The sequence below is a fragment of the Anser anser genome (assembly GCF_964211835.1).
Source record: "Anser anser genome assembly, chromosome: 1".
In the NCBI taxonomy this organism is placed as follows: domain Eukaryota; kingdom Metazoa; phylum Chordata; class Aves; order Anseriformes; family Anatidae; genus Anser; species Anser anser.
Window position 1 is genome coordinate 151,944,688 of NC_139720.1, and position 144,179 is coordinate 152,088,866.

Here is a 144,179-nt window from a genome sequence, read left to right on the forward strand (position 1 = left end):
AGAGAGAGAGAATGCAAGAAAGAGAGAAAGAGAGGGAGAAAGAGAAATAAATAGCTTGAGAGAAAAAAGAAAATGAGAGCAAAAAAAAGAAAATGAAAAAATGAAGGAAAGAAAGGAAGAAGGAAAAAGAGGTGAAGGGAAGAAAAGAGAAAATAAGTAAAGAAGGGAAAAAAGAAAAAAAGAAAAATAAACCCTCGTGTTTGCCAATGTTTTGTAGGTCTGGTTGTTCCAGCAGTGCTATTAGAGCCCACACCAAGAGCTGTTTTGGGTCCTGGGGCAAACAGACTCTTCTCCCCCTCACTCCTCACCTGGAAAAATACCTGGGTGGTCCTGTTATGCCACTCCTCTCTCCCCAGCACCCTCTTCCCTCCCTTCTTGCACTGTAGCACAGAAACCTTGCATATGGAGCAGCAGCAGCTGCTATGAAGGAGAAGCTGAAACAAGCCAAGGAGAGGGCTGATGTATGAGGAAGAGTGGTGTCCCCCTGACACCAGTTCTCCCCCAAGAAAGCTGACCCACTACTCAAGGAATCACAGGATTGGAATGCCTATGGCTGTACCCAGCCATTATTTCTCTAAGTAGCATCAGTGTTGTACTTCATTGGTGTACTTCAAGACAGCCTTACATTCCCATCACATTTGCAGTGGTCCTGAAGATAACGGCTTTTTCTAATTACTGTGGCTTCATCACAGGTTGTTGTGTCCATCTGGACTGAAGCACAGTGCATCTGCATTTAGACAGTATTGCTGTTCAGGAAACCCAAGGGAGCCCAACTGATTATCTGATGAAATTACATAGCTTTTATGTTTCTTCCAGGCTTTTTTTTTTTTTTTTTTTTAAGTAGGAAACATAATGGTGTGCCAAGTTTTCTAGAATTAAATCCTCTCTGTTTTGAAGATTGTGTTCTTAAACTTGAAATTAAAATTTTAAATCCATGGAGATCAGTTAGAATGGAAAAAAGTTTTGTATTGTCACATTTTAGTAGGTCACAAATAATGATTTATGTGGCTGAAAAAAAGATATTTTGTTCAATGAGGTTTCATTACACTGAAAAAAACCTGATCACAATAGTACCATTAGCCTAATCACACTTGGAGAAAAAAAAAAAAAAAGAGAGAAAAGCTGGAGAATTGTGCCTATGAGAAAGAACACTTAAAACTTCCTGCTATTTTAAAGCATGAAGGCTATATTCAGTTGTTGTTTAACTGAAACTCTGCCGTATTCTACTAAATATAAGCTTCTCCAAGACAAGATGCTAATCTATATCTAATACATGAATAAAGTAAAATATGATGTGAGAGGCAATAGAGATTTCTGTAGCTCACTGGTTCACTGTTTTAAGGGAGAGAAACCTAGCAGAAATCTAATTTTACAAAGAAATTGCTGAAAGAATGGTTGTAATAGGATGGATATAATAGAACAAGGTATTTAAAAATTCCATGCTCAGTTGGATAACAAGCACTTCAAATTATATCTGGTCACTGAGATGTAGTTGCCAAGCCACTCTCCATCATATTTGAAAAATCATGTCCCTGGTGACTGGAAAAAGGGAAACATCACTACCATTTTTTGAAAGGATAGAAAGGAAGACCCAGGGAACTACAGATCAATAAGCCTCACCTCTGTGCCTTGAAAGATCATGGAAAAGATGCTCCTTGACACTATGTTAAGGCACATACAAGACAAGGAGGTGATCTGAGACAGCCATTATGGCTTCACAAAGGGCAGATAATGCCTGACCAATCTGGTGGCTTTCTATGACGGAGTGACTGCATCAGTTGACAAGGGAAGACCGACAGATGTCATATGCCTGGACTTCTGTAAGGTCTTTGACACAGTCCCACAGGAGTTCCCGACTTCCAAATTCGAGAGAGATGGATTTGAAGGGTGGACCATGGATTTGAAGGATGGACCATTCAGTGAATAAGGAACTAGCTCGATTGCTGTACCCAGAGAGTGGTGGTCAATGGCTCTATGTCCAGGTGTCAGCCAAGGACAAGTGGTGTCCCTCAGGGGTCTGTCCTGGGACCCGTACTGTTTAATATCTTCATCAACAGCATAGACAGTGGGATCAAGTGCACCCTCAGTAAGTTTGCAGATGACACTAAGCTGAGTGGTGGTGTAGTTCACACAACAGAAGGAAGGGAAACCATCCAAAGGGACGTGGACAACCTTGAGAAGTGGGCCCATGGGAACCTCATGAGATTCAACAAGTGCAAGGTGCTGCACCTGGGCTGGGGCAATCCCAGAGTATGGTACAGCCTGGGAGAAAAACTCAGTGAGAGCAGCCCTACGGAGAAGGACTTGGGGGTTCTGGTGGCTGAAAAGCTTGACATGAGCCAGCAGTGCACACTTGCAGCCCAGAAGGTCCTGGGCTGCATCAACAGAGGAGTGGCCAGCTGGTTGAGGGAGGTGATTGTCCCCTGCCGCTCTGCCCTTGTGAAGCCCCACTTGGAGTGCTGCACACAGGTCAGGGTCCCCCAGCACAAGAAAGAGGTGGACCTGTTAGATTGAGTCCAGAGGAGGGCCACAAAGATGATCAGAGGGCTGGAGCACCTCTCCTATGGAGAAAGGCTGAAAGAGCCGAGGCTATTCAGTGTAAAGAAGAGAAAGCTCTGGGGTGACCTCATGTTGGCCTTTCAGTCAAATGGAGAGCAACTTTTAACATGGGCAGATAGTGACAGGACAAGGGGGATTGGTTTAACACTAAGAGAGGGGAGATTTAGATTAAGATTTAGGAGGAAATTCTTTACTCAAAGGGTGGTGAGGCACAGGAACAGGTTGTCCAGAGAAGCTGTGGATGCCCCATCCCTGGAGGTGTTCAAGGTCAGGATGGATGAGGCTCTGGACAACCTGATCTAGTGGGTGGCATCCCTGCCCATGGCAAAGGGGTTGGAACTAATCTTTAAGGGTCCATTCCAACCCAAGCCATTCTACAATTCTAAGAAAGATGCACTTACTTGGAAGCAACTATTACTATTTAACAGCCACTAGCCAGAGCATTTGATATTCAAGAATTTGATTTTTAGTATTAAGGTGACTTTAGTTTGAATATATCTAATGCTGAATGATCTAACAGAATTTTTAAAAATAAAACTCGATGTATTTCTGACCTGAAAGAAGCCAAATACTGCTTTTCCTGAGCTGTATTAGAATAATCAGCTTTTGAGGATGGTGAAGGAAATACCTTAATACTCAAACGATACGGCTGAAAAGCAAATATTCATACTTTCTGGGAAACAGGATATAAAATGAAAGACAAAACAGATTTTTATTTCACTGTATCTCAAGGATTCTTACAAGCCAGACAGAGGCTTGAGTTGTTGGTTAAAGTACAAGCTGACAGTCATTATGAAAAAGGGAAAAGACAGCTTATTTGCTTTTCTGAGATCAGCATTTAACATAATGTGGGAAGAGAAGGTGCTAGGTAAATAAAAGTAATTTGTGGTGCACTGGTCCAGGTTAACAAGAAAGCTTATGTCTGTTGACCTGAACTGGTGTTTGTGAAGTGACTAGATCAAACATGATAGCATAAAACAAGATTTCAAAGACACACAGAGAAGTGGTCTCCCAGTACTACGGCCATTTGATTCAATAGCAAAGTTCTAACTGGTAGGAGGCCTGGTGTGTTCAGGACAATTAAGTGACAAATGGACTCACCCTTTGCAATTTCAGGACATATGTTTGTTAAGTAGAAGAAGTTTGACTTACTAGTTGATTTGTCACAGAGGGATTTGAATTCTCTAGCTGAAAAGAAAATGATAAATGTATTAAGTTGTTTTGCATGCTGTGACAGATTAGGGGTAATCTCTTGAAAAGCTCCTACATCTTATTTTCAAGAGTCACCAAGGTGTTTAAAGGGGCTTTGGATCAGTGCCTCAGTTGACTGGTGTCTGATTTTTCCTGTCAGTTGCTCCAACAGAAAGTTGTATGACAGTCAGCAAGCTGTCTTGCTTCTCCCTGAGGAATCGCTTACTGACTTGAATCTTAGCAACTATGCATAATAGGGGAGGCTTATACTCTGCACTCTAGAGGCTAAATTGCAGTATTAATGTTGCTGGTCTGTGCAAGTGGTATTAAATCAGCATGGCCTACAACCGGCCTTCTCGGGCCACATGAAATGCCATGGGTCTGTAAGTGCTGAGGCTGGAGCAGGGAGTAGAAAGTGTTGAGGCTGGTGCTCCTGCAGTGTGTCAGCCCTGCCACCCTGTTGCATGAAATTTTGCAAATACTGGGCTAACAGTGAAGTAATGGCACTGTTCATTCTCTGCTCCTTGTCTTCTTTATAGCCTCTCACTTGGTTTGGCTTGATCAGACATCTTAAGACAACGCAGAGAGATTCTGCAAGAAGGATATAAGAAATGAAACTGTAAAACAGTTACGCACCAGCTAGCACAAACAGAAGATAGCTAGAAATCAACAAATGTTAGGTACTTGCATGCTTACCACCACAATGGATGAGGTACCTGAAGATCTGCTGCTACTTGGGCTACCATTTTCAAGGAGGGGGTAGGGCCAGCACCTGTGGCTCCTCCATGAGTCCCATGGCACTGGGAAGCTGCCACCAGCCTCCATATCCACCCATGACACTGACAACTTAACATGGCTGGCTGGGACCTCAGCATCTTAAGCCCTTGCACGCATAAATTTACCCTTTGGGGCCTCACATCTTCCCATGCTGGTGTTTTCCTTCCTGAATCCTTGAGTTATTAGTTACCCTAAACAATCACACTTCTGTCTGTAATGTTGGTCCTTCTCATCTCTGTACAGTTATTCTCACAGATCTTTCTCAGCAGAAAAAGCTCAGGCTGGGGCAGGGAAAAGCTAGCCGTAGGGGCTACAGGAAGACTATAGCATAAACTCTAGACCACAGAAAACGTAGAAACTGCTAAAATGGAATAATTGCACTAAAAATGTAGAGATTCTACTGTTTTTTATATTTTTATTTTTATTTATTTATTTTTTTATTTTCTGCTGCTACACTGATTACCTATTTTACCACTTTCTCTGGATTCTCATTTTTAGGCTAGCCCTTATTTTGGCCATTGTTCTCAGATGACAAAGGACAAACTCATATTTCTATTCATTTGTAAAAGTATACCAAAGGTCTGTTTACCAAATAGGATCAAAATCAAGCAGGCAGCAGCTTCCTTGTTCCATACTCTAAGCATTCTTTCCAGTTATACTCCTCTCAAAACACTCTCCCAAGGTCATACCCTAGCTGTTTGCCCATAGCTTTTTAAGTGTTTGTATTTCCATTTCAGTCTGAGCATAACTCAACCTGCAAAACCCAGCCTATCTAAAAAACTCTTTCTTGGTGTAGAGTTTAGAGTTCATCTCAATTTACTGTAGGCTGGCTTCTTTGTGTTAGCTCTCATAGCTAATGTGATGTAACTTAAACTAGCTCAGCTGTCAGTTGAGGAGAGGGGAGAAATAGAATCGTAGAGTCATAGAATGGTTCAGGTTGGAAGGGACCTTAAAGATCATTTAGTTCCAATCCCACTGCCATGGGCCAGGATGCCACCCACTAGATCAGGTTGCCCCGGGCCTCATCCATCCTGACCTTGAACACCTCCAGGGATGGGGCATCCACAGCTTCTCTGGGCAACCTGTTCCTGTGCCTCACCACACTCGGAGTAAAGAATTTCTTCCTAACATCCAATCTAAATCTCCCTTCTTTTAGTTTAAAACCATTTCCCTTTGTCCTGTCATTATCTGACTGAGCAAAAAGTTGCTCTCCATCTTTTTTATAGGCTCCCTTTAAGTAGTGAAAGGCTGCAATGAGGTCACCCCAGAGCTTTCTCTTCTTTACACTGAATAGCCTCAGCTCTCTCCTCCTTTCTTCATAGGAGAGGTGTTCCATCCCTCTGATCACCTCTGTGGCCCTAATCAACCTCTGTCAGTGAAAAGCGGCTAACCTAAGTCATATTTACTGTAGGACTACAAAAATATATGGGCAGTAACTGGGGATTCAACAATGAATATAACTTTTTATCCAAACTAGTTTGTTAGCATGCTTATGCTTGGGAGCTACATAGAAAACTCAGTGTTTAATGACACTTTCCAAAGCACCAGTTTTGCTCTAAATAGAGTCTTAATTCCTTCCCACAGTTTTCATGCATGAAGAGTATCCATCTTCACTGACAGTTTGCTCTAAGCCCAATTTATGTAGTTATCAGAACTAATAGTATTTATGCAAGTAGAAAGATTAAATCACAGCGATAATGGCTTATGCAACTTATATACAATTTACGGTGGACAATACCTGGAATATCAGAACGGTATAAAGCACTTATTGATGCCCTTATTATGACATGCTTTTTGTGTTGCAGATGAAGATGTGATATGCAAGGCCTGCTGAAAAGAAGAGCACAAAAGTGCAAGAGAATTCATTATATCTATAGAGAGAAAGGGAATAAACCAAAATAAAAAGCATACCACTGATGCTTCCCATGACAGGCAATCAGATAGGGAGGCTGAGTCCATCTGAAACTTGTAGGTGCCTCAGGAATTGAGCCAGTGCAATTCTCTGCAGGTCAGAAGGGGATAATAAGAAAATCTGTCAAAGTTGAGGGAAGAGTCAATTTTCTAGACCACAAATCTGATCTAAGCAGAGTCGAGAGACAAGAAGTTCAAAAGGTTAATGCTGCTATGCTTATTTAAGTGAACATTAACACTGTTGTGAGAAAACAGATGGAGAAGAACTGAAGAAATTATTTGACTGGTTAGGTTTATAAACAGTGAGTAAAAAGACAGACATCTCATGCAAAGAAGCTTGTCACAGTGAAAGTGTAAGCTGAGGTCTTATTTTTCTTTTGCTTACAAGTAGTTTGAATTAATGGGTTCCCAATCATCACAATTATGTGCTCCTATTTATGAAATCAGTGGGGAAACATCTGGGTTGTACATAACATTCACTGTCATGTCTTTCATCAGATAAATTAACAGCTCTGTTTTTCAGTGGCTGTAGAAAGAGACAAAAACAACAGAGCACAATGGCACTTACCATTTTTCTGTCAAGATGGAGCCACTATTAGGGATGCTACTATCAATGATGATCAATGTGAAGCAGACGTTTACTGGGAGTCTGTTCCACCACAATACAAGGGAATAAATGGCAAGGTGGAGTCATTTTGTGGATAGATTACAACCTATTGCTCATGACCTGCCTTTATTATATCCTTTTCTTTCCATCTAAAGAGAAGAGAAACCAAAATAACAGCGGTTTCTGTTGCTCTGATGACAGCTTGAGAAAAAGTAATAAGGAGTTCCTACAGCTATAAAAACACAGTGAGGAAAGGGAGCCAAGTTACCCTTGGAGCTGTCACTCTTTGTAAGGCTCTTTTCTTTTCACTTACTTTTGTATAATACTTTATGGCTAAACAGCTATTTTTATAGCCAGATGAGGACATAACTCATTCTTTGAGTAGTCTTGGAGAATCACTGAAGAATTTCTGGTAAATCTTCAAATGGCAAGTCTTATTTCTCATCTGCTTAGATACTGTGTATCTTGAATTTTCAGGCATCTGAAATTATGAGTTGTCTCAAGCTTATTGGACCTGCTGTTTGGGTTTGAGCTATGTCCAATTTGAACAAACAGAGAAACTCCAAAAGTGTTTTCACATTTATTTTTTTTAATAATTATTTGTCTTTCATAAAGAAGGTAACAATCTGAAAAGTACTACAACAGAATAGATGAATTATTTTGGAAAGCAGAACTATTTCATACTCCTCATTTCTTTACATCCAATTTTAACTTTTTATTATCTTTTCCATGATGCAGAAGAAGACAGGACTGGGTGAATATTGCACAACAGTATTCATTTGCAGGAATTTTAAATGGCTGTTTGATCTATCCATATCAAGGCCCCTTGTTATCTGCTGCTCCTGCGGTTTCAGACAGAAAGGTTTTTGTTCCTGAGGAGGTGGGAGGAATGGCTGATTTGTGTGAATACCCGTATTTGCATGCGAACGAGGCTATTCCTTCACAAACAAGAGCGTTCATTATTCCTCTGTTTAAAAGGATACACTAACCCAATTAGAGAGCTGGAAGAATATCCCGTGACTTAGCTAACCAATGACATTCTCCAAATAGCAGGCAGGGAATAGTTAAACTGTTATCTGAACCCCCCCCCCAGGTTGGCTTTTCCCAAACCTTTGAAAGCTGAACCCTCCTTTTAGGAAAATGGGAACATCTGCACTCTTCACCCCTTCCATGTATTATCAAAAGCATACCAAAATGAACAAATGCTCAGAGAAGTTTATGTGGATCCGCATGTTCAGATACTTCCTCTCCTTCCAAGACATGCTATGAACAGTGTAGGAAGAAACTTACTGTTGTTTTAAACAAAAGAGTGAACTCTTGAAAAAGAGTGCCATCACAGAACCACTGCTTCAGGATTTCTGAAGGCTCAGGCAGGTATCACACTAGCAATATTTACTGTACAGACCATGAAAGAAAAGAGGAAAGACAACTGAGATGAGAGAGCAGATGAAAGGCTGAGACTGTATCTCTACATATTTCCTTATGCTCTGCTCATAGTCAAAGTAGTTCACATTTGATGATGCTGAGAAAATTAGAGTCTACTTACCTAATGTACAGAACACTAATTTCAGACAATACTCATGCTAGTTGGTTGAGGGAAGAGATTGTCCCACTCTACTCTGCACTGGTGCGGCCTCACCTCGAGCACTGTGTGCAGTTCTGAACACCACAATACAAAAAGGATGTGAAACTACTGGAGAGTATCCAGAGAAGGGCTACAAAGATGGTGAACAGCCTAGAGGGGAGGATGTACGAGGAGTGGCTGAGGTCACTTGGCCTGTTCAGCCTGGAAAAGAGGAGGCTGAGGGGAGACCTCATCATGGTATACAGCTTCCTCATAAGGGGGAGTGGAGGGGAAGGCACCGATCTATTCTCTTTATTGACCAGTGATAGGACCCACGGGAATGGTGTCAAGCTGTGATGTGGGATGTTCAGGCTTGATATCAGGAAGAGGTTCTTCACCGAGAGGGTGGTCGTGCACTGGAACAAGCTCCCCAGGGATGTAGTGATGGCACCAAGCCTGTCGGAGTTTATGACTGTGCACTTAGTCATATGGTCTGAATTTTTAGGTAGATCTATGTGGTGCCAGGAGTTGGACTCGATAAGCCTTGTGGGTCCCTTCCAACTCGGGATATTCTATGATTCTATGATTAAAAAAAAAAAAAAAAAAGGTAAATGCTCAGAATAATCAACAGGATCAATAGGCATTTCACATTTTGGAGAGCAGTCTCAAAGCTTATTCATAAATGATTCTCAAACAGAAAAAAAAGCACGTATGTGCTATAAGTATTATTGAGGATGAATAATCCAGCCAGCTGCACTAAGTAGCATGAGAAAAAGTGAGTTCTTAAGTTATTTCTGGCTAAGTTATACTATATATAAGGAGGTTTATATGATTTAGGTAAGATCTGGAAAAATATCCAAACTTCTGAATTTATACTCAAACTTCCTCACCTCTAGGTTCAGGGTAACAGGGAAGATTTATAGAGCCTGGCACAAAATGAAAAAGCAGGCATTGCCTGCCTAATCATCAGTACTCCCAACCCTTTCCGCAGCTGCTATTTACCTCCTCTTTTTTTTTTTTTTTTTCTCTAGGGGTTTCTTTTCCACCCTCCTCCAGCCTAACCCCTAGGATATTTAATTAATTTTCAAAATTATCCTCTTTTTATCTCAGCTTCTTTAATTACTATTATTTCTTTACCCTACATTGTTCACTTTATCTTATCATGTGGCTTCTTACGTCTCTGCAGATGTGTTTTCAAGGCTCTTTGCAGCTCTGTACTAGCACTTTGTCTTTCATCACTCTACTTCTTGATTCCTCTTTATTGTGCCTCCTCTTCATACCTTGTTGTTGCATCTATCCCTATGACATTTCCACACTATTCTCTGGGCATAGAGAAAAGTCAAATCAAAACAGTTGAATTCCAGGAAGTGATATTGGCATAACAATGTATAGGCACTGTATTAAAGCCCTGGCGAAACAAGACCTCCGTCTTAGTTATAGGAATACAACAAATAGAGCTTATTCAAGATAGGACTATGCTTTGTATCTGGAATTTGAAATTTTATTACTATTATTGGCATTGATATCTATCCTTGATCAATATGTGTTCTGAGTTTAAATCAGAGAAAACTTATGTATCTTATGGAAGTACTTCTTATGACAGAATGACCTGTCTTAGCAAGGTTAAAAAGAAACAATAACTGAGGTGGAAGATTTTCCTAACTTTACAAGCTATTTACCAGAATCTTCACATAACTGTGAATTAGCTGCAATACAGACACCACATAACTAAGAGAGACAGAGGAAAATATCCCAGTAGCTATCCAATGGAAAAGAAAAAAAAATGATGGGAATTCTACACCCTTTGCAGGGTGTTATGTTGCTGGGACCTAATGATGTTGTCCCCAGAAGTCCCTCATGACTTGCTTTCTTACACAGTCCATGATCTGATCACTCAATTATCCTGAAACATCACCATGAAACATCAAATGGCATAACTTGGAAATTAAGTTTAAGGTCCCTTTTTGACAAACAGAAGAGTATGGCTATAAGAAAACAAATAATCTGATCTTATTGTTGGCTGTCCCTTCTTGAGCTCTGAAGAAAGGCTTAATACCTCCCCTTCCTCACTTTTAGTGTGAACAAGGTTGTCTGAGGACTTCAGCGAGACCAGACATGTTATTAAATAACAAATCTCTTATACTTTTATCTCCTTCCTTTCCTATGGCTTTCTAGAGCACTGATGAACAAACAAAAGGGCCAAATCCCATGTACTCAGGTGTCCCTCTGTAGCAACCCTGCTTCAGCTAGGACTTGGTAAAGTTTGGAAAAGAAGGCTGGTAATCTGGTCATTTGCGATTTTTTTTGAAGATTTATCATGACTTCTAAAGAAAGTCTGTCCCAGCACAGTGGAACATATATTGTACATGTCATTTATGCCTGCCTCCTGTGAACTCCCAGAACTGCAGAGCAAAAAAGCAGGATGGAAGTTCCTCACTGAAGACTGTTCCTGTATTTTCTGTAAATGTTCATGTAAATTCATGTGCAAGCTTTTTTGGCTACTGAATGGACAAGACTGTACATAGTCACTGTAAAACCCTTTCAGCACTTAAGGAGAATGGTTCTGAGCTGCCTTTCCACAACTTCCAGACTCTGTATACTTCCTCTGCACTTATGCCAGCTTGAGTAAGGATCTGTATCTGTCCCTTTTGAACACTCAAAATTCTAGTCAGGTGAAATATTTCAGGCTGAGGGAAATATCTCCTCCCTCAGCATCAGCATTTCCACAATAAAGTGACTCTTGTAAAGCAAATGGGGCCTTTTCACTCAGGGTGAATTGTATTCCCCTTCTAAAGACAATAAACATGCACAAGAAGCAGTCACAGCTGTAATTAATGACCAAGTTGCACTATTTTACATTAAAAAAAAATCAAGATGACAACAACAGAAAGTCCCCAAGTACTAAATTAATTGAAAACTGCAGGTCAGCTTTCAGTCAAGTAACCATCATGTTATGGAAGATATTGCTAAAGGAATTCAGAAATCCCCAGCATTCAGTTCTGTGCAAACGAGGACATTCTAGTTCCTTCACTGGAAATACACCTGAAGTGAGTAACTCTTCCTAAAGTGCAGTCTTGATCCTGCACTCTGATTTATGATCTTAAGGAGATTGGGAGTGTAGAAGCAAGCCCTGGTAAGTAAACTCTTTCAAAACAGCCCTTTCCATTTCATTTCATCTACCTTACAACAAAACTGGGCATTGATCCCGACTGGAACCTTAGGGCATTTCTGAAACACTAATAAGTAAGTTAATTAACAACAAGGAACATTCTCTGAACATTCAGAACTGAAGCATAATGTTCATTTCAATAAATGAAATTAAATGAGATATTTTATTTTAACTGCACTCAGTGAATTATTGGCTTTGCTGGTACTACATTAATAGCAAAACTACTGTTGATGCCAGCATAGGCAGGACTTTAACTATTGTTCTTAGTACAACATGTTTTCAAATGTTAGTCTAGCTTGGGCAAAAATAATTTAGAAGTTAGAACTGTTGTTAGTAGTTGGAAGCTGGCCCTAATATGTCTGGAAACTTTACTGAGGTCCATGGAAAGTGAGTATTGATGATTTGGTCCAGGATGATTAGATTTTGATCCATGTTCTTAACCCCAAACAAGTACCTTCTGCACCACTGTAGCAAAGAGAGCTTAAAGTAATTTACAGCAACAGCAAAAGACTCCACTGGGGAACAGCAAGACATCTATCCGCTTTCTGCCTCCGTTCCCATAGGGCCAACTTGAAATGCCTTGGGGAAAGGACAGGTTATTCTGGCTATGTGAGCTGTTCTCCTGTAGCATCATTATTTGCTGGCACAGCTAAGAATGGTTCTGAAAATTCTCTAACTTCCACAAGGAATTGATTTGTATGCAGGAGCTTCCATGACCAGAGAAGTAGAGAATGGTAGGGGGCTGGCAAAAAAGTCATCTTTTCATCTTTCTAAGGTTCACTAAACATTTCTCTGACACTCAGGGGATCAAGTCTTTAATGTATCACTGAAAATTACATGAAGAATTTTATTTCCACTCCCTTGTATCAATCTTATGGTTTCCTGTGCAAACAGACATTTTTGTCATTAGGCTAAAAATAAAACCTTTTGAGAACTCAAGCAACTAGTCTGTCTAGTTCTTTTCATGCGATGTTTTTACTGGTAACAGCAATAACAGGATGTACTCACCATTTCTCAGTGTAATAATCCTGTCTCTTCACCAGTATAAACAACTTGCCCTTTGACCTTACAATTTATTCACAATAGGCCTAACCCCAGACAATTTAAGTAACAAAAATATTCATAAATAATTTGTAAATAGAAACATTCTCTGTGTTGAAAGAAGTGTAATGTCTCCAATAGAGTCCTGTAGTGATAGGTGTCATTTATAAAGCTGACTGAAGTAACACTGTTATCACTATTGCCTCTACAATTATATTTCAATCAAAACCTGAGCATGCTTATGGCTCGTTCTCCAATGCATGAGCCTAAAGAGTCTAAACAGTTATGCAAAAGACATGTCCACATTTGAGCTAACCAAATCCTTCTTTTAAAACTGGTCATGCTAATAACTACAATGTATACATATGAAGGAGAATTAAAAAAAGAGTTTGTATGGGGCTGAGGGTCCACTGTCATTTCCCCACATTCCCTCCCTTATTTCCTCTTCATTCACCAAACTCTCATCAAGCTTTTCATTGCCGTTCTCCCCTGCTGACTTGAGGAAGTGCTTTTGAATGGTGCTCTCTGAGTTAATTTTAGGGTTTAGATCTGAAGGGTCCATGTTTCTGTTTCCATCCTGATCAGGAAATACAAACCCACGATCTGTATTCATGCTCAGATTTGCAAAGAACCATTTCCCCAGCACTTATTTTAAATCTTGTTCTTCTGGGAGGAAAAAAAAAAAAACAACAACAAACTTTGAGTTTGAAATCAAGCCAAATTAGTTTCCCTTTCCTGAAGTATTTCTGGTGATTTCAGGAAAAAAAAAAAAAAAAAAAAGGCAAGCTGAAAGTCAGGAAGACGTATTAATCCTACATGCAGATCTCTATGGATGCTCATGTTTTGTTAAGTAAAACAATCAGATTACACATAAGGTTGCTGAACCTCATCTCCTACACATTTGGAGCTGCAAAGTGACTTTTAGTTCTATTATGAAACTTTTCCCTGAGTTATAGGAATGTATCTTTAAAGTGATCCATTATTATAATGAATTATAACAAGTAGCATGACTGCAAAGAACTGATACTTAGTTAGTCTAGTCATCCTGCAGGTCTGAGTATTCAGTACTTTTATAATGTTTATGCCCTTTATATTATACTCAGGGAGCTGTAGTTGGACTATTTAAAGCAGAAACTGTTGTCTGTGGGGAGACTGGGTATGAGACAATGTTTTATGCTACTCAAGCCAAAGACTTGTAAGAGTTTCTTGTTTACACTCATCAGGTCTGTGCTAAAGCATTAAGAAACTCTGGTGAAATATTAATCATTCATAAACAAATTTCACAAACAGTCCCACAGAATATGTAAGAAAGCCTGAAATCACAGCCTGAAGGCTGTGATTTTGCAGGCTTTGCAACCCACTATCCCAGTGCAGATGGGATATGAGGAACAGTCTGAACGGACTTTGAGCCACAGCCCTGGGAGCCCATGCCAGTATGCAAGAGGCACCATCTACAAGCCGGCTGGCAATTGCCAGGGCATGCTCACTTAATCCTCATAATTTGAACATGTCAGAAGGAGAAAAATCTGGTTACAGCTACAGTCTGTTGGTGAAAGATGGTAGATTTGATACTCTGTTCTCACACCAACCCCATGACTTATTTTCTGGAAGATGCTAACTTGAGTGGAGTTGCCTAAGCACAAAGCTTGTGCACCCAAGTGGAAAATCAGGCCTGGTGCCCCCAAGAGAGCTGGAATAGATGACTAACATTATTTAGCTTATATCTCTTGAGGGAACAATTTATGGTATACAGGATATGGGAGATTTATTTGGAAACCATATGGAAATATTTATGTGTTGTTTTGGTAGTTCTGGGATTAATGTAAAAAAATATGATACTACTTATCATCAGGATGGTGTTGGAGTGGAGGGTCCATCTTTCTACAGGTTCATTCAATTTCTTTTCTTTTGTTCAGCACTGCAGTGTATTGGAGACCAAATGTTTACTAGATAAATGAACTTATGCAGAGCTCAGTCGAAAAGGCTGGTTTTCATAAAAAGAGCAAACAACAACAAAGTAAAGACATTGAGCTGGAATACAGCATTTGAAATGGCTGAGTCATTTTGGTTAGTACTGTCATGAAATATTTTTTTCCAAGAAACACTTGTAAGTAGTATAACTGAGTTGCCTTATGTCCATGTAGCCTCTTTCTTTTACTGCATCAGAACTAGACTAAAGTGACTTGATGTTGGATTAGATCTTGCTTTTGCAGTCTTCCTCTGCCATCTCAGCTTGAGGGGAGATTTAAACAGGGTCTGAACCAGTGGAAGAACATAAGGAAGGATCCAACCCACGGTCTTCCTCAGGGACTCTGAAAGTGAGCAGTGAAGAGTCAGCCCATCTTCCTGCCTGAGTTTGTGTCACATACCCCTCTGTATGGCTGGACCCGTCTGGATTTCAACTTCCCCCATCAAAAAAGTACCTGTGTGAACGTTCACAGCCGCTTTGCTTGTAGGTGGAAGCAATGGCAGTTTTCCTTGTAGAGACTGTAGATGAGTTCAGTGCAGAGATTTAATACAGAATGATGATCTTTGAGACTTCTCTTCTTTAAGCACTTGTAAAAGATGGTTAATAGTTCCCCTAGAAATATTTTTAGAAGTGTTTTCTCACCTTCCTTTTTCCACCTGTCTCCTCTGAAACTGCATCCAAACTTAGAATTTGTCACACAATGTAGGTGGTGGAAATGCCTTACCTGCTGCCACACAATTGTGTATTATTTAGAAGAGGGAAATGGAAAGCAACTTACAGACCAAGAAAAAGTGTGTACAGACCATATCATAAATGTGTATCAGGCTTTTTATAGAGTCTTCCTCTATCTTTAATATAACATAAATTAATATAATCAGATAATATTTTGGGATACCTTCAATGAGCACAGGAGACAGACAGAAAGGCCAGTTTGGACAGTGTTGCCAAATTTTCATCTATATAGAGCCCTGGGGCCATAGGGGCTTAATATTTTCCTGGAACAGGAGGAAAAAATAGTGCAATATTTGCTGATTGTAGTGTACATGTTGATTCATGCTAACTAGGAGACCTGTGGTGAACGTGAGTCTTCTAGGGAAGATGGACTAGAAAGGAAAAGATTATTCTTCTAAGGCCAGGTGGCCCCAAGCCAGCAAGACCTAGGTATTAGAATCCCTAGTGCACTTGCAGCACTTCAGTTAGACAGTACCTGTCTTCTTCTTCTGCAGTAAAAAATGTATTGAGAGAAAAGAGAAGGGTGCCAGAAATAGTAAAAAGCGCGGGGGTAGGGGGTGAAGGGGGTGGAGCTGGGGGCAAGAAGAGAGTATCAAGTGAAAAGGAAGATTAAGCTTACTGAGAAGTGTTTGTGGTGAGCAGCTGACCAGGTCTGGGTCTTTTCTAAGGGACTCCATGGACAAATTCCAGGCCCTGCTGCTCTGGAAAAAAAAATAAATATATATATATATATAAAAAAATAAATAAATATATATATATTGTAAGCAGTTCCAGAATCCTAGAAAACATGGAGCTAGCTGTGACCTGGAATACTGACTTACAGGAGAGGAAGGTGCCAATGCTCTGGCAGCATATTGGACATGTCAGCTGGCAGAGGAATTCATTGGCATTGCACCGCAGCCTGTGCAGATACTACTTGGCCTTTTCAAATTTGGTGGCAGTGCTGTAACACCTAATGCACACCGTGGTTCCAGAGCTGCTGAGGTCTGTTTCTTTTCTCTCTTTTTTTTTTCTTTTTTTTTTTTCTTTTTTTTTTTTTCCTTCTTGCTGCAAATAGCAGTGCTTGCTTCTAAAAGCTGGTAAAAGATTCTGTTCTACAAAAGTGTTTATGACACAGCAAGCTGAGGACACCTCAAATTATAACATGCTTAGGGAATGTGACAGTTGACATAGCTAATATTGCTTCCTGGAAAAGCATTCAAAACATACATCCTAAAAAACACACTATTTGCTTATATACAATCTTTTTGAGTGCTCTAGTTCTTTCACAGGAACACCAGTTGCTAAATTTAATCCCCCAGACCCTTCCTTTTTTTTTTTTTTCCTTCCTGTTTTTCACTGCTTTTCAAGAGCATGTTTTTCTGGTATTCTCTTGCCATTTATAGCAGAAGCCACGTAGTTTCCATTAATTGTTAACTGGTCACAGACAAACTGGATCTGTTAATTGTCTGGGCCTCTCTAGTCCCAGGCTTCCTACTACTAGAAGGAGCAAGCTGGCTTGTTACAAGGTTGTTTCTATCCTTAGCATGATTTGGGTTGCTTTTCAGTGTATGTTGTAAATAAAATGGTAGGCATATGTGCTTACTTCCCCTATGAATCATAGAAGAATTCAAATGAGTGCAGAGTACGCTGCTATTGGCAGTTTTTATGCAATGTGCTCTATTTCCTTTATTACACCAAGATGTATGCTATACTGGATTGTAATACAGTTACCTACCTACAAATAGGTTTCTCTAGATATTCAAGTCTTTTTATAAGCTTTTCAGTAGGTCACATTTTTATATGTGACATACTTTAATTCTAAGCCAAAGCACAAAATCCTTCAAATATTGCTTAACTGAATCAATAACCCTTGTTTCTTTAATGATGCTGATTTTACATTCCTTCATTAGACTGATCAATGTGTTTCCATCACAGATATTTTTACTTCACTGAAAAACTAATCATGTGTCTCTCTTTTGAAAATAGTGTACACTGGTAAACAAACAAAACAAAACAAATAAACAACAACTGGCCTTTATTTATTTATTCATATCTGAAAGAAAGTACCTGATAGAAATTCTGTGAAGTTCTGTGATGGTTATTAAAAATTCACACATTTCTACTGTAAGAGGAGGTCTAAGAAGTTTCTTTCTTTCAGAGAGAGCAAGTTTCTTTCAGTCACAGAAGGCTCCAAGATTAATACTGAGTGACTACAAAATCATTACTTCAACTGAATTGCAGTTCTCAGGGTTTGACCTCAACTGTGACTGAATGTTAGAAATCATACGGTATGCACAATGGAAGCAGAAAAAAAAATCAGTAACAGTGAGATGGAAAAGACCTTAGAGAAGTAAATTTCTGTGAATAGGCTGATGTTCATAGTGCTGTACATATTAGCTTTGTGAATGCTACCCTTTATTTCTATAAAATAAACAAACAAGTAAAGCACAAAAACATTCCAACAAAAAATTCAGTATAAAGTTCCTTTATTAGCCTGGCTGCCACTAACATCTCCTCCCTGGGTCTCTATTGCCCTACCCCATTAAAGAATTGCTCCCACTGTAATCATCAGCAGTGGGGAATTAAACTACAATCAATTAGGTGAACTTCAACAGGGCTCTAGCACTTACCAGCAGAAAAGGTCACCAGTAGGATTGCTGATGCTTAATACAGCCATATCAACAAGGAAAGAAGTACGTTTTGAAGGGAAGCACTAAAGAAATATTGTGAAAAAAAAAAACAACAAACCCAAACCTTACAAGAACAGTAATATTCAAAAATTAAGAATATATTAGCTCATTATCTTGTTTTAGGACTGAAAATCTTATAAAGATATAATTTTCATTAGATATAGTCTCTGTTTGATCCTATTATTCATCTGAATTAGCCTTAGCAAGCCTGTTGCATTCTGTTGTTTGTAAAATTGATAAAAGAAACATATTGGTGAAAAGGAGGTTGTTGGGATTAATTGCTCTATCTAACTACTCAGACCCTTAGGGTTTGGTATAACTGTCATCTGACAAACAGTAATTGTAATCTATTATCTGGTATCTTGTACTGAGATTCATAGAGCTAGGCTGATTTATACTATCTGAAGAATTCACCTTCAATTAGCACGCTTACTGTATGTAATATCTTATTTTGAAGAGCCTGCAAAGGAAATTTATTGTTTGAGAAGTTTCATAATGTAAAAATATCTCATGCACTTTTGGTAACTTAGTAGAGATTGTATACATTTATAATACAAAATAGAAGTAAGTAAAAACAGTGAGGAACTTCTTATTCTTGTTATATTCTTCTAAATAATTATTTAAATTATATAGAAGTTGATCAAACGAGTGATACATATATATATCTTAATATATGTGCCGTTCTTTTGCTTAAGTTCTAAACAACTTATGCTCAAAGAGAATTGGAAAGAAGAAATAGAATTGGAAATGATTTCTCAGGTCCTTTTTTTTTTTTTTTTCTCTTTCATATATGTGGAACATAATGTGAGAGATGTTGGGGGTTTTAATGCCTTGGATTAAAGGAATCTCTTCCTCTTCCTGCTGAGCTTTGTGTCTATAACACACTTGCTGGTCTTTTATGGTGTCTAATAGTATCTAAGTGAGCTAACAACAACAAAAACGTTAAAACCTTACGTCAACCTATCAACCTACCCTGGTTATTTGCAAAGATCAAGGAAGGATTTTGTTTGTTTAGTTTTTGGAGAGATGGATTGAGAGATTTTAAAAGGTGACAAGCCAGTTGGGAGGGTTTGGAGTACCAAGGATATCCTTGATAGCTGATAATTCAAGAAAATACTTCATCAAACAGGGTGGCAGTCATCTCTTCACTCCTTTGAACCCCCAGTGATGATAAGGAGGCTTTATAAGATGTCATTAGTAAGAAAATTTGTTTTTGAGATATCTGATTTATAGGTAGGGGATTTTCAGTATGAAAGACATAAAAAAGTGACCATGTCTTCATTTCATTTGGACAAAGGACTAATATCAATTTCATGCAGATCTGCCTTTCAGCAATTTGTTGACAAATCCATTGACAAAAATATCTCTGGAGTTACTTAGAAAACTCATCAGTAGCAGATTATGTGTGTGCATGTGAAAACAACAGACAATTCAAGGAACTTTGTAATTAATGGCTGAATATTTTAAAATATCTTATTAACAGCAATCCAAAGAGAAGTAGAGAAAATGATGGTGTATCCATATGTCACTAACAAGACACACAATGATTTCACAGAGCATAAATATGTTTCAAGATCTTTCAAAGATTTTCTCAGATAAAGAAAATGACTGGATCCTAGAATACTTCACTGAAGGTTGTATTTCTCAAACAGAGAAGAAACAAGAGAAGGCTGACCTCTCACTTTGCTTACAGAAAGTTTTGTATTTGCTAGGATTATATATTTAAAGCACTTTCTATAACAGGCCAGGCACCAACATTATAAAGTCACCAAGTGTATATGAGTTGAGATAACGCAGTGCTTCCAGACAACAGCAAGAAACCAACTGCTTTTTTTTTTTTTTTTTTTTTTTCCCTGGAGACCAGAACAGTCACTGTGAGACAACTGAATCTTTCACTCTCTCCCTCTCCCATCCTGCCTGAAAATGGCAGAGGCTCTGCTGCAGGTTGGAGGCAGGAAACCCAAAACAAACTGATGCTAACTGATCAAAACAACTGGAAAAATACAATTTTATCTGGTAACAGACAAAGCTTACATGCTTCAGTCATTATTTATTCACTTCTTCCATCACATGTATTTCTGTTTAATTACACAGAACTACAGAATGGCAGAGGTTGGAAGGGACCTCTGGAGATCATCTGGTCCAGCCCCCCTGCCAAACAGGGTCACTTAGCACACACTGCACAGTATCACGTGCAGGCAGGTTTTGAATTTCTCCAGAGAACAAACCTCCACAATCTCTCTAGGCAACCTGTTCCAGTGCTCAGTCACCCTCGCAGTAGTGAAGTTTTTCCTCATAGTCAGGTGTTACTTCCTGTGTTTCTGTTTGTGCCCACTGCCTCTTGTTGTATCGCTGGGCACCACTGAAAAGAGTCCGGCCCCATCCTCTTGACACCCTCCCTTCAGATATTTGTATACATTGATAAGATCCCCTCTCACTCTTCTCCTAGCTAAACAGGTCCAGCTCTCTGTCTCTCCTTGTATGAGAGATGCTCTGGTCCCCTAATCATCATTCTGTGAATCTGTGATTATATGACTGAGCAAAAAGTTGCTCTCCAACTCTTTTATAAGTCCCCTTTAAGTATTTAAAAGCTGCAATAAGGTCACCCCAGAGCCTTCTCTTCTTTAGGCTGAACAGCCTCAGCTCTCTAAGGAGACATACTAAAGAGGACCCCCACTCCCCATAATTTAAGATGCAACTTTCTTAACCACATTCCAAACATATGTTTTTTATCTACAACACAAGCAAAATGTGGGGATTTGAGTAACAAAACAGAATCTGACAAGCATTATCATTATTATTATTATTATTATTATTATTATTGTTGTTGTTGTTGTTGTTGTTATTGTAATTAGATTTGAAAGTATAATACAAAGCGATGTTTTTTAATCTACATACTAAAAATATGTAAAAAAGCAAACTGGAATTGTCATCATTGATCTGTTTCTGGTATTAATTTCTATACAAGCTTAATATAGTCTCCAGAACTTTTGGGACTTTTCAGAACAGATGTGCGTTCTTTCCTTAAGAAGATGGGTGTGGGAGAACTGCAGTAAGCTAAGCTCATTTCCATAATGTTTGGTTTTCCTTGGTTTTCACTGAGGTTAAACTATTAGGTCCATGCTAAAGCACCCATCTGCTAAACTTTGCATGACACAAAATATATCAGTCTAAACCTATGAGAAAATCAGAGATAAATCCTGTGATTCTTGAAGTGAAAGAAATCGAAAGCAGACAAACAGCAAACAAAGTGAATGGGAACAACCAGTGCCAGAATAGGGGAAAAAACAGGGAGGTAGCTGTATAACCCTGATGGGAGTTATAGCAGTGTAGGTAAGAAAAGATTTCAGTCAGATCTAAGGGAATGCAGTTCTGAGGGAAGAAAAAAAAAATCAGCACATTTCACCGATTACAGTACAGCACCAAAATCCTTTGAGGATTGGCTGATCCTAAGGTAATGAGTGAAGGGAATCCCTGTCTAAAAGACCGAGAAAATATTTTTATTTTTCAAGCAGTGTGTATGAGCTATTTCTTTTATGAATCTGGTAGGCCATTGCTCTCATGAGTTGAGAAGGAATGGCTGAAGATTGACTTTACTGGCCTTGGGTGAACTCCCACTCTGGGGTTGAGCAGTGAATCTCCCTTCCTTCACTATCTAAGAGCATGCCTAATTTACACAGTCTATCTCCTTCTGAATAACTTCCACTGGAGTCAATGGAAGCTGTGTGCCTGAAGCCAAGGGCAGAATTTGGCTCAGACAGAGTATAACAGCTCCAGTGCTTTCCCAAATGAAATACATTTAGAGTCTGACATGCACAGTTGGATGCAGTAAGTAAAAAATCAGTTTTGCTGGGTACAAGGCTTCACTGACTAGTGCTGCTTCTCTCTCATCATTGTTAAAAGATGTGCTTTATATGAAAAGCTGTGCTAGATCAAACCAGCGACTTATCTTACACACTGAACATAGAGTGATATTTTATGTAGTTCTTTAGTTTCCAGTGTTTTGTGGCTGAGAACTTCCTGTGTCAGATGTAGCTTTTATTTTATTTTATTTTATTTTATTTAGCTCTGTGCAGATTGTAAAAAAGTTGTGCCAAGTTTAATTGCTTTCTTTGTCACAGCTTCTTGAAACACAGTTCTTTTAACTCAGTCCAAATTATTTCCCAAAATTCAGTAGCAGTAGCAGCACAGTTGACTGATACGATCTGTACATCATTTAAAACAGCCATTCAGCTTGTCTAGTCACTGCCGAACAACAAGTATTTTACTAAGTCACAATACCTCACAGTTCACCAGTGTCAGGAACATAGATTATTATGTGGCCTTTTCTTGTGATATTCTTCTCATGAAAATCTATTCTGAACGGTAGGTAAATGACTACCTTGCAGAAATAGCCTTTTCATCTTTCTTTTTCTCTCTCATAATGTCAATCTTGATCTTACTGTTTGAATTCTCCTATGCCTTGAATGTATTGGTAATTCCTAAGGGATCATCTCTTCATGTAATTGTAAGGACTAATTGAACAAAATTGCACATATGGACAAGAACTCAGCTATTCACACACTTTTACAGCCTACAGGAGTCTTCCATGGGAAACATTAGTTGCAGCTGTTTGTTCTTCCCTAAAAACACAGTGCCTTACTGCTATTTCCCTAAACAAATAACTGTAGGAAAACAAAAACAAAGCTTTTAAGTGTTAACTGCATGCTCCCAGAGTGATCTGGATTGGTTTCTGGATTTTTATTTTGAAGATTTTTGTTGTTTTGTTTCTCCTCTCTGAGACTTCTGCTTCTCTTCTCTAGTGTTTTTTTTTTTTTTTGTCTTCACCTTTAAATTTACAGTTTGCACCTCTGAGAAGTAAATGCAAACTAGGAAACCACTTTACTAGAAATTCTATTCATAGAAATTACTATCACAGCCTTCAGACTGCATTACAATAAAGAATTTGTTCTCTCTGACCCACTGAAGTTCAGGATTTATATTGTCTGTTTCCTTTAAAACATCAACAACATGAAATTATGCAGTAAACTTTGATTTTGGGTTATGTGATTGTTTACAATATTGCTATGGAGTGCACAGTACAGGGCGAGATTATTATTTTTTAAATTATGTTAGAACTTTGTGCAATCTTCATAGAGAACACTTCTAGCTAGATGTTTCAGGAATGGAACTGTCAAAAAATTATCAGATAAAAAAGATCTTATTATCAAGGTGATTTTTTTCATTCCTATTAAGACAATAGAAGATGTTTGGGATTGTTTTCCACCTCAACATGTGGATTTCAACAACTGCTGTTTGCTATTAATTACAGAACGTACTGCACCTTCTATCGAATAAACATGTCCGGGGAGAATCAAGCTAATTTGTTATATTCCCCTTTGGATATGTTTCCCATCTACACAATGTTCAGACTAAATCCTGTGACTACATTTTTCATTTGACAGCTTGGGGAGGCAAGTTCTCAGCAATCTGAACTACAGAAGATCTGAATCACTGATCATGCTCCTAAACTCAAGTGCCACACTGTACACAACTGTGAAGTTAGGTGCCTAGAATAGACCATAGGTGCTTATATGCATCTCCTTGAGCAATTAAACTTTAGCACTTGATTCTGGAAGCCTGTATGTATGTGTGAAGTTATCTTTCAGCATGTGAGAAAGTTTGCAGAGCCTGAAAGGAAGAAAGAGAGAAGCACTAGTAAGATTAGCACATTATGTAACGTAATGACTATCACCTGGGAGGATCTTAAAATACTGTATGCAGCATATGAAATATTTTAATATGAGATTACATATATCACATGTGTCTATTAGTTTGATCTGCTACAGTTGATATTTTTTCTTTATTCACATTGGTATAATATGTACATATAATACAGAGGAAGTAACAGACAAATAAATGAAAGAATTAAAAGCCTGTATTTGAATAATTAAGAGCAAAAATTATTGCAATCCAAGCATATTTTTAATTAATCGGATCCAAAAACCTTAAGTAAAGTATAATTAATTTTACGAAAATTTCAGAGCTTCTTAATAGAATAGATCTCTTGTGTGAAATATTTAGGTAATGACTGTCATAAAAGAGACCACTTTAGAGTGCAATAATGTGCTCTGAAAAAGTCTTTTTCTTCTGTGTCAGTTAGGAAGAAAAAATCATTATACTTGGCACTGTATTTATTGTGCCCAATACTGAATGAGTTGTAGCTGAGTAAACCTGAAATGTATTTGTGCTTCTAGTGTACCTGCCATCCTGCCCACAAACTTGCACCATCACTGTGATCGTCCCCAGCATATTTTTTAAGGATTTCTCTCTCCCTTCCTACCTTTCATTCTCTCCTTCCTTCTCTCTCTCGTTTCTCTCCCTTTCACTCTTTCTTTTTTCTTACTTTTTAACATTATTAATATATAGAAATAGGATGAACTGATGAAATCACACCTGAGATAGGAGATAAAGAACAAGTCTATTACTTGTTACTTTTGTAAATACTACCTACGGCCACCTACAAATAGAACAGTTCTCTTTGCCTTCTTTCTTTTGACATATTTCCAGATTTATTACTGTTTGGAATACCAAAATGCATAGAAGTGAATGATGTTAGGAAAAATCCACTACAGCTTTGAGACACTTGTTTTCCAGAGGTTGCTCTCCATTACAGGTATGTACCTACAGTTAAGGTTTGCTAAAAATACCATAGTTCATTACTACTATGGTTATTTGGCCTTGATAATTCTGAAAATGCATGCTATTTATGTTTACACTGAACACACATGAATGCATGGCAAGGTCCGATTGAACACTGAAGGAAAAAGGCAGTCTTCACCTTGAGGAGTTTACCAGCTGAAAATACAGGGGCAATACATGGTGAGGGTGTGTACATGCAAATATAGGGCTTACCACACAGGAGCAGTCAGGCTGAGAAAGGTTGAGTCACAGGAGAGGAATGAGCAATGGCCTGGCAGGAAACACCCTGTGAGTTCCAAACATTCTTATTTTTGTTTGATGGAGGTTTGGGTAGGTGGGGATCAGGAAAAAGCAAAGGCATGGGGAAAAAGGCAAGGACGTTTCAAGATATGGAGAGGTGAGAGGAGAACAGACATGCAGTGAAGATGAGAACAGAGAAACAGAGAGGTGTGGGGGTGAGATGGGGTTGCAAAAACCAGCACGTGGGAAAGGATAATTAAAATTCATGTGTGTCTGTCAGCCGTTAAGCCTCTTTTACCTTTGCTTTGTTGGCTTCGTTGTCAGGCTGGATCCTCCCTGTAGTCTTTTCCTCATTCCAGGCTGATCCTGTCATTGTTTAACACAGTTGTGCATGAACCGTGCATACAGACCAAAAGCATAAAATTATACAGTGCACTTAATTGAAAGATTGAAAAATTGCTTTACTGCAACAGTTTATACAATGGTTGACATTTGGGGACTGATCTTAGGCTACTGTACTCAGTAAGTGCAATTTAATATTGTAACTTTTAAGTATGAAACCAATGATTTTTCTTTTGGCAGATGGAAATTATTCTTAAACCACATGAACTTTTTGGGCTGAGACGGGAACTTCTGTCTTTACCTACCTGTTTAAAGATTCAGTTAGCTAATAATGTTTCTCAGTTATGCACGAGACATAAAGTCTGAATCTCAAAAAGGGTGTGTGTTTATGTATTTGCTTCAGTCAATGAGTATATTAAATTTCTTTAATATTGAAATTTTTTCTTATGTGTTGAGAATTTTTACTTTTGCTTTCAAAGGTGATAGTAGTTATGGGGTAAATAAATATCCCTTGTCACTGTCACTCTTACCCTCTATGAAAAACAAAACACAACTAAGGTCTGGTTTTATCAGTCTTTCTTCTTGCTCCCCACAACTTGTTTGAAACCAGAAGATTATTTTTTTTCTGGAAACCTGTATTAAACCAAAAGAGTTTGAAATGGGAAGGCACTCTGTTCCCCATTTTCTTTGATAAAACATAATGAAAACAGCAAAGTAGATCCAAACAGCATCTAAATTGTCTGAATAGTGACAGTATCATGGCTGAGCCATATATATTTCAATGCCTGGTTATTTAAGCTTAGTTACTGGTTGCCAGAATTACACTCATGAGACCCCAATGTTTCTTATCCATAAATTCATTTTTAGTTAAAATTCAGAAAATACCCCCCTACAAAATAACAAAGAAAACCTAAACAAACCATTCTCTGTATGAAGACAGTACTTTTGTAATTCAGTAAATTCAGTCCTTGTATCCATAAGCACAGCATTTGCATAGTCAGCACTTGTTCTTTTAAACACAATTAGAAAAACAAAACATCAATGGGAAATCAAGCTGATTTCAATATTGTTCAACAAAGCAGGAATCATCTGGCACAGTAGGAATTTCTTCTTCCATTTTATCTGAACAGCAGGCTAGGAGCACTTTAGTATTAAGATATTTCATTTTCTCTAAAAATTGTACTGAAGACTGCAGTGTGGTATATGTAATTTATAAATATTTGAATTTTATAATTATTTTCATACAAGATGGAGACAGAACCCACCAGAAATCTTCAAGTAGTGAATATTCTTATTACTGAAGTCTTACTTCAAGTATTAGTGTCAAACTTGCATCTTTTGATCACATATGCCGAATCTCTCACGTTAGAATAAACTTTTTAATTTACTTTTCAAACAGCCTCTTTCATGAAAGTGCAGCTAATGGCATCCTGTTTGCAGCCTCTGTGCTCTAACACTTCGTTCAAACTAACACCTTTACCCAGAGCTCATTAAATCAGCACTTACATGCCTTCAATACAAAGGGAATAGTTTCAGGATGAGCACTGGGTGTCTGATCTCCTTTTACACAGATTATCCTTTTTTCGCCCCTGCTCTAGGCATTGCATGAGTGAACTTATTCCTGAAATACTGTACTAAGAAATGGCTTCATCCTCTCTCTTATTAAACTGTCACAAAACATATCTGAGAGCTAGATAATCCACTGCAGTGTATTTGGAAATTCAGGAGATCATGTAGCAAGTCTAACAATAGAAAAAAAGAAATGCTCATCTTCTATCAACCTCCAAATTACTATTCTTTATTAGCATTATCTTTTCCAGCTTTGTGGAACTGAAACCTTCTCCATGTTAAAAAACGAATGTTATGCATTTAATATATTTAAAAATCTGAGTCTGAAACTGCTTGAATGAGATGTGATCACATTGTCATAAATCACCCTATCTTTTATAACACGAAAGTAATTATTTCCAAAATCTAATGTCAAATATTTCTGGTTTGTTTTTCCTCTCTTCTTCCTTTCATAGCTTTTCAAGTTGCAACAACTGAGTCCCAGATAGAAAAGGAGAATTTCATTCCTGTGGAGTGATTAGGGACTCATTTCAAGAGAGTCAGGCTATGGTTGTCAGCCATATGTGTGCGCTTTTTAGAAAGGCTAGTTGACAACACTAGGTTTGGGTTTCAAGTTGTTAGATTCTTACTTCATTTAAGGTCTTACTTCACTACCATTAAATAACAAAATGGTTACAAATACTTTTGGTGATGAAGTAGATATCTAAATAAATTTCAGTCTGTTTTATTTTGTCCAGCCCTCAATTTTGAATCCAGATCCGTGAATGAGATACTTCTGGTGAGATTAGTTAAAGACAAGGGGATAGCTATACAAGAGAAAACCCTCCTTAGCATTTGAAAACAATTAGGAAACTTCAGTAGTATCTATATTCTCCTCACTAATCATTCTGATTTACCCCCAAGTTAAATAATTTCCCAAGGGAAGTAACCATCCTCATATATTTCCCAGGAAAATAGCCACTCAGTAAGTACTTAGATCAGTAGGCTTGCCCAATTGCGATGATTTCTAACTCTGGCTCAGGAAGGCTTTCTGTTGCAAATTCATGGAGGGTAAGAAGACAAATAAGGGACTTATTACTATATACTAGTCCTGTTGCATATGCGCCTGTTGTTGGCCACTGCTGAATTGTGATACTGCAGTAGTTTTATTATTTGACTGCCTTTTAAAGCTGATCTTAGGTAATTGTAGACAAAGAAAGGGCACAGTTAGGTCTGTTATTTTAACTCATAACAGCTCACATGCTGAGTAGGAAGCCACCTAAACCAGCCGTACATACGTTGAGGACAAGTCTGTCACAAGTCTGTTTTGTCTGTGGTAAAACTCCCATTGGACCTTATTGGCAGCAAAAGGTCCTAAATGTGTATGCAGTGGTGCTTTCAGTGGAAGATGATGGACCTTAGCAGGAAACAACACCAAGCAGGGTCATGCCTCAAAACATAGTTAAGTAGGAAGGTCTTATCAAATAATCTTTTGCTTTGAATAGGTTGTGAAATCTCACTCAGGCAATTTGGTTGCTTTTAAATCCCCAAGCAGCAAAGAGAGGACAAAAGGCAGGATCAGCTCTTGGGTAGGGTTCTTCAGAGTTCATTCTTGTATGAAGGCATTCTTGTATGAGGCTCAGAAAGTGAGCTCAGCCTTGAATCTGAAGCTTGATCACACTGGTTTTCCTGGATCTTACTGCCTCTACAAGGGGAGCTTGTACAAGCTGTCTGGAGTGGCAGAATTGCACAGGAAGGTTTTGGAATGGTTAACACAGACCCTTCAGGGATCTACTGTGGTGCACAGTCCCCTAGAGAGCAATTGGATTCCATTCATCTGTCACTTTATCATACCAGGTTTGAAAATAAATAAATAAAAATAAAAATAAAAAGTCATGTTTGATTTAAAATTAGAAAGAAAGAAAGAAAAAAAAAATGTTCCACTTCATTAAATGACCTCACAATGTATTTGGCAGCTTTGTCAGGAAATTTGCTCGGAAAAAAAAAAAAGTGGAAAAAAAAGAAGGAAGAAGGAAAGAAAAGAAAAATCCAGTGAAGTTTATGAGTGTTTTTACAAACTGTTATTCTCCCTTCTCCAAATTTCTGGCCTCTCAGGTGAAGCATTGTGTGGCTGGTATCTTGACTTACCATTCTCTCCCAGGCTCTGCAGGGAGTATCAGGCCATCAGCACTGATGTTCAGAGCAAAGCTGTGAAAACAAACCACAGTAGATTAGTTGGGCTGCTGACCAGGTTATTTAGAGCTAACCGCTCTGTGTGCCCTTACATCTCAACCAAACAATTACCCTTTTCCATTCTTTTATTTGTTCATGCACTTATCAAGGAAAACAGTGTTTGCAAGGGGACATTTTATTAAATAGGATGATTCATTTAAGAACCTTTTCTTTGACTGCAGAATGCCAATATATTCTGCTCTTTAATTAAGAGAGCAAATAGCACAGAAGACATATCAAAATGATAGTTATCTGAAATTACTTGATTATCTGAAAGAGATGCTGAAGACAGTACTGGAAATGCTGTAGCTTGATTCTGCCATTTTGAACAGTTGTTCTTATATTGACAGCTAGGCTTTTTACAATAAGGTCACCAATAAAGTGAGTGCTATTTCATGAAAATTAGTATTGGAATACAGAATTTAAAATTAAGATATAAAAGGAAGAGGTAGATACTTCAAAACTGAATATTTATCTCTCCATTTATTTTTTCTTACCTCCCAGAAATGATTTAAAATGATTTGTCTACTTGATTTGTACCATTTTTATAACTTAATGTATTTGTGGTTAGAAGTAATGGCAGGTGAGTGAAGTAGAGCCGTCATTTCAAGGGTGAAATCGCAGGGAATTGGAGAGGAATTGTTATCCAGCTTTTTATTAAAGGCACCAGGGATCATGTTCCCTAAAAGAAAACACTATACAAAGTGATTTGAAAATCACTTTCAATTTTTTTTGGACATTTTAGGACTACAGTACTTTCTAAAGGGTTGTCATTTGTTCTTAAGTATTGAGATTTAACATCAATTCTTTATTTAGTGCAGCAGTAGAAAACATTGAGCTTGCCCTGGCTTTGTTGTGAATGAGTAGATGCTGTCAAGTTATTAATGCTTCAAGAAACTCACTGAAGTATTTATTCTGCTTTTGTTGCTTTAAGGCTTATGCTCTTTTTTTTTTGTTGTTTCTTTTTCTCCCCTGAGGTTTCTGTTGAATTGTATACAGACAATACTTGTTCATAACTATCCATGAAAAACTCAGTTAATAATGTCAATTGCTCTCCGGAACAGTATGATTTGCTATTACCACACACACACACATGCACGCGCTACAAGGATAGTATTTCTTACGAGCTTGACCCAAGATTAGTAATTTGCATCTTGTCCAAGTGATTGTTTTTAAGCTTACTTGGAAAAAGGAGGAGAAAATAAAATCTTCTCAAATATGCTTCTCAAACTCTGTACAAGATGGTAGATTTTTCTTCTCTGTGAAGAAAAAAATGGCATGACAAATTGCCAAAAGATCCTCTAGAGATGTACAGGAGCACTAGAGCTCACATTTTATCCTTTTCCCATTTTGAAGCATTAGCTTTAAGCTCTTGAACAGAGTATGCAAACAGGAGAGAAAGATTACAGCAGGAAGAAAGGAGTTAAAGAGGTGTCTTGAAATCCATCTCTAGGCTGCATAAATATCACTGTGGTTAATTCCTCCATTTTTAGACATTCCTCATTCAAGTTATTTTTACTCATCAAATTCACACTTCATACCTTAAAAGAGAGGTTGAATAAAAGACTTTTGCTTAAGGCTATCTTAATGAACTTGAGATGCAAAGTCTAATTTAATAAAGTAGATACTTTGACAGCACATCCAAACCTAATACCTTATACACAGTCCTAGCTCAAAGCAAATGCTCCAAGAATATCTTGTTTATTGTTTATACATAAGCTCACTTCAAACTGTTACTCCTGGGGTAGAGAGCAGCTGGAGTAGGCAGGGCACATATTTGTTTTCTTTCTTTCCAATGAGATTATCTCAAAGACATTTCTCCCCTTCTCCTCCTTTGCCTTCTTCACATAAAGCAGAATAGAGCACAGCTGTCAGGGAGCAAAAAACGTGAAACCTCATCGTTATGCAAACCTGTACCTTTTCATTAAACTAATTCACTTAAATCAGTGCTGAACTCATGTAGACACTCTTATTTAGCTTTGAACCATCTGATTTGCAGTTGACTTTACCAAACTGAAACAAATGTATCTGCACTGCCTCTTAGTCCTCTTTAATAAAGCAGGTTCAAAATCATCAGCAAATGTCGAGCACTCCAACACATACAGAGAACCAGCAGACTCTGGCTTCTTTTCTCAGTGCTTTACTTCATCATGCACTAAAAAATCTGACAAATGAACTGGGGAATGTCTGTTTATTGCTTGTAGGGCCTGCTGGGGCAGAGCTGTCTCAGATCACTCAAATCCCAAGCTACAGTGAAAAGTCTGTAAAGTCTGTGTCTTTTAAATGGTAAATTTACTGAATATTAAATGATATTATGAAATTTGGCTTTTCTGTAAGTAAGTATATTTCATGAAGTTTCTCTGGATGTACGATTAGAGATGACATTATGAGATGGTTTTAAGGAACTTTTTTTTTCTTTTTTTCCCCCCTAGCTCTCCTGGAGAATCTATCACAAATACAGAAAGTTTGTCAAAGCTAAATGCCTGCTCTGAGTACTGTGGATGGTGTCTGGGACACCAGCATACTGCTAGTTGGAGAAGCAGTCACCCCTTCCCAAGAGGAACTTCTCTGCCCGTGCCTTACAGATGGCCTAATTATAAAGAAAGAAAAGAGAAACATTGTGGAGATGCAAAAGACAAGTTGGGATTCCCCTCTGGCAGCTCCTCCTTCCAGGCTCTGTAGAAATGATTTTGTTTTTTGGGACATATAGAGGGACACTCAGTCTATGTCTCACACACCCCAGCCAGTTACTCCTCAGGTCTCTTCATGAGCGGTCAATGGTCCATGATAAACACTCACTTTTGGATGCCATCTTTTCAGGATCCTAATGGTCCCTCTCCCATCAGCTTAGGCTGAGTCTTTTTATGCTGTACATTTGAGGTCTGCCTTCTTCCCCTGCATTAGGGCACAGACTTCAGGAATTCTTCACATTGGAGCAATAGGACTTAAATGGTATTATTTATATGTTTATTTTCTGGAGGAATGCTTGGCTTGCTGCAATGACCAGATCATCTGTCCCATTAAAATGTTGGACTTTGGAGATTGCTCATGCTCTGTCATTAGAACAAGAAACTTGGTTTGCCAGATGGGCATGTTCTTTACTTCAGCTCAAATGGCAGTTTTAAATATCAGTTCCTCACATAGCTTTTCTCTTGTATCAAAGAGGAGAAAATTACAATTTCCCTCTGATGCACTGTCCAGAGTTGGCAACTTCTAAACTATGAAGATAGGCAGGGGTGCTGAATCTCTGCCTATCTGTTACAAGAAACTAATGGTGTGTATCATCTGATTTTCCAGTGCCCACCAAATCTTGAGTGGAACTTTTCCACATCTTCAAGCCACTTTGCACATGCACAGTTCCTTTCAGTGTTGAAACCTTTCTACCCTCCATGTCGATTAAATCTTTGGTATTTATAGCAAGGATTGACTGAGATGGTTATGTGCAGAAGCCACTCAGAGTTCTATGTAAGAATATGAAATGTTTATCTCATTTCAAGACTCCTGTGATTTGTCCAAAATACAGGGACAATTTGTACTGATCTGGGTGAGTCAATTCCTAAGCTGTTTCAGTCCTGGAAGAAGCGGGAAAAAGAGAATAAGAAAATAGTTTGGCATGTGGTAAGGACACAGATATAGGTGTAATAGAGAGGAACTAAAAGAAGGATGGAGCAAATAGTGTGGAAAAATGCCAGCAGAAAAGACTGGGGGTGGTGGTGGGGTGGAGCATCTGAGCTTGTAATGTCTGCAGTCATTACACAATCTCTCGGGTTCAAGATTTGTATGACTGAGGAATCATCTTACCACAGCATGCTGAGGAGCATCCCAGGAGGAAACAGTAGATAAGCACAGTAAAGACCTCAGATCATTCTGCAAGAGAAACAAAATAAAAATGAACAGGCAAAGCTTCCTGAATGCCCCAACATTTGGAAAAGGTCTTCCATAGGGTCATGGCAATGGTAGAAGCTCTGCTTGAGGAGGACTGGAGCTGTCCTTCCTGTTCATTCCAGTCTGGAAAATGTTCATTCATTAAACCCAGAAAGATGTTATGCAAGGAAGATAGTGAACATATGCCCTTTGGAGACTGAGCTTTGCCTTGGGAAGGAAAAAATGTGTGTGCCCGTTTGTGTCAAGGTGGCTTGAATCATTACAGCTTTGTAATGCCTATCTTAAAATACCTCTTCAGGATTGTGTCAATTACAAATGAAAAAACAAACAATAATAATAATAATAAAAAATAAAATTAGTCTGTCTGAGTAACACATATGAGACTGTTTACAGATTTGACTGAATTTTGGTGATATTATTTGGTGATGTTTTTAGGAAAAGGAAGAGAGAAAGAGGAGGATGAACAAAGGTGTTTGTGGGAATTGTCATTAAAACCAGACCGAGATTCAACCTTGGCAAAGGAGATACTGCAATTCTGCTATAATGAGGAAATTAAGTCAATAAAGAATGCATTCTCTCAAAGCCAGTGGACTACAACACAAGCTTGTTTAGAATTACTGTTAAACTGTGGTACACTTCACAAAGAAATAGATGTGAACATTTCAGAAAGCAGTCATCAAGCACCTTGTTGTTTGCCAAGAAAAATAGGCAATTATGAACATTATGTCCAACTATGCATCATATCGGCTCCAATCAAAACCATTTAAATCCAGTCAAGCATTGCTTTTGTGCATAAAACCCTACCCAATGCTTGATTATACCTCAGCATACCAGGTATGTAGCCTAGGATGTTGGCCAATAACAATATTCCATTGTCTAGGAATTTTAATCCATCCATCGATATTTATAAATGTCATAAACTTGATCGCAAAACATTACAATTATCAAAACCCTTGCTGTTTTAACTTTTGAGTCCAAATCTACTAAAAAACCTTTGAAATTAAAAGCAAACAAATAAATAAAGTCTGATGAAAAAGGGGCACTGACATGCTTTTAAGTGGAAAAACTGGACATAGAAAATGGCTTAGTTTTTCTACACTTCTTTACCCCTCCCCAGGTGATGCTGCCTCCCAACAGGGTAAAATTATTATGTAGAGAAATTGGTTTAGGCTGCACATACCCAGACTGAGAAAAAAAAATGCTTCAATATAGATACATTAAAAACAAACAAGAAACCTTACAGGCACTTTTGTGGTCTCGGAGAAACAATGAATTCTATTCCTCCTACTGCTCTGCTTTGGTAACTAATCAGTGTCGTCCCCCCCACCCCCACCCCCCACCTTTTTTTTTTTTTCCCTACGAAAGCTCTTTATATTGGAGACTTACTCTAAAAATGTGTCACTTGCTGGTATGTAAGCGCCAGGTCAGCTCAGCAAGTGTCAATAGCACGAGGAGTTAGCACAGATGAGTGACCGATGTTTTAATGTTATGTCAGTTTGACTTGCTGTGAGCACAGACATATGCTATTGAATTTACAACACTGACAGAGCTCAAGTAGGGCTCCCCATGCTTACAGCAACTGGAACTGAGTTACAGTTAGAAAAAAGACAGGGATTTTCTGCTTCCTAGAAGAGCTGCTCTGGGATTCAACCATCTGCATCTACGCTACTCAGCTATCCTCTGGATGAGTATTTACTTTCAACTTCTCTATTCTAATGTACTTTTTCTTCCCCCCCCCACCCCCCCTTTTCTTTTTGCACAGCTTTCAGTGAGAGATAGACACTTGCCTGGTTCCTTTCCATAATAAAAATGATGACCAAAATATGTGTCAAAAATCTCTTTCCAAGAGCAGTATTGCTGCCAAAGACTCCAGACAAATTATGTGGCTAAATGCTTGACTCTTGAGTACGATGGCCACAGTTTAACTGAGAGATTTTATCATTGGTATTTAAAATGGCACATATAATCTTAAATAGGAAAACAGTGGGATTAAATAGCTTTGGCTGTCAGTTCATGACCAGACGTCCTAAGAATCTTTGAGAGACCCTCACTTAAGAAAAAGACATGTACAGCAGATGACAAAAAAAGGTATTTTTTCAGATACCATCAAAGGTGAGGCTGCACAGAGGTAGCTGATTTCATTTAATTGCAGCCAGTATTGGAATGTAACTGCCAGAAACAGGAATGCTTCCTTCATTTAGTCTGATTTATCATTACAAGAACTAACAGCTCCTTCATAAACTACTGGAGCTTAGCTCTGACACATATCCAACAAAGTTACACAACTTGTTTAACATCACAAAGAACATAATGCTTCTATTTACCCCTAAAATAATGCCTATCACTTTTCACAGCATCATACCAGAATTCATGAATCAATTTTGACAACATATGGGAGAAAAGGAGATTTTTAAAATTATTATTATTTATATTTTTTCCAGGAGAACAGAGAGAACATGAGCTTTATTTTGAAAGATATTTATGACCCCCAAAGTTTAGGTAGGTACCTAAGATACGATTAGACACTGAACTGAATTTGTTGAAAAGGGTGGTAGGCACCTAAATGCCTTTGCAGTGTGCTGGCACTAGACAGCTGGGTAGTCTCTTAGGCAGAGATTTAGGCATGAGCCTCTCCCTCCTCACACCCACCGGCTGGATGACTTGCACCTCTACCTAATTTAGATGAGTGCTATTCTTTTTTTCCCTCAAGGCCCTAGAGAATTTCCCTGATTATTTACCCTGTGTAGCCAGTTCTGCCTTAAAGAATCTGGCGTTAATCACTTTCCCTAAGTTTCTTTCACTGCAGATCCAGGATAAATTGGTATCAAATTGGGAGCTAGGTTAAGTAGATGGTGTTGCTCACTATTCATGTGTTTTTTGTATATTGCTAGTATGTGTGTATACATGTGTGTGAGCGTGTGCATGTGTGTGAGGGAGTATTATTCTAACGCAAACAATGATAACGTAAGCCAATGCTTCAGTGATCCATGACTTTCTTACACTTTACCTTGATTCTCCCTCCATGCTTTGCTCCAGCAACCTCACACACATTATTTTTCTTATCTTTATGCAGTAACTGAGAATTTGCATTCAGAAAAATATTAAGGTGCTAACAAATTCAGTTACTTAATTTCCTTTGATTTTAGTAGGAATTATAAGCTTAATTAAGAGCTGTATGTTTAACTATGTTTGTTGATCTGTGTGTTGGTGAGTGGGTAGAAACTAACTCATTTTGGGAGAAAAATAAAAAATTTATGAGAGTATTTTGGAGCAAAATGAGAAAATACTTCAAATGCTCCAAGAATTCTAACATTACTGTGTGGGCATTAATCTGACTTCACTTTTCAGTGTTGATCTCTATTCAAAAATGCATTAAATGATTACTGAATCAAACTCTGAATATTATATTACTTTTGAGTACAAACTAGAAACAACATCAAAATGAACCTGGAGTGCTTTTTTACTTGAACTTTGTATGTGATGATATTAAGATGCTGAATATTTCAAAGGCTGAAAGTATTTATAGCTTTTGACTTTTAACCATATTATGTCCTTTGCCTTATTTCTTGTCCTCAGTAAATGTCAAGTGGGTGTTGTGTAGAACTGAGAGAGACCATTCTCAGGAGAACATCCGTCTTCAGTGAGTGGAACTCCAGATTACACAAAGCTGCAGGCATAAAAGAAGCTGCAAAAGCAAGTTCAGCCTGAAAATGAAATCATTTTCTCTAGGAAAAAAAAATAAAAAAGAACATGAAAGTGAAAGTAAGGACTTAATGGAAATCATCATGCTTTTATAAAGTTTACTTTCTATCTAACAGTATATATATATATATAATTGAATCTGTTATACCAGTTTTTGTTTTAAACATTGCTGTTGTCTTTTCCTAGAGTTGGCATATTTACATAAATAAATAATTAAAAAAAATGCATACACAAAAATGAAAACAAAAAAAGTCCAAATGCTTACTCTGTTCCCCAAAATTATGATCTTTGTGAATTAATTAAACTAAGTTCTTTGTGAATTCAAGATATTCTTTTAAGAAGACTTTTAAAGGCTCTGAGCAGAAACTTTCTTCAGGATGTAACTCAACCCCAGGGAACTGTATCTGATTTATCTCAGCATAAAGGAGCATAGAACTTGTTTTGTAATGCATGTATAGAGTGCAGAGTGCAGGTGATGACTTGAGCTATGAAAATTTACTTTATAAAACCTGCACCCACACATTCTGAAAGCACTGTCAGGTTTACTAAAAGGTTAACGAAAGTTGTGAACCTTTCAAGTAAACCTATGGCTAATTTTGTGTATCTTGATTGATTTATGGTTACATGTATTTGACAAGCCAAAGTTCAGCTTTTTTCCTTACTGTCTTACACTTGGAGTTATTTTGCTTCTTTGAGCCTGGAACTGAAACTGAGTTTCGTGAGATACAACCCCTTGGAAACTGAAACCAAGGAATCTTTTCTACAAATCTAAGGATGGAAACTGCTGAGTTTCAGGCAGGTCTGGATACAGCTCAGTCTTCTTTTTAGCTCCCCTGAGATCCTGCAGTCCGTAATTGAGAATAAAAGATACAAAATAGCTGTATATGCTCTGCATTGTTCTGTGATCTGAAGTCTCTTCCTAATTTCCTGTTGCACAGTTCTGTATGAAAATCCAGAACATGGTGGTTGCATCTTTGGAGCTAGGGAATGGAAACAACATGTTTAGGATGATCTTATGCTCTATCTAAGCTTGGCTGCAACAGCAAACAAAACACAGAAGTCTGTGACTGTAATATGCAGCAGGCCCAGATTTACGGGCCTCTGTTGACAGTCTGCCTCTCCTGTTGGTTTAGGTCCTCCTCACCGTGCTTGCTTCAGGCCTGGCCGGAAGTTGTGGAGGCAGGTGGGGGAACTAAGCGGCTTCACAGATGCTCCACGTGGTGCCACCTTGTGCTAGCATTGCTAACCTTTTACCCCTCACATAAATCCATGTCTCTTGCTGCTCTTAACTGAGAGCTGAACTGGGGCCTCTCTGAGGTTGGACGTGTCTCCTGTGCACTGCCAGCAGCAAGGCTGAGACTCCACCAAAGCACCTAATGCTTCATCTAGACCACCCGACAATAGTGTGAGGTCAAGCATTGCTGGAACCTAGTCCTGGGGGTGTCCAGATCTGGCTAGAGTGAACTTTGCACTCTACCAGCAAATGTACTGCAGCATCCTCTCCATAGGAAGAGGAGAGGCAGGGAAGGGAGAACATTACCCATATTTTTTTATTTTATTTTATTTTTTTTCCCAAGATAGATGTACCGGGGCCTTCTAGGAAGTAAGAAATGCTCTCAGTTTCTGCAACTGGACATAGTTTTGGTTGGACTTATGCCCTCTGAAGAAACCTCTGTCATGACTATACAAGGACCCCAAGGAGACCTGTGCTTCAACACAGATATTCATATAACGTGTTTGAAGATAGGTGTTCTCATCATCCTCCATTTTGTTGATCTGTAATATTGATTTGAATAGTTTTAAGTAATTTTGTTTCACTATTTATATAGACTAAATAGATAATACCGACACTGTAATCAGGTATGACAACTTTCACATTAAATTTCTGCCTCATGCCCTGATCTCTACGAAGTCTGTGAAATGCACAAGTGAATATGTATACAATATGGAGGCTATCGTTTCCTGTAATCTGCAGTATGATTTTTATTATTTGAGGTGATTACTTTTTATGTCTATCTTGAAATAAAATTCTTGTAATTGTACTGTTCTGGGGAATCCAGTTTGTTTTCCTATTTTCTTTTGAAATTTAACGAATTCCTTCATAAAAGATGAGGCATTGAATAGAGAGAGCCTGCTTATGGGTCATACTCTTCTGGCTGTATACATATATAGGTCCTCACAGTCTCAGTACATGAAGGTTTGAAGGTTTCCTTGCAGCAGCATCAAAACACAAAGAGCAAGAAGCAGCCAGGACATAGAGAAAAGCATTGCTAATTACTAAATAGCTACTGCTGCTACTGCTAAATCAAGTATTTTGTACCAAAAATAATCTGCCTCTATGACAAACTTTTTTTTTTTTCCTGCTGCAGTAGTGTAGCTAAAGGAAAAAGACAGGACTAGATCATTTATTAAGAGAGTTATAAAAACAGCTAGCAGATAGTTAAGTGTTGACATTATCTTTTGCAGGATGAGCAAATGTCAGCTATATAGTGAAAAGAAAACTAACTATGTTCCAACGTGGGTTTAAATGTTTGGAAAGGAACACCTTCATGATTTTCTTAATGTGTTTTGTTAATTAAGCCAGTGGAACGTGTGCTCCCAAGTCCCTCAGGCGTTGATGAGACTGTCCCCCTAAGTCAAGCTCACAAATTTTATTTATGAACAAAGCCCACCCTACTCCAAGAACCCAGCCAGTTATTTAAAGCTACAAAATTAAATAACAGTCTCATACATTCATGATTGATTGTACATTCTCCAGCTCTACCCCTGTCCATCTTAAATGCCTGTCAAAACAAGTGTAGGTTTGCAGTACAACCTCAAACACATCATATCTAAGGTACTTAGCCCAAATCCAGAGAGAGACTGCTATAGTGATGATATTAGGGTGGATGGCAGAAAGCTGTTGTGGGTTGTGTGGGGTAGTGTGACAAAGCTGAAATGGGGCAGACATTGCATGTTGTAGTTGAAGGCTGAGGAAGTCCTAAGTAGGGTACCGTGAACAACTGTGGGATGGATGTGGTATATGATGGTTCCAGCAGAGCCATAATAGGGGCAGACACTGGCATTATGGAGATTGTCTTGAAGCACTAATATAGATGAGTTGTTTCAGTTTGGGCTGTTAGATAACAGAGCCATGTAACTCTGACCTTTCAAAGAAGGCCTATGTAAATGGAAAGCTTTCATGTTTATGTTTGCAATGGAAAGACCATTAAGACTAAATAGATCTTTGCTAATCTCGCAACACTGTATATGGAATACTTGGTACTGTTTCTGAAACATAGACTGTATGATAAGTCCATACGGGACTCTGAGGGCACAGATAAAATCTGGTGTGAAAATCCAAGAGCTCTTGAATGTGGCACCTTGCAGGTGTTTTTTCATTTTGTCTGTATGATTTAATTTTTTTTTTTAATACCCAGAATTTCAGTAACTCTATACCACATACTATTTCGTCAAGTCAAAATGTTTGGATGGACTGAACTGACCTCTGCCACAGCAAATAATAAAGAGACATCTATAAGATTTAAACATTTAGATGATTTAAAATCGTTAAAATCATCAAAAAAAATTAAAAACGTCCATAAGATTTTCAGTCCTTGTATGGATATGAAATAGTGTAATAGAAACACAGAAAATAGGTCTGTATGTGTCACAAGGTGCTGTACCTATGGTTTCTGTGGTGCTACCAGTGGTTTCTCAGCTGTCTTTTTGTTACATTATCACCACTTCAGACTTTCTACTATTTTAGGACTTTGACCCATTGCAGTCCTGGTCATCCATCCCATATCTCTATATATTCTCAGTCCTTTCTGTCCCACTACATCTCAGCTCCTGGTCTTCTTCTCACCTTAACTACTTGTAGGACTGTTCATCCTCTCTCTTGTTCTTCTTAACTACTTTCTAAATCAATCCTAGTTTACTTTCCAGTCTGTTCCAATCTTTTTCTTGTACGGTACCAATGTCTGCCTCCCTTAGATATTCCTTTTTTTTTTTTTTCTCCTCAACCGATGGTCCTAATTTCTCTCTGTAGCATTATTATTAGGATTTTTTTTTTCCCTCTAACTTCCTGTTTTTCTCTCTGTCAGCTTGTCTCTTGTACCCTCTGTGCTTGAGACAGGTGGTGATTTTGTCCATGTGACCTGTAGGTTCCAGACATATATACATATGTATATATATGTGTATATATATTTTTTTCCTTTGTTGCAGCAACCACCTTCACCCTTACCTTGAGGACCTGAGAAAAGATGTAGAGGAAAGTCTCTTCACTGTTTGGTGTCTGAACAGGAGAGCACCAGCTGCACTGGAGGTGTGGGCCCCAAATACCCATGTACTAAAAGTGCCTGAAAACGTTCCCAGGCTCTGGCTGCTGGACCAGGGAACAGACCATGTTTTTGCTTATAAATTCCCTCACTCTCTGAAACTAGGTGGCTGCCTGAAAATGTGCCTGTTGGAAATCATCCCAGGAATATTTGAACTCCCAAGCTGGCTTTGGAAATTTTTTGAACGAGTGTTAGATGGCATTGTCCAAAAGTGTGCCAGGACAAGCTCTGACAGTTTTGGGAATGCCTATATTAGGAAAAGAGCTGAATAAGAACAGATCTGTGGAAGAAAGCATCTGGTGCTAAGGATTGCATCCAAACTGACCTTCACAATCTGTATTTCCGAGGGTTTTACTGTTGTTTTACTGTTGTTCAACTCTAGTTTGCTCTTGTGACCATTAGCAATCAAAGTGCATTAGATGCCCTCTGAGACTGCTTCTGCAGGTTTATTTTTATCTGAAAGGAATTCATTTTGCGCATTCCAAACTTGATGTGAACCAAAGAGCAGGAAGTAGGAACTACTGGGGGATTTACTTCAAAAGTGCATCCTGATCTTAACTATGATGTTACCACAGATATACCTACAACTGTGTCCCAAAGTCTGAGAACATTCTCAAACACAGTTTAATTTACCTTTTCACAAAGTTCAATTGCACATAAAAATTGTGTGAGGCTTTGGCAGGCTAAGTGGAATTTGGATTTTAAATTTTATGCTAAAATTGAGTAAATCTCTGATTGTTTTCAAGTGCTTAAAATAAATTTGGGAAACTTTGCAAGTGGACACAAAATGCACAAAATGCACAACTGCTGCATAGACGGTGTTCGTGAGATGTTTTAAATTAGGCTTGTTAGTGTATATGAGAAGGGAAAAGAAAAAGAGAAAGCAAGACAGTGAGTCTGTGAATATTCAAGGGAAAGGCTTAAGCAGGATGTCTTCTTATAGATTAGAAAAATCTTCACAGGAAATTTATAGCCAAAATTTCCAGTCCTGACTAAAGCAAGCAATGTTTGGCACTCTGTGTCTGTAGGTCATGAGCTTTAATTACACCACATTATCTTTCATTGTAAGATCTGGACAGCAGTTGCCTGTAGGTTGGAATCCAAGCTGATAAGGGGCTTTCTACCACTACACAGTACATCAGGCGTAGTTTGTAAGGAATCGATAGTCATCTGCTGTACCAACGTGCCTATTCTAGTTGAAGTTGCCTCCAGGGAACAGATACCAGAAACTTTACATTTAGAACACTTAAAAAGGAAAGATTCCTGGCAAATGTGATGGCATAAGTAGTATTTAAAAATGAGCTGTGTTATATAGTACCTAAATCATTTTATAGTCCCACTGCTATTTTAGTATGCTAGTAGGATATCTGAACCACTTGCTCTTGACTTGTACCTTGTCTGTAATGATGTTATGCATAATGCAGCAAAAGGAATCCTTCATTCTTAAGCAGGGGAACAGAAGTGCTTTTTATAACTCATCTCTCATGGATCAAAGCAAACCTCAAACTTGCCTTATCATGTAAGGGAGGTTAGCGTCCTTGAGCTTTACTGTTACAGTTACACATGCTTATCCCACAGTTTTTGCTATGTTTGTGTTAACTGAAATTGCACATGCTTATAGATCCCACAGGCTTGATTTCAGCTGTTAGATATTTGACGTGTCTATTAAAAACATATTTTCAGGGCTTACTGTGAAATGTATGCAGAACTGATCAAAAATGTGTAGATATTTACGTTGAGATAAATCTGGCTAAACAAAAAAAATAATAATGGGGGAAAAAGACAAAAAAGAAGAAATATCCCAATAACTAGAATATATTTTTTGTGTGTACACTATTTATATTTTTATTTTCCCTGCTAATATTTGTGCTTTCTATATTTGTAAAATATAGGTTAGAAACAGTATAGATGTGAAGGCTTGTATTTGGGAAATGAATCCTTATTGTGGTATATGGTTAAAAATAATGATGTATTTTGTTGCTTACTACAGTACATTTCTATTTGAAGGATTTTGTACTTTCTTTGTACATTATGTATGAGATGCACAGATCATATAAGTGACAGGGTAACTACTTTTTAGTGCTAATCAACCCCATAAATGCTGTTTAAAAACAAACAGACAAAAGCCAAAGTAATTTTTGACCTCAATGTCTTTTGGTGGTGATCTAGTACATTATGTGTCTGGACTGCATTGCTTGCCTCATTTAGATCTCAGGGTTTTTAGGGCAGTGTGCATGTTCCATCTGGGTTTTGTGTCTTGCTGAGCAGTTTGACAGTTTCTACTAAATCATAATAATTAGGACAGCAAAAACAGTTGGTGTCTTTGAGGGAAAAAAAAAAGGAAAAAAAAAAAGAGTCCCATGAAGCTTCTCCCATGGAATGGTCAACATATGCTTTCTTAACTGAACAGAGCCATAATAGCAAAGAAACTTCTTATTCCTAGTCATTCACTTACCCCTTTCCATCAAATCTATATTATGTTTTTGTTGTAGAAAAACAGTTTAACTAGTTGGGTGGTTGTACTGCTGTTGGCTTCCTAGCTTTCCAGCCTGCAGCCTTTATTTTTTGCAAAATCAGGACTACTTCAAAAGAATTCTCATTTTCCGGAAAAAAAAAAATAAATAAATAAAACAGCCTTAGAAAGGATACTAGAAATCCTCTCAGGGCATATTTATGTGTTCAGCTACAATCTACTTTTATCTGTTGTTTTTTTTGTAAACTAGAAAGGTATGAGCCAGTTCTCATCCCAAAACCAAGTAGCTACATGTGAAACTCAGGTAGAATTATAGTAATAAATCATTGCTTGCTTTAAAAAAAAAAAACAACATGGGTCTCATTGCTCAAATAATTCCAGTGCTGGAGGTGGCATTGTCCCCTCTGGAAGTGGACCCACAGACAGTAGCAGTACTCAAGTGACTACATAGAAATTCCCTGTAACTGAGTGCTTATTAGTAAGCATACTGTGCTGTTACCAGCTTTCTATCAAGTTACAGGCCTCTTCCTCAGTGTCCATATCTCTGGGTATGGAAGCCTAACCAGAAGTATTCTTGTCTTCCATACGGCTTAGGAAAGAATCAGAAGGTGCATACATCAGCACTGATATTAAATATTTGCCTAACATTGCCAAAAGTAGTGATAAAAAGAAAATCTTTACTACAATTGAAAATTATACTGCCAATAAGCAGCTTTGTTTATAACAGTAAACCAATATTTATCTTAACAGCGTATGCTGCCTTTATTTATTTATTTATTTTATTTTATTTCTTTATTTTATTTTTTTAATATCAGAGAGTCAGGGGTTACTAATGGAACAGAGTAAGTTATACTTCTCATATGTAATAAAATAGCTCAGATCTCAGTTCATTCTGTCTGTGGACAGCCTATTCTTTCCTCTTTCTAGTTGACTGTACTGGGGTTCTGAGCCTGTGAGCAAAAATATTTTCAAAATAGCTTCTATTCTAGTCTGTTTTAACATTCAACTACACTAGCTTTCCTCTGAATGTTAACTATGTACAAAGAGGAATACTCCTTATATGGTTGTGTTCTGGCATCGTTGATACCACCGTGAAATTTATTGTTAACTGAACACAGCCAAGGTTTCACTTTCAATTCCCTCTTCCACTCATGTATCTCATCTCCCCACCCCCTGCAACAAATAAACAAAACCTTTCAAGTTTTCACTTTTTTTTTTTTTTTTTTTAAGTCCACTTAATATGCTTGGGCTGGCATAAACATTGGGATGCCATGAACATGGAACTGGTTAAGGAAAATGTCTTGTCTGACATTAATTCAAGATAGTGTGTAATTTAGGTCAAATGTTTGCAGACTTCACGATATAGAAATGGTATTATCAAAAGCAGTTGCTCCCATGTGTGTAAAGGAGCAGGAGAAGACACATAACTGTTCATCCAAGGTTCATATATTACATCTGTGAAATACATGTACTGCAGTCTGAGTAGATCTGTGATCTAGATGCTTCACCTGGAGATTGTTCATTTATACAGTCCTTCAAGATGACGAAAAAACACCACCACCAACAAAAACCTTGGTGTGTGTGTATGAATATGGATGTGAATAAATAAAGAGATTATTTTACAAGCTACTCACAACATATTCAAAAAGATTAGACATCCTCTCTTCAAAACAAAAGAAGAAAATGAAATAAAAAATCAATAAACAAACCTGTTTTAATAATTTTCCCACCACATTTCGACAAAGAAGTTGTGTATGTTAATGCAGAAAATAAATTACAATGTAGAATCATAGAATCATAGAATGGTTTGGGTTGGAAGGAAACTTAAAGATCATCTAATTCCAACCCCCTTGCCATGTATCTGCTTTTGCCAACACACTCAGCTCTTTCACATATAAAATTCACATATAAAATTCTCTCCCTTACAAAACATGTACTACCCATACACTGCTCCACTATTGAGTCATTTTCTCCTCTAGCCAAGCAGTAAAGAGATTCCTCAGTTCTGTTTTTAAACATTTGAGGGGTGCTTAATGTTACATTTTTATTACTTAGATAAACAGGTTCAATAATTCAAGATTTATCAGTACTTTACAATATATTGGATCCAAAGACTTTGGAGCAGGTTCAGGTAGAGTGTTGGCACTCATGATACCTGTGGTCTTGAATCTTTCAGACTTTGTCTGTAAAGTAATTGAAGAGTTCTAAAGAGAAACATGAACTTTATTGAATTTAGGCTTTTCTGCTATGCTGGTTATGAATTACAGCAACTTCAGTGTCAATTAGGCCCAAATAAATTAAGTTCTTGATGGATTTCATGGGGTGTCTCTTCAGGAATTAATGTCTTGCCCTGGTCTGATAAGAAATATCCTTCCTCCCCTCTTCCTCCTTGCCAAGGATAAATGTCAAAAAAGTTCTAAGCTTTTATACCTGTATATGTGTAGCATGAAATTGCTCTCATCTTTACATTATTAATATTATTAACTTCTGTGGGACTACTTGCATCAGGAGGGTGAACTAGATTTGACTATGTAAATGTATAGTGTATGTTATATAAGATACCCAGATGCCATATTTATTTTATTTTATTTTATTTTATTTTATTTTATTTTATTTTATTTTATTTTATTTTATTTTATTTTACATGAAGTGTTTTACTCTATATTTCAGCTTGTTTTTGTCTGAAAATCAGTTAGAGCAGGAATAGTGTGCATTGTCTCTATAGCAATTGTTATTGTCACTTCCTCACCTTTCCAACTTTAAAAATTACAAAAATCTATTGTAAAAGATTAGGCGCCATCATTGTCTTTGTTGCGTTTACAGGTATTTATTTTGTGAAAGATGTATGTTGTGAATCTGCTGTCATTTGTTTCAGATAAACTCTTGTCACTCATCTTAAATGGAACATTGTTGGGCCCATAATTTAATTTGTTGACTTGAGCATGAAGTCATTCTTGATGAACCAAGTTGCTAGTGCATATGTGCAAGTGACTTTGCTGCAACTTAACAATCACATTTATTTCAGATGAAACATGGGGGAGAATATAAGGAGAAAGTTATGCTATACAATATAATCTTTTGTCTTAAAAGTTACTCATTTTTTAATTTGCAACTTCATGAGTCATGAGCGATTGAAGTGAAGTGAATGAAATAAGGCTGTGGCCTGATGATATTAAGGGATCCTTAATATGGACCTGATCCAGGGCTTATTCTAGTCATTTGGAATTTTTCCATGAATCATGAATTTAAAGTTGATCTGGCCCTCCATCAGGAATCTTTTATTTCCCCAATTAGTACCAAGGCTTGAAATTTGCCATGTACAGAAGGACAACACAATGTCTAAGAACTACAAATAACCCATTAAAACCTTCACAGTAGGCCTTAGGTGGGAAGGAAGTGATGCAGAGGTCTTTTGTTGGACTAGTGTAAACGATGAATTGCTGTAAGGATGAACCTATGAATCTTCATCTGATTTACCCTTTCTTCCCATGTTTTTCTACAGTTTTTTGGTAACTTTATCATTTTGTTAGTTGCAAAAGAAAATTATTATTATTTTTTTCCCACTGTTTTAAGATAAATGCATTGTTTATTTATCTCATGTTTTGGAACCTCTGTATTGAAATCCTAGTAACAAAAGTTATTACGATAGTGAACAGCATGTTGTGGTGGGTTCTCATACTAAACCCAGTCTGTATCCCAAAGTCCTTTCTGCAGCATTCTGATTTATTGTTATAAAACTTTATAATTATTTCTAGTCCTGTTGATTAAAAAACAAACAAACTTCTTCTCCATAAAGGCAAAATATGATTCACAAATGCATGTCAAAAAGAACCATAATGTTAAATGAGACACAATGAAAGATGATTCCATGCTGTCTCAAGACTCAAGAAATTATCTCCAAACATTTATACTTGATAGTCATATTTACCACAAGTTGGCTTCTTGCGTAAACTGACATTTAGTATCTTGTAACCTAAAAGAAACTACTTTTTAAGTAGTTCCTTCTTTTTAAGAAGGTAAAATCAAGACAGAACCTCATAAACCTTTAGCACAGCAAAACTAGTTTTAAACTATTTTTTCTCCTCTCCCTCAATCCTTTAGCAACTCAGCTTTTACACTATTCAAGAAGATTTCTTTTGTGAATGGCTTAGATTTGTCTATTAGCATGAGAATGCTCCCTCCTTGCATAATGTTAAATTCACCATCTAAGGAAGCCCAGTCGTTGTATGTCTTGCAAAAATACCAAAATATGTACAAGTAGTGCTTTAATTTGGTGTGAACTGGTCTTTTAGAACATTTTCGAAAGAAAAATGGAGAGAAAAAAAGTTTTTTTTTCTTTTTAATTTTATTTCTGTTGCTGTTCACACAAAAGTAAAGGTAATTGACCTGTACATCATAGAACTCCAGCATCATCAGAGTATGCAGTAAACATGCTGATACTGTTGTAAGTATTGTTAAATTGAAAATGAAAATGAATAACTTAGTATGTTCTTGCTTTTCTCCTGCAAGATGTTTTAGCTTCTTTAATAGAGTGATGAAAAAGATGAAGTTTATATAGAATGTAATGTTGTTAAGGCAAAAAAAAAAATGTTTTTATTGTCTTACTAAGGAAAAAAATGCTCCCATCTGTGGGAAAGAAATGAGATTTTCTAATAGGGAAGGACCTCTTCCCAGTGCCTCCCCAAAAATCAGAAATGTTAGTGCAATAATAGACCTCAGAAAGAAATGGATTTTTAGAGTGACTGACATAGAATAAGTTAGTCCATCTGCCCACTGATTCACAGGGTTGGGACTCTGGATTCAGTTTTCCAATTGCAGAATTAAGAGAGATATAAAGTTTTGCTTATATATTTGGTATGTTAAATTAATCTAACCATAGGAAGGTCAGCACTAGACCTAGACCCTGTATATCTCAAATTAATACATAAATGGTACAGAGCTCTGGCTTTTCTCCAGGAATATATTGTCACAAGAGTCATATTTCTGCTCTCCTTGCTTTACAGTTATTACAGGCTGGAGCAAGGGGAGACACGCTAAAATCCCCTTCTCGTGCTGGGTGATGAATTCCACAGAAAAAAACATTGCAATGGCAGTTTTCACAGACCCTCACGTCAGCAGTGAATGTCCTTATTTGTCAGCTCACATGTGGTGGGCAGCTCACATGTGGTGGGCAGTGTGAGGAGGGATGGGGTGATCTGGGGGCTCTGTGGTCCCCAGCCCTCTCTGTCCAGCCCCCAGCCTGCACCCACTGTCTTCCTGGCTGGGATGAGAGCAGCACATCTCTGTCACTAAGTCCCACTGTGGAACCTACAGGTATGAAATGAATTGTCTTTAAGATGATCATCTTATTTAGTCTTTTCTTACCATACTCTTATGGAGTTTTGTGGGGGAATTGCTACTGGCTTCTTTCATTTGTTCTTTCCTGGTCTTTCACTTTCCTTTTTGTGCACACAGTGTTTTCCTCTTTCCTTTCCTATTGATTGTCAGCTTCTCCACTTCTTCCCCTTTCTCTTTTGGCTTTCACAACATCACTCTCCTTATCTTACTCTCTCTTTCCTTCCTCCTTGTACTTTCCTTCTTTCCTTGCAATGCTTTTTCTTAGGCCCTATAAAAGGTTTTCTGGTTAAAACATCATCTATGATCTTAGCTTCTAACATGAGTTTTATTACAACTGGTTTTGTTTCAATTTTCCATAGGTTTGATATAAAGAAATGATTGTATTCTGAAAAGACCGTGTGAGTAGTTACAGGTTGAAGGACATTCTTAGGGGGAAAAAAAAAAAAAAAAAAAAAGAAGGATTAAATACCTCCAGTAACTCACAATGGAAAGAAAGGGGAATTGTGGGGGTAGAAAACCAGCTGTGCTGACAGGGTGTCTGAGGAATTCTGCTGTCCCCTAAAGCAGACACTAACACTGTGAAGATTACAGCTACCCTGCTTGCAATGTCCTTCCCTATAGGAAGTGCTCAAAATGAAACAGAGTATCTGAACTTTGAATACAACTGCAGAGAAGCATAAACTGGCAATCAAATCCAGCTATAAAAACATGACATGATCTATACATAATACACTTGAACTCTAGCATATTGGATGCTTTTTATTATAGTTATTAAGAGGAGTCCATGAGATCTGAAAAACAGCCTGATCCTAAAGGGAAAAGAAAATGACACTCTTTATTTGAAACCATTACTTACTGTACCACTTTGGAGGGCTTAACTGCATTGTCTAGCATGCATCATCTTGGCACTCTACTTTTTCATGGGGGAATTCGGTTCTGTAATTCACTATTTTCAGTGCTTACTGGAGTTACATGCTTTATAGAGGGGAACACAATAAGGACTTCTGTGCTTCACATACTTAGTAATAAGCATATGGAATAAATTACCAGGGAAAAAAACAATTTGAAAGAATGCAAATGGGTCAAGTTTGTTTCTGCGGAAAGAAGATACTGAGTCTTGTAATCCAACAACAGAAAGCTTAGGACAGAGACAAACTGGAAATGGGCAGGTAAGAGCAGACAGCGCTTTCTTAATCTTGTAGCTGTATGAATTTAAAGCTCTTATATGTGCTTTTCATATAAAACATCACATTTGTGGGCATAATTACTTAGCTTTACTTTAATATATCATCTTCAAATTCTTTAACCTCAGTGTTCTGAGTCTACAATCATTTCCCAATTAATCACTGTAAATTGCCTGACAGCCTTTAACAGCCACAGTGATGAAGCGAGAATGAATCTATACATTCAATTCCAAGGGACAGGTTTCAAAACCCCTTACTCTATTTTTAACAGAGGAAGGCAATAAAGATGGCGTGACAATTTGCTAAGACACCATTTCTGTACTGTTACTAAAATGTTAACTTTTGTAGCCAGAAAATATCTCAGCTGCCTACAGGAAACATTGGGAGCTCTCATGACTTATGGGGAAAAGACACAAAATAAGAAGCATGCTTTGCTCTTCTGTGGGAGGAAGATGAGTGACTGGGCCTAAGGAAGTGTCTTAGGTAAAATTTAGTAGGAAGTGCTGATGGAAAGAGGCTAGTGTTGTTAGAGGAAAATACCAATGCCTTGGTGAATCTCATTGTGAGTAGAAGACTCAAAAGATTTGTTACCTCTTAATAAATCTGGGATGACAAAATACTCTGGTGCAATGATTTCCAGGAAAACAGAAGAAAGAGAAGCTGAATTCAACAGAGCACTATGTGCAGTAAATCAGTCCACCCACACATTAATTCAAATACTCTTTGTACTGTCTTACTGCTTAGATGGGATATAAATGTTGTGCAAGCTTGAACTTAGCTCTTTCTATAGGTTTGATTTTCATCCAGTGTGTGTGCTTCTGGAAGACTTTTAGGCCATTAAGAAACATGATAAGGGCTCCGTGATAAAAATACTGTAGTACTTGGTCAGGCATTTTTGTCAGCATGGGAAAGAGTAGTGTTACTACGAAGGCTCTTTCTACCTAACATCATATAATGGAAGAGATTGAGACTGCCTTTCTGGAAGAGAAACTAAACCAACAAAATACATATTTCTCTTCCAAACCCTGAGCAATCAAATGACCTCACAGACTTCAACTACTTGTTGAAAAAACTGTATTTCCTACAAAAGGAAAGCTTGTTTTTGGAGGTTTTGTCAGTAATGCAAATGTCATACCCTTTCCTAGTTTTCAAATAGTTATTGTCTCATTTTTAATTAAGATGAAGAAAGAATGTGGTAGCTAACATACCCGAACTTAAAAATGTTAGGTGTCTAAAACCTGTAATAAATAATTTTCATAGTAATAAGGTTAAAAAGCTACAACTATGAAATGCAATTATTATATGGCATGTTAGTTTGGATCCCACTTGTGATTATCATTCTTCAGTTGGTTTGTTTTCTAAAATTATGTAAGGATACAGCTTATTCATATGGGAAATCACATTTTAAAATATGGAGAAATTTAACTTTTCTGACATTTAGAGTGAGATTTTTTTCAAAGCTGTCCCACGGGCTTTGAAGATGCAGGGAGCCCTGTTCAAATCTCATAACAGAGACCAAAAAAGCCAGCTTAAAGTCAGTGTTAGAAAAAACTATAGGTCAAATTCCTTCTTTAAGAAAATTGCCCAATGCTATCAATAGAATATTACTCTGTTTCTGGAGCAAAGAATTTGTTTCAATATGTGCCAGATGTTACAAAAATATTTAAAGAAGTTATTCTCTTTGCATGGGTTACAAAGTCAGCCAGACCCTTGGCAATCACTATGTTTCTGCTACCTGCCTACACACATGCCAAGCAATTCTCTCAGCTAATGCTGCTTACTGAAAAATGGTTCTTTCACACAAATGCCCAATACCACAAGCTTCTTTGATGCCCCTGTCTGCTTTTACTGGATATTCATTTCATTGCCCTTCAGAATTTTAAGATACCAAGCATCTTCTGTTTTGCTGATCCTAAAGCTTTGGATGCTGTTACCATGTAATTATCCTTCATGCAAAACATCCTGTCACAAAAGTAAATAAGGAAACAGAAAAACACTAAATATAGACACAAATGCTACAGACATTTTAGAATCAGATGAACTGTGAAACAAAGTACATGCATACACGTGCTATCCTTATCTGTATCAGAATGTAAAATAATCCTTTGTCTATGAGAAAAGACAACAACAACAAAAAACAGAATCTGTTAACAACTGATCTGTTGCTCAGCTAGCTATAAAGAAATCATTAACCTATTATGATGCACACATGCTGTTCCACCTTGCAGGAAGATGTTTCAATTTTAGTTTTTGACAAAGATTTCAAGAAAGACAGCATGCTCAACAGGAAGAAAATCAGCAGAGAGTGATGTAGAGCTCTGTGATTTTTTTGGAAGGATGGTTAAAGGGGTCTTTAAAGCAGCTGAATAAAGTGTCACAGAAAGAAATAGACTCATAGAAGACCCTGAATATATCTGGGGGAGAACGTTAGCACCCTTAAGAATGTTGGGAGGCATGTTTGAGAATGCTAGGCCAGTGACGCTACATGAGGAAGGCTGTTTCATCCCAGAGTATCCTTTTCCTATTCCTGGAAAAGCTTAAGGCAGCTAAAGGTATATATCACAGCCCTCTGTCCTGTGCCAGGCAGCTATCATTCAAGGCTGTCTTCTCTACCTTATTGCCAAAGCACTTTATTTTCTTAAACTCCTGTTTGTCCCACCTGCTCTTTTCTAGTTAGATTGACCCTTTTGTTGTGTTTGTAGATGGTACAAAACTGGGAGGGGTGGCTAATCAGGTGGTTGGGCTGCTATTCAGGAGTATTTTAACAGGCTGTACTGTTGGTCAGAATGGGACCTCATGGAATTCAACAAAAGGAAAAGTCAAAGTCCTTCATCTGGGAAAGAATAACCAATCCCAGTCATCAGCATGAGTTTTTGTCTGGAAAACAGCTCTTCAGAGAAGGATCAGGAGGTCCTGGAGGATACCAAGTTGAACGTAAGCCAGCCATGTGCCTTGTCACAAAGGAAGTCAGCAGCATCCTGGGCTGCACAAGGAAGAGTTGCCAGCGTGTTGAAGAAGCAGAGGTGATCCTTCCCCTCTACTCAGCACTGGTGAGGCCACAGCTGGTGTACTGTGTCTAGTTCTGGGTCCCGCAGTACAAGAGAGACATACTGGACATCCTGGAGAGAGTCCAGTGAAACACCATGAAGATGATTAAAGGATTGGAGCGTATCTGCTGTGAGGAAAGACTAAGAGAACTGAGACTGTCCAGCCTATAGACAAGAAGGCTCAGGAGAATGCATGATATAACTGAAGGAAGGGTGTAAAGAAGATGGAGACAGGCTCTTTTCAGTGGTGTCTGTTCAGTGGACAAGAGACACAATCTGAAATACATGAAATTATGCTTGGCCATAAAGAAACGCTTTATTATTATTATTATTATTATTATTATTATTATTATTATTTTCTGTGAAGATGGTTGAGTGCTAGAAAAGAATTCCAGGGATGTTGCAGAATTTTCGTTCTTGGAACTATTTCAAACCCAGCTGGACATGGCCCTGAGCTGTCTGCTCTAGGAGACCTTGCTTGAGCAGTGGTGTTGGACTAAATGATCTTGAGAGGTTCCTTCCATGCTGTGATTCTCTTATTCTGTTATTGTAAAACTTTTCTTAGGTTAATGTTGAGTTTATACAACACAAAAATAAAACAATCCAAGAAAAAAATGTTTGGCTTCAGTATTTTTGACTTAAATTCAGAATGAAAATAGAAAATGAAGTGTCCTAGTTTTATCTGGGATTGAGTTAATTTTCTTCATAGTGGCTAGTATGGTGCTGTGTTTAGGATTTAGGATTAAAATAATGCTGAAAACTCACTGATATTTTAGTTGTTGCAGAGCAGTGCTTGCACAGAGCTAAGGACTTTTCAGCTTCTTGTGCAGCCAGCGAGGAAGCTGGGGGTACACTGGAAGCTGTGAGGGAACAGAACCAGAGCAGGTGAACCAAACTTGCCAAAGGGATATTCTGTACCATATGGCATCGTGCTGAACAATAAGGCTGGGGGGAGTTGGCTGGGGGGGGCTGTCCTTTCTCAGGGACTCTCTGAGCACCGGTCAGCTGGTGGAGAGCAATTGTGTCGTGAATCACTTGCTTTGTGTATTCTTTTTTTTTTTTTTTTTTTCTGTGTGTGTTGTGTTTTCCCTCCCCCCATATCTTTCCTATTAAACCATCTTTATCTCATCCCTTGAGTTTTACATTTTTTCTCCTGACTGTTTTCCCAGTCCCATTGTGTTTGGTGTGGGCAGACAGTGAATGAATGGCTGTATGGCACTTAGCTGTCTGCTGGGTTAAACCACAACATGGAGAAAGAATAGGTGATATATGGAGGTTTTCATTTGTGGGTAATGTGTGAAAAGAGTTGTCTGAAACATGGAAACGGTAGCTGTGGATTTCCCTAGTACAGTAAGAAGCAGAGCCCTATTCATTTAAAAATTCTGAAATTAAACTTACATGAATCTCTACCATATTTCTTTTGAATATCAGAGAAGTATTTTACATGTATAACTTCCACAGAGAAAACAGACAAAAGAGGATTGATTTTGTCAACTGTTTTTAGGACAACTGAAATAATTCCTCAGTTTCTAAAGTCAAGCTACATGGATGAAAAGGATGTTGTACAAATTTGATTTTTCCCCCCACTATAGTTCAGTATTTCAGAAATAATGCAAGATTAATATGGTCCTTAATATAGTTTATAAGAAGTGTCAGGTTATCTGATGTGAGCCATTCAGTGATGCACAGATGCTGCCACTGCAGAGTACCAATTGATCAGAACTTGGGAAAATAGAGAAATAAACCAATATCTTAAAAGTGTACATGATTCAAACTAAAGTGAAATGAGTGCATAACCTGACAGAACCTCTGGAGCACAACTAGAGAAGGATAAAAGTCACTGATAACCTGCGAACTAGTGCAGCAGAGCGTCTGCAGACAGTTATATTTCTGGCTTAGGATCACTCTATGTCATCTCAGACAGATAGCTGGCTGTGAAGCTAGGGGAAGTAGAAAGGGCACACACTATTCAAAATGTATTTTTATTCAACAGAATATAAGTGATGAAAAAAAACAACAAAAGCAAACAAACAAAACCAAAACACTCAAAAAAAGCTTATTTTAAGCCTTAAATTTTTAACTATAAGGCAAGAGAATGTACTTGGTAAAACCGAGGGTTTGGTTGTGAGCTAAACTGACTTGGTGTGTGAATTAACTGTATGAATAAATAGCAATCTGGAAAATGAACTGTTTGAAACCGTATGATTACAAAATAGCATGTTGATTCAGAAGCTACGTATGGTAGCTTTAAAAAGATGTCAAGCTTTCATTCTCAAGAAAAGACATGAAAGGGAATTGAAGCAATTTACTAAGGGTAAGGAAATTCTCAATAAACTCCAGAATAGAGCTAAAAGAGCTCAAATAGTCCGTGGTTCTTGTCAGTAGAGAACTCCATTCACCTGAAGATAGAGGCTAAGGAAAGCAGGTCATAATGTTCAGTGCAAATATGATCAAGTATGCGTACTTGTTAGTCATGGTACTAAGTGTATACACTTTGCATATATAGAGGTGTGAAAGAACTAAATGATTTTATGAGCAGATAACATTTTTTACTACCTACAATTGGAAAAAATATTCTGGTAATGTTGACTGATTCAAAATCTTTCACTAAGCTTGATTGCTAGCAGTGTTTTTGCACGGGTCATTAGGAAAAAAAAAAAAAAGTATGCTTATTTGCATGGCCAACCCTTCCTTAAGGAGACACTGTTTTTTTTTTTCTGACTGCCTTTCCAATTATGCTTTACATCTTATCTGTCTCACCAAAATACGTTGTAAGAAATGTTGGTGTCAAAATAGCTATTAAGTATGATGTTTTAATAGAAGGAAAAAAATCTAAAAGTATGAGAAAGAATAAGGAACTTTGGAAACATGCAGAGTGTAGACCAAGGCTATAGGAATGAAAATAAAATAATAATAAGTAAAAAATAATAAATCTGTGCAATAGATTTTCTCTCTTTCGTGGGAGGAGTAGGCATAGAAAAGACTAGAGATAAGCCTTTGTATGAGAGCTGTCTCAAAGACATTTGTTCTGAAACACAAGAGTGGCAGCAAAGATGTTTTTGGAATAGTGAACCATGGAAGATAATGTATGCCTAGTTTGGCTGCTAACAATCTGAGAGTGCTCTGGTGGAAAGGTGTCTAAACACATAAAAATATCTTAATAAAGAGTATAAGAAACTAAAAGTCTCATTTCTGAAATAGAGAATAAAAGAATAAACTGTTGATTAACATATGTAAGAGAAGGCCTGATACAATTCTTTGAGATCTTGTGCAAAAAGGAGAAACATGAGAATTCTTCCTCTTAATGAGCTATCACTAAAACTGTTTGTCAATATGCTCAGATGAAGAAAGATGCTTTGGTCTTGGTCCACTGGGATAAAAGACAGAGTGTCTTTTTTAATGGGAATTCAGTGTAAGTGAACATAACCCAATTACTGGAATTGTCAGGTAAAGAACACAGTATTGTTGAAGAGATTTATTTATTTTTAACTACATACGTATGATTTCTAAATTGAATACTAATCTGGAAGAGAAGTCACATTGCAAATGCATGCTCTAGAGAATTTTGTGTAAAAGGACAGCAGAGGTAGATTATGTACATGTCAGTCTGTTATAAAAATAAATCTATTTGGTCTTGCATGAAATATGGAATACAATTACTAGAAATATTGCTAGGGATGAGACAAGCTAAAGCAACTCTTTAAGTAATAGGGCATGGAAAACAGCACATTTGTAGAATCACATGTCAATTGAAAAGTAATGCCTGAAAGAGAAAGGATTTTTTTGGGGGGAGGTTATTCAGTGGTGATTTCTAAAATACTCAAGTAAAGAAAACATATTATTATTATTATTATTATTATTATATGTTGAGAGAATAATTAAAATTTTATAGGGAAGGAACAAGGATGCTCTACATCTCTGAATCATGTTGCCTAGGCTAATGCAGATTGTTAAGGTATGGTGTCACATAGCAACATTTATATCTCTGTCCTAAGGGAAGTTCTTTTGTTTTCTTTTGGGATGTAGGAACAATAAGCAAGAGAATGGACTGTATGCCATCCTTGCGAGACACAGGACATAATTCCTTATACAGCCTTCTCGATCTATTGGCTGTTCTCAGCAGTCTGACTGGATGGTAGGACATTTCCCTGTCTTCTGTGCTGGATTGCCTGCCCTGCTGCACAGGATTAAACTCTCTAATATACATTTCAGTATCAGGCAGACTCCTTTGCATTCTGATTATCTTTTTAAATATCTCACAATTCTTTTGGAGTCTCAAACAGTTGTTGGTTCTGAGGCGTACTTGTGCAAGACAGAGATCTAGGACAAGACAAGCAAAATGACTTGATCTAATGGCAGATTTGAAAATGTGCTCTCAAACCAATACAAACCAATACAGCTCTCACTTTGTGAGCCAAAAAAAGTACCCAGGATCCTAAATAAAAGGTTGCTTCTGTGAACCAACCTTATGTAAGACTGGCACCACTAGAGAATAAATCAATGCAGGTTAATTAATTTCCAGCAGAAATACGTTATACCTAACATAGCAATATCTAACACAGGAGTACTATTTAGTGATTGGAAGCAGAATGATTGCAGAGAAACGTGAGCAGAGAAAGCTTGCAGTTTGTGCTGCTGCATGCATGTTTGAATTTGTAGTCACTCCTCTGTGGTCAGAAAAATAAGGTGCCTGTAGGAGCTGGACTCAGAACTTGTTTGTTCCTGTTGCATTATAGCACCAATCAAAGCAAACATGGACTGTGTCACCTGATGATATTTTGTTTAAGAGAAAATCAGAACCAAATAAGGCCCTTCAGGAGAGTACTTTTAGGATACAAGACCCTCTGAGCAGAAAATCCCTTATACTTTGAGTTTGTGTAGTGTTTAGTAAGGTACGACCCTGATCTCTAAATAGTGCCGCTGTAGCTTTCATCTCAATGAACAATGTCTCCCTCTATCCCTCTCCCCCTCCCCCCCAAACAAACAAACAAACAAACAAACAAAAAACACCCACCAAACAACAACCCCCACACAAACACCCAGGAAAATAAAAAATAAAGAGTTTTTGGTACTAACATAGAGGCAAGCTTCACCATTGTCATTTTATGTCCTAGATCATTAATCTGATCACAGAGATTCATGTGGTTAAATAATATTATTTTTTAAAAATTATTTTTAGGAAAAGGTAATATCTTAACAAAATTCTGTAGAGTTCAAATGGGTCATCTCCTATAGTCCTTAATCTGAAAAAGGATATTTCTTATATTTTCTGTAAATTTTCATGTGTAACAATGACAACATTGTTTGCCTGCTTTTCCTATGTAATCAGTGTCTTCAGCCAAAAGATATTAAAAATGGCAGTAAAGAATATGATCAGCGTCTTGAAGAACTTTCCATACTCTTTGAGTGGAAGATTTAACTCACAGCATTCTGTAATTTTTGCCTGATATATTTATCTGAGTACACGTTGGTTATGATAATAAGTTTAGGTATCGTAAATTAAGTTTCAGAAAAGGAGAAGTTATTGAAATTGAAACCTAGCTTTTCTTAAGTGTAAAGCACTCTTTTCAAAAGTGGCTTCCAAAATCTCAGCATTCTAAAAAGTTAGGGAATATTCCTCCTGAACTATTTGAATGCAATGCTTGTGAGCTTCACTTGTGTTAAATGTATTTTATTATGGCAGAATGATGTACTGGGACAGTATTGTTAAACACTTGCTTTTGGCTTATGAAGCCAATCCTTTTATTCTCACTCTACGGAGAGTGTGCATAGAGAGTGCTCCAAGGAAACTGTCAGCTCCTCAGTCAGGGCCACATCTAGAGTCTCTTTCTAGGGATTTACATCTCTCTCCATAGACCGTAGAGCTGAGGCTCTTGAGGATAAAGTTAGCTTGTTTTAAAACTTGTTCTGTCCTTATAAAGCCTTAAAATAGTCTTTCAGTACAAATTCAGATTATTTGATTGTTGAAAATGATTTTTTCTTTCTCTTTTTCTGGTCCCATACAGTCAATCTCTGATTATATATATATGTATATGTATGTATGTATATATGTATATATATGTATATATGTGTATATATATGTGTATATATATGTATACATATCTATATATATGTATCTATAAAGACATATGTTTATTATTACTTATATTAGATGTTATTTATACACCACTCCCCCCCAACTTTGAAAACATTTTTTTGCATCACAGGTTTGTACAGCAATCTAAGTGATGAAAATTTATTATTTGCTCTTAAGAATCTAAAAATGTACATAAAATCTTAAGGCAAACGTACAACTTTTAATTCATTACATACGATAAAATTCTGTCTGTCAAGTATCCAAAAAAAAAAAGAAAATTTGGCCAATACTTCATGTAGAACAATAGCTGAAGAACATTATCTTATTTTTAAAAGCCAACTAATCTCTATGTAAGTTAATACAGCATTGAAAACTTAATATTGATGAGTAACTACAACATGCTTTTTGTCCCATGATACTTTCTTACATTGTGCTCTGGAAAAGGAGTTGTTTGGATAGCTCTCTCTTTATAGTAGTGAATATTTACTTCTCAAAAAGCACGAATACTGGTAACTGGTGTTTTTCAGTTGTTCTGGTTCTGTTAAAAAGCAGAACAGGAGTTGTAATCCTTGAAATTTAATAAAAATTAAAGATTTGCTTCCACATAAGTAAATGACAGTCAGGTTGAAAGGAGAAAAAGCAGTTATTGCAGACAATTTTTTCTTCAGAAAGTTTGCAGAAATATCAATAATACCATATATATAAGATAAGAAAAAATATTTTTATAAAGACAAAGAATATTTTCTACTGAAGAACAAAAAACACCTAAGGGCATGGAAGATATTCAAATAGAGAGAAGGTAAGTCAGAGTGCAAACTTAGCACACTATCCTCTATGCTCTACGTTATGTGTACTTTCCTAGGTATGTGGACAGGAGCGAAAAATAATGCTTTAAGTTATGAAGTACTAGGAAGAGATGATTAGGCCCAAAAGATCATTAAAAAAAAAAAAAAGATCAGAAGGTTAACATTTTTGGGTCATGTGGTTTCTGATTACAGTATTTGAACCCTATTTTACTAAAATACAACAAGTTATGACTCTTGCAGAAAATTATAGAAGCATATTGAATGAAATATGTTCTTAAGAAAACAAATATGCCTTCTTTTTTATTTTGTCTATGTTAAATATTTCTGAGGTCACACTTGATCAGATGAAGTTGAAATTAAAGTTATGCACTTAAAAGCTGTTCATCTTTATGGAACTTAAGCCTAAATAGTATATAAATCCTTTTCCCAAAAGAAAGAAGACTAAATCTGTAATGCAATAGACTTTTAATTTTTGTATTTATTTATTTATTATTATTTTTTTGAGCCACAGGTTGCTCTTGTAGTTGAGATTAAAATGAACCATAGGAATTACAACCAAATTTTGAACCTTTTTTTTTTTTAAATATATATTAAGAAACAAAACTCCTGACATTATAAGTGTGAGTTTTAGTTCCAAAAATGAAGCTCGCAAAAAGGTATTTCTGGTCAATTTTAATAAAGTGAATGAGCAGGTATATCCTAAGAAGAGAAGACATTTTTTTGGTTAATTATTATTATTATTATTTATTTTAATATTTCCATTGCTACAGATCAGCAGCTGATGGTTTAACTTTCAAAGGTTCTGTTGTTACTTAACTCCCACCAGTAGCTCCCACTGATTTTCACTTACTGTGGGAGTTACCTGTCTAAGTATGGATTTGACAAAAGGTATTTGAGAACTTTAACTTTGACCTGGCAATGGCAGAGAGATGATTCTGAGCATTTACAAAGAAGCCATCTCTGTCTGTCTGTCTGTCTGTCTCTCTTTTTCCTGAGGAAAAAAACCACTCTCCCCTTTTAGTTTTCTACTGCTATTCACTTGAACTGGCTTGAGCTTCTCTGTAACTTCTGCTACCAGAAAAGTTAAATAAGAAATGAATCCTTTGATCATCTGTTTCTTAAATGGAGCATACTTCTATTCTTACATGGTTAGATATTTAAAAGAGAAGTGCCAGAAATATCTTATGTGAAGAAAATCAAATAAGTTACGGAGGGGAAGACTGCATTAGTCCTGAAAGAGGCAGATAACTACTGATCATAAAGCAGTAGAAAAGCTGTCAGTGAATCTTGAGTGCACAGGTTGGGGAGCAGACCACACCTAATTTTTCCCTCCTGCACTTCACTGTGTCAACTAAAGGCATTTCTTACCTAAGGAATATTCTCTTCATCCGTGACCTCCCTGCCATGATCCTGGAGTCTTTTTCTCTTTAATGAATCCTTCTGAACATGGCACACACCAAACATAACCTATCCAAGAACATTAAATGGATCTCATTATCTCCTTAATGCTTTGTTTTGACTTATAATGACAGGACAGATTTTTGTCTTCTCCAAAAAAAAAATCAAACTTTTACTATGCATAAAAAATATTCCGCAACAAAATGTTGCAGTTGGGAGGGATGATCTGAAGTCCTTTTCTGGTAGTTTCTTCATCCATTTCTTCTTTTCTAGGAAATATGCACAGAGTATATTTTACATTTTCTTTTCCTAATACACAGTTTTACATTATTGTTGAGATGGAAAAAACATGGAAACAAAGATGTTGGAAATTTTGCGACAAACTAAGTAGACATAGTTCTGTTGTTAATTATAGTTATTATTTAAAATTAATTTGCTATATTCTTTATTACTATTGTTAGAAATCAGAATTTTAGATAACCTTTACACCTTACTTAATTTTTAAGTTACTATTTTTTTCATGTAAAATTCGCTCTTTTTTATTGTATTATTGAATATATATATGGGATAATTCTGACATTTATTTGATGGGGTTAATTCAAGTAATAGAAGAATGTTAATATTTTAAAACAGATCTCTGGACAACTAATTTATATTAAAATTTATGACAAGCTGGAGGTGGCTTTGTTTTCCTCTGTATTTGTCCAAGTATCAGTAACAAATGACCTGACTGAATGAATCACAGCAATGTCAGCTATGCACTTTTATTTTTAACTGTGCAATCTGTTGTGATTTGTGGACTGACTTGTAGAAATACATCTTGTCATGTAGGAAAAATTTCTTTGTCACATGGCCAGTATTCACCTGCAGACTTTTCCTGAACATGTCAAAACACTGCAGGCACCACATTACAGTATGTGTACTACAATTAAAAATACCTCCCAGAGGAGCAGGAGCAAGGTAATGACATTAAAATGGATTTGCTTGTTCTATTCTCTTCTCTCGTTGTTTAGAGATCAAGTTGCTTAAACTTAAAATAATTTATGCAAACATCTATGTGTTATTTATATCTTTACTTTCTGTTTCATAATTTTAAGATTTCCCAGACAGTGGTAGGATCTTCCCAGCAGGGAGGAAGATGTGGTCAATACTTCCCTGAATGTTCAACCCTGCTTCAGGGAGTGGAGTCCAGCACATTTTTGAGGAACTGTGGGAAGGAGATAGCATGATGCTGGATGAAATTGCAGAGTTCAGGTAATGCAAATGTCTTCCTGAGGCAGAATCTTCTTGAATATAGTTACATTTTAAACAAGATTATTGGATGGCTGCAAGCTGTTTCTTATTTTAAAGGTAACATAGAAATTTGCTCTAAGACAATAACAAAATAAGATTTGCCCAAAGAGTTGTGTGGCTATTTGGTATCTTGGACTTATAAAATTAAATACAGTTCAATTAGGTACCACTATTCTTACATATGAATGTAGCACCCACGTGCAGTCTAGGAGCACTAGGAGCGTCAGATGTTCTGGTGTTCTTTTAGCTTTTTTTTTTTTTTTAGTGTTTTTGAAATAGAAATTAGAAAAGAAAATAAAGTTTTATATTAAAAATTTTACATCTAATGAAATACATACTTCAGATGTAAGATTTCAAGCTTCAAATGAGGGAAGAGGAGAGTGGATATTTGCAGTAGAATAACAAGTAGCTCTTATCAGCTACTGACATATTGCTTTCCCTTAAACATTCTGTAAATACTTTCATTCATGTCTGGACCTGACATGCAATATATTATCTTTTGCTTAATTAGCAGTATTTTCAGTCTCCTCTCTTCTTTTCTTGCAGTGAAAGTTCATTTTTAAATTTTATGAGATGTCAGACTTCCTCTAACAGTGTGAAAAAACAGCTTGAAGGTTCTAAGTAAAAGGTTTTAGGCCATGATTGACACAGTATAGTAGGTCGTATGCTCCCCTGACAAGCAGTAAATTCTGAGCTATACTACAAAATACAGGTGTTTCTAAGAAAGGTTCTGACTAGATAATTTGTGAGCATCAGCCTATATATCAAGTGTAACAGAATGTAAATGGATTTTTGAGAATCTTATTTTGCTGGATGTGCCCAGGAAAAAGAGGTTGCTATGTGTGTGATAATGAATTATATCTAACCAATGGAAATGGGATTACAGATTACACTGATGAAAAGCACACCCATCACTCAAAAAGACTTTGACAGGAACTTCCAATCAAAATTCCATTTTCTGGCCCTAGTGGATTAATTTACAGACATGCACATATGCACAAAGTCTGATGCACAAACCACATCCTCACAAATAAATACAGTAGAAAACTCTCTTGGAAATGATTGTTTTGTAAGTGTAACCAGTCTACAACATGATGGAAATCTGTTTGCTCAGAGCACTTTTTAACATAATGTCAAAATTATTTCATTGGCAATTAGAATATTTCTCTCCTGGTGTTCTAATGCAAAAGGTATTTTGCTACCATGAGGATGTGATGGTTCTGGTTATTCTGGAGCAGTTAATGATGGATAGACAAATTTTGCTGGTTCAAATTTTGACTATTGGTATTGCACAGAAAATGCTTCTTGGTACCTTGCTTTTCTGTGACATGCATTTTCTGCTTTCTCTTGCTATTTGGTATAATCAGAGCTATTTGCATGAAAAGAGAGGACTGGGGAAAGAGTGGACTTAGAAATCCATCTACCTTTGTTGCTTACTCTGTGCATAAAGTCATAATCCCTTATGACGTAATCAGCACTTATGCAATAGCAAATTGTTAAGTCACACAAAGGAAGTTGCACTTTAGGGATTCTGATCTGAAAGGACTCTGAGGGCTGTTACCGGACGTCTGACTTCAGTGGGGCTTGAAGACATCCAACATTTCTCATTGTCAGGCCTACTTTCCTGAAGTCAACCAGTAAGATTGCCATTGTTTTCAGCGAAGCAGAATGATGCCCTAAATGAGAAAAAGGAAATGAATATTAAAGAAACAATGATGCTTCTTTCATGCAAATTACTATACTAATAAATAAAAAAAAAGAGGAATTAGAACCAGGAAATATAGGAGATAAAGAGAAACTGTTGTCTGAATTAATGCCTTTCAAATTTTCCAATGAGGCATTTAGTTAGCATTTAGTAGCAATGTTCATTATACTTTTATAATTATTTAGAGCTTTCTCCCTCAGAAACTGGTTGCAGTGAAAGACTGTATCATGGTTCAGTAGTTAGGGATTCTTTTACACTACTATGCAAAAAAGAATAGAGAGGCTTTTTTTTTTTTTTTTTTTTCCAAGAGCAGGGCTCGGAACCTGTGAAATAAAGCAGCTCAATTGGAGAAGATCTGAAGTTAATGGGAGTGAATTCTGTCAGATATATGTATTTTAAATTAACAGTAAGTGAATAATGTAAATTAAATGAAAACTAAAAAGCACATTCCCCTCTTCCCCCCATCAAAAACAAACGAACAAAAAACCAAAAAACTATAATCCTTCTGTGTATTCTACCTACCACTAGTAAAAGGAAGTAAAGCAAGTAACATTGATATCTAGTGGATGTTGTAGAAGCCATGTTTAACATCTGTTACCATCCAGTAATGGTAATGCTAATTAAGAGTCTTGTCTTCAATTTCTGTTACCACATTTTTGTAATGTAGTTGAATTTGGCAGACTGGTGAGACAGTAGCTTGTACAAACACCAGAATCTGTCTCCAATGAGCTAATTTTTAAACTGTACTCAGTTTATACAAGTATTTTGTCAATATGTTGTGTTATAGGGTGAGACAAACATAAGAAAATAATCAATACTGATGAATCTGTAGCTATCTTAATTATTTTTGGAGAAGAAAATGGTGTATGGACAAAGTTCAATATTTGGTGCGTAGTACGAAGTTCTGACTTAATAATGGTGCTTATTGAGACAAGCAGATTTTTTTTCTATATTTCTATAAGGATGTAGCACTTGGTATTAGAAGTCAAGTTGAAAAAAAGGTTTAGTAGTGCAATATTCTTTTAAAAATCATAAATATGCAAAGAATTATATTATTCCCATCTTTTTTATTTTTTTCCCTGTCATTAATTTGTTCAGAAGTTTTATTAGTCTACCTTTTTTCTTTCAACTTGACCCAGTCAAAGCAGTTTGAAGACATTTACAATGATGAAGAGGGAGCTTCAATTAACCTTCTTGGCTGAGATATTTGATATGCATGAGTTACTATATAACAGCTTAATTATCTAATACTCTTTGTAAAAGATTTCTAATAAAGAATGGAATTGATTTATATATTATGAGAGCATAATCATTTATTTAATTTCTCATCAGATTTCTTTTGCCAAAATGTATGCAAATTAACTAGCAAGCTATGGGACCAAACTCAGTACTTAGGATCTGACTAGTTACTAGTTTTATGTATGTTTTGATTTGAAGGAGAAGCATTAGCTGTTGGTAACTAATAACCAGGTACTAAACAATTACACTACAGGTCAGAACTCATTAGAGTTATAGAGGTGTATTTTAATGTTTATTCTAGTGATTCACTGTCATAATCTGTACCACAGTAGATAGAGATATTCTAGAATGATTATTTAAAACAAACAAGTAAACAAACATGCAATCAATCAAACAAACAAAAACTAATCTTACAGTTAAGAACTTCATATTAATTAATATCTTAAGTTGTTATTACAAAGATATATATATATTTAAAGATGTTATTTACCTCTGTTATTTTGGTGGCATTATAATTAACATGAATTTCATTGTCTTTCATGAGAATATAAATATAAACTTAATAATAGCAATAATAACAATAACAATAATAATAAAAAAGATTGCATACTTATGGAAAACAACAACAACAATGAAAGAGTAAATATGGGATCCTCCAGAGAAAAAAAATAATTGCAGTGCTTCATAGTAATTCCTGGTTTATCTCAGCCCTGATGCAATATAAGGACACCCTTGCATGGAACAATCAGATTCTGTGGGTACCTGGTGGCATGTTACAATACCAGTCACATACTGTTTGTTTTTATTGGACCAAATATCAAGATTTCTTAATGGGAAAATAATTACCATATCGCAAAAGAGGAAACTGAGGCATGGAAAAACATAATGATTTCTTGAAGATAACAAATAGAGCTAGTAACAAAGAAAGACACGGGAATTATATTTTGATTCCCAATTTATCTGTATTACTTGCACAGATTTTTCTCTCTTGGTGTTGCCACATTGTGTTTCTGGTGTTAAAGAAATGTATTTTTCCCCCTCTTCTCGTTTGGAAACAATTCAGTTTAAGAACTGTGTTTTTGAAAAGAGATTTCATAAAGAGCCAGGACATTATTCAACATATGAAAAGATGGACACAGCTGGGATACAACCCCTTTTGAAGCTGATGTGAAGTTTGCTACTGACCTTTGAGAATCTAGAATTTCACCAGAAGGTGAAGTGGTATCAATAAAACCCTCAAAGACCAGGAAAGAACAGTTTAAGGGAGACATATAGGAAGAGGCTTGGGAAGTAAGGAGGAAGAAGGAAGCAGAAAATAACAAACTCAGGGCTGTAAGCAAGAGCAGACTTGCACAGATTCCTAAAGGTGAGAATAAATGAAACAAAACAGCCTCTCATTGCTAAGACAAGGTGAAGATTAATATTTTTTATGAAGTGTTCCTTTTTTACTCTTTTGAAGTATGTTTCACTCTCCAGATATAAAGCATATCATCCTTGACAAGATGAATACAGATAAACAGGGTTTGTTAAATTTGTCCATAAATGACCTTGCATTTTGTAGAAAACTACACATTTTTGCTTGTTTTTGTTAACTGAAATGTTTGTTTAATTATTAAGAAATTTCTTACATTCTGCTACAAGAGCTTTATCTTGTGTACACCTACGTAACAAGAATATGACATGCAAAAGATTATTTCCTTTACTGTCCTCTGTCACTCTTTTTATTCCTCTTCAGAAGACAGTGTTCATTATGATTTTGATCTAGTTGCTCCAGGTTGACTCCACACTTTCCCTAATGTCCCTAAAATGCATGTCTAAAAATCCCTATATGATCAAGAAAGGGAATTTCACCTCCAACAAGCTGTCTGTCTCATCTCTAAATCATCATGCAGGCTGGGATGGATGACCAGGGGTGTGGTGATACTTCTGCTCAGCAGTTGGCAGAAGATCATTGCTTGCACAGGGCAAAGGCAGACCAGACCTCTCAGCACAATGTCAGTGTCCTAACCAAAGGTTTTGCTACAAAATTCTGAAGCTTTAGTAATACACAAGACAGGTGATTTTTTTTTCTTGTTTTAACTTCCCCCCAAATTTAGACATTTAATTTCTGCTTAAGCTATATATTAATGTTTAAGTGCCATCTTGGGTATCAACTGAAAATGAAATAGAGAATAAGGCCTGCAGACTATGCTTTTCATTTTTGTACATTGTAAAGCAAGGAGGTAATTACCTCCGTTTTATGAAAAATGAAGCTGTTAACAGTAATCATTCTAAGTGTGGGACTGAAATGCTAGGCATGAGCTAGGATTTCTTTGTTAGAATTTCAAACTGTATTTACTATGAGAGTTTTTTTTTTTCTTAAATGTTTCTTTTGTATGAAACATAGTGCCTGTCTCTATTACATATTAATGCAAAAAATAAGGGGAAGGTCTTATTTGTTGACTGGAATTAAAACTTTCCAGTCTACAAAGTGTATTAGTAAAAAAGGCTATCTTTGTAGAAAAATAAATAAATAAATAAAAAATTATTAGTAAGTCAAAACTTCAGGAACACTAAAAATTTGAAACATTATTTCAGCTGGAAACTGACCTATAGAATTACAGAATGGGTTCAGTTTGGCTCCAAGTAAAGAGCAGCAAGAGCTCTGAATATTCGAACTCCAGCAGTGAGATGTTTAAATTTACCAACGGAAATGATCTATCTGAGGTGTCTAAATAGGGTAGGATTCATAGAACTTCAATTTGAGAGTCTCACTTGTGGACTAGGCAATGAAGTCAGATTTAAAAGTAAGTGTCCATGCTTAAGTTAAGCTAACCCTAAGCTATGAAGTAGGTCACTGATACCCACAACGGTAATAAAAGCATTATAGCAATTATGAGGTGTGGGAAAGTAGAAGGCCTGAAACTGAATAAAGATTTGGAATACTGGTATAGTCATCCAGGACCAGCTGGAAAAAAAAAAAATAAATAAAAATGAAAGGCGAAGCAAGGCGAAGCAAGGCGAGGCAAGGCAAGGCAAGAAAAAGCAAGGCAAGGCGAGGCAAGGCAAGGAATGGAAAGGCAAGGAATGGAAAGGCAAGGCAAGGCAAGGCAAGGCAAGGCAAGGCAAGGCAAGGCAAGGCAAGGCAAGGCAAGGCAAGGCAAGGCAAGGCAAGGCAAGGCAAGGCAAGGCAAGGCAAGGCAAGGCAAGGCAAGGCAAGGCAAGGCAAGGCAAGGCAAGGCAAGGCAAGGCAAGGCAAGGAAAGGCAAGGAAAGGCAAGGAAAGGAAAGGAAAGGAAAGGAAAGGAAAGGAAAGGAAAGGAAAGGAAAGGAAAGGAAAGGAAAGGAAAGGAAAGGAAAGGAAAGGAAAGGAAAGGAAAGGAAAGGAAAGGAAAGGAAAGGAAAGGAAAGGAAAAGATCTGCTTTATTAAAATAAAATTTACTTTAAAGCTAAGTGATTTATTCATTTATTTATTTACAAGATACAACGGGTTCACTGAAAAAAAGACCATTTTTAAATCAAAACAGCCTTTTTTTTTTCCCCATGTTATCTTTAAACTGGTGGCAGCGGGGATTATGAAGTAATTATAAGATAAAGCTCCAAAAGTTTTGAAAGAAAACTTTCATGAAAATAGAAAAAAAATCTCACTGAAACTGCTTAGGATAGATTTTCTGTCACCAGAGCAGCTCCATTTCCAAGCATCATTGATACATTCACTTTACCCGCCTTAATATAGCCATATCCTTGGACTGTTTATTTTTGGGTATCAATAACTTTTTTTTTTTCCTCCAACTGAAATTTTCTAAGTTATAAAAGATTTTTTTTTCTTAATGATCAATATACTCAATTTGTTCTCATGACATAAAAATAAGTGATTTTTTTCCCACTTCAAATGACATATTCACGTAACATTTCTTGTTAATTCCATCACATTCTACCAAAATGTGATGACTTCATGAAGAAAAACATGACCAGAAAAAATAGGAGGAAGTACGAATATCTACTGAATATATGGCTGAATATATGTACTGAAATATTTTCTGTGTGTGTGCTGTTCAATCAATATGCAGGTAAGATGACTGAAATGGTGAGAAAATAGTTGTATTCTTGTAATTCTTCTTCCCCTATCATTACATGGTGTAATACCATGAAGGTTTACAATGCTGATATGGTTCCTGCAGTTTTACTTAATGGTATCATGTAAAAATCATTCAACAACAGCTTAGAAAAAATATCAAAAGGTCTTTGTTTAGTGGCAGAGTTAAGTTTCTCCTCTGACAACTTCAAGCAACAGGAATGCAGAAATGGAACATTCTCAGTCAAAACACTGAGCAAAGCTATGGCACATCCAGGTATGTTAAAGTTACAGAGTTAATTTAGCAAGCTAAATGGTAAAGCTCTAGCAGCAACACAAATAGCTAGAGATAAACTAATATTCTGGAAATCAGAAAACTTTTGCTGTAGGTACTACAATACTTTGTGTTTGTTGTCTGTTATTGGCAGAAGAGGAAAAGGGAACTGGGGCAGTGGAGCAGGAATGTAAGAAAAAAAGAGTTTCTTTTGTTTCTTCTCTCTCCCAAAAGTCCTTGAGTTTTCCAACTAGCTTATTAGGATATGTTAAGAATTTTGCTCATGGCAGTGTTACTTTTTTTTTTTTTCCTATTAAAATGCTTAAGTAATGCAAAAGAATTTTTAATTCTGAGTAAGAAAAACAGGCTGCAGAGGAAGCACCTATTTTCAAGTAAAGAACTTAGACTCATTTTCTTAATTACAAAGCTAAATTGCATTTTCTAGTTTAAAAAATGTTTCATATATTATTATAATTAGAGGCAAACAACAACTATTTGATCAATTTACGAGTAATACATAGGGAAGCCTGTAAATATTAGCCATGCAAATAGCATTGGGAGGCTAAAAATTCGCAAGTTAGAATTTCATTTTGTCTTGCCTTTATACCAATGATGTCTGCATGCATACACTTTTGTAATGTGAACCTGTGTGCGTGCAACTCCTTTTGTGAACTATCAATGAAGAAACAGGCTTCATGACATCTTTCAGAATATTTAGCTCTGCCTTTGCACAGAAGTAAAGAAAGAAAAGTCGATCTAGTTGATCAAGGGAAACCAGCTGATGTGATCTTTTTGGACTCCAGCAAAGCTTTTGACACGGTTTCCCATAGGATGCTACTGGACAAAATGTCCAGCATACAGCTAAACAAAAACATCATGCGATGGGTGAGCAATTGGCTGATGGGCAGGGCTCAAAGGGTTGTGGTAAATGGGGCCACATCTGGCTGGCGGATGGTCACTAGTGGGGTCCCTCAAGGCTCCATTTTAGGGCCAGTCCTCTTCAATGTTTTTATAAATGACTTGGATGTAGGACTAGGTGTTTTGAGCAAATTTGCTGATGACACCAAACTTGGAGGAGTTGTGGACTCTGATGAGCGTGGAAAGGCCTTGCAGAGAGATCTGGACAGATTGGAGAGTGGGGCAGTCACCAACCACATGAAGTTTAATAAGAGCAAGTGCTGGGTCCTGCACCTGGGATGAGGCAACCCTGGCTATACATACAGACTGGGTGACGAGACACTGGGGAGCAGCCCTGCAGAGAGGGATCTGGGGGTTGTGGTTGACAGCAAGTTGAATATGAGCCAGCAGTGTGCCCTGGCAGCCAGGAGGGCCAACCGTATCCTGGGATGCATCAAGCACGGCATCGCTAGTCGGTTGAGGGAAGTGATTGTCCAGCTCTACTCTGCACTGGTGCAGCCTCACCTCGAGTACTGTGTGCAGTTCTGGGCACCACAGTACAAAAAGGACATTAAACTGTTGGAGAGTGTCCAGAGGAGGGCAATGAAGATGGTGAAGGGCCTAGAGGGGAAGACGGATGAGGAGCGGCTGAGGTCATTGGGCCTGTTCAGCCTGGAGAAGAGGAGGCTGAGGGGAGACCTCATCGCAGTCTACAACTTCCTCGTAAGGGGGAGTGGAGAGGCAGGGGACCTATTCTCTGTTATCACCAGTGACAGGACCTGTGGGAACGGTTTCAAGCTGAGGCACGGGAAGTTTAGGCTAGATATCAGGAAGAGGTTCTTCACCAAAAGGGTGGTCGCACGCTGGAACAGGCTCCCCAGTGAAGTAGTCACTGCACCAAGCCTGTCTGAATTTAAGAAGAGATTGGACTGTGCACTTAGTCACATGGTCTAAACTTTTGGGCAGACCTGTGTGGTGCCGGGAGTTGGACTTAAGGATCCTTACGGGTCCCTTCCAACTCGGGATATTCTATGATTCTATAATTCTATGAAAAGTTCATGCAGACCTTACTGCAGTCATCTCACATGCTGCTCCTTTTCTGGTGGTAGACATGGCACTTTGCAGTCCAGTATCCAGAAATAATTGGTAGTTCTTTCAGTAAGTCTGCACACCTAACTCATTCCAAGGAAATCTGGCAATTAAAACAAATAACAAAATCTGGGAATGTCACATAATTTTAGCTTTTTAACCTTATTTGCATGGTTATACATAAGCCAACAATCACAGAATCACAGAATTGTAGGGGTTGGAAGGGACTTCAAGAGATCATCAGGTCCAACCCCCGCATTGGGTCCTACCCTCTAAATAATGTTGGTGCTACAAGTAAGGCCCTTAAACGTGGCCTCCTCACCTCTTTGATGAGAAATATAAAACACAGACAGCACTTACCTGTGTATACAAATGGGCTGGTGTTCTGGAGAGGCTGGCAGCAGGAGTTTTTCTGGGTAATCTTGTTAGGAAACCAGGCAATGTTATTTCAATGCCCTTTGAACAGCATCAATTTCAAGGCAGAAATCTGTTTTCATTGTATTGCATGCCACCAACCTGAATGCACTGGCATCCATCTTTTTCTGGCTGGCCTCCTAAGGCCATTCAAGACAAAGCCACTTAAGGCCCTCAGCTGCCAACTTAAATGGATGTTGTGTAGAAAAGCCAGCTCAGCTCTGCTCTCCACGTGTCTGGTGATGTCTTCCAGGTATCACATGCTTCTTTTCCCTTTTTTTCTCTCCTTTGTCATTGACAAATTCTGTAGTAGAACATTTGTTCAAAAAAAGTAGAGCCTCATACAGGGAAAAAACCACAGTTATGTTGGAACAGAATATAATAATAACACAGCAAAATATTAGTAATACAGCAATAATTTTCACTTCAAAGAGATGCAGCTTTGTGAAGGATATACAGCCGTACAAGCTTTATCCATATGCATATGTATATATAATGCATACATGCATAATGATACATTAACACAGACATACTGTATAATGCATGCATATACAAATATGCACATAGACGTATATGTGAATTTTAGTTAGCACTCAGAAGTCCAGACTAGAGCCTAGAAGAAATGCAGCATTGGAGATGACCGAAAGTTCGTCTAATCAATTAGCAGAAGCCCAGAGAAAATAAAAAAGAAAGACTGAATATAATCCAATCTTTCCCCAGAAATACCTGGTCATCTTCCAGTAATTAAATAGTTAAGTGCTTCTTGAACTGGCTCACTTTATTCTTCATGAATTTATTGAATCCCTTTTTGAACATATCTATACCTTTGGTTTTCATACTAACCCACGGCAAGGAGTTAAATCATTGTCATAGTAATGTCATCTTAAAAACACAAAACAAACACACACATCTGTGCAGCTCCCCCATTCCCCAATATTCTGCTTGTTTTGTGTCCATTTCTACTAATGAGGTTATTTTTCACTTGATTTTGTGATGAAAAGTTAATTCTTGTCCTTAAGCAAACAAAACAAACAAGGAGAAAAAGAAAATATTGTTATTCTTTTAAGAAGGGAGGACTGTGGGAATTGAATAACTCACAGGGAGGACACAACACTTTAGGGAACTGGACTAAAAACTGCTTCTTGTCTCTTGGAAGCACATCTTTCCTTTGAGCTAGCAGCTTGTAGATTTTGGTTGATGTTGTGGAGAAAATAAATAAGATGCAGTAGTAAGAGCATGTGTCTTTAAGAAACCTGTTTTGTGCCCCAAAACATGATTTGTGATGTGCAGCTCTGTCCCTTTTTGTTTCCCTCACTTCAGCCCCATAAACATGCTTTCTCTCGTAGCTCCTGTTCTCAAAATACGTGCAGACTAACGTGTACTGGTGCGTAATAATTCACAGACATTTTCCTCTCTAGTTAGGATGGGTTTTAAAGTTAAGGATTTACTAGTCATCAAGATTCAGTGGTGGTTTGGTGTACATCTTTTTCCTTCTTTAGAAGCTAGTTAGCTTGAAAAACCTCATATGTTCATCATTATTTCTAAATAACCGCAAATCAGAGACGTTCTGACTGTATCAGCCATTCCCAAAGTAAGAGGTTGTTTTGTTGGAAGGAGTAACAGTATTGTGGTGGCAACTGAGGAATGTGACTGAATTTAGTCATCTGGGATTTTGTCCTTCTAATCTCCTCAAAATCAAATAAATTAAACATTCATAAAATGTTTTTATGAAGGTGTGCACTAGCATAAGCAAAGGATGAGGGCATCTCTAACTTAAGTTCACATGGAGTTATTTTTATAAGCTCTAGAAAACCTCATTTTGAGGACAGTATGTAAACCTACTTGAAAGCTTGATAATAAAGTAAATATAATTATGGAGACATATGGAAACATCATCTATAATATTTATATTTTGGTATATATAATCATATAGTGAAGAGTTTTTCCAAAATGTACTTAGCATATAAAGTGAATAATAGTCTATAGCTATTTCTTTTGACTACTTCAGTCTTTACAGATTCAAATTATAATCTCAGTTAAAATAACTTCAGGAGGTTAGGTATACTATGGATTTTATTATCCCATTTAAACAGGTACAGAGCTGATAGCTTTCTTCAGGGCAAGAGTCCATTAATAACTGACACTGAAAGCTGTTAATTTCATACCCTTGCTCTAAACATTTTAATTTTTCTCAGCAGGTGTAAAATGAGCAGTTTCTTTTCCACAGTGTGGTGGAGCCAAGACTCCAGTTTTGACTAAAGGTGAATTAATCAGTTGAAAGGGAGCTTTGAAACAAAGCTGTCAGGAAATAATATAAATGTGTATATGATAGCAAACTCTACTATAGGTCTTGAGTGTTTTGTCGTTGGTGTACAGTTACTGGTCCTCTCCTTAGTTTAAGCACACATTTTTGCTATTTCGAAAGGTCTATAGATTCTATGCAATTTAACTTAGGAATGGGCTTTGATTTGTGTGTAAGCAGCATCTAAATTAACTGGATGTTGATGCCTATTCAGAGCTAGTATATTTGATTCATGTGATTATGTTCATTTTTATTGCATGAGACCTGTTCATACACTTTACAGAAAACAGATCATGTTTGATGTCTTTTGCTTACAATGGAAATCATGCAAGGGATTATTATAGGATCTCTTATTCCGACTTGCTGACTGGTAAACTAATTATGCTGTGATGTGATGCTATTCCTATATGGATCATAAGTTTAATTAGCTGTCAGGGTGTATAGCACCCTTGCGTATAAGGACCCTTTGGCATTTTAAGTGTAACTAACTCATATACACCACTCATATTTGTTGCCTTATATCTTGGTAACACGTTTTTGAAATTTTGTTTTGCATACCAAGAAGAGCTTACCTCTTTAATTTATTCCACAGTAATTGTTTTGCAGGACTCAATGCTGTAATCAGAGTCCTTGGGAGTGTTCTTAGGTCTCAAAAACATGACTGAGTTACTGTACATGGAGTTTTTAAGAGCACACACTGGACTGAGAAAAAGGCATGGTAATTTAACTTAGCTTGACTCTCTTCAGTCATGGGTTAAGCTAAGTCAAAATCACCATACATTTGCAGTTGATAAAGAATACACAAATATTGTTACTACAGCTGAACTGAAATTCAGAAACTTTTCTGAACTGCAGTGGTACTATTTGAAACCTCATTTTTAGCACAAAAAAGCCAGCCTTTTCAAGCTATACCTTAATGCTTAACTGAACATGGGTAATAACAGCTCTCACAGGTTTTTATTTCTAGATAGTCTTATTCTGGAATTAAGAAACCGAGAAACAGACTTTTTTGCTTACCAGATTTTCAATTAATAAAAAAATGGTGAAGCAATGCAACAGATGAACACAAAATGGGGAATGTATTTACTGATATACATTCATACATGTCTTTTTATTTTAACTGTAATGTGGATCTTTTTTAGTATTTTTTTTTTCTGAGGAAGTTGTGGGTTATAGGGTGGGCTAATAACATATACCCCATTGCATTCCTTCTGGCCCAAACTTGGATGTAACTCAAAGCTTGTTCTGCAAATCTGCCTGATCATGAGTAGGAACATCTGACACTGTGGTAAACACTAAAATATTATGGGATAGATTATGATTTCTCTCAAATCTGTTTGAAGTTGCTCTTCTCAATAGTCTTCATAAGAATGCACATCAGTGCCCCATCATTTGTTGTAAAGAATATAGCTTCACTAGTGTTATTCATTTCTTTGTAAATAATTTTTTTTTCAATATTTCACAGTGAATTTTTTTTTAAACGTTTAATATATATATAATTGATCTGGCTGAATAGTCAGTCAAATATATAATTGGGAAAATTTTCTTTCTTTCTTTTTCTTTCCTTTTTTTTTCCTAATTATTTGTTGCTGTTGTTACAAGTATGGGTCTAAAACATATGCGAGTATGGTTTAGAAACCTGAATCCATTAAACGAAAGCCAGAATGGAAAACTTGATCTGGAGATTCTTATTGAAAGAATATATTTAATGATTACAGATATGGAATGCTTTGGCTAAGAGTTTTAGACCAAATGTAAATTCCTAAAGGCTGGCTGCAAACTATAACTAAGCTCTAATTCTCTGCTGGAATAAGGAGGACTAATCATATGCATAAACACTAGAACACATTTTTGAAAGGCTTTTGATCTCCCACATAAACAATGTATACTTCTAATAAAAAAGGTTACAGAGCATCCAGAAGTTTACTGTGTAAGAGTATAGAAAGCTTTTCAATATAAACAACTCATTTAACAAGGCTTCCAAATCGTGAAGTAAGTGCCAGCTTTGAGATTCAGTTTTTAAAGGTTGGGTAAAAATAGATTTTTATTTATCAAGGATTATATGAACGTTTTCAGTAACCCAAGCTGAGGAAAAAGAAAGATAAATTAGGTGATTAAGTTTACTAACACAAAAATTTTGCTGTCGTAGAAGTCACTCTCATCTGTATTTTACAATAGTCCTTTTCTTAACAAACTAAAGGTTAAAAAAAAAAAGTCATACAAAGGCTCATTTAAAAATTTTTAGAGTGTTTGCCAAAGTAGCCTATCTAAAATCATGGAATATGTGGTCCCTGGTATGCATCTCTGACAATGTGAAATGCATATGTGGTAATGTGTTAGATATCTTAAAAACATTCATTTTAATTATAGCTTACCTGCAAAATTATCAAAGAGTGGGTAGGGAATGCCCCCAAGACATTACCTACACAAATTGGATCCTTTCCTCGAGCAAGAGTTCCTTCCTCTGCAGCCAATGGATATGAATGACTCAAACCGAAAAAATTCTGACACAAAACATATATAACAAAACAAACACAAAAACAAAAAGGATTGTGTATATATAGGTATGCATACATATATGCATGTTTACTTCTCGCTTTTACCCAGATGCTCCTCAATTGAACATATACAGGCAGACCTTCATTCTGAAATAGCACATGACAAGCACTCAGCTAAATCCCCATGCAACTCTTTGAAAATGTACCCCATGTTGATAGGCTTTCATAGCTGAGCTTCCAAGGAGGTTAAGCCTCATTCAGAAATCCAAGTTATCAGTATCGCTTGTTTGGAGAGCTTGAACAATTCAGGGATATAAACATACTTTTGACCCATTGCCTAGTGATGCTTATTTTCAAAACTTGTTCTCTGTGGAAGTCACAGTGAAACAAAATGCTATGACACTTCAGTGTTGTGTAGTTTTGGATTGAAATTATACTGGTTCTGAAATAAATTTTGGGCTTTGTGCTCTAAGCATGCAGAGCAACTCATTGAAATCAGGTTAATCCCTGAAAAAGTGAGAGCTGTCAATGGTACTAAAGCTTCAAATGTGAATGATCAGGAACACGTGAGGTTGCTGAGAGAATATTGCCTCTGTGGGAGGACTTAGGGAAGCCGATGAACTATAATCCCTTGAATGATTGTCCTTTTTAAGGAAAATTGCTCCAAATGCCTCTTGGGATATATTCCTAGAGTCAAACTTTTATTTTGTCTTTTTTATTTCTAAAATGTACAAGTAGGAATTATCTTTTTTTGTCCTTACAATAATGAAAAAGAAAGTAATCAAATAGTCTGGTGGATTATACACTCTCTTTAACTTTATATCCAGCATACAAATGTTTTGGATTTCTTATCGTGACCACCTTAAAATGTGCTGTTTCAGTGATTTTATTTTATTTTATTTTATTTTATTTTATTTTATTTTATTTTATTTTATTTATTTTATTTTATTTATTTTATTTTTTAATAGAAATGTCAAATATACAGAGGCAGTCCATGTGTATATATCTGGTAACCAGTATGATTTGTCAGACAAGAGTTTTTGTTCATTATCTTTTTGACTCTGGGAATCAGTGTGGGAATCATCTTGTGAAATGATTCTCTTAATTCTCCATGGTAACAGCCACAGAGAAATTGTAATAGACTGGAGGATGAAATATTCCCTTGTAAATCAGGAAAGAAGAAGCCTGATTCTTCTTGCTTCAAAAAGCATTGCCTTTTCTAACATTAAAGAAAGCTTCACATGCCACATTTCTGCTGATGTTTTGAGAAATTAAAATATTTTTGCTCAGATGCCTCAGTTTTTTTTTTTTTTTCCCCTCAGGCTATTACAGATTTAGTTAGGGAGTTTGTTGCTCTGCTACTAAAGTAATGGGTAAAAACAATATGGGATATCTGGGAAGAAAAATTATTTGGGGTCTTGATTATCCTACACCATGGTTTTGGAAATGTATTTTGATCAAACTGTTTGAGGAGGGTAATAAGGGATAGCTTTTGGTGCTGCCCTACTGGTGACCAAATAGGCTTGGCAACTCTGAAGCCATACATCAGCCAGATAGGAGGAAGCTTCATGGGGGAGGTGTTGCTTTGACAGATGCCTGCAGCTCTTGCCTGAACTGAATGGATTGTACATCTGGCTGCCTACAACTATATTACACTACATGGTACAATCTCTTCATCTCCATGCCTCCCACACCCTAGCTTTCCACCCCCCATTTATTCTGGGTCTGATTCTGTAGCTATGACACTGACTTCATCATACAAATCTGGGTAGAGTTTCCACCGACTGCTAAAAAATGTTTCACAGAAATGTGGCTGCTGTCCAGACATCTGTTCTTGTCTCATCTTGTACTTCTGTTTAGACCTTTTGATCTCATTACCACCTCTACAGTTTTGTTTGTTTTACTTTTTGTACCAAGAATTCTTTTTTTTTTTTTTTTTGGTCCCTGCAGCCATTCCTTAAGTCAAACACCCAGTCTCTCTGTCCTCCACCAAAAAGCCTCCACCAAAAGCCTCCACCAGGCTGCAAATGGGTTCTCCATCTGATAACTGCAGCTATCCATCAAACCAAAGGATTACTGTGGTAATATGGTCTATGACTAGGAGGTTTTCTTGTCTCCCACACGTAAGAAGACATTTTGTGGTCAGTTTTGACCAACATTTTGTGTGTCCTCAGAGTGTTACATATTGCCCATAATAGTCTGTTTAAAGTCTACTTCTCTGTTAAGTTTTTAAGTATTTTAAGTATTACCATCTTTACCTTCATTTTTTTTTTCCACCCTAAGACTTTACAAATATTTAAGTTTTGTCCTGTGAAATCTTTTGACTTCTAGTTCTGTGGTCCTTCCCTAAGTGGAAAGTCTTTTGTTCTTGCAGAGCTTAAACCATTCTGATGGGTTAGCAAGTCTGAAAAACAAACAAACAAACAAACAAACAAACAAAAAACCAGAATATTCAAATAAACTGAATTCTTCCAAAACTGCAGACTTGCAAGTATTTTTTAACTAGCAGTGGCATAATTTATCATCACCTTTTTTTTTTCCTTTTTTTTTTTCCTTTAGGAAAATGTGAAGAAGAATTTTGCATGAAGAATTATGTATGATCAACTTTTTAATTATTATTATTATTTCTATTTTAATGCAAAAAAACTCAGAGTTTTACTCTAAAGACTTTAGCAAAGTATCACACTTGCATATTAAACAGTCTGGTTTGTCATAATGTAATATAGAATTATAGAAACATTAGGGTTGGAAAAGACCTCCAAGATCATCTGCTCCAACTGTCACCCCACTACCAATGTCACCCACTAAACCATGTCTCTAGGCACCTTTCCTTGAACACCCCCAGGGATGGTGACTCCACCACTTCCTTGGGCAACCTGTTCCATTGCCTGACTGCTCTTTCTGAGGAGAAATGTCTCCTCATTTTCAACCTGAACCTCCCGTGGCACAACTTGGGGCCATTCCCTCTAGTCCTATTGCTAATTACCTGTGAGAAGAGGTCAACCCCCACCTCCCCACACATTCCTTTCAGGTAGCTGTAGGGAGCAATTTGGTCTCCCCTGAGCCTCCTCTTCTCCAGACTAAACAGCCCCAGTTCCCTCAGCTGCTCCTTGTAGGACTTGTGTATAGCAAAACTTAAAGATGTTTTAATTAATTTGCAAGTGACATGAAGGTTATTCAAGATTATTTATTTATTTATTTATTTCAATTTTACATTTTTTTAAATCTCAAACTGTGCCTTGTAAGTTGAGCTTGTGATGAAGAATTATTGGAAATTCTGAGGACTCAATAAAAAATCAATAATAGCACAAATGAAAAAGGGCCGAGGCTTTATATATATTATTTACCAAAAAGATATACTGAGCTTGAAGGAACATGCTGTATTGACAGAACAATACAATATCTTCTTCAGAATACAATACACCGGTGCAATAAAGGATGAGTCTAGCACTGTGGTGAGAAAAATTGGGCAGTGACAGAATGAAGAGTGCACACAGAAAAATCTTCACTGTTCTTCTGGATTGTCTTCTAACTGTGTATGTTCTCCGTCCTAGTAAAACTAACCCATCTGAAAAAAAAAATGGAGAAGCTTGTGATTTATTAACTTTACATTTTCTGCTTTGGTTCAAATGAAAACTAAGAAGATACAACAACACTGTCCCCAGTCCATGCACTGGAAAATGAGGAGATAAAAGTCCTGCATTTTGTTTTATACCCTGCTTTCTCTTATAAACCCCCACAAGAAGGGCTACCATCACTCCTTAGAAATAATATTGTTTTTCACAGAAATTGAGTTATATAATGCTGTTGGCACAAATTCTAGTGCTGTATTCTGCCTTCATGTCACAAGAATACTGGCAAATAAATTAATACATTTGTGTAGGCATACTACTCAGTGATGTTGTTTTATCTTGTGCCTGTGCTGTACATTTGCACAAGCAGAATTGTTACTGGAGTTTGCAGTTTAAAGATACACAGTGACCTGCTGTCTAAGGTATCTGAAGCTTTTCAAATCTTAAATTTCAGTCAAAAGTTTCACTGAAATGCTGCTTTTCATCATCATCATCCTTATCATCAGGAATCAAATACAAACCAGAAGTCAATTTTTCAGCTACACATGCAGAGATTTTTCAAATATTTGCAATGCTTAGGAAAATCTAATTAGAATAAATATATATATTTTTCTCATGAAACATGAAATATTTTCATGTCTTCATGAACAGTGGTTTACCTGTTTTTTTTTTTTTCTTGTAAGGGCTCTTCATTTTTTATGAATTTAAGAAAATGCAGTACTAAATGCAGACTGTTCCTAGGCTACATGAGAGGTCCTTAAAAAGTTAGTGTAGTCCACAAGAGATGTATGACTAACCTTAGTGATGCATACATGTAGAAGCTAGACTGCTTCAAAGACTCAGTCAGATCTCCTGGCAATGTTTGGACTCTTCCATGTAGCTTAGGATGCTCTTGTGAAATTTCTAACATATTGCTTGTGCCTGTCAAAGATAAATTTGGAATTGATTCTTTTTCCTTTCTGTGAGCAACTTACAAGCAATATTTGATGATGCTACTAGTTATCAGGAGTATGCAAAGACACAGAAGAATAAGGAGAGAAAAAGCAAAAACCAAGGTAATAATATTAAGATTAGACTGCTACTTAATGAAGACACCAGCATAACCTCTTCAGTATGTATGTATGGGGATTTATGCTTTTTAATTATTGTTACTTCTACCACAGTTTTATTTCTCTTCAGCTTTTTGCAAGGTTTCCTGTGTTTAATGGAATCATTTTATTAAGGTGAGGAAAGAGATAATTTTGGAGAAAGCATGGACCCATTAAAGAAGTGAGGAAAAATAATACAGTATTGGTGAGCACGGGGCAGATTACAGTGACTGGTTCAGTCGTTGTCAGAAGAGCTTGTGACCTTTAAAAAAGGAAAATTTTTAAAAGCATAGTCAAAACCAACTTGTGATCTTGAGTCCATTCATGATCATGAATTTTGAGTGGGCAGTCTAACAACAATTTAGCACTTCACTCTCTCTGAATTACTAGTAGTTTTGTACAACTATCTTTTGTCCACAAAATTGGGTCTATTATACATAAAAATCAAAAATATATATTGAAATATTTCACTGTTGGATGTAATATTGGAGGAAGTTTTATCATAGAAATAATCAATTGCAGAAAAATACAAAGGGCATGTGCGTAATGTGTTTGAAGTGTGCCATTCTAATCACAATATCTTACTAGAATAAAACAATGTTAATGCATTCTTCAATTACACTAATGTTAGCAGTTATCCTGCATTTGTTAGAGTAAGTAAAGATAGAATACTGAAAGATAAACAACAGCAAGCAATGACTTGCTTGAATAACAACCACCATGACTGAAACAAAAGATAGTGAATTTATATTGGTAGTGAATTTATATTGGTTGCTAGGTACATCTGTTCCTGATGTTCATGACCTCTGAGGAAGTGACAGCATGTAGAAATGAACCCAGAATATAACATATGAACAATTAGCTTTTTAAGTCTGCTTCAGGGAGGCTTGTCTATGTTCATTTTTTTCATCTGACATTTGTGAACTGCTTTATTCTCAATGTCTATTACCAGATTAAAAAAAAAAAAAAAAGCTTGATCAGTCCCTCTCCACAGACTGGCCTGGCTGAGATGTATTTTCCTGAGAAATGCCCAGTACAAACCTGTCTTCCAGAGAGGCTCTCCTATCTCTGGTGCAAGCAGGGTAGAGTTCAGGAGCCCCATCTGCTGCAATGAGTCATCACTGCATCTCCCAGAAGGATCAACACCTGTTAGCAGGGCAAGTTCACTAAAGAAAAGCTGCCAGTCTATTAAACGGCAATAAAAGCAGTTCATATTGTATGGCTAAATCATAAACATAAGTTTGCAATAAAATGCAATGTCTGCATAAATCTGTCATCTGAAGGATACAACTGGAAATGCCTGTACCTCACCCCTCTGTGCAAAATTACTGTGTGTTATCAGTGAATTCAGAAAACCATCACTTACAAAACCAGCACGTATCTGCAGAGTCAGTTATTGGAAATGAATGCAGGCAGGAATTCAAAGGTGGTACTTCTGTTTATTTTAAGCATCACACCCTGTCCCAGACTGAACATTAACCTTTTTTTTTTTTTTCCTTATTCACTCCCAGTTGTTATTTTTTTGTGTATGTTCAGCTCTGCATTTTCAATGTCTTGGATATACTTGCTCAACTCTCCTCTTGACCCAATGCTCTTCAGAGAATGATTTTAATTATACTATGGTAGTTAAGGTGTATGGCACTTCCTGAAGATTACATAGGTGTCTGAAAAAAGTTTGTAGCTCTTAGTTACACCCTAACTGGGAGGTGTAATTCAACATTATTTGTCAAAAATGCCCTATGTTTGTTGAATTTCTCTTACAAAAGCAAAATAAAACTTAGCTAAAGTACAATTTTCTAGTAGGGGGTGAATATTCTGGCTGTTTTCTCATCTTTTAATTTTGAGGCACAGCATGCATGTCATGTTGATCGTGGCTTCTGAGTGTGATAATCTCCCTGAGATTCTCTTCTTACTGTCCAAGGCTGAGGGTAGTAAGAAGACTGTGAGTATATGGATCTGTTATAGGACACTGTGGCTCTAATTAGCAACATGAGACAGATGGGAGTTGGGGTGGGTGGAATAGAATCCAAAATGGATAACTGCACGCACTTACCTGTGCTATCTGGATTTTGGGGAAAGTGAAACTCTGAACTGAAATTTAAATTAGGTGTTGCAGATTGCCCATTCAAGTAGAATTTTCAGACACTAGATAGTACTGAAATTCTTGTCTCAAGTAGATGGAGCTTTGGTGGAGTTGTCCTTATTTTACAGCAAGACTGAATGCTATTTGTAATATGTTGTATACTAATTAGGCAACATTTGAAAATATATAACTTTAGGGTGTATAGACAAATTACCTTAAAAAAAAAAAAGTAGAATACCCACCTAGCTTTACTATCTGGCTTTAGATGAGCTTCAGAATATGTAGGTGTAGCATAAATAAATATATGTAAACTCAGTGTGAAAAATGATGATCTGTTTAGTTATGAAACCCAATCCAGTATTAATGATTGCTGATGAGCTGTCAGTTACCATGCCTTGATTCAGAGGATGATCTAACATTTTCAAGGCCACTTGAACCATATTTACTCAGATACATCCAATACACATCTAGTCAACTCTAATGCTCTTTAGGCTGATTTCCTATGGAAATTTTCCAGCCTGTTGTCTGAATGGGTGGAAAGATAAAATCTCAAAGTTAATCATGTTTAAAAGATACCATGAAAGTAATGACTGGTGGAAGAGGGAGACATTCTAGGTGACTTGACTGAAGAAAGGGCTTCCAGGTGAGTCCACAGCTTCTTAGAGATTCCTGGTGATGAAAACTTTCTCAGCACTCAAAGCATCTCTTTGAAATACAGAGTGTGAAAGATTGCAGCTGCCTGCCTTGTCTACTTGTCAAGCTGAAGCAGTTCCTTTGCTCACTGTCATCTGGATGCAATGTCCTCAAAGGACAGTGCAACCACCTTCTAAATAGCAGGTAAGCTACACAGATGGGCAACAACTGCTGTTGTATAACTTGGGAGCTTTTGAACTATGTAAGGTTTGGGTAGTGGTGGTGAGAGAGAAGAGTCTGCCAGGCTGCTTAAGGTCCCCTCTCCCAATGCACAGTATGTCTGCACCTGACTCAAGAGTATTTGGCTCATGAGACTGAGGCACAGACACATAGGAGACAAGGTGGCGTTAATTCCTCTAATTGGGGAAGCCTTTGTTTTATCTCACTTTGCTGCAAGAGAGAACAGGTCCTGAGGGGTCGCACTACTGCCATTTGCCACAGAAGAGCATTCAGAGCTCTTAACTCCAATTGTGCTCCTGTGGAGTCTCCATTCAGGCTTGTAGTGGAGAGTAAGAGGCCAATTTAACCTGACATGCAGCATGCAAAAGCTTGCTTTATGTAAACTGCTATGCACTGATACCTCTGGCTTCCAACTAACCATGGTAATTCAGAAATTATCAGAGAAATGTAAATAAAAAAAATGGAATACAAAATAATAAAAATGTGTAGGCATTGAGGGCCTTGGGATCTCTAGTGTAGGCTGGAGAAAGACAGTGGCTCAGACACTGTTTATCACATAAATCAATTGAATCAAGTGGAAATAGGTCTTTAAAAAAATCCTGTTTAGCAGAAATGGAACTTGATGGCTTAAACTTGTACAAACATATTTCAGGGCTGTTTGGAGCTTAAAATACTGATCGTGCTAGGAGTTAGATTTTTTTTTCCTTGTTGATTTTGTTAACTCTTTGGTGTCAGTAGCTAACCTAGCTCACGCAGCCAGGGTTTTGTTTATTTTCACGTTTCCACAGCTTCTGACTAACATTTATATAAAAAGTTATATCTTCTGTTGATGCTTATTTTCTCAAAGGTTCATTATAGTGGCACCCTGCAATGTCAAAAAAAAACAAACAAAAAACAACAAACAAACAAACAAAAAGCCTCCCTACATTTTGGGCAAACTCTAATCACAGTCATTTAACTTAGTAATGAGAAATGGAATCTTTGTAGAAGCAAGAGAGTCTGTTTGTCCCATTCTGTCACCTACCATGCTTCAAACTCAGTACAGAATTCAGTCCCTTTACAGGTACTTCAGCTGAATTTGACCTGTGTTCTCTCTCTTTCTCTCTCTCTCTGCCCCCCCCCCCCCCCTTTTTTTTTTTAATTTTTATTCTGGCTTTCTGAATGGGACCTCTATTTTTTTTCACCTACAACTTATAATACAACAGTATTTGCTGTGACCTTTAGTTTTTTAAATGATACAGACAGGTAACCTTGTTCAGATCCATTTCATACATCTGTAATGAAGTTTGTTTCTTAAAATGCCTAGGTTTGCTTTCTTTTATTGTTCAGCTGAAACAGCAAATAAAAGCCTGCTAATTATGCTTGTCATCCAAGTTATTCTGTTGGTAAAAGAAGACATTTGATCAGAGGTACAGGTTTCAAGCTATTCAGGTGACTTTCTCCTGTTAAATTAATCAATTTAATGGGCACATTAAAAAGTAAGTAGATCTGGACCTTTGTTCTTTGCTCTTTTTTTTTTATTATTTTATTTTTCTCTCTCTTTTTTTTTTTTTCAAAAAAATAGAAGGTAGGTAAGTAGATGAGATTATGACTCTTGTTAGGACCACTGTTCAGATGCAAAGTAAGTTTTGGAAAAGATAGATGAATCCTGTCACACTCAAATTCCATGTTATAATGCATAAGAAATGACCTCAGTGTCAGTCCTATTAGCTACCTTTAACCTCTCTGAATCTAAGCTGAACACTGAAGGTAAACACGAACTCTCAGATTTAGCCAGCTTGAAATATACACTTGTGTCAGCAGAAAAAAATTCATTCCAAACATCTGAGGTGTATCAAACATGGGATTGCTGTTCAGCGAACCTTTAACCTTGTATTTTTTGCTGGAGTATTTCTTTAGGGATAACTCAGACATTCAAAATAATGAAATGAGTGAGATATTTCTACACTCATAAAAACTAGCTTGTATAGTTCCCACTAGGTTATATTATAGCTGTTTTTTTTTTTTTTAAAAAAAACACCAACAAAACAACAACATGAGGATAGAAATCCTTATTCAATTTTCTATTTAATATTTCATTTAGGTAATTTCATTTTAAGAAAATGGGGAAATCCCTGAATAAAGACAAAGCAAACAAATGAAAGGAGGGAAAGCAAATGCTAAGAGTTCTCTGACATATCAGTTTGGACGGGATACAAGAATGATTTGGTTTCTGTTATGCAGAAGATGGCCTTAAAATGTGGGGAAAAAAAATAAAATTCTTATTGATTTCATAATATTCATGGGCATAGATGGGGTAAGCCTAGAAAATCACAAGGTAAATCCACCTAGAAGAATTTTATAATGAAGGAATGTAAAAATAATGATTATTTGATGAGACAGACGCAAAAATTAAATGATACTCAGATTTTTCTGTTGGTGGTCTTTGTTGTCTGTAATATTCAAAGAATGTTCTTGCTCTCTCCATTTATAATCTACTTTGTGACTATATATATATATTTCGAGCATTTACTTATTTACTCTGTATTGCTATTTTAGTGCAAATTATTGCTAAATAATAATTTTCTACTTAAGAAATAATCTCCACTGTTGCAGGATCTGCATCTGATAATTAAATATGACTAGAACTGTGCAGCCAGAGAAGAAAGTGTGGATATATAACAGGGATCAAAATCAATTACTGGGCTGCCTCACTCACAACAAAAGAGAACTATTGCTATTAGCATATTTTTTCTTAAAAATAAATAATTTAAAATGTCTTTAAAGTTAAAAGAAAAAGTATATTATGAGTTCATTTTTTCAGATGACACTTAATCAGAGTAAAAGTCAGCCAGAGTAATTGTTTTTAAACAATCACTGTATCCTCATATTGTTTCCACCAATTTATTAAGCATCTCTGAATGCAGATTGGCTTGTGAGATGATGAGGTGAATGTGACTGTGAATTATTGAAGAAATTCTTATTGTCTTCCAAGATAAGTTTATGACTTGCCTCCACAAGTTTGTTCTACTCAGGAAACTGACTGACTGCTACCAAGATTTGTATACTCTTCTATCTCCATTTAAATCTCTATTGTTTGTCAGCTTTGCATTCACACACAATTCTTTTACAGGTTTAATTCATTTTTGTCCAAATGACAAGTATTTTTATAGAGTTTTTTGTCTTTTTGGTATCACTTTCTCTAACAAGGCACACACTGTATAATCAGCCAACTACTCTGTAATTATGTTGCAAAGACTATGTAAATACCTAATTATTTTCATGCAGATTACTTGATAATTATACTACCAGTTACAAAGTAATTCAAAGAATAATTACCATGTAAATTCCACTTTTTAGATGTGAGGATAAGGTTTTGTTTTAAAGATATAGAGAAGTGCATAATTATCCTGGGGTTACATTCTACTGAGATTATCGATTATCCTACATTTAAAGTATTATTATATGGTTACTGGGCTCCATATCATGTTATCACAGTTTGAAAAAAAAACCACCTCTTTGCTCTCTACTTTGTAGCAAGTGTTAGACAATGACAACGTTAACAGTTTTATACTTTCTTATTGATTGAAATGGATTTTAGACTTTTTTTTTTGATTGTGAAGAATATTCTTTTTTTTACTAAATCGTGCTATGTTTTTTGAAGAAGCAAATGACATGTACCCAGACTCTTAAAGGGGACTTGGATAATGCAAAGCTCATTTATGCCAAATATTCTTTAAGTTTCTAGAAAGGGTACCATGGTGTATGGCTTAAGAGTAATGAGGTATCCCACAAAGGATGCTGTCCATCTCTTAGAGTAGACCATAGGGAGACAGAGGGTGTCACCTGTAGCTCTCAGGACAGGGATAGTCTTCTTCTATCTCCAATTGTATGAAGTAGTCTTTGGACAAAATATAAAATGAACATTTTTCAGTATATTAAGTAACTCCGGGACTCTCATCTCATTTCTAGCCACAAAGATACAGACTAATGAACTTGTTGCCTTGTTGGTTCAGTTAATCTTTCATTACATTATGGGAAATTGAACTACTTGAGTTGGAAGGGGTAAGAAGGTTCTGTTTCTCCTTTTGAGAAGCCTGGTATTTTGTCTGCTGGCTACAGCCAGTAGAGCTTTCTTATAAAACACGCTGAAAGAACGGGGCATGCAGTGTGATTTATTCCTGTTATACTGCACAAGTAATCTCCCAGTTATTTTTTGATGCTGAATTTAGAAGCGTTACACATCACCAGTGAAGTAACATGGATGCACAGGCAGGATCCCACACTAAGCTATCTGGTAGTAGGCAGTAGTTGAGCAAAGGGATGGATCCCACTGCTTCCTACATAAGATTATGTAGGACGAACTTTATGCATAGGCAAAACAAATGGTAGCCTGGGACAGCATGTTGGAGGAGGGGTTGCAAGTTCATCATCAGCTGGAGAGGATGTCTGGGGAGTCTCATATCGGTGATACCAGACTGTGACTGCCCAGTACCACCTGAGCTGCTCTTCCAGCAGGATGAGCCCAGCTGTAGAACCTAAGTAACACCAGCACTTGAAATTTTACCTCTGCGCTGAAGGCTTCCACCCATACAGTCAGTGGCTCCATCTCTGAGGGACCAAATGAGAAGGAGGGAGCCAGTCCCCCCTCTTTTTACTAATCCTATGGCAGCACTGTGTTTGCTTGGTGGGAAAAGGGCAGCATTGCTCAGCATTACTCAGCGTGAGTGAACCAGACAGCGAAGCTTGCTGAGTGGCTGCTAGTGCCTGTGGGAGCTTCCCTATGACTTTCACAGCTAAATTTTACCATAAGTTATTTTGTTGATAAAGGATGGCAACACTTGGTATTGTTTACATTGCTGAGAAACCCTGAGTGAACCCTGAAACTATTTTCATTAAAGGGCCGAGCATGTTTTGGTAGCTCTGTTGTTACAACTGTGTTTACATCGTATAAATATCTGTAAAAGCCAATGCCACAGGCTTCCAGATCTGTTGCTTCTAGTGTAAGACTGCAGTGGAAACTCCAGATACATAGTCATGCAGGATATCTAAAAGAGAATATTGGTAAAGGATGAAGTAGCTAACAGTTTTGAATGCAATGAACCTTTTCTCTGCTGCCTGTGCTCCACATTTTCCTGAGATCTGTTACATTTGATTCTTTTTTACTCAGGCAAAGAAGGTGAGAAGACCATGCTCCCCTCTTGCTCTTGCCCAATGCAGATGACTCTGGTGGCTGTATAGCAATGCCAGCTTGGCTTGGAGGGGGATTTGCTTTGGGAATCTTCAACATGGATTTTGACTAATGCTCTTTACAAATGAACATGCTGCCCTGGCTTTTGTCCAAGGCTTGCATCTGTATTTGTTGTTTTGTATGTTGGAAAACAGGAAACAGTCCTTCAGTATGTATGTGTGTGTATCTACTTTATATCTGTGGATATGCATATATAAAATACATACAAATGTGCGTTTTTTTTTTTTTTGTATATGCATGTATATATTGTACAGTGGCTGATCCTAAGAGGAAAACATCCCATTGGAAATGATAGCTTGTTGTCAGACACCTTAGTATCTCATATCTAAGCCACTGAAACTGCTAGACAGCATGTCCTTGGTGCTCCCTGATAACTTTCAACTGATACATTTCAAAAGCATCTTACTTACTGACACCCTGGAGCTGTTGAGATGTTGTATAGGTGACAAAAGGTGTCAAGGCAAATCTGAGCTGCCAGTGAGCCCGCTGAATAATCACAGGTTGCCAAAACATATTGTTTCATTAAACTGGAGGACAATCAGACCTAAGATAATTTTTTATGTGGTTTCAGTGTTCCAGCTTCTCTTTCTATGGCGACTGGCCAGTACTTCCAGTACAAAATGTACAATGTTCTGTCAGGACCAGGGACATTGCTTTGGCAAGCTACACAAAGGGGGCAAGACAGATCTGGCTTACTGCATAGTTTTAAAAAGCCACTTGGGTTGTTAATTCCATCCTTTTTTAACCTAGCTTCAGCCAGCTGGTATAATAAAAGAGGGAGAGTAAGAGTTGGACCTTTCCACACTCATGGGATATTGCTTCTTTTAGAAAAAACAAATACCTGAGACACATCTGTGAGCTGAGCCAATCTGTCCTTTCCTGCATGCCTTTCTAAGTGGTATGCACAGTGAAAAACACAAAGCTGCAGGAATAGCAGGAATCTAGCTATTCCCAAGGAACTGTATTGGTCTCTGATTGCTGCAGCTGTTCAAATGATTCAGGTACTGAGAAAGTCATGACTCACAGTGCTGTTACTGGATCAGCCCAGTCTCCCTAAAGGTGAGTGTCTGCCTTGCTGGGTATGATTTCTCTAGGAGAAGTATTATGTACAATATAAGGAAGATAGCACAGGATGTGTGTGGGTGTTACAGATGGCACAGGAGTATGTATACAGGGCTGGAACACATGGAGTCTTGGGGTTTGCTATACCATATTTAACAAGAGAAAAAAAAAAGTCTCTCTGCATGAATGGTCCTGAAGCTGCAGCTTTGGCTCTGAACCCTTGCTCTCCAATGTGCTTCATCTTCAAAGCTGGAAATAAAGGGAATGTAGTCCTCATCTTTATCAAAATCTGTTTTCAAAACCTATTTTAAAAGCCTAGGTGTTGTAGCAGCAAGGTTGTGGATTATTCAAGTGATGTAGCATATGTTCATGGCATTAGTAACTCTCCTGGTGGAATCACAATCTTGTGAGTAACTCTCTTGGTGGAACCACAATGCTGTGATGAGTATTTTTATTCACTTGAATCAACTGCTCAAATTAATAAGTTGTATAAGATTAAGAGCCTTCCTTAATAAAGAAAATCAAAGAAACAAAACCACCACCACCAATAAAAAACCTCAGAAAAGTATTTTCTTAACTGTCCCTCTGAAAAGAAAGTACAATTTCCTTGGACAATAAATATCCACAAAGGCCTTCCAATAGTCTTTTAACAGTCTTTAAACAGTGTTCAAATATTCACAAAATACGTCTAAATAAGAATTTCTTAGGAAAACAAAACACTTTAAAATGTTATTGCAAAACATAGGACAGAATTCAGTGGCTAAGGTACAGATGTACAGATGTGTAATGCTGATGGGTACCTGAGACATCCACATGGGGCTGGAAGATATGGCAAATAGAGAAGACTTATAGTTGACCCAAAACCTTCTGGAGAGCATGGGGAGTACTTTAATTTTTTTTTTAATTTTATTTATTTATTTATTTATTTTTTTGGTACCTGGCTGTTTTTAGGCCACTTAACTCCACTTCTGGGTTCAGCTGGTATGGACCATCTCACCAATCCATGTCTGGCTTGTGGTGTGCTACAAACAGCTTGCAGAAAACTTGCTCTAGTCTTATGCTGTGCAGCCCATCCTTTTCCCTAGACATTGTGCTCACTAGGATTGCACCCTTGGCTCCAGATTTCATTTTTGCTTAGGTTTCCATCTACACTTTCAGTTCTTCCTTTTGCTAAAATAGACAGACTGCGAGGAGGCATTTGAATTCTTTAAAAAGTCTGGTAGGAATTTTGGTCACTGGAGAAGTCAGCAAAGTAGTTGGTGGGATGCTGGAATGGCATGGGGTTTTGTCAGTTTTTAACAGAAGTTTGGCTACTGTGTGTGATTTGTGTGTGAAAAGGTTACTCAGGTTACAATTCATCCAGGCTTTCTTTTTATGCCCATGTGAGACAAAATGCAACACCAGTACCTCATCTGGAAAGCTTGAGCTCTGCTCCTGACTGTCCAGGGCTTATAAAAGTGAGCACAAATGTTAAGTGACCTAGATATCTGTCTGCTGCTGTGAACTGGAGCTGTCTCTGGGAGTCTGGCAGTGGGAGAAACTGTTCTGCTCTATAATGAATGACTGGGGGCATGACATTTAATCAAACAGGTTAATCAAACACTATAACTGTGCATGTTTTTCTTTCAAACTGTAGGAAAGAGTCCAAGGAGTCCAAACAAGTAAATAAAATAAAGCTATCTGGAAGCTTTTCCTGGCCTGATCTAGTCTACCCAGACCTGTCTAGGAAGCTCCTGTTCAATACAGAAAAGAGATCTGGGCACTTGTGTCCAAAACATAATCCTTTTGCATATGTTGGGATATGCTCAAATTCCACCTTACAAGTGTCTAATTATGCTTATTTCTTCTGCTTACAGCTCTATATTGTATGGGTAGTTTAGTGGATTCAGGTTTTTGAAAATGAATGCCCTCATTTTTTATTTTTTTAAAATTATTTTTATTACAACAGTGTTGCTTTTTACTAAATAAATGTTACAAAGATGCTCAATCTCTCTCTGGTTACTGAGATTCAAAAGAAACCATAAGACTCACTGAAGAACTGAATATTCAGTGGATTTTCCTACTGCTCCTTGTACCAAACACTTCATCTCATCGTTTTCTCTGAGGAGATATACTGTGCGATTCACTGAAGTCATTCACAACATTTTATATTGACTCACACCTTCGCAAATTGTATGAAAATTCATGCAGTGTCAGAATTAGACAGTGATCCTTAATGCTTCCTCTAGAACTACTTTTGGCATTTTATAAATGGATTTAAGATTCTAGAGTAATTCATGTGAAAAACCTATTAAGCTAGTATTTTAAAAATACAAATTTGCTGATAATGTTTTTCTTTCTACAAACACAGGAACTTGTATATATAATGATCTCTCTACTATTTTAAAATAATGTAAAGTCTGGAATTATCTGTTAAAGTCCATTATATTTAATATTGTTTAAAATGTCTATTACATAAATAAGACCCAATTTGACTCTACATTTATTTTCAATACGAGGACTATACGAGGTTTTAATCTGCTATTACTTTTTTTTTTCAGGTGGCACCCTTTCCTCTGTTTATGAAAGGAAGACTTTGTAAACAACTTTTAAATAATTTGCAATGTAGCAAACTACAGGTAATCTTTGCTGCCAAAAAATAAGATTTTAAATAAGTGAAATATGTCTAAAATCTCTGGAAAAAATAGTTTTTCTTTTTAAAAGACAGAATTTTCAGAAATAATTGTCTTATCTGAAAGAAAACTGAGCTATAATATTAAAGTGTTAGGTGTTTTCAAATGCAGTAAGTTTTGTGGAAGCAATATTCAAAAAAAAGCCCATAGAAACCTTTAGAATCAAACATTTTCAACTGCAGTATTTGAGAAAAAATGTTAGGGAACTTCCTGTCAGTTCTCTTTCTGGTTAATAATAAATGTTCTTCAAAGTGTTCCACAGTATTTTATTACAAATTAATTCATATTTTGTTATTTTATTAAAAAAAAATTCTTTTAACTCATTCTCTGTGGAGTTCTCCACTTTGAATTAGGCCCATCCCATTCCTGCATAGGACTCATTAAAAAGGATTATTTAAGTCACAGTTATTTCATACAATGTTGTAGCAAATCCTAAAACGTTTGAAAAAAGGAGTCTCCCGTAGTAACAACAGGGAATGTGGAGAGCAACATTTGATATTATAATTGCCAGTGTAATATTTTGACTGAAGTTGTGCACGTCAGGCAGCATCCTTATCAAGGCACAGTCAAGAAATGATGTTGCCTCTAAGGGTAAGCAATAGCTGTAGCCTGATCCATCGGGGCTACACAAAGAGGGGAAAGGGATGAATTCACTGTGTGTGTTTCTGACATATCCCACACCTTTCTGAGCCTGTGTAAGGGCTGTTTGGGGTGGCTCACTGTGTCAGCAACATGCTTTTCTCTTTCGATTGGAGTTTTGATAAGCACAGGTCCTGAAGGATTGTATAATGCTGACACTACCAATCACCCTCTCCCTCTCTGCCCATAAAACCTAAGAAAGAAGCTGAAAATGTTTAAGGGCTGTTCTTTGTAAATATAATGCTCTTGATTTAAATTACTATATATATATTTTTTTCTCAGCCAGCTAACACAAACCATGCAAAATATCAGTATGCTGAGTAGTTCTTTTTTGAGGGTCAAATTTGGGAATTAGATGAATCCAGAATATGTGAATAAAATGAACACTTTAGGGGCTGTAGCTTTAAATGTGTTATTTTAAAGAAAAATTCACTCCTATAATATAAGCTCATATACCAAGTGCTGGCTACTAATGAATCATTAATGTTGATTTACTTTTTCCTCTCTCTCCTTGAGGCTATATAAAAATGATTCTGGCCCCTAAATGAAGTCACTGCAAAGTATTATTAATTTGGGGAGAAGATAAACCTCTTGTTTCAAAAGGCCATTATAATTGCTTTCTGAAGAAAAAGGAAAAAGCAATATCAACCAGTTAATGAAAAGCAAAGCAAAAAGCCTTCCATAAGTAACAGTGGACCACTTGAAAGGAAAACAAAGAAGGTTCACATTTTCAATGCATAATTATCAGGGGGGTGTCACTGAAAAAAACTAGAAGGCAAAAGTACACTGCATATACTAAGCATGATGTAGTGAACACTAGTCTTCCCTGCCTACTCTCTTGTTTCTATATTTGTCATGATGAATTGAAAAGAAGTTTCTGTGTATGTTCCTATTTCTAAAACTTAAAATGTCTTAAAATCAGATAACAGTGACCAGAATAATCATAGTATCAATGTTTCCTATCCTGAACAACCACAGGCCTCTTTTTTTCATTCCTTCCCATTGTTCTCCTCATCCTTTTGCTAATCATGTCTTGACATATATCTGAAGCCCAGAGGGAGAAAGGGACAGGCACCGAGGACAGAAGGGCTGGACAGAACTGGAAGGTGGGTGTAACTGAGTCACACCATGTGGGAGAAAATCTTATGCACTGGCTGTAGCCAAAGAGGGAGGTGACACAGGTTGATTCATGTTTGAAACTCTTCAGGTTGGCACAGGTTTGTGGGACACACACAGAGTAATTCTGATGTTGATTGAAATGCCACTGTATTGCTTAAAAAAGAAATAAAGGCACTGATAGCTTTTCAGAATAAGAGAAGCACATGTAATGTATCAAATTCTGTGCTGTGACTTTTGTCTTATATTCAGTTTGGAATAAACAGATGGAGATCTTGCTGCTTCTGTAACCTGACATTTTCAGTGAACTGAAGTTTCTTCAGAAAAAAAAGCATGAACTGCAACAGCTGTCACTTTGCAGAGATCGAGTGATTGAGAACCTCATAGAGCTTTGCCAGATAGATCCTGATGCATCACTGATGCCTTTTCCATTATAACAGATAGTTGCCATCAGAAATGATATACAACCAAGAGGCAACATTTCACGTCCCGGATAACTGTGTTTCATTTGAGGGATGTGGCACCAGTTATTTAGTGAATATAGGCACAGGCAGCCCTTTTCGCCTACCCATGTCTGAACTTCGATTTTTGAAAGGCAATTTTAATATTTATCTTTAAGATTATAATTTATCCAAAGGGTGACAGACTGACATGTATTTTAATGCTGTTCGTATGAAAATGTATTAATGCAAACTGATATCCTCAAAATGTAACTGAAGCTGTTGGATGTCACCTTAATTGTTTCAATTAGGCTTTGTATACCCTGCCGTTGTGAAATAACCATGCTGCAAAGCTTTCAAAGAGATGTTTTCAACAATGTGTAAAGAAGTAAATCAAAGCACAGTTTTTATGCACTTCATGTTAAAGGAATTTTACTTGAACATTTACAGCTTTTATATTGTAAAAAATTTAATGACAATGATTGTCCTCTTCTATCTAAGAGGTTTTGTATCAAAGGAAGAGCCTTAATAGATCTGGTGCAGCCACTGCAGTAATAGACAGCAAAATATATCTTGTGATTCTAAACAGACACCACCCCGGGGAAAAAGAAAAAAAAAAGTAAAAAAAAAAAAAAGTAAAACTAAATCAAAACTTTGGAAAAAAATATAAACAAAAGCCATTGTGGGTTACTGGTAACTAATGAAATGAGTGTGTCCATCTTTCTTCCTGTTTTAGGAGCTCAGGACAGTGACGGAAGTGAAGACACCCAGGCTGTCAAGTAAGATGTTTGGGAGATTTGTCACTTGCCCAGTGTCATTAATAAACATCTCACTTGAGTCAAAGACGAGACTAACTGCTTGTTTACAGCTGTTTACTGTCTAGTGAATCTTGGATTAGAAACCTAGATTTTGAGGAATTTTTCTGCAGATTAGACTCTCATTGGAAAGGGGAACAAATGAGCAGAGGTTAGTCCTTATATTCAGTGTCAATTTTTTTTCCTTTCAATATCTTGGTCTTTTCAGTAGTTTTATTTCTTTGTACTCTCTGTTGCACCATAGGGGAGGAGACTGGTGAGGCTGAGGGGTGGGGATAGGAAGGTGGGTAAGAGAGTTTGTAGATAATATGCACAATTGTGAGTCATGCACAGAGAAATTTAGGAGAGAGTTTGTCATGAATAACTTGAGTTAAGTGACTCCATAAAATTTGAGGTTACAGCTGAAATAGGATGTATTCACATACCTATATGATTCCACATAAGCTTCCACACCTGCTATAGATCTACATGCAGCATTTGATTCAGGTTCATTACTGATGTATTGGGTGTGCTTTTTAAACTTCAGGGCAAAATGCCTCTGCTACATGCCATGGAATGAAAATGCATATGTTTCCAGTTACTAAAGGTGACAGCCAGTTTTGTGCAAAACAGTCTTTTATTTAACCACCGAAAAACTATACAACTGTCATAAATCTTTTTGAAATGGTATTGTATTAATTTCTGATAATATCCACCTTATCATTGTTTTCACTTTATGCTGCCTTAGCCCTTTCCTGTGTATTATGTAATAAGAATGTTTGATATTCATATTAAGTCTTTATGTTGCTGGATGTGAAAGTCTTGTTTTCAAAAGATTAATGATGGCCCCTTGATTCTTCTTAGTACTCCCTCCGTGAAGATCTACACTTTCATGTACACATCTTGCCTTTCTTTCCTTTACTTAAAATGATATATCAAACACAAGGGCAACAGGAGAGGTTTCTCAGTTCTACTTATTTCAGTATTAATTTTTCTCCTCCCCTCCCCTCCCCTCCCCTCCCCTCCCCTCCCCTTCCCTCCTATAGTCCTTTTCCCTCTTCTACAGCTGACAGTTCTTTTCACTGCAGAAGGTAGCTCCCTAACCTTATCCCGCAATTTATATAAACACTATTTTTTTAAAAAATAAAAAAGCTCTAAATAGTTTCTAAATCTTTTTAGCTTTAGAACTATCAAAGCTGTTTCTCATTTCCACAGCTTAAAGGATGACATCCTTTTTCTGTTTGATTTGGGAGTGCTACGAACAAAGCTGGGTACTGCAGTATTTTGACATATTGCTCCAATAAATGAATTGTACCAAGAGAAGAGAAGGGAGGAGGGAGAAAGTCGACATCTTCAATTTTATTTTATTTTTTTTTGGTGAATAAGTTATCTGTCTAGGCTACTGTGGATATTTCTTTTTTTTTTTTTTTCTTTTTCCTCCCCTGGGAAGATTTATTCCTTTAAACCCTTGTTAAACCCTTCTTAAACAATATTGCAGCAGTGATGTGTAGAGGGATTGATGTTGAAAGGTGTCATGACTTCTGTAGAAAATCTTGAATTTGGTCGTCTCCAGGCCTTTACTATATGGCTCATAAATAGTTCACTTTTTCATATTCTTTTTTTCTTTTCTGCTTTTTATGCTGATTTGTTATTTGATATTGATCCCCTTCTTATATATGCCTATGGCAGTATTTTACCTTTGAGAGTGACAAAGGAAGACGATTCATCAACTAAGATCCATATGTCAAGGTGTTTAAAATACAACTGACTACACCTGCAGCTGTTAGTGGCAGTAGTGGGATTCTGACAAAGATATTTTGTGATGAGTTACAATAACAGTGAAAATAATGCCTACTATAGAGAAAGCTAAGGGAAAGGTTGTCATGTTTCTGGGGAAAAGGGGAGTAGAGGCAATAAAAGTGATTATAAACATATCTCTAAAATTACCCAGTTGATAAAGATACAAAAACTATGGTTGATCCTAAAGATGTTGAACAAGATATTCATGCTTTTGTGCTATATTCAGTTGATAAGGAGCAGAACTATATGTCATACTTCTGAAAGAAGATTCACGAGGGTAAATTTAGTTCGCCATCACCAGTTACAAGTGGCAGACAAATCAAGATGTTACTTTACAAGCCAGCCAAACCCTGAAGCTCCTGAGCAGTTCAGGAGTGAATCCATGCCAAGATTCTGCATATAACCAGTGGCAGTACTGGGCTAGTAAAAGGCCAGCAGGAAGAAGGCAGAATGATTGCTGTTAGTCTACCCATCAGTGGCCTTGCCCAGTCTAACTCTGTTCTTTACTGGATTATGGTGTCTTGTGGAAATGACAGGACCTGCATGTGACCAACATTCAAGACTTCCTCAGCTCTGTTGAGAATGTTGTATGTATCTTATGGCCATGTGTTTATTTTTGGTATGAAGTTTACACCACCATGAAGAATATCAGAATAAAGATGATTCACTTCAGAAGGTATACCTTCACTTATTAAGAACATATTCAGGTGAGCTGGAAACTTTAAAAAAAGTAATTACAGAGAGAATGAAGAGCTGGAATAACTGAGGACTGTCAACCGAGCAAAACAGACACAGAACAAATAGTAATTGGTACAAAAGCTGAGGGACAAAAAGCGACATGAATGAATAATGTCAAATGGGCTATGGTAGGTCTAGTGTTGACACTCTATGTTGCATTGGCAGAGCTCAAAGAAAGGAGGACTTCTGCAGGCTTGAATTGAAGTGTTATGGCTTTTGCAGGAACTGTTGAATCTGGCCTCCGCCTAGACATTTTTATGGTCTCTATAGGGGTCACTGAATGTAGGATGTGAAACTGATGAATTCACTTCTGTTTCCTGGGTGAGTGCTTTAACTCAGGCTGTAACACAAGAAACGTGTTTAAAGAAAATGAATGTATATTCTGTATTTGGTATTCAGCTGTCTGGTTTTAGTGTTAAGTACACTCAGAGCACATTGCACTCAATATCACAGGGTCCTGGATACAAAGAAATCTCATTTGTGAGTTGCAGATTTCTATGGGAAGAAATTTAGAGTCAGATGTTCAGGCCAGCTAAGATGGGGGGACCAGTAACAGAATTTCATATGCTTAAGTAAATTTAGGTTGAAAAATACTAGATGACAAAAAAGGATTGAATCTAATGGATTGTTTTTTTTTTTTTTTAATGGGTTTCTCTCTGATAATTAAACATTTAGAAACCAATTAAAATAAAATGTATGATTCTTCTTTGTAAAGCTCACCTCAAAGAGTCCTATCATAAGGGCATGTTGGAAGTTGGAGGGATATTGATTTAGTTTGAAAAGGAGAAACATAAGTTCCCAAGGAAGGAGAACAGAATAGGGTTATGACAGAAAACACTTGTGAATTATTCCAAAATCATGGACAAGGAGAAAAAGGGAAGAGTATTTGCAGAAATATTCATGTGAAGTTTTATTTGGGAAGAACTGACCAGGTTACCTTTGCCATTAATGTTTAGAAGCATGTTCTGAGTACCAGGTAAGTGACCCATGGTATTTCTTGCCAGAATAGCCTTTGGGTTTCAGATTAATGTAGTTAACCATGTGATGTATCTTCTGACAGAAAGGTGCACTGCTATTTCTTATGAGATCTATCATTTTCTGACAGGTGAGTCTTCTCAACAAAAAACTACAAACAAATTTATTTTATTGTTTCACCTAAGGAGTTTTGAAACACCTTGTCAGTTAGGGAATGGTGGAGCTATGTGTACGGGAGAGACATTTAAGAGGAAGTGGACACTGGGACTGCTGAAAGTCTGATATGATCTCATATGGGGACATAAAGTATCAGGTGCGGAGAGGGTAGAAAATACTGCTGAAAGTTCCAAATGTGAAGCTGTGTTCACTGCCTGAAGAGCACATTTCTGCACACACCCAGTAAAGGTCAGGAACACTGTCAGTGAAGATATCAAAGGACATACCTTTTGATGTTTTGCTTGGAAGTCACTTTATATGTGTGAGCCAGAAATCCTGTCTGGTCCTCACTAAAAGCACAGACAGCTGCCTGCAGGAATGCAGCTGAGGGTATCAGTGAAAATACATGAGGTGATAGGGAAACACAAGGGGAGGGAAGGTCAACATCCTCTCCCTCTGTTAGAGACAAAAGTGAGGGCCTTTATCCTCAGGCCACAATTACAGTGCCTGTAAGCTTATATGATTCAGAGCGAGCAGTACTTCCATCCATTTCCACAGAGAAAGTGTCAAGTACATTGGCTAACTTAGAATAAGTGCTAGGTGACCTTGGAGGATAACCTGTTGTATATTATCAGTGGGAAACTAAGGACTACGTGTTCTGTATCGTGAAGTACTTGAATTTGGGGAAATAGAATCAAACAGAAGCAGTTCAGAAACTAAATACCCATCCATCCATTTGCAAAGCAGTACTGTCAAATATGTGACCCTTGACAGAAAATTCTTGGAAAAGAATGAAGAAGTAAAGAGAGTAACAACAAATTTTGTGGGTTTATTTTACGAGGATGTATTGAGTTACAATACATTGTATATTTGGAATGAAACATGGGCTCATTTAAAAGAAAACAGCATTTTGGACAATGAAGTCACGGGATGGAATATGAAACTTTGATCTGGGAAACTGACATTTTTAAGATGATATCTGTCATTTTGTGACAAATTCATTGTTGATAAGAAGGTACTCCAAGAGAAATATTTTACTGCAAGATGCAATAAATGTACCATCTAAAAAGATATTTGTAATCAAACTTCACTAGGATAGCTACAAGATATATCTGCTCAGCTATTTCACTAAGGTGCAGGAGATATGGAAAACAAGGGATACTGTCAGTACCTTAAATGTAATATACTCACTAATGTATCTATTTCAATTTATTATGCAGGCTGTGTGGAGTTAAATCAAAAGAGACTTCCATAGGGAAAAAATAAAGGAAATGAAACAATTAACAAATATCACGGAAAGAAGAATGACAGCTATTTTTTCCAAAGAGCATACCAAAAATCCTTCAGAGATGTATATAAATGCTTTTGGGTAACGGTATCAGATCTACTGCAGTTTAGCTAATTACATATTTTCTAAAGCAGTGGTCCCAGGAATAGAATTTAGGATGAAAGGGGCACCTCACAGTTTAATATTCTTTCTAGAGCAGGAGGTAGAAACAAAATGAAGCTGAGCTAAACAGTTGGCACGTATTTATAGATAGGGGTGGGAACTTGATTGTAAAGGTGATTGTATTCCTCTACTCTAGCATTGTGAGACCCCACTTGGAGTACTGAGTCCAGGTCTGGAGTCCCCAGCACAAGAAGGATGTTGATCTGTTAGAATGGGTCCAGAGGAGGGCTACAAAATTGATTAGAGTGCTGGATCACCTCTCCTACTAAGAAAGGCTGAGTGAGCTGGGGCTGTTCAGCATGGAGAAGAGAAGGCTCTGGGGAGACCACATTGCAGCCTTTCAGTACTTGAAGGAGACATAAAAAAGATCAAGAGTGACTCTTTGCTCAGTCAGATAATGACAGGACAGGGAGAATGGTTTTAAACAAAAAGTGGATAGATTTAGATTACAGATTAGGAGGAAATTCTTCACTCAGAGGGTGGTGAGGCACAGGAACAGGTTGCCCAGAAAAGCCGTGAATGCCCAATCCCTGTAGGTGTTCAAGACCAGGTTAGATGAGGCCCTGGGCAAACTGATCTAGTGTGTGGTGTCCCTGCCTATTGCAGGGGGATTGGAACTAGATGACTTTTAAAGTCGCTTCCAAACTGAGCCACTCTGTGATTCCATTCTATGATTTTATGAACTTAGTCCATTCCTGTGCCTACTTTATTGCTGGTTTCTGCAGTGTGCTCACTGGGTTGTCTGGCAGTTCCCCAGTTTAACATTGAGACAGTGCAGCAGCTCTTTTTGTCTGCTGCTACACTGATGTGGGTTCATCTGGGCAAAGAGAAGCTTACACATGCTTGCAGATGAAGAATACATTTAGAGAAAACCACTTGTTCTCTTAACCGTGTTCTGTGCATATTGTTTGTATTTGGCTGAATATAAAAAGAACTCATTTTAAGGAACCTGTTTTGGGATTATTTTAATTAATGAAGGGCCAGAGTCAAGTTTTGGCAGTGTCCTCTGTAAGAGCTGTGACTGTGTAGCAGAGATTGGAAAACTACAATGCAAAAGTCCAGCTCAAATATCATTTACCATTTTTTTTTCTCTCTTATAAGAAATAATGCAAGTCTTTTGACTTGAGCGTGGTGTGCAAGACAAATTGCAAAAGAATGTATAACACAACTTGCCCTGTAACAAGAGTAAGTTCCCCTGGTGGGAACAGCTGAGGTGGGAGTCAAGTGATATGTGGCTGCATTGGAAGGAGCCTGGACTGCACTGAATGTAGTTTGGGCAAGCAAGGACAAGACTCGGGTACACATTTAAGTGCCAGCTAGGTCGTACACAGGATTCTCTAGTAAGATCAGTGATAACAGACATAGGAGCTCAGATATTTCATACCTGTTATCTCTTTGCTGCCTTCTTATATTACTTTTCAGAGGCAAAAATCTCACTGTTGGTTCATCAAAAAGCAGTGGCTCATCTATGCTTCCAGCTCCCCCAGCTTCCTTCTCATTTAACTGTTGCTAGATCTCTGCTTTTCATAAATAAACCTGGAGAACATTTCATGTTGTAGCTATCATGAGCCAAACTTCTTGAATATGTTCCTGCATATGATAAAACTATATTTATACCTTGTTGCTGCACCTCAAGTATAACGGTGTAAATGAAGACTGTACAGTTCCCTGGTGTCCTGGAAACTTGTCCATATGTATACAAGTTGATTCAGTGTTCTAAGAAATTCCTCTTGCCACTGCAGTGCTTGCTTTTATTCTCAATTGGAGCAAGGCACAAGGCTTATGCACTATTTAAAATATGGAAACTATTCCAAATGTATTGGCAGATAAAGATGGAAGCTCAGAATTAGTTGTCATATATAAAAATGCTGTGTAAAAATAGATGAGCAAAAATATCCAAAAATCTTATGGAAATTTCCTCATTACTGGGATCACAGAACATACTGGCAGGAGCCAGGGTGCGATCCTTAAGGCCAAAACTCCCCCAAACCCATGAAGCTGCTATACGGAGAAGGCTGCTTAAAATAGCACTTTGTGAAGACAACACGAATCCGATGAAGTACTTAATGGATCTTGGGTCTGTCTAAGGTAAAGTTGGCACATTGAATTGGATTATTGTCCAGCATTTCTCCTCAAAATCACCTGTGCTGGTATTTATAAAGCCTGAGCAGGAAGCATAGTATGAATGCAATTTTTCATACTAAATATAGTGTTTGCATCCATTGTTCTTTGTCAGTGATTTTGGGTTATAGGCACTGGATTTTTAAAGGTGCTAAGGTAGGAACCTTCACTGAAATGAATTTCTAATCCAGTCATGCTCCCCCCGCCTCCAAACAAAACCAAAAAAAAACCAAAAAAAAACAACCCACAACCAACAAAAACAAAACAACAACAAAACTAGCAAGAGAAAGACTTTCCATGTAACCACTTTGAAATTTAGCAGTGGTACTTGGTTAGGACCACTAGACCAGGTATGAGTAATCTTGTTGAGCCTGTATTACATATCAGAATTTTTATAAGATTAAAGGCACTTGATAAGTATTTTAGTGAGTGGAAGCAAAAAACTGATCTAGAAGCAACACAGAAATGTAGATAACATTTCCCTGAAGGCTCCCATTCTTTCAGTCTAGGATGGACAGAATAGATGGGTAGGTGGATCCCAGGAGGATGTGATGATATTAATCTTAGAAGTCCCTCCTGATCTGATGTCTTTGACCACAGAGTCTCATATTACTAATTATTAAGATGAACAGCCTTGTGGCCATTAACATGAAGTTGCCCTATGGCAATCATGCTTGAGCCCTTCATAAGGCTCTATATAGCTTAAGAATTACTAGTTGTGCATGTAGGTGAAGATGTTATTTCAAAAGCAAGTAATATTTTAAAAGTAGGTGTATAGGTGAGGAGCAAAGTGATAATGTAACATTTGCTCTGTTTATCTGTCTGTTTAGATTACAGACCACTATAAAAATTCTGTGATGATAACATACTGCAAGTAGGAGAAACTATATATTTTATCACTTGTACACTTAAAAAATAATAATAATAAAAAACACACAAAAAACCCAAAGTCACAACCAAAAACAAAAACAAAAACAAAAAACAGAACACACCCAAGCTGTATATTTTTTTCTTTTTTTTTCCTTTTTTTTTTTTCTATATGACATATTTTTTCCAAAACATCATTAAATATACCCAATGTCATTTCAGTTTACTTGGATAATTTTGCACTCAGAATCAACACTGTAGAGTAACCTTCTCCCTTTCTAACACTTTTTGTGGATTCTAAAGCACTGTAAACTGCAAAATGGGGAACCCTAGAAGTTGTAGGTGAAAAAAGCAATTGCCCTATTTCATTAATTCAACCAAGAATTTGATGTGGGATTTACACTCACACTCCAACTTTGATTTCCTTTCAGCCCATAAACTGTTTTGAGATTTTATTTATATTACTTCAGTCATTTCTCTAACTTTACTGAAGACACCAAATGAATCTGTCGTTTGTCTTTCTGATTGCTGGATTCTTTCGCAAACAGTGAAGGTTCTACACACTTTGTGTGTGGTGATTTTGTGATATAGAGCATTGCTTTGTATTGAAATAACAGTATTGAATTAATTTGATCTGATCCCTGGAGCTGAATTCCAACCACCAGGCCACATAGGGAGTATATCTTTTATTTATAATTCATTTACTACTGACAATCATAGTGGCAATTTCATTAAATGAAATATACCCTAAACCTAAAAGCCCATTAATATGAACTTATCATTAATCTGATTTTATTAAATTTACTGACTTGTTCTATTTGTTTCCAGAGTATTAATATAAATATTTTTATTTTATCTTTTTTTTTTCTTTCTGAAAATAACTCTGTTCAGAAGTGTCTTAAATAGTTCAAAAATAGATTATCCAGATGGAGCAAATAAATGTACTGTCTTCTCTTCCAAAAATAAAGTTTTAAACAGGTCACTGTTCCTTAAAATATAGAAAAAGTTTGTCATTCTAAAAGTCAAAGCTGTCTGGAATTACTTCTCTAAGGGTTAAAAATAAAATAGACTTTTCAAAACTACTGCAGGCTGAATAATAATCCAATTTTAACCTCACTAATAAGTTTTTGAATAGTGTAATAGTACCCCTTTCTTATCAGTTGGGCAGGGATTTCCTGCTACTGAACACACATTTCTGTCTTAGATAATATAATAGGTATGTACATTAACTACTGCATTGCTCTTACAGTGCACCACAAATAAGCAACGGAAAGCTGTTTTATCTTTCTCTCAAAAGATATTTTCTGCTGTCTGTATTAACTGGAATTTCAGATCATGTGCAGTCCCTTTTTCAGTTTGCTAAGGAAATAGAAAAGGAAAATTAAGTATTGCAGCTACTGTGATTATAAAGATTTAGCTTTTCTTACAGAGATTAATTTGAAATGACACTATGGATTTTGACAGTTCTTGTTGCTTATTTTCATTTAGTAGACAATTTTGCATGCTACTGACATGGAGACAGGGTCTTAGGCACCAGCTTTGTTCTTTTGATTATTATACTAAATGAAATAAATATTGAAGCAAATAGACAGTAAGCCTAACTAATGACTAAATTACTATGCCAAATACATCTCAGTAAACAATTACTGAAGAGAAATTCAGCAATATACAATAATAAACAATTTGATATTCAACTGATAAACAGGTTTTCTGCTGGATGAATGACTGAGGTGCATACAAATTATTGGCTTTTTTTTTTTTTTTCCAAAAATTTGAGATGCTCATAACACGTACTTATGAGTATGGCTTATTCCTTTCTATAACTCCACCATTTCAGGTCACTTTAGTATTACTTCTTCTGCCTCTGTATTTTAAGGTAGTTGAAGAGGCTTATAAGTAAAGCATGACTGAGACAGCCTTACATGTGTTAATGAATGATATTAACTTGAGAGTTGAATCTTGTAGATCAGAACTTTTTCCCTTCAGCAAAGGATCCAGAGAATGCTAAGATAAAAAAACTGACAAATCAGCCAGATTTAGCAGCTATACAAGTCTATATACCTAGAAACACATTGCTACACCAAATTCTGTGAATTATTAATTAAGCTGTTAAGCTGGGGTATGATTCTAAAAATACCATTCTGTCTTCAAATAAATATAAAAGTTGAAATATATATCTGCTTTAACCCTGAAATTCGATATGCCAAAATAATGAGTTTTAAAGTAGTGCTCTGAAAACCTGGAAACCAGTAGATTACAGAGAAGATGTTCAGGTATGACCTTCATGAAAATTATTCAATTGATTTTTAAATCACAGGAAAAAAAAACAAACTCTTTTTGACTCAGTTTTGTCTTTTTCTCTATAGCATGCATACATTTTATTCAAAAAGAGTTTTGCTAGGGCTCTGTGTGTTGGTCATGACAATTATGTATTTAGCACTTATGTGAAAAACTAATGTGATTAGCAATTGCTCAGTTCTTGCTAGTTAACAACGAACTTTAGGTAATCCTGGAATTTATGCTAAGGCACATAGAAAATAAGGAGATGATTGGTGACAGCCAACATAGCTTCACTACGGGCAGATTATGCCTGACAAATCTGGTTGCCTTCTACTTTGAGGTTACAACATTGGTGGATATGGGAGGAGCAACTGATACCATCTACCTCAGCTTATGCAAAGCATTTGACACTGTCCCCCACAATACCCTTGTCTCTAAATTGGAGAGGCATAGATTTGATGGATGGGCCACTCGGTGGGTAAGGAGTTGTCTGGCTGGTTGCACTCAAAGAATTGTGGTCAACAGCTCGATGTACAAGTGTAGATCAATAATGAGTGGTGTTCCTCAGGGGTCCGTATTGGGACCGGTACTATTTAACATCGTTGTTGTTGACATGGACTTTGAAACTAAGCGAACCCTCAACAAGTTTGCCAATGACACCAAACTGTGATGCAGTCAATACACTGGAGGGAAGAGATGTCATCCAGAGGGTCCTGGACAGGCTTGAGAGGTGGGCCTGTATGAACCTCATGAGGTTCAACAGGGCCAAGTGCAAGGTCAGGGCAATTCCAAGGGCAAATACAGGCTGGGAAGAGAATGGATTGAAAGCAGCCCTAAGGAGCAAGACCTAGGAGTGTTGGCTGATAAGAAGCTTGATGTGAGCCAGAACTATGTGCTTGCAGCCCAGAAAGACAACAGTATCCTGGGCTGCATCAAAACAATCATGACCAGCAGGTCAAGGGAGGTGATTGTCCCCCTCTACTCTGCCCTCGTGAAGCCCCAACTGGAGTGCTGCATTCAGGTTTGGGGCCCCCACCACAATGACATGGAAATATTAGGGTGAGTCCAGAGGAGGGCCACGAGGATGATCATAGGGCTGGAACACCTCTCCTATGAAGACAGGCTGAGAGAGTTAGGGTTGTTCAACCTGGAAAAGAGATGTCTCTGGAGAGACCTTATAGCAGCTTTTCATTACCTAAAGGGGGCCTACAGAAAAGCTGGGGAGGGACTCTTTGTCAGGAAGTGTAGTGGTAGGGCAAGGGGTAGTAGCTTTACACTAAAAGTGGGTAGGTTTACATTAGATATAGAGAGGAAATTCTTTACTGAGAGGGTGGTGAGGCACTGGAATAAGTTGCCCACAGAAGCTGTGGATGCTCCTTCTCTGGAAGTGGTCAAGGCCAGGTTAGATGAAGACTGGATTAACCTGATTACATGGGAGGTGTCCCTGCACATGCCAGGGGACTTGGAACCAGATTCTATGCTTGATTGTAATCCAACCCCCATAAAATTTTGTATCTTTTACTTTCAGTTTTGCTAAACCCAAATATAATTATGTCCTGTAGTAAATGCATTCAAATAAAGAAGGGTTAGAAGAATATTCTGAACAAGTGGTAGGGCCATGTCAAAAAAATGTCAGTTCATGGTAAAGGCCTAAAAGCTGACAATAGAAAGAAAATTTAACTGCTAGTAAGTAGTTAATAATGAAATTTATTTGATAATTTTCTTTGACGGTTTGACTAAGGCAAGTTTTATTGTGGAGTAGCACATATTTTGTCTTCCTACCATGATGATGACTGAAGGTTAAGATAAATAGAGTGCATGCCTTGTGAAATTCCTTGATTTCAAGGTATAAAGGATGAAATTCATTCCAGTGCAAGTGAGCCATCATGGAACATAATAAACTTTATGCTATGGGAAGCTATTTTGCTCATTTCTGGAGGGTCAAAGATTCTTCTTAGTATGAAATCAGTATTAAATCCCTGAAATGTTTAAGATTTTCCCTTTTAACATATTTTTCTCCATTCTGATTGCATTTATATTCATTTAATCCAAGAAGTATGTTGATTTCTGGGGAATGTATATATGCACATATTTCTTCCTCTGCTAAACAAAATGTAAATAAACCTTCTAAGACAACTCCCCTCACAGCATGATGGCAATAAGAAAACATATTGCCTAAGACTTAATTCTGCTACTTCATATAAAAAGTGTGTCCCAAAAGATAAATAAATATTTCTGTACTGTAGAATCTTATTTTTAATTTTGTTTCATTTGTTTCTCTATACATTCCTAATGGCTTTATTAACAAGCAGTCTGTTGAGATTTATAGAAAATCTCTTTGTGCTCATTAGAACAGTTCAGTGAATATTAAATATACCAGATAGCTCAGTGTTTTGCTGTTTTATGACAGGATAGTCCTAAAAAGGTCACAAGCCTCAGTTTAAGGATTTTTGTTTGTAATAAAAACAAAAGAAGAAAAATAAAATAAAAAAGAAGAAAAGATATTTGACAAAACTCAAGTTACACCAAATATTTGGTCTAGAACATGGCTTTGCAGTCTATTGGATATTTGACATAAGAATTTGAAATCTCATGAGAACAATAGGTTACTATTTTGTAGATGTTTTAAAAAGCTCTAATTTGGACTAAACTTCCTTTAATTTTATTTTATTTTTAGTTCATATCAGAGCCTTTATTCCGGAACATGAACCATGTTTTAATAAATTTTCTCATTTCACCAAGAAAAAAAAGCTAGTGTTTTCTTTTAATAAAGTTTAATATTATTAATGGTTCTTATTCTGTGGAAGGGATTTAAGAAGATGATTTGGATTATCTGGGAGTATTATTATTCTTTCTCATTGATTAAATGTTGTTCTTATCTACACTGTTGCGCTGTTCTGCATGGTACTCCCAGATGCACAAAGCAGAGGTAAGGGAAACCTGCCCCTGTAAATGAATGTTCTAGAAATACAGCTGTGATGAAATAAAACAGAATAACTTGGATACCACTTGTAAATTATAGTTTCAAATTAAATGCAATATAGAAATATGCTCCGTACTTACTATTGCAGAAGGTAGCAATGGTAAGACTAAAATAATCTTACTATAGGAACAAACTATTTTGAGAATGTTGCCCCAAGAATCTAGTGCCAATTTAATGAATTAAGGAATTATACTTAGGAATTATATCCAGTTTGGAATTATTAACTCTAACTTAGGAATTATATCCAGTGTTCACTTAGAGTTATAAGAAAGGATGTGTGATTTTACTAGCGAGTCCATACAGAGAATCCTCTGTATAAAACACTACAATCAGAATCTTTCATTATGGAAAGACTGTCTTTTAACACACTGTAAGATGATCCCACTACCTAGACATCACCTGTTTTCTGTATTCTTCATTTGCTGCTTCTGTAGCTGTACTGATCTAAGAATGTGAGGAGGAATGACTTGGAGTGAGCAATGATGTGCTTGATTAGATGAGCTGACATACTGCAGTCATACATTGTTGTATTAAATTAAACATCTAAAATTTATAGAAATGCTGCTTATCATACCATTAAATTGTTATCATAGTTCCAATATTCCTCACAGAGCACCTAGAATAAGTACAAATGCTGAAGTGATTTCAAACAACCAGGTGTAATAGTAGTGCATATGTATGATTTCATATTTGCATTTTTATTTAAGCTGACAGAAGAGAACAGAGAGACTCTCTGATATTACTTTCCATTTATACTGTGATAGCAGACCATGTGACTAGGTAGACTGAAGCGTACGAGACATTGCAAGTTATTGCACTAGTTTAACAGGTGGTAACTTGTGGCCCTGTGCAAACAGGAATGACAAATATTTTTAAAGCCATGTATCTCAAAAGATCTTTTTAAAAATTGTCTTAACATGCTCCTAATGACACTGATCACAGACAAAACTTGAATCTTGGAAGATTCTTCAGAGATTACAGACAGCTAAAAATCAGTGTTTTAATAGGAGATTATCATTCACAGTTACTGTAATTTAAGTACTTCCTGAGTACTAAGACTGGTCCATGGCTATTAAAGAGGTCCCGCTGATCACCTGCTCTGCTGAACAGTGGGAACAAGGTATATCGTCTCCACCTTTCCTTGATGTTCCCATCTTCTATCTTTTGAGTCTTGTTTACTTGCTTACCATGTCTTAACTTTTCCTTTTCTGTGGGACTTCAGACAAATGAGATGAGGAAAGAAAGGAATAGGCAAATAGTTCCTGAAAGATATCTGACTGTTTCAGGTGCTGCAATGTTATAGATTTTGAATATTGCATTAACTGTTCAGCATTACAAAGACTTTACATGGATAGACTCTTCTGAGAATAGTCCACAACAAATAGGATCTCTGTTTCTATATTTATCTGGAATCTCTATTTTAAGTAATTTAAATGAGGGTTTATTTGTTTTTAAATGTTATCTTCATGGAACCCTAATGTTTGAAAGGAGAAATGACTCTCTTTTAACTCTGGATTCCCTTGATTTTGAGTGTATTTTAAGCTAGACTCTTGACAATATTAAAGTGCAATTTCTTTTCATGTAAATGAAATACTTGAAGCTTATGAAGATGATTTAAATCTAAAGCATAAAAAAAAAAAGTAAAAAATATATAAATAAAAAAGAGGTTTCTTTGAATTCAGTCCCCAGTAGCTGAGTGTTCTACTTTCCATTCAGTAACAGTGCTTGGACTATATCAAATGCAGTTTGAAAAGTGAGGTCATGATGCTATGATTCAAAATTTGTCAGATGTAAAACCATAAGGGATTTTTAGAAGATGAAAAGACTAGACTTCTGATGTGACCTGATGCAGCTGAGCAACTCCCAAAGTCACAAGTCAGTTTCTTACTATAAAAGAGACATCTGATCAGATTGTCATGCTTTATGTTTAATGGAGTGTTACAAGGACTTTGACACAAACCATTACCCACTATTTACTTATTCAAGGCAGAAACCTACTGGAAAATTGAACGAAATTATCCATACTTTAACAGCTCTGAGCAGATTACAGTATGAACAAAATTTCTAAAACATGCCCTTTCGAGAACATTTATTAAATGTTCTTAAATTCTTGCATTGTAGTTTAATTATTATGTATTACTAACTAATTTTTAACGTCAAGATGCTAAATAGAAATACTGCCAATATTGCAATTTATATCTGCCATACATGGCCATGCAACAGAAAGATCTGTTATTTGACCAGATTCAAATGGTAACCAGTTTTGAACCTGTATTTCCTTTACATCTTACCATTCTTGGCACAAAACTGTTAGGTAATTTTTTTTTTTTAGTATTTTCAGCACATGTGGGAATTGAAGCCATTGTAAAAATCAGTAGCAATAGATCCAGTCTTTGATATTATTAGCAATTTCAATTTTCGACTACAAGAAGATGCTCAAAGTAACCTTGGTCACATTAAACTGTGCAGAGGAAACATGCCATTGAACAATTAGTTCAAATCTGTTGGTTGCTAGTCAGAAATGAAAGCTGGTAAAATCACAGTGCTTGTCTACAGAGGGATGTTATTGTGAAATAACCAATGAAGCAAAGCATGATAGCTCTTATGGAAATCCACAGTTACTACACACTGTGAGGGTGTGATTAGCGTGGACTAGTTCTAAAACTTAGAAAGATAAATGACTTAAAGGTTCTCTGACTGTGCCATAAACATGCTCACATAAGAAGGTAAAGTGAGTTAAATATTACAGATTTTCTTTTTCCCTGCAGATATGACCAAGACTTATAAAATTATCGTTATATGTAAATACCAGAAGAGTTCGCTGCATATACCAAATATGAGCTAAGTAATCCAACAAGCAGGCTATATTTTCATTCAGGACATTAATGATATTATAGAAAGTAAATAAATAAAAAGAATTCTAAACCTCTGACATCTTTTGGAAATTCCGCAGTTATAGAAAAGGATCACAAATAGTACAGGGAGTCTTCATTTGTTTCTAACTGACATTGTTCAGTGGTATAAATCTCCTTACATGAGTCAAACTATTCATCTGCACCAGGCAAAACTGGGCTCAAGCACAACAGGCCAATCAAGGGGAATTTGTTGATGATACCTTCTTCCTCTAACTACAAGAAGCATCGCACTCACAGGCTCTCATCCTCCTGGGGAATTTCAGCCACCTGGATGTCTGTTGGGAAAGCTACACAGCAGTCAGTAAGCAATCCAGGAGACTCCTGGAGTGCATTGAGGGCAACTTCCTCATCCAGGTATTAGACAAACCAACCAGAGAAGAAGTGTTACTGGACCTGGTGCTCACCAGTGCAGAAGAGCTCATTAAAGAGGTTAAGACTGGAGGAAGCCTGGGTTGCAGTGACCATGCCCTGACTGAGTTTGTGATTTTGAGGGATATGGGCCTGGCAAAGAGCATAGTCAGGACCCTGAAATTTAGCAAAGCAAACTTCCAACTGTTCAAAGAATTAGTGGACAAGATCCCATGGCATACTGTCCTTAGGGGCAGAAGATCTGATCAGAACTGGCAACTCTTTAAGGATATTTTTCTTAGAGCACAGGAGCTGGTCTGTCTTGGGACCAGTGCTTTTCAATGTCTTCATCAATGACATACAAAATGATTGATTGCACCCTCAGCAACTTTGATGATGAAATCAAACCGACTGGTGTGGTTGATAGCAAAGAAGGAAGAGATGCCTTTCATGAGGTTCAACAAGTCTAAGTGCAAGGTGCTGCACCTGGGTCAGGGCAATGCCAGACATGAGCACAGACTGGGAGAAGAACTCACTGAAAGCAGCCCTGCAGAGAAAGACTTGGGGGTTCTGGTGTACGAAAGGCTCAACATGAGTCAGCAGTGTGGGCTTGCAGCCCATAAAGCCAACTGCATCCTGGGCTGCATCAAAAGAGGAGTGACCAGCAGGTCGAGGGAGGTGATTGTCCCCCTCTACTCTGCCCTCATGAGGCCCCACCTGGAGTACTGCATCCAGGTTTGGGGCCCCCACCACAAGAAAGATGTGGACCTGTTGGATTGAGTCCAGAGGAGGGCCACAAAGACGATTGGAGGTCTGGAACACCTCTGCCATGAAAAAAGGCTGAGAGAGCTGGGAGTGTTCAGCCTGGAGAAGAGAAGGCTCTGGGGAGACCTCACTGCGACCTCAGTGGGACTCCTTACTCACGTAGATAATGATAGGACAAGGGGGAATGGTCTTAAAAACAAAAAGAGGATAGATTTAGATTAAACATTAGGAAGAAATTCTTTACTGTGAGGGTGGTGAGGCACTGGAACAGGTTGCCCAGAGAAGTTGTGGATGCCCCATCCATGGAGGTGTTTAAGGCCAGGCTGGATGAGGCCTTGGCCAACCTGATCTGGTGGGTGGCATCCCTGCCTATGGCAGGGGGATTGGAACTAGATGATCTTTAAGGTCCCTTCCAAACCAAGCCATTCTATAATTACACATCTGCGGAGTAGAAATCCAAATGCTTCAGGATATGTCTCAAAACCAAATAGACTAGAATGTTAAATATTATTCAAGAAAGAAGGGTTTTAAATAAATAACTTTGTGGTGTCGAACAATTTACTAGTGTGTGTCTTTATTAAGTACAATCTGTTGCTGAATTATTGTGTAGATTTTATTTCTGATGAATCCTATAATTGTAGAGATTTTTATCAGATTAAGCTTTGCCCTGCAAGGTGAAGGATCAAATTGTTTTTCACCATCTAGCTGCATTAAGAGAGCCTGAAGGTCAATCATATCAGTAAAAAATCTATCTGTGTCTGGAAAAGAAATTCAACTGGAAAGTATTTCTGATATCTGCAGTGACATAGAAAGTAATTGTTAAGAACCTATTTTATGTGAAGAGTTTTACATACATTTAAGTAGTTTACTGTAGAAATTCTCAAATATGTTCTGATAGTTTAAGTATATGCAATTATTGATGAAAACATATATGCAACTCCTCACTTTAATGAGGTACAGTGAAATCTTTGTCATCATTTGTGAATTCCTCAAGACATATTCCACAAGACTTGATTTCCACATGAACTATATTCAGAAAATATTTTTAAAGAACTCTGGTCTCTTTTACACATATTTCTTTAAGAGTTAGTAGAAACTCAATGCTTCCAAAAGGAAGTTGCTCATTAGACTAGTAAGAAGAAACAATTAACTAGCAAGGAGAAATAATAATTTATACTAGCAAGTAGAAATAGTTGAACATTTAATAGAATCATAAAATCATTGAATAATTTAGGCAAGAAGGGACTTCTGTCGGCTGAATCCAACTTCTGGTAGAAGAAGGTCCAATTAGCTCAGCTGGCTCACAGACTGTACAATTAAGTTTTGAATATGTCCAAGGACAGGAAATCCACAACCTCTTTCAGCACATTGATCCAATGTTTGACCATTCTCATAGTTAAAACAATTTCTGTGGTATCTAACTGGCATTTCCTGTACTTCAGCTTGGGTCTGTTACCTCCTGTCCTCCTTGCTCCTTTGAGTCTGATTCTGTTTTCTCTGTTGTCCCATTAGGTAATTGTAGATAGCAATAACATTCCCTTTACATTCCCTTCTCTAGGCTGATCAAGTCTCATTCTGTCAGCCTTTCCTTGTTTGCCATGTGCTTCAACCCTCAACCAGCTTGCTAGGATACTACTGGATTTGCTGAGATCTGCTAATATCCTTCTTCTTCTGGGGAGCCCAGAACTGAGCAGCATGCTCCCAATATGGGTTTACAAGTATCAGATAGAGGGGTAGAATAATTCTCCTCAACCTCCTGGCTACATTCATGAAATGCAGCTAAGGATGCTGTTGGTTTTCTTTGCTGCAAAGATGCACTGTTGACTCATTATTTAACAGAACTCTCAGGACCTTTGCTGCAAAGCTGCTCTCCAGCCAGTCTGCCTCCAGCCTTTTCTGTTGTATGGTGTTACCCCACGTGCAGGATTTTGCATTTGCCTTTGTTGAAGTCTCTTTCGGTCCACTGCCTGTTAAAACTGCTGATAGCTGGAAGAGCAGTTCACCCCTGGAGAACCACTTCCCCAGCTTGGCTTCCTTTGAGAACATACTGAGTGTATAGCTCATTCCATGGTCCAGATTATTAGTAAAGATATTTGACAGAATCATCTCTAGTATTGATCTCTGAAAGTTGCCACTAGTAATCAACAACCTGCTGGAAGTTTCATCAGTGATCACAAGCTCTAGAGCCTCATGATCCAGTGAATTTTCTGCCCAATTATCCAGTGAATTTTTGACATACCAAGTCTACATATTACCAATCTGGCCAATTCTGTCAGAGGCTTTCTAATTATTGTCAGGCAATAATATATTGTTAATGGAACTGTGCCTTTTTACCATCTGAGTGAAAATATTGCAAAATATTGCTTACAAGAGGAAGCCCTAAAAGATGAAACTCAATTGTAAAACAGTACCTTAGATGAAAAAAAGCTTGGCCTATCCTTACAGCAATGTAGTTCTGAAATGTATACATATACCAAAATTATTTGTGGATGTTAGACTACAAAGACCTGTAAGTCTTTGTGTTACAGAATTGGCTTAATGACAGTCCAGTGTACTACTGCCACATTGATTTTTTTTTCCTGAGTGAGAAATTGAAGTAAGAAGAACGAAATGGAGAATAATGAGATTGAAAGGTCCTCTTTTAGTAAAAGTTTTTTTTTTTTTTTAATCTAGGATTTCAGAGCATAGAAACTATCTGAACTATATACAGAACTGTTTCTAAATGACTAGAGAATTTATACGAAGAAAGTCTAAAAAGGCTGGAGAATAACTCATATTTATCAAGGGAGAATAATACTCATGCTATCGATGAGTTCATTGCAAGATACATGTAACTAATAACAGCAAGAAAACTCAAGACTAAAGTGACACAAATAAACCTTAATACTACATTAACATAAAGATAAAAGCTAGTATCCCATTACAGTTTTAAGTTTTCCCAGTTTTAAAAAAATGTTGATTGTAGTACATGTACAGATGCATTTATTACGGAAGATTACTTTCAAACAGTAGCTATATCAGTAAGCCAAAAGGCTTACAAAGGGTGGACAAAACCGGTTGCTCCACTTTCAGCAACTAGTTTGAAACATGTTCAGTAAATGTATAGCTGTCACTGTGAATATATCTTGCATTCCAATCTGAACCTGAGGCAGGGAAAATTCCCTCTCATATTAAAGCTTTTTGGCATAGCCCATCCTTTTCAGTATTTACGACTGAAATTACTGTCCTAAGAGAAACCACTGAAAAGATAATTGTTCAATAGGGCAGTCAACCTACAATATGTGAGGAATGTACTTTTAAAACTAATTTTACCTTGTCTTATTAAGTAGTTATCCTTTCATGAGAGATCTGTTTGAATCTCACTTGACATACCCCTCATCTATATGTTGAAAAATAGAAACATGCAGGAATTTGTAAATCTGTTGAAGGGCAAGTGGTACTGCTGTAAAATTAAGGTTGAGAAACAGAGCATCAGTGATGGTACCCTTCAAAAATAAGCCTCGTAGCATTTGACCAAATAATTAAACTTTTATAGACCTTTGAATACATCATTGATCAACCAGATACTGCATTTATCTCTCATGTCCCTATCTAAAATGATTTTGAAAAATGCATAGAGTGTAGATATAATTTGGAAAAAAAAAGCCTGAAAACAGTGGAATAAAATTAACACGCATAAATGAATAAAAGAAAATGAACATGATTTATGTGTCTTGTCTACTGCTATCTTCCCATCAAGAAAATGCCAGATATTAAAGAGATTTTTAGCTTAGGAGACTGAAACGATAAGAAGAACTGAAATCTCAAAGACTACAAATCCAAACTAAAATAACATAATGTAACGTAACGTAACATATCAAACAACAAACCAAAATATTTTATTAAAAAAAAGGTAACACAAAGTAAGATGAAAGAAGATAAAACTAAGAAAGTAAGATGAAAGAAGATAAAACTAAGAAAAATGAATGACTATTAAACCCACATATGATGGGGAATAACGTGTTTTGCTTTGTTATTTAGGCAACTTCTTCAGTTTTCAATTTAACACCATAAAAAAAAGGGAAAACCAAAAAAAAAAAAGAAAAAAAATATTTATCTCAAGCTTAGTCTATGGGGTGCAATGGAGGTTAAAACAGTTAAAAAAAAATCACAGGCAGGCTGCCTGACCACAAGTATATCAGGATGCCTGTTAGGGTTTTCAGGCTAGACATGGAAGTGAACAAAAATGGCACGATATCTCATCTTTTAAAGCAAAAAAACTCATGTTCACCTACCTTATTGGTGTATTCAATTACTTTTTAAATTATCATTATTAATATTATCATCGTTATGAAACAAGAAATATAAGAGCCCAATTCAGACAAAGATACTTAGAAATATACAATAATTGAGACTAAAAAGGACCTCTGACATCATCTGGTTCAAACCTGACTAGTTCAGTTAGAAGAGGCTTCTTGAAGACTTCAGTGAAATTTTGAATTAAATGCATTCTTCCAGTGTGAACTAGATCAGTATTCTCAAACATCTTAATATTCTAAATATCTAATATTCAAATTTCTAAATATTCTCAAATATCTTAATTCATAGGAAAGTGAAAATGAAATTTGTCCATGATACAAGGATCTGAGGTATCATGAACAACTAATACAGAGTATGTCCTTGAAGAATGGAGTAATAGAAAGAATTTACAGCACAGAAAGAACATTGTCAAACATCGTGGTACCAATAAAAATATTTTTATGATGAATTTGCAAACATAGGAAAAAAAAGATGATTTCAGAGTACTGAGCCACCTATATGATGCAGCTGTGAAAAGTGCTAAAAATTGGAAAAATTGCTTTAATTTATTTTCTGATGGCTTTGACAGATGAATTACACTTGCTCTTAAGTAGCTCCTAGACCAGATAATATTTTCAGCCTAAAGGTAAGAGCCACTGGTGGTGGATTTAATTAAGAAGGAAACTACACTGAGCAAACAAAAAGAAAAAACAACAAAAAAAAAGAGTCCTTATTCACCATTTGTAGCTGTTCAAAGTGGCTCTTCTGAGGCATGGGCTAGGTACTTTTTACTAAGCATATAATTACAAAGGATCTGGAACACTATTCTGTTGCTGGAACGAGTTTTTTAAATAAGTCTGATCCATGGCAAAGCCTCAGTGCTAAAGAGAAGAAAAACACTTATTGCAGGAATTATATTGGTGACTTAATCAACAGCCTTTACAGACAAGAAGAAAGATACAACTTCATGGCAAGAGGTCTGCTAATATATTATTTGGACTTCTGTACATTGAGGTTTTTTTGTTGTTGTTGTTGTTAAAGTTGGAGCTAGTTTCATTCCAGTTTACCTCAAAAATTCCTGAAGTATTAATGGAATATACCTATTCTTTGTTCTTCTACAGTATTTCTATACCCTCTTGGCAGTGAGCAGAAAGAAAAATGGATCCTGAGACAGTGGAATTGTCTTTTTCATAATCACAATATGACATCAGAATTGATTTTCATCATGGCTCAAAAAAAGCTGCGGTAAAATCATATTAACTCAAAGTAACATCCTCAGAATAAAGAACTATGTGTAGCTTCAAGTAACTGAGTTGCCGTTTCAAGGAGTTTCACTTCATACTGGACCATATAAAGAACATAAAAGTTCCTGATAAGGGCAATTGTTTTGACTGATCAGTAGGTAAAACTAATAAACAATGAAGTTAATGTCCAATATAACTAGTGTCTCAAGCCACTCATATGCACAGAGGTCAGCGGCTGTAAGGTGGCATAGCCAGGAGAAAATACCAGGATTTACAATAACATCTGTAGAAGGGTTTAAAACATGATTGAAAGATCTGCTGTATTGGTACGTGAGAGATTTCTTCAAGAATAATGAAGAGCTTGTGAGATATGATCAAGCTTAATTTGGGTTGTACTAAAACCTGAGGGGTTATATCCAATTTCTCTGCATTGAGTAGCAGAGAAAGGAACTGAAAACCAGGAGAGACAGTGGAATGACTGTGCAAAGAATTCGAAAGAATATTCTCACCTTAGACACTGGCAAATGTAATTATAAAAATATCCCAATAGAAAACAGAGGATATGCATAGATCATAGCAGCTTTGGACCAAGCATGTGAGACTAGTTTTACAGAAGGTAGAAAAGCAGATAAATGGAATAACAAAACCAATTGGAAGAACAGACTGTTTATACAGATTCATCTAGGAATGCTTCCATCATAGATATTCTGCTTTGACATTGATCGTGACTTAATTGCACAGAAGGATTTGGCCCAGTGTTGGCAATACATGCTGCCTCTGGTGATAAGACTACCTCTACTCTGAATCAGAGGGAAAGCTACCTTCTCTGTTCTATTCTCTACTACCTGGGTTTTCCCTGGGACTTCTTTCAGCTAAACAGTGGGTAGAGCTGATCCTACTTAGCTTTTGTGATCTGAGAATACCACATCCTGAACTGGAGACTAACTTTAAGTCCCAGTGTGAAAAAATGTGTGGCAACAGTGTGAAAGCTGTTGGTAAAGATCTTTTTTGTCTTTCCTTTATAAGTAAATAACATATATACATATATAAAATGCTCCAAAAGAGTCTCTCTTTTTTCTCTAGGAAAGGTTTTTTCCTTTAAAATTCCCTTTTACAAATTTGAATAAACTTCTGCAGGCATTGCTTCTACAAATAAACAACACAATGACAAACCAAACCAGACAAAATAAAACTAACCCTAACCTCCCTCCCAACCAACTCCCCCCCCCCCAAAAAAAAACAACAAAAAACCACAACAAACAACAACACCTAAAAACTGGAAAAGCAGAAATCTTGATAAATGATGAAAGACATATACATAGGAAACTATTGCATGTTTCTCCAACAGATAAGAAAATCTTACACGGGAATACATTTTAAAGAGACATACTTCTTGTTAAGGGGAATTCACAGTACTGCCAGGAAGTGAATTAAAAGATCATTACTGAGTTCTGTTATCTTTCCTTGAGAACTTAAACTAGGTACAGCAGTTACAGGTCAGATATAATTTATTTTTAATTATTATTTTTGTTTTTTAATTTATAGAAGAATGGACTAGTTTTAGATTTAAATCCACAAAGCTCAAATTTTATTAACTAGATAAATTATTACTTTCCTTCCTGAAATGATTAGACATGTTCTTTTTAAGTCAAGAGGCTCAGATTCACTGAATTGAAACATGTTGATATCAAGAAAACATTTGACAAAACTCATCAGATTTCTAATGGGGAGAAGTACCGTGGCTTTTGGTCAGCCTCCCTGATGGTTTTCATCACCTTATGGCATCATTCTCTGATAGGGAATTTTAGAGCTAGACCTGCGAAAATGCTTCTTCTCTTGATTCTAACGGCATCAGCCCCTTCTCTGCCTGTCCAGCTTCAAGGCTTGCCACTAAGGCAGGGTGAAGTGCTCAGGAAGCAAATGATCTAAAAAGCAGTCAGCCAAGGAGATTCACCCTCAACTCTCTGGCAGTCAAAAGATGTGAGTGTTTATTGAATGGGGAGCCAGAGAGCCTGCAGAATTAATAGAGAGCTCACAAACAAACAAACAAACAAAAACAGCCAAACAACAAACTAATAAACAAACAAAAATATTCTCCAGAATTCTCCAATTCTGCATTCTCCAAAACAACAACAACAAAAATCAAAAAAATAGAAAACCAAGGTGCCTATTACCAGTAAAGTCTCCAAACCATTACTTTTAATAAACTACTTTGTGTACTGCAGAGGTAGAAAACCTGCAAGTTTAAAAACCTCTTTACTCTAAAATTACAGACCCCTTAGCTGTCTGCCTGAGATTTTCAGGCAATTTCTGAGCTTCAGAAGCTAGGTTTTAACAAAAAAACCCCACACTATGATGTGTGATTCATACTGAAATCACAAGCACTGGCTGTTAAATAACAGGTACAGTAAAAGGTTGGTCTTTGTGGAGGGAATTACTGTGCTGGCTGACACCCATGGTTCACTGAGAACAGAAACCAGTATGTGAATGCACGGGAATATGAGAAGATACATAGACACTTAGCTGAACAGATGCATACCCTAGACAAATCAATTATAATCTAGTTCCATAAACATATAATTCTAATTTCTAATAATTTAATACGAGATTAAAATTTAAAATTAAATATAATTATTTGCATTGACATATTTTTGGATGATGGTGCCAATTCATTCAAAGAATAATTGTTTGAAGGCCACTTTAACATTAAAATTCATAGTGCAACATTGCAAACATTTATTTTATTGTCTCTTATTTTCTATATATCTTTAGCATTAAATAAGGTGAATATATATATATTTAAATCTATCTCAGCCATCCATCACCACTATCTCACCACCATCATTAACAAGATCTTGATCAAAATTTGTAGACCAAATTTGAATTATATAAAAGAAAAAGTGTTTTTTTTTTAAAATGAAACACTGTTGAACTACACCTGATCTTTTTTAAGTAAAAGACACAATAGGCTGGACTTACTTTCTATTTAACAGAATTAATATATATATGGTAGCACCCATGTGGAATGATTTGCCACACCTATTTTAAGCAGACCCTGAAACCTTGCACTAGGCATGGGCATGTGCTTTATATATATAGTCTCATCACCAGTCCTATACAGAAGAAGACAAGGGGTAAACAAACTTTTCTGTGAATGTCAGGATGAGAAAAATCACAACTGTTCAATCTAAATTGAAATTTTGGTGACATTTTGGCAGCATTCTCTAAAACTTTACAGAATAAAAAGTTATATTTTCAAAGCAACTTAGTATTTCATGTGGTTAGCCCCTTGTAAAACCTGCCTCTGTAAAATTATTAGCTTTTTTTTTTTTACATTTCTCATGTGTGGTAATATGTAGTTACACATAATTGTTGCTTTAGCAGAAAAACAGCCAAGAAGAGTCTAGGAATGGCTTAAAGTAAAATTTTCAAAAGCCTGAATGGAAGGAAGACAGTCCTTTGAAACTGCTGTTTAGATTTCAGTAGAAGAGTGAAGCTGTGGAGCTAAGAATGATTTCTTATTCATTTTTGTAAGTAAATGTATAATAATTCTGTAGTTTTCAGCACTGAGAACACAAGTATATAATGAGCTAAAAGCTGCCCTAAATGTATGCTGACTGGAGAAAAGCTGTAAAAAATCTTCTCAGTACTTTCTCCTTTAAACTGCAAATGTACTAACTAATGGAGCACAGAATAGAACATCACTAAGGCTTGTCCAATTTAACTTCAGTGTTAAATTTCACCAGTGAAACCTGGTAGGCTGATAGTGATTTTAGAGATAAGTCATCTGTGATGCTTTTTCATATCAGGATTTCTTCAGAAACCAGGAGGCTCTGTGAGTGAGGTGTTAGCTCCCTGACCTATTAGGACTCCATCCCTAAGGCAATGCTTCACAGTTATGTGCATGGCTTTATGTTTCACAAACAAAAATACAACACTCCCCCCCACCACCCCCCCCACCCCCCGCCCAAACCAAAGATACAGATTTATTAGGGACTTATTTACTGGGGTAAGTCTATCCCAAAACTACCACCGAATCTAAAAATCTTCCTTCTGGAATGTGATCATGTCCTGACACATTCTGGAGGAGTTCTCCACAAGGCTCCCAGGCAAATAACACTGGATATTCACATTGCTCAGCTGTATCTCTCTTAACCTTCAAACATGTGCCCACAACTGAAATCTGGTTGGTGCCTGAAAACTTGTATTCCTAATGTGAGTTTCAAGCTTGCTGAATTACCTGAAATAGGTAGTTCTGTTTTACAGTAGTCTGGACTTTTTATCTTCCTTTCCATCATCAGTCTTCAGTACATAAAACAGTTCTTGGGTATCTGTGTGCAAGGAGCTTTGTGATAAGCTTCCTTTTTACTATTCAGTAAAATACTTTACTGAAAATTGTGCTTACACTTAAGAAAACAACCGTGAGCTGCAGCTAGATATTATCAACTTTAGGGTTCAATATAACATCAGTGGGACAAGCTGCAAGATAAACAGATGGAAGAGAAACAGGAACAGATGGAACAGAAAATGATGGAATCAGCTTCTGTATCAAGGTATGATTTTTGAGAATAGATGTTTTAAAGATTTTTTTTTTTTGAAAATGACCAGTTTTCCTCTAGGTTAGCTGAAATAGGGGACGAACCCTATACTTAGAAAAAAATGGTCATCAAAGGCTGCAATACTAAGATCTATGTAAGAAATCAGCATAGTCTGAAACAATTTGTGAGCAGAAGTCTACATATAGTATGAGAAGATTTTGCAACTGTATTACTTAAGATAATGATCTCATCGGATGTTTGATAGGGTTAGGATTTGTCAGCTCTTATAAGGGACTTTTTCTGAGAAACAAATGTTATAGAAAGTGGAAGCAGCAACACAGCAGATGACACTGATTCATTTAAGTCTGATCTATATAGAAAATTAATTCAGGCTGAAGTAGGATATAAAAAGTGATCGAAAATTAACTGCTTTTGACATACTTAGCAAGTTAATCCCACTAAACTTTAGATATTCAGACCTGAATCACTTATTTAGGCCTCCTTTAATAATCAAATTTATTTCTAGCATGATTCATCTTATTCTAAATGTAAAAATCTAAAATAGGGCATATAGATCACATATTCTGGGCATCTCTGTCTTTCTATTTGACTATAAAGATGACTCGTTTGATTATAAACATCTCAGCTGTAGATGTCTGAAGCTAAATGAGATGACTCACATCCTCTGACTCTAATACATCTTTATTCCAAATTACGCACTTCAGAATTGAGAATATGGTCATCTACACAAGAAATCAATCATAACTTCCAAATTAACCTCCCATCTTAAGAGAGGCCTTTTCATTCAGTTAAGGTCTTTTCATTGATATCATCCTTATTCTGTAAAGATGCAAGATGAGAATCCATACAGTTGTGGTTTCAAGGCTGCATTTAATCCATTACTGCAGTTTATGTTGCTTAAAGGCATGAAAACATATGTTAAAAAAGTAAAATATCCATAATTAATATAGTCATATTCATCTGGCAGTGTAACTAGTCAGGCTGAACACAGCAGTATCTACTCTAATTTTCCACTTCCCAACATTCATAAATTCTTATTATAATCGGCTTACTGTGAAACATTGGTGCTTTTCTTGACTGATAATAAGAGTTCAGAGAAAATACCATTCATTAACATGAAAAAGAAGCCTGGATGAACTAGATTGCTATTTATCTTATTGTCCCATTTATTGACTAGAAATTTTGGTAACAGCTTTTCCTGAAGCTTTTTGACAAATGGTGGCTTTGTATCATAAGATGGGAAACTTCATATTTTTGCCATAATGATTGCATGGGCTTGGTGTGGGCAGTTGTGCTGCTATTCAAAAGGATCTCAACAAGCTGGAGAAATGGACTGACAAGAACTTTGTGAAGTTCATCAATAGGAAGTACTGTACTGCACTGTTCTGCACGTGGGGAGGAACAACTCTACATATAAATATGTGTGGGGAGTGTTAGACATTAAACAAATGTCGGGAATAGGAAAATTGACCCCAAATATTAGAACCTCTAAAATTCCTGTTTATATATAAAAATATATATTTATATATATATAAGTATATATATAAATACTCCATATATATAAATATATATATATAAATACTCCTCTCCACAGCCTGCAGGAGAACTGGTTCAGTGCCTTGAGGACAACTTCCTCCTCTTTCTTCACTGATCTAGGTATCTGCAGGTCTGTTTCTCTCACATTTTCTTATTTCTCTTTCCCAAGTGCTGTAGCACACCATTTTTTCCCTGTCTTAAATCTGCTCTCCCAGAGGCACAACCAGCATTGTACACTGGCTTAGCATTGGCCAGTGTGGTGTGTCCCTTTTCCTTTTCAGCTGTCCAGACAGCTGAAACTCTCTCTTATCTGACATGGGTCAGCTTCTGAACTCTTCTCACAGAAATGACCCATGCAGCCCTCCTGCTACCAAAACCTTGTCACATAAGTCCAATACATATAGCCTAAGAAAAGGACTAGATCTATCCATATATATATATATATATATATATGTATATATATATTTCCCTAAAGGTTTTTTGGATTTAGAGAAAATAATTCTTCCTTTTCCATTTCTTTGATACTTTGGAATTGAAGAATTCAATGTGTATGATGGATCTTCTACTGGGCCTCACTTTCCACTCTGCTCATAATTTCTTTTGACTTTGAATCTAGAAGTGGGGCTTGTGGTAGCATGAATTTTATCTGTGTCCTTTATGTCTTTACACAGATCTATGGGTGGTTCATGATTACCATTATGATTTTCATAGCTCTTATAACTGAGATAGCTAAGAGTTTATAGAGTAGATGACAAATGATTTTCTCTGCTAAGTAAGACTAAGTCCTCTAAACAGTTTTCCTTGTAGTTTTTTATATTATGGTCTATATTCTATGCATCAAAGCTGAAGATAAAAATTAAAACAAAAACACCCCCCCCCCCAACAGTTAAACCCAATGAAGATATTTCCCCCCAACTGAGACTGTAAGCATGTGAGCATGTAATACGTTCTAAGGGTCTAACATTAAAAACTACCACTCTCTTATTTAAATAACTGCCTTTCCAGGGATCAGTTAAAAACCTATGAATGATAATAAATTTTCTAACTGACTATATTGATAATTCTTTCAGGACAGCAAGAAGACAATATCCTCCCTCAACATCCCTCATACATAATTCCACAGCATAGCCTGATGAATACAAGGGTTACTGATTTGTATATTTATAATATGTGCTCTCTTCTGGAGCTGATAAAGTTGTAAGTGTGAGTAAATACACTTACAGGTTTGCTTGTTTTAAAAATTATGATTATATATATATGTGTGATCTTAAAATATTATATTTTTTATTATTATTAATTCAGGTTAAAAAAAATCCAAACTTCAAAATATAGCATCCTTAGCCTTTTACTTCTCAATAGAAGGTCATAGGATATTTTTAATGGTGTGTTCAATTCTCATTAATTAAAAAAGCTAGTGACTAAATATCTGTGGAAATGTGACTGGTTGTTCTCCTGAATAGAGCATATATTTGTGAACATTTGTTTTACTAATTCAAGAATTGAGCTTGCATCAATATGAAGCTTGCTAAACTTGTTCTACAGGAAGCAGGGAGAGCAGAGGAAGGTGTTCATCTGTATGACGTACCATAAGCAAAGGTGTATGTAGCAATGGAAATGTCAGAGAGATTATGTTTCTCTGAAAGGTAAAGTGAAAATTTTTACATTTTCTCTAAAACTCTTCCAAACATCTTCTTAGCTACTGTTGGTCTTTGAGTGTCTATCTCCATCTATGCCATCATGTATATTCTCCACTAATGGGGAAATGCAGCTATCCCATGGGTACAATAGCATCGACCAGCTGTGACTATGGCAAAATTTGTTAAAACACAAACACATTTTTTTCAGGAAAAGCAATTTATATGACTGATCCCTCAGCCAAAGATCTGAGGGATAAAATCTCTCTTGCTTAACAGCTAAAAGCACCTAGTACATTAAAGTATGCACAAGGAGTTAAACAGTACTTCAAAGTATGTAGGGAGGAAAACAACCAGTGTAATTGTCCATCTGTTGATAGAAAGACTTGGAAAGTCTTAAACTGCTGACAGTACAATTAATGGATAGTCATCTGGTTATTATTATTTCAGGTCTTTATCTTTTCCTCTTCCGTAGGAAGATGTCATGCATAAGTATCTCTCTCTCTCTCTCTTTTTCTCCTGCCACCATCAGTCAATTTCTTTTTTGTTATCCCAAACTTCAGTCTATTGATGTCAGAGGGTAGCTTGTTTCAGTGGAAATAAACCTCCGCCCTTCAAAACAAGATGACTTTACAGGGTGTGATACAAGAACAAGTTTAGAGAATTTTACAGCAGCATCAAAGGCTAAGAAATTTTGGCAAGAACACTGACTACTTGTGCTTGTGGAAGCAGTGAGTTCAACTAATGTGATTCAGCCAAATGTCACCACATAAACATCAACTTGCAAAAGTTTACAATACAGATATGGTAAAGATATTATCACTATTTATGTACTGCATATATTGTGCCATCACCCAAAATACGCTGGGCATGTAGACAGACATATTCTGTGTACAGAGGGTTTTAGCTCCAATGATAGATATGGCACAATGGAGAGTTAGAACAACAAGCAGAGGAAACGGAAGGATAGGAAGAACATAATCTCAAAGGAAAGATCAGGGAATTATATAACTAGTTGAGCAGATACCTTATTCCCTGATGTATACAATATTAGCAAGGTTTTTCCATGATCATAAAAAGTTTAGTTTATCATGACAAAAGCTGTTGTTCAGATGTGTCTCTGAGGGGTTCAAGATGTCGGCTCAAAATCAGACAATGCAATGGGAAAGGGGATTACAGAACAGCAAGCTAGTGGGGAGTCCCATATACAAGGAGTCCAACTGCAGGTTCTTGCATCAGACAAGGCAGAGAAGCTACTTTCCTCTAAGTCGCCTACCTCACAGGTTCATGACCTAGCCACAGGCCATTGATCTTTCTGGAGAGTGGCACTGGTTCTTTACAATGCTTCCTAAATGAACTTCTTCCTTCTAGCCAGAAGTATACTTTTCTATGGATTTAGAGAGACTTTAATATATATTTATGTTACAATATTACTTTTGTTTTCAATTCCCTTCACAGAGTTGTTTAGGACACAGTCTTATTTCTTTCAATGTCACTTAAGGTTCTAAAACTCCTGGTCTCTCTGAGCAATGGGTCTCTCTGTGGGCCAATATCAGAAGTCGAAAAACATGGTATTTGTCTCAATTCTTGACACTTAATATGTGGCATTTTCTTGTGACGGTCATGTGAGACAAGTAAATATTCTTCACTTTTCCCAGAGGGAACCTCAGGTAAGGGTGGTTTCTGCTGCACCTGAAATGCATGAGGCTGAATCAGATTTTTGGAATGTCATGTTAGAAAGTTTTACATAAAAAAGAAGGCCTTCTGATCAGATCAATTTTATGACTTTATTTTGAATGTCTTTTCTCTATCTTCTCCCTACTTTCTTCCAAAAGAAAATTCTATGCTGGCAGGGTTATGACCAAAGAATGAGACAAAGAACTTCTTGGAGGTTAATGGCCAGTTTAGAGTCCTTTGGCTGGTCATTATTTCTTAACAAACACCCTGTGCTGAAGTAATGTATATTTTAAAAAGGAAAATGAACTTAATAATAACCAAAATAAGGATTTCTGATTTTCTTTATATGACCTCTGATTTTAAGAAATAACATTTTTTTTCTCTTGTTCCTTGATGCTTTAGATTTATTTTGCCAATTTTTATTTTTGATACCTGCCAACAAGAACTAATGAGCTATCAAGAACTAGTGTGCATTCTTGGTTGGTGCTTACATAAGTTTATAATACCAAGCTTATTATTAACTTAAGATGCTAAGTGATCACACAGGACATTTATCATGTTTAAAAATGAACACAAAAATAACTTTTGCAGGATGAGTGGTAGAAGAGCAAATCTGTCACTTCTGTTCCAAAGGTTGTCTAAATTATTATTTTATTTTTTTTTTCTTCCTGTCTCTTTGATAAACACTGTGAGGATGCATCATCAGAAGTTTCCTATTTGCTTAGGAATTAATCCAAGTGTAAAAGTTTCCATCATTTTAGATGTTGATTTCAACAAGGATTCCTTTACAACATTTTGCTTTTCTAATTTAAGCATTAACGTGGAGCAGTAAAGCAACAAAACAAAACAAAGAAAAATTTTTCAGGAATCATATTTTCATTAGTTGTTTGTTGTTGCACTTTAAGTCTAGAATTGGTACAAATTTTGTCCTTATATTTTGAAATTTGTGAAATTTTAGTGAATTTAATAATTTTTGTTGTTTTTTTTCAACAGCTAGAAAGGATGATAGCATTGAAAATTTGTGCTTAAGGAAAACTCTGCACTGTTTAAACATTTAAGTTTCTCAGGCATTCTCTGCCTGAGAATTCTGGCCTGGCAAAAGTTATGATTTTCGAGAAATGAATTGATGTGGCAATTTTGAACTCCTTGGTAACTTTTAAACCTTCTGAATCTAACCTAACCTAAGGGAAACTGTTTAGCGGAAAAGAGTTCTCCTACTGTGGTACTATATCCAAGTCATATGACAGGATTTTACAGTGATGTTTTCTCAGCAAAATGCTATATGTTCTTATTTACTTATATTTTAGTGTTTCCCTTGATGCTGATAGGTAAAAAATACTGGAATTATATGTTGTTTACTGTTGTCTTATAGCTGCACAGGAAGAGGAACCATACAAATTTCAGAAATAGTATCATACTGATCCAAAAGTTGTCTATCATATGATTCTATATATTTCTGTGTCTGTGTATGTGTGCATAATCACTGAATCACAGACTAGCTGTGATTGGAAGGGACCTCTGGAGGTCATCTGATCCATCCCCCTGCTCATGTAGGAACAGCTAGAGCCAGTTGCACAGGAACATTTCTAGATGGCTTTTGAAGATCTCCAAGGAGAGAGACTCCACAACCTCTCTGGGCAATCTGTGCCAGTGCTCCATCACCTGCACAGTAAAGAAGCGCTTCCTGAGGTAAAGATGGAACTTCTTGTGTTGCAGTTTGTGCCCACTGCCTCTTGTCCTGGCAATGAAAAGAGCATAGCTCTGTCCTTTTAGCACCCTCCCTTCAGGTATATGCAGATATTAATAAGATCCACCCCAAGACTCCTCTTCTTCAGGCTGAGCAGTCCTAGTTCTCTCAACCTCTCCTCACAGGAAGATGCTTCAGTCCTTTGAACATCTTGGTAGCCCTCTGTTGGATTTTTTTCCAGTATGTCCATGTCTCTCTGGTACTGGAGGGCCCCAGACAGGAGACAGTACTCTAGATGCAGCCTCACCAGTGTTGATTAGAGGGGAAGAATCACGTCTCTTGACCTGATGGTGATACCTTGCCTGATGAAGCCAAGAATACCATTAGCCTTCTTAGCATCAAGGGCACATTGCTGAATCATGTTCATCTTTGTGTCCAACAGGACTCCTAGTTCCTACACACATACATATCTATATACACACACAGACATGTCTATGCACTTATGTACAGAGAAAAAAAAAGTACATTTTGTGGTATTGTTTAAAAATACGACATTAATTATATCTAAATTAAAAGTTTTTATGTTTAAAAATGCATTCATGTAACATTTAGTGATATTTCATATATTATATTTTGCAAGGTGACTTTGAAACACTTTTATTGGACAGAGATTTTACATTTTAAGTGCATACAGATCATAATCAGGGATACATTTTACATTTTTATGTGGGAACAGAATCCCTAATGTAACAGCTAGTATCATTGGTAAATTATTTTTTATGCTGTATACGCCAAGCTACAAACATATAAATGCAAAATATGTACATGCATATGTAAATGCAAAGTATGTATTCAATTAAAAACATTTTCATTACTGAATGCAAATTGCATTAATTTTTGCTAATGCTTATACTTTTTTGTTGTTGTTTTGTTTTGCTTTGTTTGGTACAAAGGTCAAACAATCCAGACTCCTTTCCCTACTATGTGTCTTTAAAATTGGATATATTTGAAATGCAACATTTTATATTGAAAATTTATATTCTGGAATAAATTCTGAAGAAAGCATAAGGCATTACTTGTTTTTGCTGTTGAAGATTTAGCAATAAAAGTAAAGACTCTTGCTTTTGTGAGACATTATTTTTTAACCTTTCCCTAAAGGCATTTAGACTGTGTTAGGTATGACTATTCCTTCTGTATTGCTGCATTCATTTGCACTCTCAAAGCCTAGCTTTTTTGTACAATTATTCTTTCTGGTGCATTCTACTGCTTCTCAAATCCATCCGTATAGTAGCCTTTGAGTTATTTTGTACACTTCAAAGTGAAACTATGCTAGATATGAAGTACAGGTTTTGTGATGGGTTTTGTGAACAATAAGCCTAAATTTTTCCCTTCACCAGCCACCTCTCCTGATGTTTAGTGCCATGGAGAGTGTTGTTAAGGAATGGGACTGACTAACACAACTTTCTAGACAGGAACAGAAATTTTGCACAGGGGAAATATGTCATGCAGGCTGTGTATCACAGTTAGTTAGACATCATTTAAATTCCATTCTTTGAATCATCATGTTCGTTTGTCACAGCTATTGACAGCTGCTATCTGATCAGTCTCCTAGTGCCAGTAGTATCTTGGCAACAGCACAAAAATAGCTTTTCCCTCCTTGTGAGTAAGACCAGTCTGTGCTGACAAATTAGAAACATGTTAAAGACAAAATAAACTGATATTTTGGGCCAGATTTTCATCCTTACTACTGCACTTGCAAACAATTTTTATATTTTCCTATGTAGCTGATGGAGGATTCCTCTGAAATGGGAGAAAACAGTTCTGAGATGCCATATTTTTCTCTGTAACCTCTTGATTAGTTACCAGTATGAGAGGAAGTAGTTGTGAGGGGAGGATCACAGCAAATGGGGATTTTAGCTGGCTGCTTATGGCCAACTCATGGTAAGAGAAAGATGTATCAGAAGCCCTGGACGGCCTGGGAGTGTTTTGAGAAAAAGCTGGGAGAATTCTAGCAGAGGCTTCCTGATCCTTCTTTTGGGAATTCTTCTAAGCTGAGGGGTTTACACTTGTCCATGCTTATGGGACAGCATTGCTGTGGCTGTGCCCTGGTGGAGGGAAGTATCTCTGGCCTCTCCTCTCCCTCCTTTGGCTCTTTCTTTTGCAGCTTGTTACTCTGGGACTTCCAGCTGACAAGTATTCAGGGCACGCAACCTATCTGAAGCCTTAAAGCCTTAAACCTCCTGCATGTTCTCTACATAAGCAGTTGGTGTACATAGCTCAGTATGTTCAGACTCCACAAGGGTCTTCTGCCAAGACCTCTGCTCCCTTGGAGTCAGGTGTGTGGTGTGTTTATCCACAATCCTGCTTGTGAATTCTTGGCTGTGTCATTCTTTCACTCCCTCCAAGTGTAATGTCTGCTGTGATCAAGATATTCCTGTGCCTCCACAGTCAATGTATTTACAGGACAAGTGAGAACACTGAAGCACCGTACTGACCCATGCTGGTGTAAGCAATGAAGTGGGCAATCAGCTATTACTGTTTGTGCTCCCAGGCCATCAAATTCTGTATTCAATTCACTAGAAAAAAAAAAAAAGTGTATTCTTACGGGGGAACTTAGGTAAAACACTGGAAAAAAAATGTTTGTAGCTTTCTTGCATTAGTACAGAAGTGTATGGCTGAGAATTTTACTGTACGCAATAAACTTATGTTAAAGCAACCAACCAATTGACTTTAATTATTATTTGATTTCATTTAATAATGATTACATGTTACCTAACACAAGGGAAAGGCATACCTTTATTTTTTTTTAGTGAAAACAAAACAAAACAAAACAAACAAACGAAAAACCAAACATCTCTGGACTTCTGTAGGAGAGATGAGCTGCAGACATAAATCCTCTTTCTCTTTTGGGGCAAGAGACATCTAAATATATGAAAAGGAAAAGAAATTTCTGAATATAAATTCACATCTTTTCAAAGCCTTCACTCTTTGACAGACTATTTTCCTTCACCCTTTCCTCTGAATCCTCAGTTAGGTCTTACCAGGTCTCAGGCCTCCAGCTGAGAGCTTCCATGGACATTCATTATGTTTTGTTAACTCTAATTGAAACTGGTTAGCAAACCAAAACTATATATACTATTTTATTCAGTTTATTTTTCCTTTGACTCTAATATTAATTATAATGTCTAAATAACTTCTGTGTCTGAGACTCAGAAGCATACTTATCTGACAGTGGAATAGTGTCCTTGGAGAGGGTGTAAAAATGGTATCAGATGACTCATTTAAAATCAGACTGGACCAAACTCTTACGAACATACTGTAGGGAATGATGCGAGAGCATTTGGGATGGCTAAAAATGACCTCCAGGTCTTTTCTATATCTACTTTCTACTATTCATTGATTTCCCATGTTCACTGTCCCAGTTTGTTAAGCATGTGCAAACATTTCTTTTAAAAGTAAAGTAAAATAAAGCACTTCTGCCACACACACACACACACACACACATGCGTATATATATTAATATATTTTGCCCACTTTAGGAAAAATCATTTCATCCATGAAAAGATCTGTTTATTTGTTTCAAGGGTTAATGTATTCAGATCATGAAAAGACAATTTTGAAATGTGTGCTTTTTCCCTTTTGTCTTGCATTGCAGATTTGTTCCAAAGCATAAACATAATTATTGGTATAAAAATTATATTATACTTTCTTTAAAACAAAAACAAAACAGAACAAGCAAACAAACAAACAAACAAAACAATCAGACAATCAAACCAACCAACCCCAAGATGCATATAATGACTTTTCACTAATGGATCCTAAGACTGTGGGAAATTGTGTGCCAAGAAAACTTATTTCCTGATTTAGGTTATGCATTACCAAGACTGTATAGATATTAAAAAAACCAAACAAACAAAACCAAAACAAATCACTCTAGAAAAAACATGTTTTTTTGATGTATCAGTATTTCTATTTATACACATAAAGAAATACAAAGCAGTGACCCTTCCAAAACTAAGCAGGAAAAAAAAAATCCAAACAAACCACATTTCACATGGGAAGCATAATCCACAGATGAGTGACATTGTAAATATGATCATTTTTTAGTTTATGTTGATTTTATTATTATCTGTAATAACTTCCCCAGAAGGCAAAGTTTATCTCAATTGAGTTCAAATGTAAAAAATGAGGAAAAGTCAACAAGGAAGCCATGACCCTGGATCTTATTTCTATTCTCATAGAAGTCAGGAAAAAGAAAAAGAAAAAAGATTGGAACTGCATCTTTGTGTTCCAAGAGTATGAAAAATAATGTAACTACTGAGTTAGGCAGATCTATGCAGTTTTAACATTCTCGCCTTTCTCCCAGAGACTGAATTCAGAGTATAATGAATGAATAGCAGATTCTAACACAAAATGAAAATGTATAAATAATATTACCAAACTCTTTATTCGTGCTCTATTCCTAGCCCCAATTAACACTACTACTTTTGTTATTCCAAAGAACCAATCACCTTCGTACAGGTGGCTGCTGAATGCTTTAATTAGCTTGCGGACATGTCTTGCCAACTGGTGCATTCATTGCAAAAGCAGTCAGTCCAGCTGGAAAGCAGCCAGGTGGCAATGTTATCACAGCATATCAAGATAGGGCCTAGAGATGTGGTTCCAGGACCCAGTCCTCTTAACTTTATGCATATGCTAAGGTTTATGGGCTACTTCCACTGATGCCACAGGACATAGAGTGTCTGTGAAGGGAAACAGCCTCAGAAGTTCCTGTGCTCCTGGCAAGCTGACCAGACTCCAAATGGCAAAAGATAGGATTTACGGTTATGTCTCCCATTATTTCAGACATTCACCATATGGCTAAATCCTTATGTAGATCTTAACTCTTTTTGTTTGTGTATCTATTTGATGGTTTAGAGTTCTTAGAAACATATACACAGATATCATGGCATAGTGTTTTCCCATTCTCCTGTTCATTTGCCAATATGTCTGAGGTCTATTTTGAGGCTATGGTAGGTCCAGAACAACATTATGGGGAGCATAAGACCTCTACACCCACTAAACATCCCTAAGAAAAAAGTCCACTTTTATTATCAAGTTTACATATTTCTAACACACTGCTTTCTGTCACTGAATGCAATATGGTGTGTATTGAGTCCAGCTTCTACCTGCAAAAGAAAATACCAGCCATAGCTTAGTATATAAATCCTGGGATTCAAACCACCTACTTGCACTATATCATATAATAATTTTCTGTGATTATGAATGTAGTTGATGAACAAAAACCAATAGAATTTTCAATTTGCTATTTAGCTCTTCAGAACATAAAGAGGGACTTTATTGTTATTATTATTATTATTTATTTCTAGGAAAGAAGTGACTTTCAGTTGTGAGAAGTATATTTCGGATTTTGTCAGGTTACTAACAGGCTGGTTTCCTTTTGGATTTCTTGTGCAGGTGTGACATTTGCCCATTGCAATGTGGTTCATCTTTGCTTACATTTCCTCTGTTGTGCTGGTTGGGAAACTTAGGTGTGGTATCTGCTTTCTAATATGATTAAACAACGCTTTTAGGACAGCAAAGTATTAAATAGTGTTTTTTTTTTTTTCCCTTGCATTATGAAACTGGATTGTTTCCAAATTCCTAAAAGTTTGAGTTTTCAAGGAATCAATATTTAAATAGGGTTTGTTTTCATGCAAGTTCCACACCCAGTAGATTTGAACCACAAACATGGGTTTGCACTTCTGGATCAGAAGAAACACTGATTTGATCACCTGAAGCTGTTGAAAAATTGTACAAATGTTCTGCTTCAGAACGTAAGTTCTGAATCCAAACTAAAACTTTCCCAAAGTGCTGGAACATTTTTTTTTGCCAGATCCAGTGTTACCTCTGGATCAAAGGGCTTTTAAGATGAATAATTTTTGGGTGGAAGTTCAGGACATACCTCCACAGATAGGAAATTTAACTGACACAGATTTGTTGCACACCTGGAGTCCCCTCACTTTCTGTGATGCAGGTTTTTGTAAGATCATGAAGATGCCACTGAGCATGAGTCTTGTGAGAATCAGGTTACTTCAAGCACCAGGAAAAGATACAGATTTACCTGTGAGTCTCTCGAGAATTTCACATGGCTTTTTTTTTTTTTTTTTTTTTTTTTCCCCTCCGTTACCACAAGGCAGAGCAACACATTCTCCAGTGCTGTATAGCACAGTTATTGTCATGACCGGACCTAGGTACAAGCGGAATAAATGCATTTCCCTCCACCATACAGATCATAGAATCATAGAATCATAGAATATCCTGAGTTGGAAGGGATCCTTAAGGATCATCAAGTCCAACTCTTGACACCGCACAGGTCTACCCAAAGTTCAGACCATGTGACTAAGTGCACAGTCCAATCTCTTCTTAAATTCAGACAGGCTCGGTGCAGTGACCACTTCCCTGGGGAGCCTGTTCCAGTGTGCAACCACCCTCTCTGTGAAGAACCCCCTCCTGATGTCAAGCCTAAATTTCCCCTGCCTCAGCTTAACCCCGTTCCCGCGGGTCCAGTCACTGGTGTTAATGGAGAAAAGGTCTCCTGCCTCTCGACACCCCCTTACGAGGAAGTTGTAGACTGTGATGAGGTCTCCCCTCAGCCTCCTCTTCTCCAGGCTGAACAGGCCCAGTGACCTCAGCCGTTCCTCGTACGTCTTCCCCTCCAGGCCTTTCACCGTCTTCGTAGCCCTCCTCTGTACACTCTCCAACAGTTTCATGTCCTTTTTGTACTGTGGTGCCCAGAACTGCACACAGTACTCGAGGTGAGGCCGCACCAGCGCAGAGTAGAGGGGGACAATCACCTCCCTTGACCTACTAGCGATGCCGTGCTTGATGCACCCCAGGACACGGTTGGCCCTCCTGGCCGCCAGGGCACACTGCTGGCTCATATTCAACTTGCTGTCTACCACGACCCCCAGATCCCTCTCTTCTAGGCTGCTCTCCAGCGTCTCATCGCCCAGTCTGTACGTGCAGCCAGGGTTTCCCCGTCCCAGGTGCAGGACCCGGCACTTGCTCTTATTGAACTTCATGCGGTTGGTGATCGCCCAGCTCTCCAACCTATCCAGATCCCTCTGCAAGGCCTTTCCACCCTCATTCGAGTCCACAACTCCTCCAAGTTTGGTGTCATCAGCAAACTTGCTCAAAATACCTTCTATTCCTACATCCAGATCGTTTATAAAAATATTGAAAAGTACCGGCCCTAAAATGGAGCCTTGAGGGACCCCACTGGTGACCGCCCGCCAGCCTGACGCAGTCCCATTTACCATAACCCTTTGGGCCCTGCCCGTTAGCCAATTGCTCACCCATTGTATGATGTTTTTATTTAGCTGTATGGTGGACATTTTGTCCAGTAGGATCCTATGGGAAACCGTGTCAAAAGCCTTGCTGAAGTCCAAAAAAATCACATCAGCTGGTTTCCCTTGGTCCATCATACGGGTGATCTTATCATAAAAGGAAATCAGGTTAGTTAGGCAGGACCTACCCTTCACAAACTCATGCTGGCTGGGACCAATGACTGCTTTGTCCCCCAGGTGCGCCTCAATAAGTTCGAGAACCATCTTCTCCATGATTTTACCAGGCACTGACGTGAGACTGACAGGCCTGTAATTGCTAGGGTCTTCTTTCTGACCCTTCTTGTAAATCGGCACAACGTTTGCCAGCTTCCAGTCTACCGGGACCTCTCCAAATTCCCAGGATCGTTGAAAAATAATTGAGAGAGGTTCCGCGATGACGTCCGCCAGCTCTTTCAGCACCCGGGGATGAATCCCATCCGGACCCATGGACTTGTAGGGATCCAGGTGGAGTAGCAAATCCCGCACACGTTCAGGGTCGGTTGGGTCCCCAGGTCCTCACTGTCTCGGTCCTCCAGCTCAGGGCACCCTGGGTCCCGAAGCCCATCATCGGCATTGAAGACAGAGGTGAAGAAGGCGTTAAGCGTCTCTGCTTTGCCTATGTCATTGTCTGTGAGGAGACCTTCCCTATCAAGGAGCGGCCCTATGTATTCTTTAGTTCTCCTTTTTCCATTCACATATCTGAAAAAGCCCTTTTTATTTTCTCTCACAGACACAGCCAGCTTCAACTCTAGGTGTGCTTTGGCCACACGAATTTTCTCCCTACAAACACGAACAGCATCCCTGTATTCTTTCCATGACACCTGGCCCTCCTTCCAGTAGCGAAACACCCTCTGTTTCCACCTAATCTCCATTAGAATGTTCCTGGTCAGCCACGCCGGCCTCCTGCCCCGCCTGCCTGACTTGCGATATTTAGGAATTGCCTGATCTTGTGCTTCTAGGAGGCATCGCTTAAAGAATGACCAGCACTGGTGGACATCGAGGCCTTCAAGAGCAGTTTCCCAGGGGACCTTGCTGACTAGTTCCCTGAGCAGCCTGAAGTCCGCTTTCCCCATATCTAGGGATGAGGTTTTTGTGGCACTTTTCCTTCTGTCACCGTAAATTTTGAACTCAACCACTTCATGGTCGCTATGACCAAGGCGGCCACCAATCACCACGTCTCCCACCAGACCCTCTCTGTTTTCTAGCAACAGGTCTAGGAGGGCACCTTTCCTAGTTGGCTCCGTTAGCACCTGCACCAAGAAGTTATCATCTAGGTGCTTCATGAACCTCCTGGACTTGCTCGTGTCAGCCGTGTTGCACTCCCAGTTAACGTCTGGCAAGTTGAAGTCCCCCATAAGGACAAGGGGAGTTAATCTCGAGGCCTCTCTTAGTTCTGTAAAGAATAATTTATCGGCGCTATCGTCCTGGCCAGGCGGTCTGTAATAGACTCCCACAACGACATCCCCTTTATTCGTTCGTCCCTTGATCCTTACCCAGAGGCTCTCAACTTTGCCATCGCCGACCTGAAGTTCCACACAGTCCAGCCCCTGCTTCACATACATCGCCACCCCACCACCTCGCCTACCCTGCCTGTCCCTCCTGAAGAGCCTGTAACCATCTATCGCAACACCCCAGTCACAGGACTCATCCCACCAGGTTTCGCTTATGCCGATGATGTCGTAGTTGCGGGACTGGGCCAGGACTTCTAGCTCATCCATTTTATTCCTCATACTGCGTGCGTTCGTGTAGAAGCACTTCAGGTGCGTCTCCTTACACTCAGCACCTTGTGGATCTGCCCGAAGGACCTCACTGGCACACAGCCCCTCTGATTCTAGCGTACCTTCCCTTAGGTCTTCACCGGCGTGCCTGGTTTTAGCCCCTTCCCCCTTCGACTCTAGTTTAAAGCCCTATCTATCAGCCCTGCCAACTCCTGACCAAAGATCCTTACCCCTCTCCGAGAGAGGCACATCCCATCCGGTGCCATCAGGCCCTGTGTAGCATAGACCTTCCCGTGATCAAAGAACCCAAAGTTCTGCCGGTCACACCAGTCTCGAAGCCACGAGTTTATGTGAACAGCACGCCTTTCAGCTTCGATCCCCCCTATTGGAAGGACAGAGGCAAACACAACCTGCGCCCCTGATCCTCTAAGTAGTCGCCCCAAGTCCCTAAAGTCTCTTTTGATCGCCTTCGGACTTCTCGTTGCTACTTCATCGCTACCAGCCTGAAAGACCAGTAGCGGGTAGTAGTCAGTGGGCCGTACCAGGCGCTGGACTTTCTTGGCGAAGTCTCTCACCCGAGCCCCAGGGAGGCAACAGACTTCTCTGCGGGTTGGGTCCGGTCGGCATATCGGTCCCTCTGTCCCTTTCAGAAGGGAGCCCCCCATAACAATAGCCCTTCTTTCTTTTTTGAAGGATGATGTGGCAATGCGATGTGTAGGTCGCCTTGTCTTAGGCGCCCCCTCCAACTGGGACGGGTTTTTATCTACTTTGTCATTCAGATTGTCTTGTTCTAGTCCTTCATATCGATTATTTAAGGGTAGATGAGAAGGTGAGGTGGGCAGAGAGAGGGCTCGCCTACCACCCCGAATAGGCACCTGCCTCCATTCCCCCCCTTGATCTAGGTCTCCTCCCGCTGCCTGGCAGGAGGAGGCAACCTCTGTCTTCTGCATAACAGGAGACGCCTGTGCTGTGGCAGGCTCGTGAGCCTGCTTCAGAGAGGGTAGAGTGCACCTCCACCAGTCAATTTCCATCTCCGATTCCCTGATGCTCCTGAGCCTGTTCACCTCCTCCCGGAGCACCGCTACCTGGCTGAGCAGTTCTTCAACCTGGGCACACCTCCCACAGGCATACCCACCACTGCTGTCGGAGACTGACAGAAGGCTGGGGCACACTCTGCAGCCCAGGACCTGGACGGCTGCGTGTTTCCCGGAGCCCTCTGTCTGAGTAGCCACCCTGGTGACCGTGGCTGGAGATGCCGCACGAGATGCGGAGGCCACGGTTTTCTGCCTGGTTGATACCATGGTCAGGTTCTACGCAAGCAGGTTACAAGCACCGAAGGGAGAGGCAGCTGCAACAGAGCGACGATGGGTCCCCGCCCTTCCTGCCCGCCCTCACTGCCTCGCTAACTGCCGCGTCACTCCCCCCGCTTCACTCCCTGTTTGCCGGCCCTGGTTGCCGCGCTCCTGGTCGCTCGTGCTCCCTAAGGGCTGCCTTTGAACGGCCGGGGGGAGGAGCTGTCGCTGACGCTGCTGGCTCCGCCTATGCCTCGTTAGCCTCCCTCACGAGGGCTGCCGGTGCCTGGCGGCTCCCTCACGTAGGCTCGATGCCCGAAAAATAGCCCTGCCTGTCCCGATCCCGCGCTCCGTTGCAGCACGCGTCTGCCCCGGAGCCGGTCGCCTCGGCAAGTGGCGATGTAGAAGACATCTATAGATGTTTATAGATGTCTCCTCATGACCTTCTTTTGTGAGAACCTTCCTTACATAAGCTTCCTCCAATTATTGCATTTGATTTGCTCTAGAAGTTTGCTACAACTTGCACATGAACAGAGTTTTTTTGTGCTACCCAGAGTATCTGAAGAGCTCTGTGATTTCTGGGGAAGAGAGAAGTTGTTTTAAGAGGACAGCCCTCTTTTTGCAGCAGCTGGATGTTAGACTTTGCAGTATTCCTACAGTGCATTTTAGTGGGAAAGAGGGTGTTTCCTGTAGAGGAACAGGCAGTCAATCTCAATGCTGGCATGATCCATGAGATGAGAAGCTGTGCAGGAGTGGGAACACAGAAAGCTTTCTGCTGAGCTGCAGTACTGTGAACTCTCTGTAATGGATTTAGGTATTGATCTTGGAGTATTTATTAATCTTCAGGTTTTCACTGAGCTGTCAGGTTTCATCTGAATTAACAAGTAAAATTTCTGACTTGCTGTGCAATGATTTTTTCATGTGTAAATATACAAAGCTATGATAATACTTTTGTTCGAGCCCTTCTTCATGCCTTGTTTCCTGCTAAGTTCAGATAAGGAAGGATTTAGGGAAATTTTTGTTGCTCTTTCATTTTTTTTTCCTTTTCATTTTGAAGATATACTAATTCATGCTCAAATCCACAGAAGCAAGAGATCTCTGAATAAGCACTCCTGAGGACCTCGAAGTGTTCTCCCCTGTTGCTGGCACATTAACACTCACAGTCCTGTGCCAATGTACAGGTTAAACACTAAAGCAGTGCTTTAGATTTGAGGCCAAATTCTTGCTGGTAGTACTCGCCATCAAATCCACAGCCAGTAAAGTGAAGAAAAGTAGAAATGGGCCACACAGATTCTGTCTCTTTGAAGTATTTACAGAGATGCTGCTTCGCAAGCTTTTCATGATCAAACCATGGAAGAATACTACACAGTGAAGACTAGAAGACAGAAAATAGGTCAGCCAAAATGCTTCTTTATATATAGCTCTGGAATGGACAGTTCTTTTCATAGATCACTTGTTTTATTATTATTTTATTTATTTATTTATTTATTTATTTTAAGAAAAAGGAAGGAAGGAAGTGGGAAGATCAAGGACCAGAACACACCAGGAAATAATATTACATTTTTATTGAATGGAATGAATTCTGATTCTCTGTGCAGGCAGGTAGTCATAATAGAGATTAACTCTCAGTTGATGCATCTGCAGTGAATCCTGTCCCTGTATTTCATGTTGCTCTTTAAGGTATAACAAAGCAAAGGTCCCCTGTCAGATACAATTGTCAAGGCAGAAATGTATGGCCTTTCCTCAATGACTTAAAAGACATCCAGATGAATCTAGAAGCACACTGAGTGAGACTTGGCCTGGCAGTAACTATCAAAACATTATGAAAACATTAATGTGACCTTCCTACTTGTGCCAAAAAGACATTTTAGGTTAGAATGTATTTAGTTTGTTACATATTACACAGAATATTTTGTGTTGGAAAGGACCTTAAAGATCACATAATTCCAACCCCCAAAGATGTACATCACTCTTTTGGTTTGTAGTTATTACTAGTGAAAGACAGTTTCTCTCCATTGTGTGCTAGGATAGTGGCACCGAGGATTTTATGGAGAATTAGTAAGATGTAATGAATCATTCTTAAAAACTGAATTTAAGCTATGTATTCATTTAATGTCAGCCACATCTATCTTACATTGAGGCAAACAATATTCAGAATTCAATTTTACAACTGAATTCAGTTTTTACAACTTTACAACTTGTAAGAGAAAAAGTAAGACTAATGAGAAGTAATCATAAAATATCTGTCACTTTCATCTGCTTTGATTATTATTAAGTAATTTTTATTAACTAATATGTATATATAGTGTGCTATCTAATTGCTCAAGATGTTCCATCTTTTTGGATAAATTATGTAATGGTTGGTTGTATTTGTCCTTTTTTCTCTCACAATTAATACTTATTTACCAGAGAGACCATAAAAGTTCTGAACCCTGTAGTCTGTTTAGTAATTTTCTTCTACACAGTTGTGTACTTAAACTTGAAGCTACTGCTTACTGCCAAATAAAGAAAACTCAACTTCTGTTCATCCTATAATAAAATATTTACCTATGGGATAAGAAAAGAGCCAAAGTAAGTGAGGAAAATAGAATATGCATATTATATACGTATACACATTTTTCATATATATACATATACATATGCATGCTTATATAATCTATCTCCAGCCTACATAGTTCTATTTTATTGAACAGAGATGAAATTGAATATTATAAACTTGCAAACAGAGAATATTCATTTTCCATAGGTCTAAAACATGTCTCAGTGTAATGTTAAACTATAATTGTAAGCATATGCTAAGTTATCTCCCAAAGACATTACTGGTATCACTGGGTGAATGATACAGTGCATATTAAAATAGTTTTTTTTTTAAAGGAGAGAAATGACAGCTTTCAATCTGGAAGGAAGTCAGTATGTTTTATATATTTTCCAGGACTGAAAAAGGGTAGCTAGAAAAAGACGGAAAGAGAACATTAATAAGCAAATAGTATGCT

At 37.3% G+C, this 144,179-nt stretch overlaps 1 protein-coding gene and 2 long non-coding RNA genes across 13 annotated transcripts; 2 read left to right on the forward strand and 1 right to left on the reverse strand.

The window, feature by feature from the left end:
* Window positions 1-24,967: 24,967 nt before the first annotated feature.
* LOC310898361 (uncharacterized protein) lies at window positions 24,968-41,546 on the forward strand. Of its 8 annotated transcripts, XM_083833293.1 has the most exons (6): window positions 24,968-25,161; window positions 31,668-33,954; window positions 35,562-35,619; window positions 36,697-36,760; window positions 37,956-38,005; window positions 38,400-41,546. In XM_083833293.1, exons 2-6 carry the CDS (start codon window positions 33,835-33,837, stop codon window positions 38,420-38,422), a joined length of 315 nt encoding a protein of 104 aa, XP_083689419.1. In that variant the 5' UTR covers window positions 24,968-25,161; window positions 31,668-33,834; the 3' UTR covers window positions 38,423-41,546. The 8 variants fall into 8 exon arrangements, 2 of the variants coding, with proteins under 2 accessions (XP_083689419.1, XP_083689420.1); XM_083833294.1 differs by lacking the exon at window positions 37,956-38,005; XR_014583224.1 differs by having other exon boundaries at window positions 31,668-36,084; window positions 37,956-41,546.
* Window positions 41,547-41,675: 129 nt separating this feature from the next.
* LOC310892737 lies at window positions 41,676-100,017 on the forward strand. 4 transcript variants are annotated; one of them, XR_014578352.1, is made up of 5 exons: window positions 41,676-48,927; window positions 62,560-62,716; window positions 93,676-93,753; window positions 95,497-95,552; window positions 96,739-97,808. It is a non-coding gene; the product is annotated as an uncharacterized lncRNA (long non-coding RNA). The 4 variants fall into 4 exon arrangements; XR_014578353.1 differs by lacking the exon at window positions 62,560-62,716 and adding an exon at window positions 84,689-84,807; XR_014578355.1 differs by lacking the exons at window positions 41,676-48,927; window positions 62,560-62,716 and adding exons at window positions 84,686-84,807; window positions 98,823-100,017 and having other exon boundaries at window positions 96,739-96,781.
* Window positions 80,400-83,038, reverse strand: LOC310892738. The gene is made up of 3 exons (XR_014578356.1): window positions 82,929-83,038; window positions 81,597-81,720; window positions 80,400-80,795 (listed from the first exon to the last, which is right to left on the reverse strand). It is a non-coding gene; the product is annotated as an uncharacterized lncRNA (long non-coding RNA).
* Window positions 100,018-144,179: the final 44,162 nt, after the last annotated feature.

Excerpts from the sequence above, each read along its gene's own strand:
- LOC310898361 (XM_083833293.1), top strand. The coding sequence starts at position 33,835 with ATGAACATTATGTCCAACTATGCATCATATCGGCTCCAATCAAAACCA. Across the intron at positions 35,620-36,696 it reads TTATGACCCCCAAAGTTTAG|TAAATGTCAAGTGGGTGTTG; the intron begins GTAGGTACCTAA and ends TCTTGTCCTCAG. Across the intron at positions 38,006-38,399 it reads GCCGGAAGTTGTGGAGGCAG|ATAGATGTACCGGGGCCTTC; the intron begins GTGGGGGAACTA and ends TTTTTTCCCAAG.